The 144,179-nt window shown below is 42.7% G+C and overlaps 5 protein-coding genes and 1 pseudogene across 6 annotated transcripts; 3 read left to right on the top strand and 3 right to left on the bottom strand.

Annotated features, from left to right (window-relative positions):
• Window positions 1-2,544: 2,544 nt before the first annotated feature.
• On the top strand, window positions 2,545-26,702 carry gna13.S (guanine nucleotide binding protein (G protein), alpha 13 S homeolog; the record flags this gene model as incomplete). The annotated part of the gene is given in 4 exon segments (NM_001095500.1): window positions 2,545-3,129; window positions 15,448-15,674; window positions 23,666-23,716; window positions 24,919-26,702. Coding segments are annotated over 4 exon segments (1,134 nt in total). The 3' UTR covers window positions 25,492-26,702.
• A 6,862-nt stretch (window positions 26,703-33,564) lies between these two features.
• Window positions 33,565-46,299, top strand: LOC121398788 (annotated as a pseudogene).
• A 645-nt stretch (window positions 46,300-46,944) lies between these two features.
• slc16a6.S (solute carrier family 16 member 6 S homeolog) lies at window positions 46,945-59,344 on the bottom strand. Its single transcript, XM_018237665.2, has 6 exons — window positions 59,035-59,344; window positions 54,858-55,080; window positions 53,778-53,921; window positions 51,225-51,353; window positions 50,215-51,030; window positions 46,945-48,803 (listed from the first exon to the last, which is right to left on the bottom strand). The coding sequence occupies exons 2-6, from the start codon at window positions 55,072-55,074 to the stop codon at window positions 48,538-48,540; spliced, it is 1,572 nt and encodes a 523-aa protein (XP_018093154.1). The 5' UTR covers window positions 55,075-55,080; window positions 59,035-59,344; the 3' UTR covers window positions 46,945-48,537.
• A 23,128-nt stretch (window positions 59,345-82,472) lies between these two features.
• Window positions 82,473-95,093, bottom strand: wipi1.S (WD repeat domain, phosphoinositide interacting 1 S homeolog; the record flags this gene model as incomplete). Its single annotated transcript, NM_001093597.1, is given in 12 exon segments — window positions 82,473-84,196; window positions 85,286-85,407; window positions 85,678-85,785; window positions 86,320-86,481; window positions 87,052-87,159; window positions 87,671-87,741; window positions 88,326-88,418; window positions 88,908-89,005; window positions 89,128-89,224; window positions 90,518-90,687; window positions 91,267-91,349; window positions 94,970-95,093. Coding segments are annotated over 12 exon segments (1,302 nt in total). The 3' UTR covers window positions 82,473-84,074.
• A 19,075-nt stretch (window positions 95,094-114,168) lies between these two features.
• Window positions 114,169-127,201, top strand: prkar1a.S (protein kinase cAMP-dependent type I regulatory subunit alpha S homeolog). Of its 2 annotated transcripts, none has more exons than XM_018237505.2 (11): window positions 114,169-114,361; window positions 114,966-115,150; window positions 118,992-119,165; window positions 119,634-119,725; window positions 120,237-120,298; window positions 120,499-120,545; window positions 123,406-123,564; window positions 123,853-123,913; window positions 124,457-124,578; window positions 124,789-124,870; window positions 125,127-127,201. In XM_018237505.2, the coding sequence occupies exons 2-11, from the start codon at window positions 114,977-114,979 to the stop codon at window positions 125,297-125,299; spliced, it is 1,146 nt and encodes a 381-aa protein (XP_018092994.1). In that variant the 5' UTR covers window positions 114,169-114,361; window positions 114,966-114,976; the 3' UTR covers window positions 125,300-127,201.
• A 1,793-nt stretch (window positions 127,202-128,994) lies between these two features.
• fam20a.S (family with sequence similarity 20 member A S homeolog) lies at window positions 128,995-143,214 on the bottom strand. Its single transcript, XM_018237733.2, is given in 11 exon segments — window positions 128,995-131,309; window positions 132,793-132,852; window positions 133,617-133,698; window positions 133,779-133,888; window positions 135,946-136,126; window positions 137,836-137,951; window positions 138,195-138,287; window positions 138,705-138,783; window positions 139,196-139,246; window positions 142,893-142,922; window positions 142,925-143,214. Coding segments are annotated over 11 exon segments (1,170 nt in total). The 5' UTR covers window positions 143,031-143,214; the 3' UTR covers window positions 128,995-131,047.
• Between the last annotated feature and the right edge of the window lie 965 nt (window positions 143,215-144,179).

Raw genomic sequence — 144,179 nt, 5'->3', positions numbered from 1 at the left:
CTTGCCTGGAAAGCAGGCCCGAACTGGCAGTCTGTGGATTCTGGCAAATGTCAGAAGGGCTACTGTAAGATGCCTTAGAGAATCGTTATTTATTGGGCTGTTGGGGGTGCTGTTTGGGCCTCTGAGTATTTATTTATATTGTATCTATGTTGAATTCCAGCTATAAAGCAGGTTTTATGTGCTGTGCATACCTCCCAGCATTTTGGAAATAAAAAGAGGGACAAAAATGTTACCGCGCGCAGTGTGCAATTTTTTGACCACACCCCCCTAATTACCATGTTCATTTTATAAAATTTGGCAGGTTATGAAAAATTTAACATATTTCTGTTTTTTTTCCCCAGTTTTTCCAGTTTTGCTAATGAAGGTGAATTGCCCTTTAAGCTGTGAGTCTAACTTCTCCCAAGAGACCTGTTATCTTATTTTGTTACAATTACTTATCTCAGAATTGTTACAAAAGTATCTTATCTGCAGCTGTGGCTGTTCCGGGCTCTCTTGCCAAAAGCCAATTAAGTTAGAAACATTGTTTATTTTTCTGACTGTTCAGTGCAGAGAAAATCTGGACTTTTCAGTACAAACGAGGGACTGCGGGTTGAGCTGTCAAAAGAGGGACTGTCCCTCTGAAAACGGAACATTTGGGAGGTATGACTGTGTGGTTTCCTTTGCTGTATAGGTAAGGAAACCCTGTGAGGGGTGGGCAAGTGAATAACATAAGGACACCTGCCATACTGTGTGTCAAAATATAGTGCGAACAGGCCATACAATATTTAGGTTGTTATAACTATAACAAGTCCAGTTTTAGGGCAGAGACACACGCGAAGAGTCGGGGAGATTTCTCTTCTTCGGGCAACTAATATCCCCGAAAAGCCTTCCCGGCGGCTAGAATCTAAATCGCAGGAAGGATGGCAATTGGAGCGCTTCGTTTTCCGAAGTTGCCCAAAGATTCCTCGTGAGGCAACTTTGGAAAACAAAGCGCTCTGAGTGCCCTCCCGCCAGCGATTTAGATACTAGCCGACGGGAAGGCAGTTTGGGGAGATTAGTCACCCAAAGAAGAGGCGATTTGTCGCCGGGTGACTAAATCTCCCCGGATCTTCGCGTGTGCCCTTAGAGTGAAGACACACTGAGTTACTAATAGCAGCTACTTATCACTGCTACAAAAACATAAAGTCCAAAGTCGCTGAAGCACACCGATCCGTTTTAGTGAATACAAAAAGGTGATTTTATTGGATCATTGTAGACTTTGAAACATAGCAATGTTTCGTGCCACACAGGGCCCTTTATCAAGCCAAACTTTATGACAGATTGTTCTGACCCTGAGCAGGGGGTCTTATATGCTGTATAGCACCAGACACCTGAAAAGGTTGGCGGAGTAACAGGTGAGCACTCTACTATTGTGTGCAACTGCTACAAAAACAGACAAAACTGATCATTTTGAGAATTGTCTCTACATGTGTGTTAGCAGAGGCAATTCTCAGTATTGTCTATGGCAGGGAATTTTCTGGTGTTTTGAAGCGGTGACAAGTAGCTGCTACTAGTATGTGTGTCTTCACCTTTAGGCTTGTGACACACGGGCAGATTCGGGGAAATTTATTCACCTGGTGATGAATCGCAACAATCTCCCCAAACTGCCTTTGCGCGTCTTCTCGTCCGCTATAATGAACTGTCGACTGTGCTAAAGCAAATGCAGCACTTACCGGTAGTTTTCCGCCTCACGAGGAAACTTCAGGCGACTTCGGAAAATGAAGCACTTTTCATTATAGCGGATGGGAAGACACGCACGGGGGGCATCTCCCCGCGTGTCACAAGCCTTAAAATGAGTGAGGAGGCCATCCTGTGACTATGATTAAGAGACACGACTGTGCCCTTCAGCAGATGCATACGGCATAGCAGGCAACATGTGATCATGATTTCAACATTGTAGATTTAAAAAACCCTGTCACTAATTTTCTGGTCAGAGCGCAAAACAGTGAGTATATTTCAGGATGTAAATAAAGGAACTATAACTATACACCTCAGGAAGATGGTGGTTAAATGTGTGTGATAGAAATGTACATGTGTATTGTACAGGTTTGGGATGGTACAGGCAACTGTAGCCCTCGTTTCTAATTATAAGGGTTTATTATCTTTGCTTTAAGGTACCAAACCCTTTAGCAATGTGGCATGTAAATAGTTAAGACTCTATCTGGAGATATTTTTAGTAAAATGACCCGATTTCCTAAAAATCCACCTGAGGGAGTGAGATACAAATAGTGATACAATCTATTACACTTTTTACTTGGTCTCCCCTCTCTTCAGTAAACTGTGGAGTTTATAGGGGTGAGACTATTTCCCACACATCCTACAGAAATAAACGTACAACATGGCCCTGCCAGAACCGAATGAAAAGCATCTAACACCACAGTACAGAAGCCCCTCTGCTAGATGAAGCGACAACAGAACGAGTTCTCTGTCAACCAATGGAATAGCAGAATGAGCGTCACGTGATGAGGTGTGATCGCCGCCAAGCAGCAAGTAGAAGGGCAAAGGATGTGTCACGTGAGGAGGTGTTTCAAGATGGCGGATGGTGTTGCCGGGTTCGGCTCGCACCTCCAGTTCCTACGTTGATCGGTATAGGCGAGAAGTAGTTTCCCTGCTACGCTGGTGAGCACTGAGCAATAGAGCCCCCCGTCTCAGAGGCCGGCGAAACGTGACACGCGTACCCGCGCACAGTTAGTTCCGTTCAGAGAAAGGAGGCTAATCGGGGGCGCGCACGCAGCCTCACAGTGCCGCTCCCGCGCACGCACCGCAAGGACCGCTCCCCCGTCTCAGGGCCGCCGATGAGGCAGGAGTGAGCAGGGCGAGTGTGTAAGATGGCGGACTTCCTGCCGTCCCACTCGATGTTTTCCGTGTGCTTTCCTAATTGTGTGCTCAACAGCCGGGAGGCCGACCAGCAGCGCAAGTCCAAGGAGATCGATCGCTGCCTATCCCGGGAGAAAACTTATGTCAAACGCCTGGTGAAGATCCTGTTGCTCGGGGCCGGGGAGAGCGGCAAATCTACTTTCCTCAAGCAGATGCGCATTATCCACGGGCAGGACTTCGATCTGCGGGCCAAGGAGGAGTTCCGGTCCACCATCTACAGCAATGTCATCAAAGGTACCGAGTGTGGGGGAGGGGGTCAGTGCAGCAATGTTAATAGTTATTAACTGCTGTGTGTATAGGGGGGATTTGCAGCAACGCCGTCAAACATACCCACAGGGGTAGTTCTAAATGGGAGGTGGATGTGTGCAGAAATATTAATTTGCCCTACTGGAGTTATTTGGGGGGTACATGGAGCTGAGGGATCAAACCTGCCTCAGGACCATTTCTATAAGAGCTGGGGGTATCTATAAAAGTGTCCTCAATTACACCCCAGGGCATTATTACTAATGTATGTCTATAGCAGTATTATATGGCATTAATGGGGAGGGAGAGTATCTAACACAGCATTAGTGGTATCAGTAACATCATTATCAAATGTACACAGGGATTGAGTATATACACTATATTAAACTCTGTATTAAACACTATATTCAGTTACCCAGTTCAGACAAAGGGGGGGAGGCTTTCTACACTGTCACAAAAGTTAGCCCTTCAGAGGGAAGTCCAAATCTGCAGCAACTTTTAGTCAGTGATATCCCTGGGCCACATGCTAAATTACAGTACTGTATCTGTCATGGCATCATCACAAGTACCCGTGGGGGGGGGGAGATGATGCTGGAGGCATCTATAGCAATAGCATCAAATGTGCTCTCTGGGCAGTTATCTGAGTGTAGGGTGCCTTTTGGTGTATCTTCATGGGTACCCAGGGTCATATATTGGGGATATGTTGTCATTAAAGGTCTCCTCAGGTTCCATATTTAGTGTTTGGCCCAGTGCCCTCTAGTTACCCCTTACCCCTAGTGGAACATTTATGCTGTGCTGATTGGCAATGACATTTAAACGATAATGCCCTTGTTGGGGGCAACCCATGGCACTTTTCATTATTATAGCTTTACACATTGATTATCTCCGTTACCGTAAAAATCTGGGGAGTTAATGCTATTGGGTTAAACCCCCCAAGTCCAGAAGTAGGTTATTTAGGGTCAAGCTATCAAATGTGTACAGTAATGCCCTCATGTGTGATTGGATCTGCAACACACTGGCACTAACTCTAGCATAAGGAAATCTGGGGGGGGGGGCACTATTGGGCTGTTTGCAGCAATTATATTAAGCGATATCCATCATGGCTTCTACACTGGGTTCATTCCCACTCCATCAAAGGTCACCAAGGTAGTGGGGTAATCTTACACGCGGGGGGGGGGGTTGGGGGGTTAGAGTCATATTGGTTCAGAGTATGTAGACATTTGTTTTTGCAATCAAAGGGATCCCTGGATAAAGTCATGGAATATGCTCACCCTGCAAGGAGAAGTGTGTGTGGATAATGTTTAGTAATGACGATGCCCTGTTGCATGTATGTACATCAGCATGAAGAACTGGGAGGTGCTGGGTGGCAGTATCTTTGACTTCTGGACTGGGTCCTGGGTAATGCCTGGCATAGCCTCTGTAGTTCATTTGTAGGCCAAGAAGCCATCTTCCCAGAAGAATAAATGCAGCTGTTAGCAGTGCTCTTTGTTTCCTAGTAGTCATCCATAGATGGGCCTTCCTTACAGATCACAAAAACATGCAGCCTCGGCAGGTATGTAGGTCAGGGGTGTGAGAGATTGTTTCCTTGATGGGGACATGCACACCAGAGCTAAAACTGCCCACTGGAGTGACCATCTGATTGGTTGATAAACCTGTTGGCCCATAACCTCCCCATCTGTGTGCTGACATGTATGACATTATTTAGAATGCATGTATGCCCCAGTTTGCTTTGAGTTTGGGCTTTGCTATCCCATGTGCTACATATGGGCAACATATCTGCCAGCTCAAAGCCATCATTGTAGAATGTGTCTTACATGCCATGGGCCTGAGAAGGAAAGTGGTCTTTATACTCAATGAGAAGTCCCAGTTATTAGGTGGGAAGTGAGCCCAATATCAAGCTGGCACTGTATGAGTCATTGCAGGTAATCTAGCTACCACTTAGCCCCAGTTGGCCAATGGCGCCATACACTTAACAGTGGGAGGGTCGTCTATCAACCAAGATTTCTGTTGAGTGCTCAACTTTGCTGCATTTGTACTAAATAAATGTACAGTCAGTCTCAGGTTCTTGCCAAGTGGAGGCAGCTCCAGAATTGGCACCACAGCAGGTCTCCCACACAGATTCTAGGGGCTAAACTCTGAACCTCCCCCCCACGTTAATTTTCCATCCTGCTGACCTATAAACACTTCCCTGAGCGGTTTTACACCTACCCACACTGGGTACCAGGCTTGTTACTACACTCCTAGCTTTCTTCAACTTCTGAGACATGTTTCTCCTGGCTACAAAAATGAATGTACCCACCCCCATCGGGATTTCTATATCAGGGCACCTGTTGCTAAACATAACCACCAGCAGTTGGGACATGACATCAGGTTCATCTTTTCGCTCATTGGGTAGGATCTAATACTGCAATAAAGTCAGTCCCTCCATCTGTCCTGTAGTGTATAAAGAAATATCACTAACCTTACAGTACACTTGCCTATTCCCATTGTGTGTGTGTGTGAGTTTGATGCTGCTGCTATTTCATTTACAGTTGGATTTCTTGTTCACTTGGTTCTGTTCTGATGTAACCCAATTGTTGTGTCTAGGGAATGCTGGGAGTTGTAGTCTAAGCATTACTTATGAAATATGGATGCAATGTGTTTATATAGATAGGCTTTTGTTTCTGTTACGTAATGGCTCAAATACTTCCCACCCACAGAGCTTACATTCACATATGTGTCTCAGAACCAACAGGAAACCCAAAGTCCACGATTTTGTTCAGTTGCCTTTTTTTTTTTTTTTGCATTGCTTGGTAATTCCTGTTTTTAGCCGTATTAGCGGTGGCATTTGTGTTGGTGATGCGGCCACATTGCCTGCTACAGACAGCACATTTCTATATTGTGATGATTGTAGCTGCAGAAAACATTGGGTGTGTCCGACTCTGCACTGTGTGAGAAACTGATGTTACAGAACTATAAAAAAAAAATAAAATAAATAAAAACGTTTTTTAATTAGAGCCTAGCTTGACCTTTAAAGTAACATACGGCTGCTGTAGCACAGACATATCTAGTGCAAGGAGTTGCTTTCGTGTGTGAACCTTGCATTTCAGAGGGTGTCTTGACACTGGAAGCTGTCCCCATTTTTGTGCTTGGACTTATAAACCAGTTTATTCGAAATGGTTACACATATGCCAGATATCTGGTACTAGCACAAAATAAGCAGGGTCTTGTGACTCGTTTGATTATTTTTGAGTGTGGTGGTCTAACCAATTGCTGGGTTACACTACAACTCCCAGCATCCCACTGCCACCCATGATTTTGCTATTCTGTGCTGCTGGTGTAATATGGATATAAGTCATTGTGAAGTTAGGGAGAGGTCGAACGATTCTTTTTAAAGTTGACACTTCTCTTCCACCAGCAATAATGAAGAGATGTGGACTCATGGTAGATTTGGGGGCTGTTTGAGTTATAATATTTCAAATTATTTGCTCCGTATAACCAGAACATGCAGATTAAAGGCAAACTAAAGGGGAATCACTTTCTTATTGTTTGGAGATTGAATTGAATATTGCTGGATATGTACAGCTAAGCAGAAATTGTCTTCTTTTCCACTGGTAAGTTGATTCACCCACCTACATTATATAAACAGTGTGCATTTCAGTAGCTTATGGTTTTATTGCTCTTTATTTGTGTTGTAAGGCATAATCAAGTGGCTGCTATGACACTCTGTATTTGATAAGCTCTATACATTTGTTTAGTTTGGATATTGGGTGATTTGTGCACGTGACGGGTGGCCTACTTGGTCAGGTTTTAAAGGAATTGTTCAGTGTAAAAATAAAAACTGGGTAAATAGATAGGCTGTGCAAAATAAAAAGTGTTTCTAATATAGTTAGTTAGCCAAATATGTAATGTATAAAGGCTGGAGTGATTTGATGTATAACATGTCACTACTTCCTGCTTTTCAGCTCTCTTGGTTTACACTGACTGGTTACCCTGGCTACCAGGCAGTAACCAATCAGAGACTTGAGGGGGGGCCACATGGGTCATATCTGTTGCTTTTGAATCTATGCTGAATGCTGAGAATCAATTACAAACTCACTGAACAGAAATGTACCATGTGGCCCCCCTTCAAGTCGCTGACTAACTCAGAGTTATAGAGCTGAAAAGCAGGAAGTTGGATTCTGGCTGTTTTATTAGACATCTGTTCACTCCAGCCTTTATACATTACATTTTTGGCTAACTAACTATATTAGAAACATTTTTTATTTTGCACAGCCTATCTATTTACACAGTTTTTATTTTCACACTGAACTGTTCCTTTAAGTGAATTGCCACATGTACGTTATCCCAGTGGCACCAAAACTAAATGAGGCATCATTGCAAAAGTCCCCTTGTTGCACAGTAATGTAAGTGTATCAGTGTGAGTGTGGCCAGATTCTGGCAGTGGCTTGGAGGAAGTGCATATCTTTGCACCTGATTGTTGGGGTCAAAGGAACTGCCAGTTCTTAGAACAGGGAGTGAATAGTACAAATATTCCACGAAACGCTGCTGCTTTATTTACTACAATGCTTCTATTTACTATAATACAGGTAATTTGGGAATGTTGGTGTGCAGTTCTGCTGCAAACTCCCAATTCATACGGCCGACATCACATGGGTTTGGGCAGTGAATAATAACCCAGGGCTTATTTGAGATTCCATTGGCCGTTGCCAGGCAAAGGAAGTGTGATGCAAGTGAGAATACCGTAGCAGGTGTGCATGTGGTATGTACAGATACAGCAGGGTACCAAGTGTGCTAGGGAGGGTTTGTTGTCCTTTACAATAGCTTATTTGTTTGTAGTGAATGGAGCAATGACCCATGAAGGGGTTACTTCTATATATAGTACTTTCATATTGGCAGGTAGAGCATTGGCTGTATGTAAAAAGCTACTTCCTTTTTTTCCCCCCTGTGAATAGTGCAGTCAGCATTTAGTATAGGCTGTGTTTTCTTGTGATCAGCCCCAAACAGCTACTCTTGGGGCCCACTTCAGCTTTAGAACTTGGCGCTGGTATAGAAATGCTTGCTTGACCGCCTGTGTGCCCCCCATCCCCCGCAGCAACTGCCTGAGGTTCCAATTAGCTGCACTACTCCGTATTAATGAGGTGCTGCATAATATATGTTTGCTTTTTATTTTGGGGTTCACAGTTTCCCCTTAAATAATGTACAAATATGCACTTTTCAACAGTTGCATGTCTCCCATTGTGTGGGGATTATGTAACTGAATTCACAGGTTATGTATTCCAAAACAGCCAATCATATGTTCGAGCTATATGCTGGTTGGTTGTTCTCCATTCTGTGATTGTTTCAATAGAAAAGTTCTGATGTCTCTATATCTTAAATTCTAAACCAGCGAAGAAGCTCTTTGACTGCAGTTCCGTGGGAACCCTACAGATAACAGTGTTTTGCCTCATCATTATAGGGGACAAATTGCTTTCAGAGGTTTCCTGCAGGAAAGTTACAGTGGTTACTGTTCCCTAAATGGCAGTTATTCCCACTGTCAGTGATGCAATGCCAAGGGGTGCGGGTAAAAGCGGATGTTAAGCAGTCAGGCACTTTGCACACTGGGGAGAGGAACTATAGATCAAGTTTTCGGTCCATAGTTCAAGTTGCAATAAGTGATAATGTGCTTTCTGCTTGCAGTTCATCTTATTGTAAAAAGTAATAGTGGTTGTGACACCTGGATGTTTTGCTACTTATGTATTCAAAAAACACCCACTTAAAATCTTCCCATTGCCTGCAGCCATAGGGGCTTCCATTCAAGCTCCTGTAAGTTTAGAGTTTTAGGAATTAGATGCTGATAGAAAGGCCCCTTGTCATTCATGTTCTTTATACACCTATGGGACAAGACGCATTCACACATAAAATAAAACTGGGAATACACCGCAGATGAGTGGATCACAATATGTTCTGTCCATTCTGCCATTAAAAGCCTCAAGAGATTGGACTGAGTCTGTTGCCCCAAACATTGAAGGGCAGAATATTGAGTTTCATTTGCTATATTTTACTTTACTGCAGAATATCAATTGCAGGGTGCATGCATTGGATTGCACTTGAAAATAGCAAGTGGCGTGTGCACATGAAAACCTGTCCTCCAGGTACTGGAGCATGCATTACATAGTTCTGTTTGTCTGTGATACTCCTAGCAGCCCAGTCTGAGCAGATTGCTGTGTAATGTTGCAGCACTGTATGCTGGTCATGCCAATTGAAGGTAGATATGCCGTATGCCGAGTAACCACACATAACTTGCTTATTTGTTTTGCTACTTTTGAATCATCTGGGCTTCCTGAAGCTTGCCATTGGTACCCAGGTTTGGTCCATATTTCCCGACAACTGAGCATGTACTGCCAGTCTTGGGGTTGGTAGACCACTAATCATGTGATCCTTGGTGGATGGAGGATTATTTGCCTTGAGTTGTTCAGCCAAATCCATGTGGCTTGTCATCACTTCCCGGTGTTCTGAATGAATGAATGAATACAAGAGTGGATATACCTGTACATTTGTCTCATGGGGCCCCTCGTACAGTAACAGTATGATCCTGTGTGGGTTAGCCATGTTTCTACTGTCCTGTTTTCTCTGTTTATACAATCTCTTGCCATCTCTCTTGTCGTGTATCTGTGGGTAGACCCTTTATCTATCCGGTGCAAGCGTAGTATATATGTATGTATATTTTTATTTGTATAGCGCTCCTGGAGGGCAAAGCACTGTACAGCAAAGCAGTAAATTAGAAGTAACAAACAAGGGGTCATTGCAATAGTAACAATAAGTGCATTATTAGAAATACAATTCACATAAATATAAAATATATTTACAATACAGATTAAGTGCTCAGTCAAGAAGACAAAAGGATGGAGGACCCTACCCTGAAGGGCTTACAGTCTAAATGTGAGGGTAGCTTACAGCCACAATGTGTAGTGCACAGGGAATTGTAGTTAAACATGATCTTGAAGATTCAGTAGATTCTAGTTTCTTCAACCCCTTTTGCGGCAGCTGTTGAGCTGATTCCCGTGTGTGCCTCGAGAATTCATGCCTGGCTGCCATGTAGCCAGCTGCATGGGACCAGAGTAGTATCGCCATGTCACAATACACTCCGCCGTGTTGTTTATCAGTGTCTACTAAGTGCTCAAGGAGCTGCTTTTCAATTCAGGTCTGGGTTGCAACCCTCATCACACCGAGAAATGAGTGCTACGTCCCGATAGTGGTCCCTTATTACTTGTAATTAAGGCAAGAGGCAGCATGCTGGCTCATTTTCCTTGTCGCCTAGGGGAGATGGAGTCTCACACTCAATGAGCAGAGCACTGGCCGGGAAAATGTGCATTTGTGCATTTTGGGGCCGTAATGTGTGGTGAATAGTGTACCCGGTGCCCTAGATATCTAACCTGAGGACATCGGAACAGAGGCATGTCCCCTGTTCTGGAACTGCAGCTTCTCGTTTTGCATTGATGGTGATGCAGCTCATTCCATGTACACTCACCGACACGAGACACAAGGCCTACAGAAAGACCACAGCAACAACAGAAGAAACACTACGCACGGAAGGAACATAACGCGTCTCCAACAACAAGAAACAACAACACACGCGGAGCGACAGTCAGTGCACACACGACACAGAAAAACACTCACACACAGACTAGGTAAAACAACAGGGACAAAATAAACAGAGCCCAAGCAATACCGGACATCATTCACATGACCCACTCGGATTAGATCTACCGAATGTGAACGACAACGCACACCAACAACACACAACACCACAGAAAAAAGACGCACACACACCATATCCAGGTAGCACATCACAGAAAAAAACACACCCCACTCGTAAAGAAGCACCGCCAAGACACGAACAGCACACAGAGAACACACACATATAGTCCACACAGAAATAACAATACACATTTTGGAGAAGCACAGGCAAACCGCTTTACGGGACAGAAAAAAGATAACACACACACACACACAGAAAAACACACCCATATATCGGCCAATCATGTATATACGAGGTGCACATCATTAGGACTAGCACGAATCGTTGCCCAGGTCACACCGCGACGAGAATGCGTTGCGGACCCGAGGGTGAGGGGGTGATGTATACAGAGAAAAGAAGGATAGAGGTTTGAGGAATAGCGAAAACACGCGGCATATGCGAGCACTCTTGATACCAGCCTACCGATGGTTGTTGCGCTGTCTGGAATACTCCAAGTCGTTTTTAGCCGACGCGGTGTGCCGCACGATGACCGAATCCTTCTGACTTTGATATGGATCACAGTGCCCACCAACCAACGTTTGTGGTTCGTTAGGAATGTTAGCATGTAGGAAAAAACACCCACACACCCACAGAAAACACACACATTTATTACACAGAAAACACACATACAAGATTTAAGTTTGTACATGCAAGAAAAACACACACACCACACACGAAAAACACACACACACCACACACGATAACACACACAGAAAGAAAAACACACGAGTTATCACAGATGTCGCGACACACAAAAACACACACACAACACACACAAGAACAGACAGAAAACACATTTGAGTGAACCACAGCAACACCCGGAAAACCACACACCAGTGTTCACACAGAAAACACAGTGTATAGAGGTGTCAGACGCCCGGCAGAAACACGCGCAACAGGACGCAACCCCAGAAACGCAACAGCGCACCAGAACGCAGCACACAGAAACGAGCAGGCAGCACGAACAGAAAACAACAGGCACGCAGCGCACACGGAGAAACACCGGCACGTGTCTCGCATAACCACACAGACACAGAGAACACAGGCACGCACGCAGAACACGGCGACTGGCATGTACGCACACAGAAAACACAGGCACACACATCACTCGAAAACACAGGGCACACACACACTCAGAAACACGGCAATCGCACGCACATTGTTAACACTTCGGTGTATCACTAACAGGCGCACGCCACTCAGAAAAACACAGGCGGCGCAAATATCCACTCAGAACAAAGGCGCGCACTTGCACTCCGAAACACAGGCGCGATGCAACTCAGAAACACAGGCGCGCACGCACTCAGAAACACAGGCGCCACGGCACTCAGAAACACAGGCGCGCACCGGCACTGCAGATAACAACAGGCGCGCACTATGCACTCAGAAAACACAGGCCCGCACGACACTCAGAACACAGGCGCGCACACACTCAGAAACACAGGCGCGCACTACACTCAGAAACAAGGCGCGCAGCACACTCAGGAAACCAGGCGCGCCACAGCAGCTCAGAAACACAGCGGCACACAACCACTCAGAAACACAGGCGCACACACACTCAGAAACACAGGCGCACACACACTCAGAAACACACACACTCAGAAACACACACACTCAGAAACACACACCAATCTCCAAGAACCACCACACACACTCAGCAAACACACACACACTCAGGAAACCACAGCACACTCAGAAACACACACACACACACTCAGAAAGCACCACAAGACGGACTCAGAAACAGCACACACACAGACACACTCAGAAACACACATACAACAACATCAGAAACACACCACAAACACTAGAAACACACACCAGATATACCGCACACTCAGAACACACCACACATTATATGTTCAGAACCACACACACAACTCGATACAACACATATTCACTCCTTCAGAAACACACACAACAACACTCAGAAACACACACACAATATCTTAACACTTCAGAAACCACACCTAGAAACATACACACACCACTCAGAAACCACACACAACACATCTCAGAAACAAACACACAGCACCACACTCAGAAACAACATATATGATTTATTCGTAGTACACACAAGCTGATCAGAACACACCACACACACACAATTGCTCAGAAACACACACACACACACAAGGCAAGTATTATCTGTAAACATCTCTCCAAGGAAACACATCATCACAACACAACACTCAAGAAACCATCAGCACACGAACACCACTCGTCCAAAACGATAGAACCACTCAGCACACATGAGGACGAGCTGGACCCACCACTCAGAGAACAAAACGGCACACTCAGAAAACAAACGCACACTCAGAAACAAACGCACACTCAGAAACAAACGCACACTCAGAAACAAACGCACACTCAGAAAACAAACGCCACACTCAGAAACAAAACGCGACACTCAGAAACAAACGCACACTCAGAAACAAACGCACACTCAGAAACAAACGCACACTCAGAAACAAACGCACACTCAGAAACAAACGCACACTCAGAAACAAACGCACACTCAGAAACAAACGCACACTCAGAAACAAACGCACACTCAGAAACAAACGCACACTCAGAAACAAACGCACACTCAGAAACAAACACACACTCAGAAACAAACACACACACACTGTGTTTGATGCAGATCTGTTTGTCCTCTTGTCAGGTGGCCCCTACTCACACAGTTTTCACAATGCTGGGCAGTCAACTGCAGGCATTTTGTCTGGTATCTGTGCTATTTGTGTCACTCAGCTGTACGGCAATGTTTTGTATGGACTTGTAATTTTAAAGCAAGAGCGCTTACTTAGGAATTCTTCCAGGTGTACAGAATTATCCCAGGGCCTGAGGCACATGCAGTTTATGCTTCTCCCCAGTTGCCCTGACTGTGTGGCACAATAACTTGGTGCATTCATAATACCAGTCTTTTGCCCATAATAGCTAGGTGTGCTAGTCAGCTTTTGTACTGAAGTGCCCAAACATTGTTCTTGTAGCTACTTCTCTTGGCTATATCAGATCTTGGCCTGAGTTCATTACACGCTACTCTTGCACAGTAACAAGCCAGTTCTAATCTAATCCTGTATCTGCAACCTGCAGCTCGTATTTCTTTTTGCTGAACTACATCTACCAACACCCGCTAACAGGCCCCAGCTGGGAATTATGTTTCAGCAGTTTCTGGACTTTAAGGCTTTTAAGCTGTTGGGGCTTGTTTGGAGCTACAGAAAATCTGTGGGACACTGAGAGTTGAAAAGCCCATAATAGAATCAGTTGCCAGAGGGTTTTGCCAGGAAGCAGCCGTAACTAAATCCCTGGTGTAAACATGGGGTTGACTCCTCCCACCTCTTTTCCCTGGCTTCCTGTCTCCTGTTAAAGGGAAAGTTAAATTGAATTTGCGTAAAAATAGTGGTCAGATTATCTGTATCTATGTTCTCACATTCCCAAGCCTATTTCAAATGGCAAATATCCAGCAGCAATGCCTAATTTTGGTCTGCATTATACACTTGCTTTGGGGAGGTCTTGGCATCAGTGTAAGGATCCTGTTCCTATAGGCTTCTTGTAGCCCTGACTTGCTGGATTTTGCAGAGACATGCTACAAGTTCCCAGAGTTTGTTGCAGCAGCTCTCCTAGCTAGCTCTCTATGCCTCACCCACCGTGAATGATTTTGGTATCTTCTCAAGATGATTGGGTGTAATCATCTAGTTTATACCTTAGCTTCTCTAGGGTTGTTTTGCAAAGTGTCCGATCACTGTGGCCTGGATTAATAGCTCCTCCTCCTATCAATGTTCCCTCTAACCTGTGAGCTTGTGCCCACATATATACATTTTAAAGGCTAGTGCACATAACATTGTGCATGCACAAAGAATTTTGTGTGAAAACACAACGTTTTGTATCCATTATGACTTAAGAGAACCCTTTTTAAGAAATGCGCTCTCAGGTTTAGAATGTACGCAAAAAAGGATTTTTTTGCTCACATAGCTGAGAAGGAAGTAGAGGGGCCTAGAGCTGCCCCCACCAGAATGTAAGTAGTTACAGCACCCATATTTTCTCTTGCTTGTGGCTAATTTATGCTGAACTAAGCATGGCGTGGCATCAGCATGCTTGTATTTTCCCAGGAGCTTTCTGTTGCAGATATGACTTTTAGGCATGCAGTGAGCCTCAGTAGGGCACTGGCTTTTCTAAAACGCATATGATCTTTAGCACTGCGTTTGGCTCAGTATTTATGGTGAGGAGCCTACGCCGTCAGTGTGCAGTGGACAGAGTGACCTAAAGGAGAGAATAATGGAGCAATGGTGAATGGATTATAACTGTATCCAAAACACACCAATGCTTGCCAGTGGCTTAGGGGCAGGAGCAGCATTTGGGCAGGCGCTAGGATCTGCTTCTTGAATATGGCCCCATAAAGTTCAGGAATACTTTTATGTAATTCTTTTTGTCCAATGGTTGCAGCTCCTTCCTGATTATCATCAGTATTTCCTTACATACCGTATATTTGATGTTTTCAATGCCATTGTGTTCATCTGATTCTCTAATAATAATGATTTGCTTCTCTCTAGGTATCCGGGTACTGGTGGATGCACGAGAGAAGCTCCACATTCCATGGGGCGAATCAGCCAATCAGAAGCACGGAGAGGTGATGATGGCTTTTGACACAAGGTCAGCCATGGTGGCCCAGGGTATGGTGGAAACTCAAGTATTCATGGCACACCTGGTATCGATTAGGGCATTGTGGGCAGACAGTGGCATACAGACGGCTTACGATCGGCGCAGAGAATTTCAATTGGTAAGATACCGCTTCATGTTATACACACTTTTATGCTGGGGTAGAATTATTTTATTCCAACCCATAATTAAATATTCGTGGACAAACTGCTGCAGAGCAAACTGAGTGACAAGCTAACATTCTGCCTCTGCAGCAGGGGCACTTTATCATCCAAACAACTGGTAGTTTGTGCTGCAATGACAGTAAAACTCTGTATGTTAATGTGGGAGCACCCAGCTGCATGGCTTGTTTACAGTAAAATCCCCAGTACATTACGCAGTGGCATTACCTTTTAAAGGGGTTTTTCACTTTTAAGTACTTTTAGTATTATGTAGAGAGTGATATTCTGAGACAATTTGCAATTGGTATTCATACATTTTTTATTATTTGTAGCTTTTGATTTATTTCGCTTATTCGGCAGCTCTCCAGTTTGCTGTTTAAGCTATTTGGTTGGTAGGACCCAAATAATCCTAGCAATCATGCATTGATTTAAATGAGAGGCTGGTATATGAAAAGGAGGTGGCCTGAATAGAAAGATGATTAATAAAAAGTAGCAGCAACAATATTTGTAGCCTTTAAGAACATTTGTTGTTTAAATGGGATCAGTGAATTTGAAAGTTGGAGAGAGTCCGAATTCAAAAACTGTAAATAATGAAGACCAACTTAAAAGTTGTGTGGAACTGGCAATTCTATAACATACTAAAAGTTAACTTGAAGCTGAACCACCCCTTTAACCGAAGTGCTTTTGTCACATGGTATATTGTCATGGCCCAGTCCAGCAGGTTGTGCCCTGTAATTAACTGTTTTCCAGATTACAAGTGTTTGCTGAAAGGCCTCTCTTACTATGTCTCTGTTTGCCATATAGCAGTCTTCTGTTGGCCAAACAACAGTTAAGGCATTTCTTGCTTACTTTGTGTAGGTCAAAGTCCCGTGTCTGCTAAGGTGGGGTTGCTGAGTCGATAGATCACTTTATCTGTGTTCGCTCTTTGCTCCCTTGGCAACCAAATATATATTTATGTAGCAGTTCTATATTTAGAACTTTGCACTTTTCTAGGTAGAAACTTTACATTATTGATCATGTGCTTTGTTAATTAAAGGAGAACTAAACCCTTAAAATGAATATGACTAAAATGCCATATTTTATATACTGAACCAGCCTAAAGTTTCAGATTCTTAATAGCAGCAATACTGAGGATTTTACAGACCTCTGCAGGACTTGCTTCTGTGCTGCAAGCAGGGAAGGAATGTCCGCAGCGTAATCTGCTTCTGTGAGTGCTGCGAGTGGAGAAGGAATGTCCGCAGCGGTTATTCATAAGCTTGCTTTAGCTTGTTCAGTGCTGCGAACGATAAAGGTAGTGTGCGCAGATCAGCACTAAATCGAACACACAGGACCCAGTAAATTACCGCTGCGGACACTCCTTCACTTTTAGAGCTTTTATTGAAGCAGTTTAGAGTGGATTTGGCACATAAATTTTTTAGTGTTACTGTTCCTTTAAATTGTGTACATGGGATCAAATAGATTGAGGTCTGAAGTGTTCCTGAAAGAATGTTTGGGACTTAATCTGCACCATTTTGTAGCAACTCCTAAACCCACTCCGTCGGACGCTAATTTGCTTGGAACAAGTCTGATCTAGGGAAACCTTTGTACGAGCTTATCATGTCTGAAACCAATTTGCCCCTAATTATTAAACCATTGCGCTGATCAGACTAACTTCATTACTGGCAAGTCTCTTTGACCGTGTCTGCTTCATTTATGGGAACATTTCACAATTTGCCCTTTAACTCCCTGCAGCTAACTTCCCCCATATTCCTTGTACTGCTTCTCTACCCAGAATTCTTAGCAGTGCTTGATGTGAGAGTGCAAAGTTGCCCAGAATAATTTGCTGTGGAACTGAACTTGTTATAGGTACGAAGACTGTGATATTACCCAGAGTCCCCTGCATTTAGTATTCATATTACTATTACACAAAATCAGTTTATTTATTTGTAAGGGCAATAGTCACTTGAACCAATATTGCCTACTTATTAGAAGCAGAAAAGTCCAATTGGTGCTGTAATCGTGTTATAAATATTTGATTGTAGCTCCCAAAAAAAGAGTCTACCATGCAGGACTAACACATAGGCTTAAAAATATATTCCGAGCGGAAGCACAAACAAGAACACTCCTATTGCAGAATATTCAAATATGTTAGGTGCTCAATAAAGAAATACAGAAACTCATCCACTGTGAGTTAGTATGGTAATACTCATTAATAAAGTAATAAAAGACCTCTCTGGAGAGAATACCTACTCATTCCTGGTATGGGATCCGTTATCCAGAAAGCTCCGAATAATGGAAAGGCCTTCTACCATAGACTCCATTTTATCCAGAGAATCCAAATTTTTAAAAATGATTTACTTTTTCTCTGTAGTAATAAAACAGGACCTTGTACTTGATCCAAATTAAGATATAATTAATCCTTATTGGAAGCAAATTGGGTTTATTTGCTGTTTACATGATTTTTTTTAGTAGAGTTAAAGTATGAATATCCAAATTAAGATCTGTTATCCGGAAAAGCCCCGGTCACGAGCATTCTGGATTTTTTCCAAGGTTGTGAAGATTAAATTAATTCTTTTCACCTGTATACCTCTTAAATCTGGTGATTAGGTGTAATCTCCAGAGAGGTTTTCTATTACCATTATTAGTGGTGTTACCATACTGAAACATGGTGGATGTATTTCCCTTTTTTTTTTCCAGAAACACACCCACTTGGGCTTCATGACAGAATATATTCTTAAAGGGGTGGTTTCCCCTTTATGGTAACTTTTAGTATGACCAATTCTAAGCAACTTTTCAATTGATTTTCATTATTTATTTTTTTTAGTTTTATAGTTATTTGCCTTTTTCTTCTGACTCTGCAGCTTTCAAATGGGCGTCGCTGACCCCTTCTATAAAGCAAACGCTTTGTAAGGCTACACATGTATTGTTATTGCTGATTTTTATTACTCCTCTTTCTATTCAGACCATCTCCTATTCATATTCCATATTAAAATCAGTGCATGGTTGCTAGAGTAATTTGAAACCCTAGATACCAGACTGCTTAAAATGCAAATGTAAGAACTGCTAAATAACTTTAAAAAAAAAAAACCTTAAATAATAAAAAATGAAAACCAATTACAGATTCTCAGAATATCCCTCTCTACATCAAATTAAAAGTTATCTCAAAAGTGAACAAACCCTTTAAAACAATATTGCCTAGGACACACAGACCAGTAGCTGGTAGCCTGTTTTCAGGTCATTTGCTACAGTGAAACCTCAATTTTACACCCCCTCATTTTACATTTGTTGTTTTGTGGTCCCACCTATATATTGCGTAATGCATTTCCCTGATGTTAGTTTTTCCTGGATTTTACACCATTTTTTTCTGGTCCCCTCAAAAACCTAAAATGGAGGTTCTACTGATTCATGTTTAATGTAGACATGAGAGGGTGCTGTTTAATTGAAGTCTTTGGTTAAGGTTTCCTCATCCTAGAATCACAAAGCAGCTCCCACTCGTGTGAATAAATATAAATGAGCAGATACATAAGGCCCATGTGAGTGGTGCAACTCAAGTGCCTGTAAAGGTATACAGAGGGTGTGTGTGTGTGTGTTCCCTTGTGGTTTACCATTTCCTATTGAATACAAAGCATTTCAGTCCTCAGTGCATTACCTCCTCATTGGTGTGTGTGTGTCCGTGTGTCCGTCCAGATCTCACTGGAGCCAAGTTACCTGGCCTGACAATTTATACACAGAATCAGCAGAGCATAGGGCCAGAGAATTCCACGTGGGGCTGACCTCTGCTTAGCCAGGCCCAATAACTTGTAAATGGTTGAGGTTCTATTTCAACACAACAGGGTAAACAATATTAGGCAGCTGGTTCTCTTACTAAGGTGATTTATAGGGTAGTTGCTAGCAATGGGATCAATACTCCGTACCTGCAGGGAATAGAAAGGCATTTCTCTAATCACAGATAAATGCTATTAGAACTGGGATGTCTGTCTGCAGGGGAAATGCATGTTTCTATAAACAAAGGCCCAATTAGCATAGAAGTGATTTATCTCAGCAGGTACCACTTGCAATTGGCCACCATGTATAGATTGCTGTATAAACAAAGGTTTTAGGACTATGGCCGGCATTGAGATTAGTCACCCGTGATAATTCTGCTCTACCACGGGCAAATAATCTCCTGAGAATGCATTCTCACTGGCACATGGAAATCGCTGGTGGGAAATCCCACAACTTGGTTTCTGCTTTAAGTAGGCCGAAGTTGCCTCATGAGGAAACTTTGGGCTGCTTGAGTGAAACTAAGCCCCGCCCCACGGGCCAATTTAAATTTAAATTGTCGGCCCGTTGTAAAGAAGATTTGCAGTGGCCGACATCTGCCATCCCCCTTAAAGGAATACTGACACCAGAAATTAACTTTTTTTTTTTTTTTTTTTTACAACTACCATAACAGAATCTTTGCAAGATCTTTATAAGACTTTATAAAAGTCTTTTTGGCATAAATGTTTTCGACCAATATTTTAACATTAATACCCACGTCATACTGTGTTGTGGCTGCCATATTTGTGTATTAAGCCCTGGTTATTAGAGAGCAGGACATGCAGCTTCTTACATACACCTGTCCTGTCCCAGTCGCATCCCAGCTTGACTGCTCATTGGGGGGCAGCACTGCAGGAAAGATGCACATTGCACTTCTAGACCATGATGAGGATTTCCAAGGACTGGGGCAGCCAAATTGCTATCATTTAATATACACTTGTCATGTGAATTAACCAGTCAGCTGAGGGGTGTACTGTGTTTGGTATTGCCCAGATTCTGCTTTAGGGCTCTTACTCACTGGCGTTTTGACCTGCGCTCCCCTGCGTTCCGTTTTTTGGCGTTCAGCCGCAGGGGAGCGCAGGAATAGACGCAAGTCATTATTTCAAATGGGGCTGTACTCACTCAGGCGCGTGTAGGCGCCGAACGCAGGTTCAGACTTAACATGCTGCATTTTTCCTGCGTTCGGCGCCTACACGCGCCTGAGTGAGTACAGCCCCATTTGAAATAATGACTTGCGTCTATTCCTGCGCTCGCCTGCGGCTGAACGCCAAAAAACGGAACGCAGGGGAGCGCAGGTCAAAACGCCAGTGAGTAAGAGCCCTAAAGGGGTTGTTCACCTTCAAACAAAATACTTTTTGCAAATGTTTTCTATTTGTGATAACTTTTCTAATATTGAAGTGTAAAGTTTCACTTTTCACCTCCTAAAGCAGCTCTGGGAGGGGGTCATCGACTCTTTAACTCAGGGGTCCCCAACATTTTTTGCCCCGGGGACCAAAGGACCGGGGGGGTGGTCGGGGAATTGGGCCGGTGTCCAATTCGGCGCGCTGTGTTAATTGTTCGGCGGCCCAGTTCAGGACTGTCTGGGCTACACCTGGCGGTTGGGGACCCCTGCTTTAACTGTTCTAAATTGATACATTTAGTAGATAATTTCTTGTGTGGAGCAGAATCCCTGAGTTTCATTATAGGCAGCTGTTAGAATTGATACAATAGTTGCTAATATTCCACAGATACTGCTGAGACATATATCAACTAATTGAATCAACTAAATGTAGCGAATTGTAACAGTTCAGCTGCTCCTGGATCACTGAACAGGAAACTAAAAAAATAGATGGAAAGCAAGTGAAAAAAAGTCTTTGTTTATGGTGAACAATCTGAAAACAACTGAGCTGAAAAAAAGTGTTTTGGAGGTGAACAACCCCTTTAATAACGTGCTATGGAAAGATACATCTGTAAGTGCGTAGTATAAAGAAAATCTGATCCCGGGGCAGTTGTGGCAGCTTGTGTCATACAGGTTTATCAGGTTGTACATTATAGGTGTGTGTTGGTTTTAGATTTATACCAATTAAGTTAATTGCTTGGTGGGGCATGCTGGGAGAAGTAGATGTGTAACAGCCGAACTGTAGGGGCCTGTACTCTTATTAAAGATTTTGGGGAGGGCCCTGGTTAGTTTCCTGCCTGCATACTGATGGAGTGTGAGAGGAAACAGTGTTACGTCTGTACTGGTACATTTGCTCAGAAGTGACGCGGGTGCATGTGACTGCTCTCTTGTTTCCCTTCATTTGTTTAATTTCTCTTCTAAAGCTGCAAACCACCTACTAACAGGAAACCATCTCTGCTGTGGTACGTGTCCCCGTGGCACTATGTGGCTCTGTGTGTTGCTGCTGTTCCAATCCTACCTGTTATTCTGTACTGTAAGTTGTGTAAATGGAATTGCTGTTGAAAGCAGTGTCTGTCCCATTCTGTTCTCAGTACTGTTGGTTCTGACTCCTGAAATGTTCTAACGCTTAACCATACAAATATACAGAGAAGGAAAGTTCTGGTGAGCATGATAGATGAATCACAAAGGGGATGTTCACCATAAACCATATTCTACATTTGAATAGCCCCCGTGGGAAAAAACATTTTTGCAAATCATCTTTAATATTTTAAAAGTTCTGTTTTGAAGCTACAGACCTGATAGTCCACAGATCAACCCTGCTAAAGTTCTCACATCTGTGCGCTCAGGTCTATGTAGGGGATTTCCCAGCCGGAACTTGGCAGGCAGCTAAACAAAAAAATAAAAATCACACTCTCCTTTTTCATTTGCATATTGTTGATGAGATTGGTTGGCAAGATTTAGCCAATGGGATTGGCTGGCAAGATTTAGCCAATGGGATTGGCTGGCAAGATTTGGCCAATGGGATTGGCTGGCAAGATTTGGCCAATGGGATTGGCTGGCAAGATTTGGCCAGTGGGATTGGCTGACAAGATTTGGCCAGTGGGATTGGCTGGCAAGATTTGGCCAATGGGATTGGCTGGCAAGATTTGGCCAGTGGGATTGGCTGGCAAGATTTGGCCAGTGGGATTGGCTGGCAAGATTTGGCCAGTGGGATTGGCTGGCAAGATTTGGCCAGTGGGATTGGCTGGCAAGATTTGGCCAATGGGATTGGCTGGCAAGATTTGGCCAATGGTATTGGCTGGCAAGATTTGGCCAATGGGATTGGCTGGCAAGATTTGGCCAATGGGGTTGGCTGGCAAGATTTGGCCAATGGGATTGGCTGGCAAGATTTGGCCAATGGGATTGGCTGGCAAGATTTAGCCAATGGGATTGGCTGGCAAGATTTAGCCAATGGGATTGGCTGGCAAGATTTAGCCAATGGGATTGGCTGGCAAGATTTAGCCAATGGGATTGGCTGGCAAGATTTAGCCAATGGGATTGGCTGGCAAGATTTAGCCAATGGGATTGGCTGGCAAGATTTAGCCAATGGGATTGGCTGGCAAGATTTAGCCAATGGGATTGGCTGGCAAGATTTAGCCAATGGGATTGTCAGGAGAGGGGAGGCATGCGTAGTAGGCAATTCAGTGTCGGCTTCCTGTATGGGCAGACTGGAAAGCCGTGTCGGTGATCCCTAGCTGAGAGGCAGCAGAGAGACTTTATGCAGCAGTGATCCACAGCTTTAAATGGTCTGTAGCTTCAAAACTATCCATTTAAAATAATAGAGATTAATTACAAAAATGTTTGGGGCTATTCAAATTTTGACACTATGTTCTGAAGGTGAACCTCCCCTTTAAAAATATGAGCATGCTGTGTCTTTATATCTGTTGCCTGGCTGAATTACAGGGGAGCTCTTTAGTGGTTCTGACCCACCTGTATCTCATTAAAGGCAAATTTATCCATGCGCGTTATTATCACAGTATTGCTTCTGATAACGAATTATTGCAGAATATAAACATCCATGGCTGCCTTATAAGGAATTATATTCAATAGATTTTTTTTTTGTTTTATAATTTGAGAAATATAATTGTGTTTTAATGCAACTGTAGGGTGCCAATTTTTTATACACCCCCAAGTGAGTGACTTACCTGATACCTCTGCAGGCTCTCCTTGTCAATTGCACAAGCAATTATCTTTGGGGCAAGTTAAGGGAACATTGCCTTTGTTTGTAACTATATCACTTTTTATTCTGTTCAGGGGGAATCTGTGAAGTATTTCTTGGACAATCTGGGCAAGCTCGGTGACAAGGTGAGTTCAAGTTGACTTCAGCACAATAAACCTGCGTTGGCTTATGCTTTTGGTTTATGAGGTTTGACTTTACCACACTTCTGCAGAGGCTGGCATGCTTCTGGTCTCTGTCTCCAAGTGTGCCTATGGGGTAGGGATGTGTGGGTGGGGTTTTACCCGAACCCTCCCTCCGCCGCACCCGAATTACTGGTTCCTTTTATAGACCTGCCCTGCTGATTATGTCACAAAAGGGGCAGATCGAGCAGGCACACGGCTATAAAACCGGAAGCCGGTGGTGTAAGGTGACCCCCACCCGCAAATGGAGGTGCGAGGCTGAGCCCGACCCACCCGTGCGTATCGGGCCGGCCCGCACATCACCACTATGTAGGAGGTTGCCTTTTCAGGCACCATCTGATAGTCTCTTTCAGTTTCTATCCTGTCTCTGAGCTGTCCCTGCCTAGCTGGCAGTGCAGCAGTGGGGTAAGTTGGCCATCCGACAACCTCACCCTTTCGCTCCAGTTTGTACAGGGTCTTATTTAACCTTAAAGGAACAGTAACATCCAAAAATTTGTGTTTTAATGTAATAAAAAAAAAATGCAGTGTTGCCTTGAGCTGGTAAAACTGCTGTTTGCTTCAGAAACACTACTATTGTTTATATAAATATGCTGCCGTGTAGCAATGGGGACAACCAATCAAAGTAGAAAAGGCTAAAATAGCAGATAAGCTCTGTAGAACATAATGGTGTTATCTTTTATCCACTATTTAACCTGTGCTGTATAGCCTTTTTTTAATTCCCGCCATTGCTACACAGCAGCTTGTTTATATGAACTGTAGTAGTGTTTCTGAAGCAAACACATCAGTTTTACCAGTGCAGGGCAACACTACATGATATTTTCAGTACTTTAAAAACTTTCATTTTTTTGGCGTTACTGTTCCTTTACGCACACTGCACACTTTCATTTCTCATGGAAATTGTAAGTTACTCCATTGTGCCCTCTGCATTTCTCAGTAGAGTAGTTGTGCAAATTGAATTTTTTTAATATGGTGCAGGTATTATACACATCCTGCATTCCAACACCATATTGTTTCCTTGCAGTTTCCTTGTAGCTACAGCGCACTGCTAAATAATGCTATAAGCTGCCTGGGCACAGTGATTCTGCTGGAGACTTCATTAGTTCATTAGTCTGAATGTGATGCAATAACTATGTATTTTCTTGCTCTAGGATTATCTTCCAACCCAGCAAGACATCCTGCTAGCCCGACGGCCCACCAAAGGAATTCATGAATATGACTTTGAGATCAAAAATGTTCCCTTCAAGATGGTAGATGTGGGAGGTCAGAGGTCAGAGCGCAAGCGCTGGTTTGAGTGTTTTGACAGCGTGACCTCCATACTTTTCCTGGTGTCATCGAGTGAATACGACCAAGTCCTGATGGAAGACAGGCAGACAAACCGCCTCACTGAGTCTCTGAACATCTTTGAAACAATAGTCAACAACCGCGTGTTCAGCAACGTCTCCATCATCCTATTCCTAAACAAGACTGACTTGCTGGAGGAGAAAGTAAAAATAGTGAGCATTAAGGACTATTTTGCAGATTTCGAAGGAGAGCCCCACTGCCTTGAAGATGTGCAAAAGTTCTTGGTAAATTGTTTCCGAAACAAGCGGCGGGATCAGCAGCAGAAACCTCTCTACCATCACTTCACCACCGCCATAAACACGGAGAACATTCGCCTGGTTTTCCGCGATGTTAAAGATACCATTCTTCACGATAACCTCAAGCAGTTAATGCTGCAGTAATGACTTTTAGTGGGTTTTAATGTGCCATTTTATAGGCTTTGTTTCCCCTTTTTAAGTTTACATAGTGAGAGCTAAAATGAGTTTTATATTTCTTTTTGGATTGAGCGATCTTGGCTTCTATCGGACGTCTGGCTGAACTCTCATCTGCTACCTAGTATTGCCCTATTTTACAAAAGAAGCCTCACTCTAAGCTGTAAGCAACAGACTTCGCACGAAATGTGTTCACTTCCATGATTTTATTTCTAGTTCTTTTGCAACTTTTGGATATTGCTGTGATGCTTCAGGCATGAGTATCACAGCTGTTGTTCAACTCCCAGACCCCACCAGAGATAAGCACAAAGATGTTTTTAAACAAGGTTTGTTGTTTCTTTAAAAGAACAGTAACACCAAAAACTGAAAGTATCTTAAATGACAATATAATGTACTGTTGCGCTGCACTGGTAAAACTTCTGCGTTTACTTCAGAAACTATTATAGTAATAGAAACTACTATAGTTTATATAACAAGTTGCTGTGTAGCAGCCATTCAAGCACAGGATATACAGTAGATAATAAATACGTATTAAGAATCCCATTGTATACTACAGAGCTTACGTATTCTGTGTTTTTCTCCTTTTCCAGCTTTAAATGGCTGCCATGTCTACACAGCAGTTTGTTATATAAACTATAGTAGCTTTCCTGAAGAAACACACCAGCGCAGCTTAACAGTACATTATATTTTCATTCGTTTAAAAGACTTTTAAATGTTTGCTGTTACTGTACTGTTAAGTTGGAAATGTACGTTTTTACAAGATATTTAGATCAAATAGATATTTTGTTATGCAAGTATTTACAGGCAATGCCCCGATTGGCACAACCTGTACTTTTATCATGATTTTGAGATTTTGCCATTTGCTTACACAGTGTCCGTGGAACAGGAGCCAGTGAACGGCATATAACAATCGTATTTTAGTCATGCACTTTTAGTTCAGTACAAATGGATTCTTTCTATTTTTGCAGAATTAGAATTCTTTGTTTAAGGTAATGGAATTGTTTCTACTAATATGAAGAGAATCCAGGCGTAGCGCTAGGTTAGGAAGGTAGCAGTTCTACATTAGAGACCCAGCCTGCTGTCTGCACAGGAGGGAATTCTTTTTATACAGCATTTTTATTTGAAGCTTCTATGCTGGTTTTAGAATAAAAAGTGGTCCCGGTGCCATATTATTTAGGTTACTAACCACCCCCTCCACAGCTTCTTTAGTTTAAGTTGCCTTTTAAAAGATGGCGCCTTTATTTGGGCTGTGGGGAAATCTTGCAGCAAGGCCTCAATTGTGTTATTAGTTGAAATGTTTGGCTAAAGCTGGTGTACACACGTATGCTTGCAACAGCTGTTAAAGTAAAACTTTGTTTTAATCTTCTCACCCTCATGACTAACAGCTCTTGCCTTACCTTTAAGTTCTTGTGCATTGAGTGAACTGGGAGCTGCCAACACACTCACCCTGGAATGGTCGGGAACCAGGAAAAGCAGAGGGAACAGAGTTGGCTTGTGACTGAAGCTGGTCATACATGTACCATAATAATGATTGGCACAATTATTGGTATCTGTTTGGAGGCCTACCAATCCCTGTTGCTTAGGGAATTGTCAGGTTTAAGAATTTCATCTGCTATAAGGTCTGTTTATGATGCATCTGCAGGTGAGCCGCAGCATCTTTTCCCGCTAGTAATGTGCGGGCGCGACCTAGTGCTTCCAGTACCACAATTTATAGACCTCGCCCCACCCCTTTTGTGACGTCACTGTGCGTCGGGCGCTGATCTATTAAATAAAAAAAAAAAAAAGCACAGAAGCGGGCTAGGTGCGGTTTGGGAGGTGGTAGGTTACTGTCGGGTGCGAGTTGAGAAATTCCCGGCCCGCACATCACTACTTCCCTCCATTCTGTACAGATTATTAGTAAGCTAGTTTCAACTAAATTTCAACTAATAGCCATTGAGATGTTAATGGAAACAATAGCTTTTTTTTTTTTTTTTTTTAGTAGGTTTTAACCTTTGTTTTATTGTCTCAAAGGCAACAAAGGCTGCTTTTATTTTTTCCACTGAAGCGCTTGGAAATTCCACTAGCTTTTGGAATTTTCTCTGAGTCTAGGGAAGGCTACAATCTAGTCATTTATTTCATTCACTCCTGAACAAACTAAACATGCGAGTCCAGCTCCAAACCGTCCAGGCAGTACAGTATGAGGGCATATCTTTCTCCTAGCATTGAGTGGATTTGTCATACGGACTTCCTAAACTCGCACTGCCATAGCAACAGGACCTGAGTGAGCTTTCCTATTGGCACTGGCTTGCTCGAGGTAAACAATATGGCCACTGTTATGCCAACATTCACTGACAAAAAAATGATTTGATTACTAAACCTTCAGCCTTTCTCCTCCTGCCAGTTCAGATACAATCTCTTCAAGTATCAATATAATGGCCAGTGCCACACAAGATTATCTTAAGTGTAATGTAAATATATAAAGTGCATATAGTGTAGTATGTTCTAAAACTGAACATCAAAACCACTTGAACATTGGGACTGGCAAGATACTGTTTTAAAGCACTACGATTTTATAAAGATTAAAAGGTTTTTTATGCGATGCACCTCTGTTTTAATCCATTGATAGATTAATGCTAAAGAAGCAAGTTAAAGGAACAGTAACACCAAAAAATGATTTTTAATGAAAATGCAACATACTGTTGCCCTGCACTCTAAAGCTAGTGTGTTTGCTACAGAGGTTCTACTATAATTGATATAAACAAGCTGCTGTGTAGACATGGGGGGGGGGGCAGCCATTCAAAGATGAAAAAGGAGAAAAGGCACAGGATACACCGCAGACAGATAAGATACAGTAAACAGTGGGATTCTACAGGGCTTATCTGTTATCTACTGTGTATCCTGTGCTTGAATGGCTTCCCACATGGCTACACAGCAGCTTGTTTATAAAAACTATGGTAGAGCTTCTGTAGCAAACGCCAGTTTTGCAAGTGCAGGACAACAGTACATTGCATTTTCACTACTTTTATTGTTTTTTAATGTTTTTGTGTTACTGTTCCTTTAATTTACTCATCTGGAAAAGTGTAATGTTGTGATTAGGAACTTCAGCTGCATGAACTGGTGCTCTCTGTTTTGGGCTAATAGGATACTGCAGGATTGAAGCCCTAATATTATTATAACCCCTTTCTGGCCTCTGAAAGGATTTAAAGGGTAACATAACCCAAACAGTTTCAAGACACACACAATTGATTGATCACAAAGGGTGAATTGATTGTTTTATGAAATATTACACCATATGCACGTTATACATTTTGTTGCTTACTCCCCACATTAGCTGTGTGGTGCTGGCCATTTCATTGGACATGTTATGCCAACAAATATGTCCCTGATTAGCTATGGCCTCATACTGTGCAGTCTTAGGGAAAATTAACTGAAGGTAAGCCATTGCTTTGCTTTACTAGATCTTTGTTCCTAATACTATTAAGCTTACAAAATCCCAGCATATTTAGAGAGGATGCGCCCAGTTCAAGGCAAGTTACATTACAAGTTGATCAGAGAAAAGAGGTTTTTTTTGGTTGTTTGCAAAATTGAACAGCGATTTGTAAAAAATTAAAATTCTATTACCGATTTAGGGATAAAAAACTTTCTGCGAATCAACATTACCTTGTGCGTTCTGCCAGCCTCTCCTGGAGTCCTCTTGCAGAGCTGCAGTAATTCACAGCAGAAAGAACCAGCCAGAAAGCAGTACCATGAATGATTGGACTGTTTAGTTTTACTTTTACATATTAAGCAGCTTGCACTCTGCTCTGGTTTCCATTGACACTTATTTCATGTAGTAACTTCAATAGGATTATTTGTTTCATAGATTTTTTTTTACTCCTACGAACTGTACTAAAAGAACAGATATTCACTCCAATATGTTTCGCACAGTCTGGTTTAATCCAGCCACCCATTAAAAGGGGTCATCCATTTGAAGTGTGTTATAGAAGGGACAACTTTTCAATTGGTTGTTTTTTGGGGTTTTTTCTGCCTCCTTGCAGCTTTCAGGTCACAAAAACAATTTTATTGTTACTTTCTATTCCCACAGCCTGGTTGCTAAGGTAATTTCGGACCTTAGCAACAAGATAGCTGCTGAAGCAAAAAGATAAATAATGCCAAGGCCTATTGCAAATTAGATAAGACTATCACTCTTTACAGCATATTTTAAGGTGGACAACCCCTTTAAGAGCAGTTGAGCTGTGATGATCCATGATACAGATGCTGGGGCAAGTATTACATTTCTATGGGAAGTGACATCACAAGTTGGAAATCTATATTTTTCTCATTGTATATATAGTATATTTTTAGATAAATGTGAAATCTTTAAAAATAAAAAGAGCACACGTCACAGATGTTGGGTCCCGCAAGGGTTAAACGTAGCCAAAAAAGTTAATTATTTTTATATATATATTTTTTGTGTGCCAGAAAGTGTGAACCGGCTTTTCCCTTAAGTGCCTGATGCGTGGCCGTACAACTGGATCCTTTCTGCTTCATAACTGGCCTGAAAGATACTCTCTGTGACTTTAATATCCCTGTAACACAGCTCAGCTTGGAGTTCTATACCAACTGTATCATTGCACTGACCGTGACTGCTGGGAACACCGTTGGTAGAGGTACCAGTATGTTGGTCCTGCTCCTTTCCTTATCTGCCCTCAGGCCCTCACATTTGTTAGAGCCGCCTCTTTAAGTGCTAATTTGGCCTCTCTAACAACCTGGGGGGGGGGGGGTGAAGGTTCTCATCATTGGGACAGTTCTGTCCCTTATGTGCCTCCTGATACACTTGTTCCATCTGTCTGGCACTGATATATTTTTATATACACATATACATACACATACATACAGTTATGGGACCCGTTCTCCAGAGTGCTCGTGATCAGGGGTTTTCCGGATAACCGATCTTTCTGTAATTTGAATCTTCATACCTTTTAAATTTACTAGAAGATCATCTAACATGAAGTAAACCCAATTGGCAGGTTTTGCTTTCCAATAAGGATTAATTATATCGTAGTTGGAATCAAGTACAAGGTACTGTTTTATTATGACCGAGAGAAAGGAAATCATTTTTTACAAATTTGGATTATTTCATTATAATGGAGTCTATGGGAGACGGCCATCCCGTAATTTGGAGCTAATCATTGTGTAGGGGTTTGCATGTCATGGGGTTGCCCACAGTCAGGTTGAATATATGCCTAATGCCATGTTTGGTGTTTATAAGCTTTCCAATACATTAATGAAGTTTGCCTTTTTCTATACACTGTATTTCTATAAGACTGGCCCTCCTTACTGTGCCTTATAGGGGAAGCTCCTTCTGTCCCTGACTGGCTGCTGCAGATGCCCCTGTGCCTCAGTAATGCTTTGCAACTATGCATACAAGTGCCCCTTCATTCCATTGGGAAATAGATTACGAGACAGCTGTTTGTTGTTATTACCTGCCTTCAATAACACCTTGTGCAAATAAAAGATCTGTTAGGATTGACTGTTCTCTGTGAGCCAACAACACCATGTGCCTTCAACTTTATAGGACCCCAAACCTGGCAAATATCACCTATTCTAGTTGCACACGACATGCTACTGGCCATACATCTGCTCCTTGCAGCCCTATTGGTTGCCTCACAGGCAGGTATTTAGCAGGACTCCAAAGTCACAAGTGTCAATCAGACCTCAGGCTCCAAGAGCTAATCCTGAGATTTCAATATCTAATGACAAGATATACATTTTTTATACCATGTTCTTCGTGGCCCTTTATTATTGGGACACCAGATGCCTTGCCAAACACTCCTTAGTTCCCTCTATGTGAGATGGTATAGTCTCATTTATACCATTCCCACCCTTCCAAGGGCTCAATGGTACAAACCACTGTAACGTGAAGCCAGTTGTTAGTGCTGAGACTCTGGGTGCCATATTGCCACTGATCTGGTTGAATAAAGCAGATATTCGGCTTTTGTGCTAACCGGTGCTATATTTGTAGCGTAGCCACAGTCTGCGGCCCTTTTATTCTAAATAAATATATATTTTGTAACAACTTCCATAGATATATCTTAACAAATCAGCTTTTGTATCCTCTTTGTATAAAACCTTCCATTTGTCTTTTGTAAACCTTTAACTTTTATAACGTTTCTCAAAAAAAAAAAAAAAAAACCCAATCGCTTTCCTTCGTTGTACATTTTGTGTTCATTTGCAAGATTTCCGCATAAGCAATAAGTTATTCTGAGGATAGATCTAAAGAGATCAGAGAGATCTGGCGCGGCAGCCTGGGTTTGTTACTAATAATGTGTTCTACCACTCTTGTACATTCTGTACATAAGTCACTTATTTCCCTTCCACTTATTTGTCTTGTAAAAATCCCCAAATTACTGACCTTAAATAAACACATTTAAAGTCTATTGTGCATATGTGATTTTATCTTTCTAACCTGTAATGTCTTAAAGGAAAACTAAACCCTGAAAATTAATGGCTAAAAATGTAATTTTTTTTGTATACTGAACTTCTTGCACCGTTTAAAGTTTCAGCTTGTCGATGGCAGCAATGATCCAGGACTTCAAACTTGTCACAGGGGGTCACCATCTTGGAAAGATGTAGTTGCATTCACCTGTGTATACAGCTGTGGGACCCCACAAAAATGGGCCTTATAAATATTGCCATTTACTTTACACCTTGCGGTTGAATTGCTTATATCTTGCTTTGTCTTCCTCTAAACCTGGACATTTGGGCTGACAGCTGTCTCTTTCCTGTGATGTAAAACAAGGATGCAGCACTAACATTTTCTACTCTACTCAGTAGTTTTCAGCTGCTTCCCATGTGACTGGGTTTAGAGCTGCTCTCATTGGCTGTCTGATTCCCAGTAGCTGTGTTTGGGCTATACTGGCATGTGTTTATGTCCCTGAGTGATATATACATCCATCACGAACTTGAAGTATTAGACGGCACTTCTGGAAAAGGGTTTATTAAGGCAGTATGCTGTAATGCACCTAAAGTGTTTCGGGATAGTCTCTCCCTTAATCATAGGTATTATTACCTATGATTCAGGGAGACTATCCCGAAACGCATTGGGGATAGTTGTGCATGGGGGGGGGGGCAGGTGGCACAGTATGGGAGCAGAGTTGGCCCTTTACTGTATAAAGGAAACAATAGGGTATTCTTGGCACACAATAAGCTATACCCTCATACTGTACTGTCTACGACAGGGGTCCCCAACCTTTTTTTTTAAAAGTTTTTATTTTTGCATTTTCAAAACAAACATACACAGACATGAAAATAAGAAGACATACATATCGAAAGCAGAACCAGCAGTCAGAACACCATCGCACAATCAATACAATCCTAGTGCGTCCCCTCGTACTCCAACCAAGCTCCCCAAATGCCCTCGAACTTCTTGGGGCAACCCCTTGCAACATAAACCAGTTTCTGGTTAGGGAGGATATTATTAACCTGGCTCCTCCAGAAGGTAACGGTCGGGGGGTCCACCGATTTCCAGTGTAGGAGGATAGATTTTTTTTGCATAAAATAAAAGCTGTAGGTAGCACAGTTTGACTACAGATTTCAAACCCAGATCATCCATAACGCCCAGGAGACAGACTAAGGGGGTCCTAAAACTCGGGACATCCAAAACTAGAGAAATGTGCTGCAGAACTCCTTCCCAGAACCCCTGAATCCTCGGGCAATCCCAGAATACATGCATAACAGTGCCAACCTCCTGACTGCATTTATTGCATTGGTCCGAGACCATAGGATATATTTTCGCTAGTCTACTCGGTGTAAGGTATACTCTGTTTAGAAACTTGGTTTGGATATACCTGTCCCTAACTGATATGGTGATATCTGGGATCTGCTTCAGTGCATCAGTCCATATCTCCTCTTCCAGGCCTGGAATATCCCCAGCCCATTTATCCCTAGAAGATCCGGGCCAGCCTGCTCTAATATAACATAAAACCAGGAAGTAGGTTTCCGTAGGTCCTCCTTCCTCAGATATACCTCTAAAGTAGTCTCCACCAGTGCAATGGGTCTATTAGGGAACTGGGCGGTAAAGGCATGCCTGAGCTGAAGGTATCGAAAAAACATGGAATGTGGCAAGTGGTAGGTGGGGGTCCCCAACCTTATTTACCCGTGAGCCACATTCAAATGTAAAAGTTGGGGAGCAACTGAAGCATGAAAAAGTCCTTGGGGTGCCAAATAACTGCTGTGATTAGCTATTTGGAAGCCCCTATATGGACTGGCAGCCTATGGGAGGCTCTACTTGGCACTATACTTAGTTTTTATGCAATTAAAACTTGCCTCCAAGCCTGGAATTCAAAAATAATCACCTGCTTTGAGGACACTGAGAGCAACATGTTGCTTATGAGCTACTGGTTGGGGATCACTGGTCTACGAGAATATATGGCGGCTCCCATACATATGTTAAAATACAAATAAACATAAGGAATGCTCTGGGCAGTCTGTATATAATATATGTGCTCATACTGTACTATGGGATGTTGCTACACAGACACCCTTAAGTGCTGCGATGCAGATAATTAGACGCTCTGCAGACACATTACATGTCGCCTAATTTCAGGGAGCTCAGCTGCAGGCCCTGTATGAGAAAATATGGATCCGGAGAGACAATTGGTAAAAGCAACAGCACAAGCACTATTCCCCAGATCTATTCTGTCTTGTCCTGAGTTCATTTCTGAGTCCCTTTGGAGAGTCCTGGCACCCAGGCTTACAGTATATCCACTGGCTGAAGGAATACTGCCAGGCCTTCTTCTTTGGGCTCCCAGTTCAGATCCAGGGTCCTGTCCCGATATCGGCCACTGGTTGCACATTTCTCATTAATGAATATTCTAAGTTTATCCATATCCACGGAGGTGAGATAAACATCCTTCCTAATGCCCAGTGATCACTTGCTGTGAGGGCAGGACCATGCCAAAATCTTTGCTGTCTTGTGATGTTCCTCTAGAGGGCACCCTCAGCCTGTCTATCATATATGGCAATGCGAGCCCATAAGTGTAAGTACAAATATGGCTTCTCTTGTCATGAGGTGTGAAACTTGCCTTGAGCGAGCAAAAAGTTGTGTCTGATAACTTTGAGTGAATTAAAAAAAAAAATTTTTATATGTGAGGGGATATTTTCTCTTTAAAGGAACAGTTCAATGTCAAAATATAAATTGGATAAATAAAAAAAATTGCAAAATAAAAAATATTTCTAATATAGTTAGATAAAAATGTAATGTATAAAAGCTGGAGTGACTGGATGTCTAACATAATAGCCAGAACACTACTTCCTGCTTTTCAGCTCTCTAACTCTGAGTTAGTCAGTGACTTGAAGGGGGGCCCACATGGGACATAACTGTTCAGTGAGCTTGCAATTGATCCTTAGCACTCAGCATAGATTCAAAAGCAACAGTTGTGACACGTGGCTTCCCTTCAATCACTGATTGGTTACTGCCTGGTAACCAATCAGTGATAACCAAGAGAGCTGCAAAGCAGGAAGTTGTGTTCTGGCTGTTATGTTACACATCCAGTCACTCCAGCCTTCATCAAATGTAACCAGTGAGAACTATTGCTGCTCAGAACTTCTGTGCCCAGTCTATTATGTCCTTATCTCATATAATTCCCACTGGCTTCTGCTGAACCCCTGTATACTGATAACATGGGAATGGCTATATACTATGAGAATATATGAAAAATACTAATGAGAATTGCTGCTTCACCTGCAAAACCAGCCACTATGTCTTCATGGTATTTATGGCCTAGGTGGAGTTCTGTACTCGTTGCTCCCGGCAACTGGGTATACTTGAGATATGCTATCTCTCTGTACAGGTTATGAGCAAACTTATTGGCTGTTTCTGTTGAATTGTGCTTGGTATAGAAGAATACATATACTGCCATCCTATACAGGCTACAAGCAAGCTTAGGGGCCTGTTCCTGCTGAATTGTGCTTAGTATAGGGAAATACCTGAGCTGCCATAGTTTCATGGTACAGTATTTCACTGTAAGCAAGTTTAGGGTGCTGTTCCTGCTGAACTGTGCTTAGTACAAGGAATACCTATACTGGCATAATTTAATAATTATTTAATGGTACACACTAAAAGCACACATACATGGCAGTTCCTGCTGAACTGTGCTTAGTACGTGGCAAATGCTGATGCTGACATAGTTTTATCTTTCTTCTTTCAGGAAACGTCCTTCAGTACCTGCAGAGCGTAAAGCCGATGCCCTGTTCATTATGGGCGCTAGAATGACTGACCTGTACCCCAGGGACTCCTAAAATTTTGTGTTTAGGACAGTGTCATTGACAGAAGGCATGTGCAGCTCATATTCAGATTTTGAGAATGGGTGGGGGGTCGGGATTTTATAAGCAGTTCTAAAGGTGGCCATAGATGTAGAGATCCACTTTTTGTTCTGTTTCTCTCCCCAATATGCCCACATTGAGGTTGGCTATATCAGGCTGATCGAATCGTGGGTCCTAGGGCCCAACGATAGGATCATAATGCATCCAATATGTCAGGCGGTCGGATCACGGGACCTCATAAACGCAGAGAATGTGGCCGCGATCTGATGCAATTTTTTAACCTGCCCAATTGGGGAAGCCCGTCAGATGGCCCCACACACGGGCCAACAAACTGCAACTCCGTCTGTCTGCAGCTTTTATCTGCAAGTGTATGGGGACCTTTACTGTTCTTTAGCCACTGGCTCTGTATCTGAGAGCTAAGGGTGAGACCTGCCTTACTGGCCAATACAATACCACAAAGAGGGCTGATATATTTATCTCTATCATTTCCTGTTCCATACAGCATACACAGTTGTATTCAGAATAATATCAGTGTGTTTAAACAAGTGAATAAAGCTCAGAATCTTTTATTTCCATACACACAAATGTATTGGGAACACTGCACATTCTATTCTAAATCAAAACATGAAGAAAAATGTATCAAATGTGTGTTATTCCTTTACAGAAAGTGAAGAAAAGGGAATATTAGGCTGTTCCAAAAAATAACAGTGTCTGTATTCTTCTTTAAAACTCAAACATTCACTGTATAAACTGAAAACTGTCTCAACATTTTGCTTTCCTTTGAATCACTGAACTAATATTTAGTTGTATAATCAGTGTTTCTGAGATCTGCTGCACATCTGTGTTGTATGGAGTCCACCAACTTCTGGCACCTGTTACATTCCACAATTCTTCTGCATTTCTTGGTTTTGCCTCAGAAACAGCATTTTTGATGTCACCCCACAAGTTTTCTATTGGATTAAGGTCTGGGGATTGGGTTGGCCACTCCATAACGGCAATTTTGTTGGTCTGGAACCAAGATGTTGCTCATTTACTGGTGTGTTTGGGGTTGTTGTCTTGCTAAAACTCCCATTTCAAGGCAATAAGGCAACATGACCTCTTCAAGTATTTTGATGTATTGAAACTGATCCATGATCCCTGGTATGTGATAAATAGGCCCAACACTATAGTATGAGAAACATCCCCATATCATGATGCTTGTGCCACCATGTTTCACCGTCTTCACACTGTATTGTGACTTGAATTCAGTGTTTGGGGGTTGTTTGATTTCTTTGGCCCCTAGACCCCAAAAGAACAATCTTTTACAGAATTTTTAAATGATTGTATTTAGAAAGTTTGTTATTTCAGTTTGCTGAAGCTATTATTACATTTTCATTTTCGCGATAGTTCCCCTTTAAATAAGGGCCAGAATGAATGACCTCACTAAATGAACTCCACACTGTTATTATTTGGAACAAGCTATTATTAGTATGGACAAGCTTTTTAATTATTATCATTATTATTATTATGAACACTGCTATTTTTTGGAACAAGTCTCAATTAATGAGCATGCATGTCATGACTGTTGGGTCTGTTGGTTTTCTACTACTTTATTACGCCTACTAGTAAATTATTTGCCATGTAGAAATATCTACCAAAAACAGTGATTAATCAGGTCAGCGATGTCGGACTGTTATTATTCTGAACATAACTGTAGGTTGCCAGTAGATGGCAGTAGGAAATCAGCTGAGGGCAGCTTCCTTTGGTCAATCAATTCTATTAGTAAACATTATGTTTTATCACTCTGTTACAGGAAATTTTAATGCCACCCATGACCCCTGCTATACTGTGTCATTATAGGGTAAATGGGACATTACCTAGAATGCCTATCAGGGATGGATTCAATTTAAACTCGTGATTTACCTTCTGTAGGGCTCGGGATCTTCAGCTTCACAAGATATGATGATAACTTCTACAGCCCTGACTACAGTGGGCGTTTAAAGATTTATCAGATGCTGGCTCCACTGGATTATTCAGTGTTTGTCAGTTATTATATGCCTCCAATGACCAGCACCCTGCTCCTCGGGTCCTGCAAGGTAGGTCCTTCCTGTTTGGTGTCCAAAATACTTCTGTATGGGCTGGTTACAAGGGCTACAAGCTGTATTACAATGATACAGTTTCTAAGGGAAACAGTATGGTACGGCCTACTCATATGTATAAATACAAATATACGGGGAAGCAAGGTTCTGAACACACAATAAACTATAAACTACGTTTGAGGAGCTAGTAAGAGTATTCTTCTGGATTAGTGGTTTCTTCAGGCCCATGAGGGTGTGGGGGGATCTGTTTGCCACAGAAATTGCAGGGCTAGTCCTTGCTCAGCTTTTCTTGCTAATTGTCTCTTGAATAAAAAAAAAGATCTTAAATGAAAAAAAGCAGCTTTTCCTTCCCCACTCTGAGTGGCTAGTTAAGGAACCCAATGCATGTCTGGTTGCTGGAAAGCCTAGTCAGAGCTCAGAGGAAATGTTTGCAAAGCAGGAAAGTACAAAGGGAAGGCTTGAGGAAAGGCAAAAACCATGGACTTAAAAGGACTGGACACAACCCTGCCTATCTTAGCCCAGAGTAGTTCTGCCATTACTGCAAGTGAATCTGGTCAGGACACTGAGGAAAGAACCGGCAGCTCTGCAATCTGCTTGGCCAATGTTTCAGCAATGTTTTCAGCAATCAACAAGGAAAAGTGAGAGGCTTTTTGGGCTTAGGAAAACAAACCCAGCTTAAGGATATTCCTTTAGCTGCAGGGCAGCAGATGAGAAATTTAGCTATACATTTGGGAGGGAAGATGATGAAAAGGCCAATTGGGAAAAAAATCAATATTATGTCTTTTTTGACTCCATTTTTTCTCTTCTACTTCGCCTTTGCTGGTGGATGTTTTGTAAGCCGGATCCAAAATCTGTTTTTCTGGATGCTCTTAGGGAGATAACCTTCCTGCTAAGGCAGAAGGGTGGGTTAAGGGTGTGCACCTGCTCTAAACCTGTTCCAGTGACTAAACAGGTGGGTTGGACACGATTGACCCTTTTGCCTGTTTCTGTGTCATGATGCTTTCATTTAATTTGGAGGTGTGATACGGAGAGGGAATTCTCTGTGGCAAACACTATCAGAACCTGGGTTTCACATAAGAATATAGATATGACATAGTTCTTCCAGGGTTTCAGTACAGTGTGATGCCTTCGGGTACTATATGTGCCCTTTTTAAAAAAAAGAAGCTGCAGTGGTACTGATGTATGGGGTGCTCTGGTCAGGTTCCAGTAACATGGCTGTAGCATTTGTCTATAAAAACCAGTTTGCCACTCACTGCAGAACTGCCATTATTAAGCACAATTGGACACTTTCTTAGGAACACTGAGCCCTGGTCTGTCTGCAAATATTGATTTTAAAGTGCAGGGCAGGGAGTGTGTAAATGGGTCACAGCAGGAGAACAATATTAAGTCCAATTAAACCAGCCCCAAATAGTACATGGAGCCAAGCAGCTGCCAATTATAATTGGGGTTACTCTCATTAACTCATTTGATTCTGTCAGCTAGCTTTGTGGGGACTAGCAGGTTCTCAGGGCTGCCATTATGGGGTGCAGCTGTCAGGGGCCCCATGGCATTGGAGGCCCCAAGAAATCTAAAACTGAGATCTTCAGGTTGTAAAGGGGTGGCGCTTATGGGGAGTTGGGTCGGGTGAATCATGGGCAGGAATTCAGCATAATGTTGCTCATCTGAGGTGGATCAGGAACGTCGTTGGTTGTGGCAGGCCTATTTTCTTTTTTTTGCCAGGGATTTCCATCTGGGGCCCAGATAACCAATAAGTGGGAAAAGGGCCCTTCTATGTATGGGGCCCTGTAATTCCTGATGGCAGCTCTGCATGCTCTGTTCTCAACACTCAAATGCATCTTATTATCAGGTAATAAAGGAGGCAAGGAAGGTAGTTCACGTTGCAACAGTTGCATTAAAGGGGTTCTTCACCTTCCAAACACTTTTTTTCAATTCAGTTGTTTTTAGATTAGTTCCCCAGAAATAAAGACTTTTTTCAATTACTTTCCATTATTTATTTTTTTTACTGTTTTTCCAAAATCTAAGTTTAAAGTTGAATGCTCCTGTCTCCGATGTTTGAGTCTGGCAGCTCAGTAATTCAGGCACAGACTCTGAACTGTTACAATTTTGCAACATTGAGTTGATACATTTCTCAGCAGCATCTCAGCAACTATTGCATCAATTCTAACAGCTGCCTGTAATGAAACCCAGAGATTCTGCTCAGCAGGGACAAAGATAAGAAATGTATCAACTAAATGTATCCATTTAGAACAGTTTACAGGGTCTGCGACCCCCCCCCCCCTGGCTGCTTCAGAAGGTGAAAAAAGACACTTGACACTTCAATATTAGAAAATAGAAAGTCATTGAAAAAGGTGAACTATCTGAAACCAACTAGTTGTTTGAAGGTGAACCACCCCTTTAAGTCTAGTAACCCATAGCAAGCAGTCAGTAACATTTACTAGTCACAGTTTGAAAACAAACTCCTGAATCGTTTATGTACAATACTAAACCTCACACAAATTTTGGGACTTTTACAGTCCACCCAGAGCCTTATCTTTACGCCTATAAGAATGTATAAGAGAAGCCCATTAGCAAACTCGGCAACAAAGACTCACTTTTTGGTATTCTCTAGCCATATATTTCGTCAGGTCAGTTTCAGACCTTATGTAAGGTTACATAAGAAATAGTTATTTGTTCGCAATATACATTTTCTATACATTTTCTGATAAATCAATATTTAAGTAATATTTTCCATGGAACAGAATCTTAACAATGCTTTTATGGATGAGGATCATAATAGGACATCATCACTAAATAGTAGACCTCATATTGGTAAAGTATGAGAGTTTATGGAGACAATCTGCCCCTCTGGACTGTAACTTATCTAAAGGGTATACATGAGAATGCTTAGATTGCCTGGAGCCTTTGCACCAGTGCCCCTGCATGCCCGATCTAGTGCCACCTAAGCATTTATTACAATATACTGATCGATTATTGTTTGGCATGATCAGCAAATAAAGGATAACTATGGCCTCTCATTTTAAAGGTGCAACACTGCTAGTTTTATTTACAAATTGTATGCGTGCCAGCCATACTGTATGGTTTAATACACACCCCCTTGGAGAAATGCAATTGAGAAAGAGCCTTGTCTGGTGGAGTTAAAAACATGGCTAAGCGTTGATATGTTTTTTACACATACAAAACATATAAATATGTATGGAGGACACAGGCCCGGACTGGCAATCTTTGGGTTCTGGCAAATGCCAGACGGGCTGCTGTAAGATGCCATAGAAAGTCACTATTAAGTGGGCTGATGGGGGCTGTTTGGGCCTCTGTGTTGCCTGTTGGGGCCTCTGGGTACCTGAAATGCCAGGGCCTATTTTGATTCTCAGTCCAGACCTGATGAGGACATGTTTGTTATATATACTAGGGATGCACCGAATCCTGGATTCGGTTCGGGATTCGGCCAGGATTCTGCCTTTTTCAGCAGGATTCGGATTTGGCCGAATCCGAATACTAATTTGCATATGTAAATTAGGGGTGGGGAGGGAAATCACATGACTTTTTGTCACAAAACAAGGAAGTAAAAAATGTTTTCCCCTCCCCACCCTTAATTTGCATATGCAAAGTGGATTCGGTGCATCCCTAATATATACACATGTACACCTTTTAATAATAAATGACATTCCATCTTTGCATCAGTAGGTAAAGCAGTATAGCAGCACCAACTTTGATCTTTTTTACACAGGCTTTAATGTACACCTTATTGTGCCCAATTACATATTTATGTGTTTTTAGCATTCAGGGGGTCTTCCTCGACCCTTCTCAGCTGGGCTGGGATATTTCTGGCAAGCTTCTAGTTATATTTTCCACAAGCCTCTCTGGACAGGGTTTTACATGTAACAAGTCAATCAGATAAAATATGATTCAATTTGTCTATTTAAAACATGTTTGTGTTCCTGAGTGTATGTGTAGAATCTCAGCTTGATCCATCCATATTTCACCCTCTCTCTGCTTTAGACACGGACGCACGAGATTGGGCACGTTTGGCCTGCATCATTGCCAGTGGCTTGGGTGTGTGATGCAAGGATCCAATCACCTGAAGGAGGCTGACAGGAGACCCCTGCATCTCTGCGCTATATGTCTCTGCAAGTTGCAGAGCCCCCTGGGATTTAGTATTGCTGATTGATAAAAGGTGAAAAGCACTGCTGTGCCAGATGTGCCAGCAGAAACATTTTTGGTTCTAGTCCAGTAGCTTTTCTCCCAGAAATCCAGAGCATTTGCAGGCATCGGCTAAGTTGTGTCTATAGCAACTTGTGCACCAATATGGAGTGCAAATTAGGGCTCTTATAGACGAGCGTTTTTACCTGCGTTCCGTTTTTCTGCGTTCAGCTGCAGGGGAGCGCAGGAATAGACGCATTACATTTTTTCCAATGTAGGCGCTGAACGCAGGAAAAATGCAGCATGTTGCGTCTCAACCTGCGTTCGGCACCTACACGCACCTGTGTGAGTACAGCCCCATTGGAAAAAATGTAATGCGTCTATTCCTGCGCTCCCCTGCGGCTGAACACAGAAAAACGGAACGCAGGGGAGCGCAGGTAAAAACACTCGTCTGTAAGAGCCCTTAGGGTGGGTTTTGGTCAATGTTTTTCAAGTTTCAGCACATTTTTCCCTGATGCATTTTGTTGCAACTGTTAATGCAGCCTGCTGAGGGAGGCCTGGTGCACGCATGTGCATGCAATTTACAGGGAGGCTGAAGGGGAATGTTAGTGCTTGGCTGAAGTTGCAAAGGATCGTGTATGGGTGCAAGTACCTTTTTGTCAATGTATGCATTCATATTAGTGCTTGTGAATAAGCCTTAGTGTATTTTTACAGGCCTTTCTGCAGTGGTTTGAAGTGGGAGAAGGTGATACAGAACATAATTTCCCCAAACCAGTGGAGGCATTTCAGGATCACAGGAAGTGAATACGGAATTGCCTGAGTATTCTGGGCGACTGAATGATCTGGAAATACCCGTATCCAATCAGGGAGAAAAGCTTTCATTGTGTTTATTCTGCTTGAGACTCCTGAACCAATTGATATTGTGCATCACAATCCAAGTTCAACACTCATGCACATCATTTCTGGCCAGCAGCACCAGCAGAGAAACCACCCACAAGGCACCCAGGACACCTGCATCTGTTTTCCCAGTTCTTAAAAAATAAAAAACAACAAGCAGATGTGGTGCCTGAATATTCAGATCTCTATTGTGGTCGCATGACCTCTGCTGTCTGAGAGAATAAGCACCTGAACAAACAGAATTATAGAGAAACCCCCAGCAGTTTGTTTTTCCTTTCTCGGCTGGGAAACACCAATAACAGGTGTGTTTTGAAAGCGAGAGGTGGGCAAGAAAAGAAGCTAAAGATGTATCAATGCAATTAATTTGGTGCTGTTACAGGTTCACAAAGGTGTTGCTTTGTCTGGCAGGTGTTTGTGGGAATCGTAGTCCAGCACAATCATAGGAATCGCAGCTGGACGCACCATGTTTCCTACACTCTCAACACAGCAAGAGATCAGGAAAATTACTGGGTGGCCTATTTAGACGTCTCTAGGAGGCCAAAATGTTTTAATTATGGTTGCTAGGGACTAACCCACTGGATTCAGACTTTAATGCAAGGTAGAATGTTAATCTCTTAAAAACAACTCAGGGGTGAATTAATTGTATCTGCCTGGTTCTTCATTTTTGCTGGGCACAATGTTTTACTCCTGCGTTCAAACACTGGATGGGTTTTAACCCTTTCTGTTCCGTGGACACATCTTGCCTCTATGGCCTGGGACAACAAATGCCTGGCATAGAATCACAGGATTTTTGCTTGTGGTTTAGATGAGAGACTGGAAGATGAGTAACAAAAAAAACTGTAACCTCATTTTTTGGATGCTGCAGTCACTGACCCATATGTGAAAGATGGAAAGAGGCAGAAGAAAAAGGCAAATAATAATAAAAACAAAAGAAAAGAAATGAAAACAAATTGCAACAGCAGTGCAGCATAAGTATCAGTGGTGTAAGTACCAGCAGGGGGGCTGGTAGGTCTGCACTTAGGGCTGCCACCTGGTATTTTACTGGCCTGGCCGTTAAAAATGATTCTTCATTTCAATGTTATCAATAGGGAACAAGGATCTAAATATAGGAAGGTCAGGCCTAGTGGTACTGTGGCCAGAAAGCTGCTAGACTCCCAGGGGCAAACTGATGGCATGGGTTAAGGGAAGCCAGAAAGCCTTTAGTTATGCCATTGATAATTATAGTTCCCCTTTAGATCCCAGAATGCAGCAGAATGCAGATATTATTGTCCACCTCTGCAAATACTAAGAGTCTGCATTAAGGCAGGCGTTACTCATTGTTTTACACTAGCACAGAATGCGTTTTGTTTCCTCAACTTGTGATTTGCTTTCTCAAGAATATATAGGTGGGTCTCTGGGGTTATCCACTTTTCCTTATTCTTATCCTATTTTCCTTGCGGCAAATAGTTTTGTCCCTCTTTCTATTTCCAAAATGTTGGGAGGTATGGAATAAAGGAGTGGGTAGAGACAGCAGGACCCCACAAAGATTCGGCATTGTGAGACAAGCCAGGGACATGTCATTTAACCCTTCCCTATGTGCCTCAATTTTCTGGGGATTTTCCAGTAACAAAGATGGCGGTCAGACACTGACCACTTTATAGAATGCCTTTCTTCAATATAATAATCTGGGGTTCGATTGGGAGAACTGCCTGGTGGCTCTGTGCAGAAGGCAGAGGAAGACATAGGAGGTATAGAATTGAGGAGAATGCTCTGACTGAAAGCACCACCTACTCTAGACAAAGACACAGGTAGGCAGAGTTTCCCACAATCCTCTGCAGGCCGCCATTAGCACTAGAAGATAAATTTAAGAATTAACTATCCCAGACCACAATTCCTCAGGGCCTTGTCTCTATCCCCACAGTCTGACGGGGCTGTGCCAGTGGTATCTATACCATAATCCCTTGGGACATATACATATAACCCAAAATGCCTCAGCACAGTGTAAATGGTGTCTTTCCCAGAATCCCTTCGGGTTAAGATTGCCAAATGCTCTTGTAGTCCAGGATGGTGATATATATGCCACGGCCTGTCCTGAGTTTCCCTTGTAGTTAATATTTACTCACTTTTGCTCCCTAATTCAAGGCTGTGTAGAGGTATATAAACCAAACAATTATCCAAAATGGGGGTTTTACTGCTAATTCTTTTTCTGGCGTTTCCCTGTTTGTGCCATTGATTGCGCTGGGCTTCAGTTTTAGTGCCACAAAATATTGAGCACATTTCTGTTGTACTTAAAGGGAATGTCAACATAAAAAAAACATTTTTGGCTAATAAAAGACAACATAATCCTAAACAGCGTTGCAATATACATGCGTTACAAGCTTTCTATGATTTTTAAGTCATTTGTATCTGTATTGCTGTTGCTAAGTAGTGTTTGTCCCACTCGATTCTCTGCCCTGGTGGCTTTTGAAAGGCAACTGATTAACAGACCTGTCTTTGCCGGATAATGAAGACTTTTGCAACATTGTTTAATAGGTAACAACAGGAGTTCGGCAAATGTTATATATACAGTGCCCTCCATTTGAGATCTACTGGTCACCATGGATGATATTTGCATATCTGTAATGATGGGTAGTGGTGGGGTTGCCATCCTGCTGCTTATGTATTATTGATTATTTGTATCCGGATGAGGATAATGCTGATGAATCTGTGTAATGAAATACTGTCATGTATTGGTTAAGTCACGTGATGTACTTGGGCCAATGTGCTGGGCTTTTTGGGTCATGCTGGGGCCACTGTGTTATGAAATGCAGGAGTCACTGTTTCATGAAGTTCTAGGGACATTGTGTGTTTGTATGGCAGATGTTATTTTGTCAAGAAATGCTGGGGCCACTGTGCCAGAAGGAATCACAGAGCTGTTCCATGCTGGGAGTTTTTGGGAGTTACTGAGCCCTTTGAAGCTGAGGCCATTGTGCCAGAGGGAATCACAAAACTGAGTTGCAGGGAGCCAGTTAAATCTTTAATGTTGAGTTTCATTGTGACTTTTGTTCCTGGGATTAAACTGGTTTGTTGGTTTACACTGACAGCAGAAAGCACCTATGAAATTGTGTCTAGTGAGCTAGTTGTGGATTCAAAAGTGGCAATGGCCTCTGCTAGAACCACTGTGTTCTTGAAAAGTGGCCGTGGCCCGGGTGGTCTTGTAAGTCAATGTGGCTAAAAACCATTACACAAACCCCTTTAAATCCCTTCAGTTTCACTCCACTTTAATTGGGCTTGGGTGGGAAAAGGGCAATTAGTCATGGCCTGTGTATTATCGGTCTTTAGCTGTGGTTCTGTGTGTATATCTAGAATCCCTGCCATAAAGCAAGGCAGGACTGCTGCTTTTGCTCCAAAAGGGGTGGTTCACCTTCAGGTAAACTTCTAGTATGTTATAGAATGGCTACTTCTAAGCAACTTTTCAAGTGGTCTTCTCTTTTCAGCTTTCAAATAGGGGTCACTGACCTCATCTAAAGAACAAATGCTATTATGTTACAAAGGCTACAAATGTATTATGTCATTTTGCCTGGTCATGAAAGAGCTAGCACTTTAGGATGGAACTGCTTTCTGCCAGACTGTTGTTTCTGCTACTTAATGTCTCAGTGGGACCTGAATTCTACTATTGAGTGTTGTTATTATATCTACCAGGGAGCTGTTATCTTGTGTTAGGGGGTTGCTACCTGTTTTCTTTCCCATTGTTCTGTTGTTAAGCTGTTGGGGGGGGGGGAAGGGTGATATCATTCAAACTTGCAGTACAGCAGTAAAGAGTGAGATCAAGTCACATGACTGGGGGCAGCTGGTAAGCTGACAATATGTCTAACCTCATGACAGATTTCAAAATTAAATATAAAATAAATCTGTTTGCTCTTTGAGAAATAGATTTCAGTGCAGAATTCTGCTGGAGCAGCACTATTAACTGATGTGTTTTGAAAATTAATGTTTTTCCCATGACAGTATCCCTTTAAGAAATCACATTAAAAAAACAAACAAACCAGACCAAAACCAAAATTTGTAATATCATTCAGATTCATATGTTTTATTCCAAGGCAAATTATGTTGATTTACATTTACATCTGTCAATACAAATGTTTTTTGGATTGAAATACAAAACAAAATATAGAAAGTCCTGAGGCACTATAGGAAATTTGCAACATTCCTACAGAAATGTAAAACCTGTTTAAATTATTATTTTATTAGAAACCTAATCTGCCAGCAGCAGCTTTACACTAAAATCATTTAATAAATATTTGGTATTTGCATTAACAAAAAAATGTTTTCTTTTTTCTCAAAAAAAAATATTGTCAGTGTATCTTATTTAAAGACGTGCGCAGTGGCACAGAGAAGCGCTGGAGCTTTTGTGATGCAGCCGTAACTATTTAGTGTAGGGTTTTGGAGTAATGGGAGGGAGACCAGCAGTGCAATTACGTGCAACTTGCTTGCTCAGCATTCCCGGCTGCAGAACGAAGATCCAGCCATTTGGTAAGAGTGGCAGTTGTATTACCGGTTATATGTGTTTTCAAGCTCATTCAACACTGCATGTAATGTCAAGATGAACTTGGTAGATAAATAAATACCCTGCATAATTATTTTCAAAGTATTTCTTTTGGTACAAACACCCTAACTTCACCGCATCAGTTCCTGCCCTTTTAAAAGAAAAAAAAATGTTGCCCTCTAAACTCTGATATTCTTTCACATTTCTTCATTGCCTTTCCCTTTTTATGTTCGGTTTAATCTATCCAAGGAAACTTGGGCTCATTAGCACTAGGAACCTTCCGATGTATATGTGAATCCCATAACCCTAGTACTTACTCAGATACATAGAACAATTCTCTGTGGTTCCTGATGTTGTGTTGCTCTCTTTCCCATGGTCAAACCAGAACCCCATGCAGGGGTGTAACTACAGAGGAAGCAGACCCTGCGGCTACAAGGGGGCCCAGGAGATATAGGGGCCCTGAGACCCTAATTCATATACAATTTCAATAAATACTGGTAAAACAGATCAACATCTAGACATTTTTAGGACCTGAAAAATAATTTTGCTATGGGGCCCAGTAATAGCTAACTAACCCCCTGGTTAAATCAATGCAATATTCCACCTCAGTACTTATTTAGCATCACAGTTCTAATTCTCTGTATTTACTGCTCCTGGGCTCCTTATTTTCCCATGGTCAGTCAGAGGGGGGCAGAGAACACGGCATTGGGGAACTGGTCGATTATGTTCTAAATTACCCACTACACAACTATGATAAGGTGAGCTTCAAGAGCAGGAATTAGATTTGGATTCAAGTATCACCTTAAGCAGCCTTACTTTTTAAAGTGTCAGACAGCCCTAGGACCAGTCCATGTAGAAGTGAGAACCATGGAGATTAGTGATGGGCGAATTTATTCGCAGACGCGAATTCGCTGCGAATTCCCGCGATTTGCGAAACCGCTGCGAAAATTCATCCAAATGGACGCATTTCCGCTGCGAAAAACAGATGCCGCCGTCAAAAACGAGACACCGGCGCCGTTTTGCGAATTTTTCACCGTTTTGCGAATTTCATGGCAAATTATTCAGCGAAGCGAAACGCCGCAGATTCGCCCATCGCTAATGGAGATGATTCATCGCTCATAGTATTGCATTTGAGGGAGATTGGTTTAGGCTCTGACAGCTTTTGCTGAGACCCTCAACTCTGCCCAAGTCCATTTCAAGAAAATCTACTGGCAGCTCCTTCCCATCCTGGCAAATGTGGTGCTGCCCAGCTGCCAGCTTCTTTTTGCACAGTCCTCTCTTGCACGGTCTCACCAATGCTAAGAACAGGGCGCCCAGTGCCATTCCGGCTGCACAGGAGTAAAATGCTGACCCGTAGTTTTGTGTCCAGTCAACCAGCACCCCTGAAAGAATAAAGCATTTAATGCCCGTTGGATTCTCTGTGGGTCGGGAGGGGGAAATGCATTCAGAGACTGTCATTAAATTGTGTTATTGACCATCAAAACCCTCCCTAACTCATCCTTACCACCTTCCCAGCTCAGTACTACCTAGAAGCCGCCATACTCAAACATCAGACAAAGGGGCCACATAAAGTATGGCTGCCATTCTATTTTCTCTGTTTAATAGTGCAACTGGAGGTGCAGTTTGTTCAAGTCTGCATTTGATGCCCCCAAAGGAAACATCCAGTGAGGATCTGTGCAGTATATAACACAGATTAGTGCAATAAAGCATCACTTCTATAACAATATATACTGTATATTTTTATTTATATAAAATCCCAGATATTCCATCTGCACAGCCAGGGGAGCACAATAACCTTAACTGCTCCCAGGCACTATGCAGGCTGGGTGGTTCTATCCAATTGCACAGCATCAGGAGTTTCATTAGGGGTTTCTGTTTTTGGTATGATCAAAAGAATGGACTCCTTGTCTTGTACTTGGGAGAGGAGAAGGAATCCTGTTTTTTGGTTACAAATCAACAGATTTCCTGTGAATGAATTAGGTTACAGAGAAAGCGAAGCATCAATTTGGGATCTCATCAAAGGGAATAATTTGTCCTTGTTTTAGTCTAATGGAAAAATACACCACTTGTATGGTTTAGTTGCTTCTTTGTGTAATCACTCACACCCATGCTGGGATTCACTGGAGCCAGTTGGAGGACAGGAGCAGCTCCCTTTTTGTGCAGCTTACTATATAACTACTCAGAGTACTGCCTTGCAGGGTAGCTGTATTATCTATCATAGTACTGCCTTGCTGGGGGATACAGTAGCCCAAAGGTGGCCATAGACACAAAGATCTTATCGTACGAACCGAGGATTCGTAAGATTTTCGGATCATGTGTGCCGACATTTTTCGTCCAGCGGAGATCGGTCGTTTGGTCGATCGGACAGGTTTGATTTTGACCCGACCGATCCCGCCGGAGCCCATTGCACATCGTAATCGGATCGTTCGGCCATACAGGGAAAGATCCGCTCATTTGACGATGTCGCCAAACAAGCGTTGCGTCTATGGCCACCCTTACAGTAGGAGGGCAGCAGATGGCTGTATGATCTATGAGAGTAATGTCTTATGTGTGTGTGTGTGGGGGGTGTTTATGGTTATATTACATTAGAAGGGCAGTAGATAACTGTACAATCTATCAGAGTATTGCCTGACTGGGAGTTACAGAAACCTTACAATAGGAGGGTGATACATAGCTGTATTATCTATCAAAGTACTGCCTTCCTGTGGGATACAGTAGCCTTACAGTAGGAGGGTGGTAGATAACTGTCAGATAGAGAAAGGGAAACTAAGAAATATGATTATTATTAGTTACCTCCTAGCGGGGGTCCGGCCAGCCCGGCGATGCTCTGGATAAAAACATACACTCCCACTCCAGACGACATCTTCTCAATGCCAACAATATCATCTTCGGCAATCAATGGAATGTGTGTTCCAGTCACTGTCCCCAACATACATCCAAAGAAGACGCTGCAAGCCATGAGGCCACTGAAGTTATAGGCGAAGGGGAAGGCGATGAGAGCCACGCACAGCAGCACCACAAACACCAGCTCAATATAAATTTTCCTCATGGGTTTCTTGTTAAGTATCCAACCTGCGCTGATCCGCCCAAATACCTCAGAGATGGCCATAGCTGACAGCATGTAGGCCGAGAGGTCCTTGTCAATGCCCAGACTCAAGCTCAGGGGAATGATATAGAGAGAAGGTGCAAAAAACCCAAGGGTGGCAAAGAGCCCAAAAAATGCATAACTTATGAAACTGGGATTCTTTAATACCGAGAAGTCCAGAAGGGGCTGTGCCTTCAACTCTGGTTCTGGTTGTTCCACAATCTCTTTCCTCTCACTCTGCGTTTCTGGGCTCCTCTCTGGCTTTGGGTTTGCTGGCACGTTCTTAGGTGAGGTAGATAATTCAACTCCAGAATCAATGGAGTCTATAGAGGTGAGCGTTTGCTCATTTTCAAGCATATAGGTGTTCTCTAGGTTCTCAGGTTTCGCAGGTGATTTGGCTACATCTGGGGGTTTGATGACGATGGGTCGAAGGAGGGAACCACACACAACTATGTTTAACTGTAGGGCACCCACCATCAGTAAACAGTACCTCCAGCCAATAAGGTTGTTCAATGTGGTGATGGCTACAATCAGAACACAAGTTATATTGTCAATAACCATGCATCCTGGTTGTTACCAGAGAAGCTACTACACAGACATTTATAGCATGAACATGGCCTTAACAAGCATTTGCAAAAATGTGTGAGAGTTCATAATGGCAGCCATTTTGTAACAAATCATTCTGGAGTATAGTATAGTCCATAAGAAAGCAACTCACCTGGGGCAAAGACAAACACAGCAAAACATTCTCCAGTGGATGCAACTGCTGTAACCAATGAGCGGCGTTTCTCAAAATATTGAGACAGGATGGTGACAGTAGGAAGGAAAGTAAGACAGTAGCCCAGACCTGTGTAGAGAGAACAACTGGGCATCAGGAAGCTGCGTATAACCAACCTGAGACAGTGTAATGTGTAATTGATTGGTCCTTCTGCTCACACCACATGGCAGCACCAGCTCTTGAGGCTGACTAAAGATGGCCGTACACCAACAGACTTTAGCTGTCAATTTGGTACCTCTAGGGCACTCAGACAGGACTACCCAATGGAAAGGTTTAAAATTCTTATGCAATGCAGTCCTTGCCCCCACAGCCTGTATGTGGTAGTCTGAATGGCCATATATTAAAAAATCTGCAAATTTTTCTCCTAAGTTAACTTAATTATTGGATCACACAAGTTATACCCATGTCATACACTGTGTATGCACTATACCCCTATTATTGGGGGTGTGCTGTAGGCTAGCACGGGTCCAATCCGGCAGACCCATACCTGATCCTTACCCGCAGACCTGCACCCACTATGCCCCATCACCCAGACCAGCAAACAACTTGCTTACCCCTCAACCCGGCACCCACAAAAACATCACTTTTTACCCAGAAGTGACATTTTTAAACGCGGCATTGCACGGGACCCTATTCCGCTAGGTAAGGAAAGAAATCTTACCACAAACTCAGGAGAGGGTAGGAGGGACTGGTCCTGCAACATAGCTGGGTACCCAGACGGGTTACCTGCAGACTACTCACACAAGCTGGCAAATTTCTGCCCAAAACCTGACCACCTTTTGGGTATTCCATAGGTACCCGACCTAATGCAGGACTCTACTGTAGGCCTTCCAACACTTAGCAGCCCCGCCCAGAGAAGGGGAGAAACATGCGTTGGCCAGAGGGTGTAACTGAAGGGAGGAAAGCCGTAGTGTTGCAAAACGGACTAGCGACCAGTGACGGGAGAGAGTTTGATGAAAAAGTATAAAACTCCTCAATGGCTGAAGTTTTGGAACAGTGCAGACTGAATAGATGCTAGCTATGTGCACTGTGTTTGAATACACTGAATATTCTGCATGCTACAATTGAAAATTGAGAAACTGGGGGACACCCTGGGTGTAAATGTGAAGGTGCAGAGAGAGCCAGTTGCTTAAAGGAACAGTAATGTAATGTCAAAAAAATAAGTGTTTTAAAGAAATAAAAATATAATGCAGTGTTGCCCTGCACTGGTAAAACTGCTGTGTTTGCTTCAGAAACACTACTATTGTTTGGGGCAGCCATTCAAAGGAGAAAAGGCTCAGGATACACAGCAGATAGCAGATAAGCTCTGTCTGTCTAATGGCGTTATCTGTTATCCATTAGTTAACCTATGCTATATAGCCGTTTTTCAATTTCCACCATTGCTACACAGCAGCTTTTTTATATAGTATTGTTTCTGAAGCAAACACATCAGTTTTACCAACGCAGGGCAACACTACATGATATTTTCATTACTTTAAAACACTTACATTGTTTGGTGTTACTGTTCCTTTAAAGACATTCTCTTACAAATATGCTGCATGGAATGTTTTGTGCAAAAGTGTCTATAAGGTACACATTATATGGCTGTTTCTCCCTGTGCCTTACAGCAAGTCCGAGTGTACGGCTTTTTTAAACTAATTGATGAGCACACACAGCTAAGCTGCATTGTGGAATAATGGAAGCTGGAATAGTGTTGCTGAACTACAACTGATTAACACCCTAAGCTATACAGTTTGAGCAGGTAATATATAATGACTGGGAATGTACCATAATAATACCTGAGAACTGTAAATGGCTTAAAGGTGTTTTAAATCTGTACACAGGAAAAAAACTTTGCTCAACATCCATCATTGGTGCCACAAGCGATGCATGAAGCAAGGGAGGAGTATTAACCCCTTAGTCAAAGCTAGCTTGTGTTTGTTTTTATGTATTGGTTGCTCAGATTTGAAAACTGCAATACGAATTGGCCATGAATTTGATCTATGTGTATTTTTTGGGGAGATGTTTTTGGAGAATAATAAAATGTTTTATCATGAATTAAATGTGGACAGCAGTTAAAATGCCTAAAGGCAGCTAATACTAATTTGTGAGTACAAGCACTGGGGGCTTAGTAAAAGGCCTCTTGGTTGTCTTTTAAACCTTTGTTTGCATTCATCTAAGTTAAACCCGAGTGTCGTTCAGTGTGGGCACTTGAGAACCGCAGAAAATGTATGCCCCAAACTGCGAAATCTGGCATCAATCGTTGAAATTGTTCTTTAATAACCGCTCCTCAAGGAATGAGTGTGACTTCTAATGTACAGACGTGCTTTACTATGACGTGATTGGCTGCCCTTGTGGTGTATAATATGCAAAGCATCTAGGAGTACCTTCCCCTTTAAAATCTTGGTTCATTAACCTTTGGCTCTATCACAGAAAAATGTGTTTTCCTGGAACAATTTTTACCCTTCTTTGTCTGTCATCATCAAAACATAACAATACAGTTTGCCAATTTACCTGATATTACTCCAATGGTGACGTACATCTCCACAACACTGCGTGCGAATGAAGCCACAATCATGCCTGTGCTGATGAGGATCCCTCCGACCATAACCACTGGCCGGTGCCCGAATCGGTTGCTCAGTACGGTGGACAAGGGAGCTAAATGACACAGAAGAAAATATGAAAAAGCATGTTATTGTCTCAAATTTGAATAGGTCCTCTTCACTATGTCCTACTGTCTCTATTTTGCCTTACTTTCTCCATCTTGCCCTACAAGACTTTGTTTAGGGCAGAAACACGCTGCTATTTCGGGAGATTAGTCACCCAGCAACAAATCGCTACTTCTAATCTCCCCGGACTGCCTTCCCTAGGGACAGGAGCCTCCGTAACAAGAGATTATAAATCTAGATTATATTGTTGTTGTATGATTAAGGGCAGAGACACGTTGCTATTTCAGGAGATTAGTTGCCCAGCAACAAATCGCTACTTCTTTGGGCAACTAATCTCCCTGCACTGCCTTGCGAAACTTCGGTCAGCTTCGGAAAACGAAGTGTTCCGAGTGCCATCATGCCGGCGATTTACATTCTAGCCGGCGGGAAGGCAGTGCGGGGAGATTAGTTGCCCGAAGAAGTAGCGATTTGTTGCTGGGCAACTAATCTCCCGAAATAGAAGCGTGTCTCTGCCCTTAAATCATGCAACAACAATATAATCTAAATTTATATTCTCTTGTTACCGAGGTTCCTGTCCCTAGCAACCAGGCAGCACTGAAAGAAAACTGTTTTTAAACCAAAACTATAATAAACCAATCACAAAGCTTGTTGGAGTAGATCCTTCTGCAACACACAGCTCATTTAAAACTGAACTGTTCAATTAGAGGCCAAGCAATAAATACACATTAGGATTAGCTAGGATACATCCGTGCCCCTTAATCTGAAATGTTACAGCACTGCTGTCTGGAGATGCCTGTGACTGGTTCATTTAGGAGACTCACTGGTACTTCAAGACTGCAAAAAAGTGAATTTGGAATGATTGATGTGGCAACAGATAAAATGAGGAGACATATGTAAGGACAGGGGGTGATGCCATGTGACTTACCAGTAAAGGTCATTACAAAGACACATATCGAGATAATCCAAGATATTCGGCTGTTGCTCTCATTAAAGTAGCCCATCAGCTCATTGAAGAAGACCCCAAAGGACTTGATGACTCCGTAAGTAAATACTTCCACAAAGAAGAAGGCACCAGCCACGACCCAACCCCAGCCCCCATCAGGCACTTTGGTATAGACGTTGGCTCTATTGCATCCCTCCATGGCTCTCTGGGGCAGAGACAGAGAGAAGGAAAGTAAGATCAAGGCAAAATCTGGGCAACATGTGCTCTACGCCAATAATATTCTCAAATTCAATTAGGCCCTTTCTAAAAGCCTGACTGTTTCCTGAGCTGGGATTAAAGGGCAAGCAACGGCAAAGAACTCCCACATAAACACTTACTTTCAGCAGATTATTATGTTTATGTAAAGCAGCATGGCAGCACCTAGTAACAAGCAGTACCAAGCAACAGGGTGACAGTTTACATTCCAAACTGTAGGGCCATAGACAGGGGTCACGCACATTGTGCTAAAACATAACTGTACAGTTAACTTCTCATTTAGTGACATAGGTCGGGAGACTTGTGGGGAGGGTCCCCGTGACAGATCCCAGTTAACAGAGTGTTCCACAGTGGGATAATAACACCCTGCACCTGAGGGGCAAACCTGCAGCCATTGTGCCTTCTCACTCAGTAACAACTTCCATTGCCCTTTATAACTGACTCGAATAGGGCAAACTAGGGTTATTTAAAGTAAATGCACTGTGATTAAATTGGGTGCTGGTTTTATCGCAGATCCCAAAACCCCCTCGGCCTCACTGCGGGTTTTTACATGTAAGAGAAAGTGGTGCTACTAAACGTGATACACTATTTGTTCCCACTCCAAAACATTCTCCTCACCCAGTTTCACAGTTTCTGGCTTGTCCCAGACCTGTCTCTTTGCACGTGGGAGTGTATTTCCGGTAGGCACGTGACTATCTCTACTTCCTTTGTGTGGGGAATTGTATTTTCTGGTACTTTTGTGACTGTCTTTATTTACTTTACAAGGGAGAGCGTATGTTCTGGTAATCATGTGACTGTCTCTATTTTCTTTGCATGGGGGAGTGTATTCCCTGGTACTAATGTGACTGTCTCTACTTCCTTTGTATGGAGAATTGTATTTCCTGGTACTCGTGTGACTGTCTTTATTTACTTTACATGGGGGAGTGTATTTCATGGTACTCGTGTCTTATTCTGCTTCCTTTCTGGCACAACATGAAATGGGCATTTATAGCTACAGCACTGCTGTATGGAGACACCATGGACTAATTTAGTGAGAGAGCAAACCAGTATTTAATGTGACTATTCTGTAGCAATCCTAAAGATGAAGAGTCAGAGACAGTGTTCTACAAAAAGAAAAAAGAAAGAGGGGAATGCAGTTGGATTAACTGGTACCTTCCTTCCAGTATCCAATGAACAAATAACAAAATGCTTTCATCCACATGCAAATAACAAACATGTTTATTTCACGAGTTCATGGTTTGACACCACTTCACAACTCCCCGAAACTTTGTGATTGGTGTCAAACCATGAACTCATGAAATAAACACACATTTATTTGTATGTGGATGAAAACATGTTTTTATTTGAGATATTTTGAAAAGGAGATTCATTAAGGGTATAAAGCGTAAGGGCAGGAGCTGAAGAAGGGAACTGTTTTATAAATGCAGTGGCAGCATAACCCAATCCCTGTAGTGCCTTGTAGCCTTACGGAGTACCTTGTGAATACACATGGAGGCACAATCCCTTTAAATATGATCTTTACACAAATTCTTGTCCCTTGCATTCTCTTTGTACTCATAAACATACCAAAATAAACTTACACACACACACATTTAACAATCTGCACCCACACAAACACACACAAGTGCATACAGTATGAACACACACATATACAGAGTGTTTCCATGTTCACACAAGCAGGTGGTGGCTGATAAGCCCAGTGTAGTAAACAGAGGATGACGGGGCAAAATGAGTGTTATGGGCGAATGCAAGGAGCGGGCTCCAGCGTGATCCAGCTCCAGGGAAGCATGTGTAGCCCTGACACACGTGTAAGTGACACAGACATCTGTTCTGGAAAGCCCTTCCCTCACATTCACAGAAAACACAAAGTCTCTAGAGTGTCAGCCGTGCGCTCCAAATTGTGAAATGTCAGTTTTTGAGGGAGGGGAGGGAGGATTGTGCCTGGGGTTCTCTTACTTCTCTGTCCCACCAAATACATGGGAGTACACATGAATCTTGTTGGGAGGGGGTGGGGTTACACAATCTAGAATATATTGGGGTCAAAAATACAGATTGTGTTTGGGGGGGTTTACACACTTTTAATTATATTGGGGGGTTAAACACTAAAAATTATAATTGTTACAAACTAGAGATTAGATTGGGTGTTTACACACTACAGATTATGTTGGGGTTACACACTGCAGATTATGCTGAGAGGTGTCACACACTACAGATTAAGTGGAGGGGTCACTACTCTTACACTACTCTTACACTACTCTTACACTACTATTATACTACTATAAATCCCTGCTCTCCCACTGAAGTTGGGAAGTTGCGCAGGTTACATAATACCTATGCAGTACATTTTATGACTCATTACACTGTGTAAAGCCCATGCAGGTTCCTGCTGCTGTCTGGTCTGGCAGGGAAGGTGTTAAATATCCCCTCCTACCAGCAGTGCAAAATTTCACTTGCACCAGGTTTGGACTGGGACTCAAAATACATTTTGGAAATAAAAAGAGGGACAATATGGTCACACCCCTAATTACCATATTAATTTTACAAAATTTGACATGGTTATGAAAGTTTGAACATTTTTGGGTTTTTTTCCAGTTATTGCAGTTTTGCTAATGAAGGTGAATTGCCCTTTGAACTGTGAGTCTAACTTCTCCCAAGAGACCTGTTATCTTATATTGTTACAATAACTTATTTGCTCATCTCAAAATTGTTACAAAAGTATCTTATCTGCTGCTGTGGCTGTTCTGGGCTCTCTTAGAAACATTGTTTCTTTTTCTGCCTGTACAGTGCAGAGAAAATCGGGACTTTCCAGTACAAACGAGGGACTGCGAGTTGAGCTGTCAAAAGAGGGACTGTCCCTCTAAAAACGGGACAGTTGGGAGGTATGAAAATAGGCATTGGCATTTCAAACACAACCAGTCCCCTACCAGCCCACTCCACAGTGACACAGTCTATGGCATCTTACAGCAGCCCCTCTGGCATTTGCCAGAACTCACAGTTTGCTAGTCGGTGCCTGGCACTATAAGTACAGGCAGCAATTTCCTCAATGACACATAGTGTCTTCCTGTAGTATGAACCTTTGTGTGTAGCACACTGTTACACATAGCTCATATATTCACTGCCACTCTCACACACTCACACTGTGTCACACACACACACACTCAGGCTCTCACAATCAGTTACACTTGCACACTCTTATATTCTCACAAATGCATACATACACACAACTCAATTGCATACACAGTAACACTAAAACTAAAAAACAGTACATGGCTGGGTTGTGTGTTTCAATAAGAGGGTGGCCATTCTACATATACATATTATCTATGGAATCCTACTCGCTGTAAGTGTGAGATCAAGCTACGCCAGGAAGAATAGTGAAGAATAGGAGGTTCAAGGTCAGATCCTACTCATTATGAGTGTGAGATCAGAAGTAGTGGGTGCAGTGCCCCAATGCCAAGAATAAGAGGGTATAACAACGAGGGATCCAACATGTTGCTCTGCTCTCCAACCCCTTGGATGTTGCTCCCAGTGACCACAAAGCAGGTGATTATTTTTGAATTCCTGGCTTGGAGGCAAGTGTACTACTGACAAACAGAGCCTCCTGTATTCTGCCAGTCCACAAAATAACAGCCCTTATATGGGCCCCCAGGAAGTTTTTCCATGCCTGTGTTGCTCCCCAACTCGTTTTATTTTTTGAATGTGGCTCATGGGTAAAAAAGGTCGGGGACCCCTGCCCTAGAGGGTAAAACCAGGTTGTGCCAGGGGTAGTGGGTGCAGTGCCCAGATGCCAGAGTTCAGGAGGGAAGACTCTACCCATTGTGAGTGCCTGACCAGACTATGCCTGGGGGTACAGGGTGCCATGTCTGAATGCAGAAATAGGGCTTATCAGGTGGTTCGTACTCACTGTGAGTGGCAGGTCGGGCTCGGTTTACGCGGTGTCAGGTAACATTTGCCTCCAGTCCACGTGCTGCCCCGGGCGGCCCTTTAAATGCCACTTAAACAGTCGCTCGCGTTCTGTCCATGCCGGGCTGGGTTCTCAGCTCTCCTCCGTTTCTATATATACCGGCTTTAGCCGGTCTGGGGCCGCGGGAGCGCGCCTGGGAGTGACGGACACGCGCCTAGCGCTGGGACTCTCTTAACCCTTTCTCTGCCGGCGGCAGTATTGTTGCCTTTCGCTGCTCTGCTGCTGAGATATGAACGGGGACCTTAGGGGCCCATTGGCACTGTGACCTCACTACTGCAGAGACCTACACCTCATAGAGGGACATTATTGGCCAGTGGGATCCCCAGTTTCCTATTGGCCTACATCTGACAGCAGGGCTTTACTGGGATGTGGTATATAAAGGTCTGACAGCAGCACATTTATTGGGGGTGTAGGACCCTACTAACCCAGATCTGTCCTGAGACCTGACTCTGACACTAGATCATAATTGGGGTGAGGAATCCTCTGACTATAGGCTATTGCTGAAGTGTGGGGAGCCCAATATTATTGGGGGGGGGGGGGGGGTCCCTTAATATTGCAGGTGCCAGGGTCTGACAGCAGTGCTTTATAACTGGAGTGTGGTGTCACCAGAACTTAAGATGACAGCAAAACATTATTGGAGTACTGTACCTGTAACCTGTGCCTAGATCTGACAGGAATTAATATTGTGTGGACCAGGTTAAGGGCTGTCAGTTTCACAAGGAAACTAGTTTAATGTTTGCAGGGAGCAAGTTGGTGGGAATTGCTATGAACTGTATAGGGCATGTGAGGTGACTGGGACGCCATCTGCTGGGTGCAGGGTGTTACTGCAGGCAGGGCATTACTTCAGGCTCCATCTCTACATCCATGTGCCCCTGGGTTGCTGCTTGTGGCTGGATTGGGCTGGCAGTGTGTGTGTACATCTGTGTGAGTGCTGCTATACCCTGTGCAGTAACACATAGAGACAATGATCAGTCACTCTGTCCTGTATTAGAGGCCATTACCAGGTGACAGCTCATGTAGTATGTGAGAGTTACAGTACAAGCCAAGCACTCAGCTGGGATCTCTATTCAGTAACAAGGTAAGATCTACATTCTTGCCTTACTGTCTACACCTTGCCCTTTTGTCTCTATATTGGACTCCTGTCTCCATCTTGACTTTTTTCCTTCATAAAGTCCTACTTTCTCAAACTTACCTTGATGTCTTTATCTTGCCCTCCTATAGTTTTGTCATGGCATCCTATCTTCATCTTGCTCTTCTGTCTCCATCTTGTCCTAATTTCTCCATCTTTCCATACTGTCTCTATCTTGTTTTACTGTCTCTGGCAGGGCTTGAACTAGGGGTAAGCAGAAGAGGCTCAAGCCTAGGACACAAGAGTGAGTGTGTGGGGTGCTAGTACCCTAGGCACAGTGGTGGTGCAGGGGGCCTGCCTTCAACACCCTTACCATTAGTAGTTCTACTCACCACCGTGTCCTACTGATTACTTCTTGCCATACTGTCTCCGTCATGCATTTCACCTTGTGCTACTATACCAACTATCACCCACTCTTGTATGTCAACCTATGCTTTTTCTGCTGTAACCTTCCCAGCTAACCTACAACATGAGTTTTTACAGGTGAATACATAGGCAATAAAGCAATCTGGAAATTGCTACCAAATATCTTTGTTTGCTCCAACCTGTCTCCTGGTTGGCTTAATCTGCCCTGTTATGTTAGTGCAGTAACTGTATCTCTTACACTGCTGCCATGACCCCACTTTTACCATTTTGGTGATGTGTAACTTAGGACTGAGACTCTTAGTACTGTTCAACTGGAGGCAGATGAACTGACAATGTGGTGCTCCAAACAGTAGCGTAACTAGATATTACTGGGCCCCACAGCAAAAAAAGGTATGTAGTGGGTCTAGGCTATCTAGTGACAAATATACTGGCCTACAGTATTGTACCAGTTGTACTTGGGTAAAATGCCAGGGAATATGGGGCATACCAAATGGCAGGTATATGATGACACATTACCAGATATTTCCTGGTATAGTAAGAGGTTACAGTGCTAAGTATTTATGGTTTATAGGGAGGAGCAGAGTGCTGGGATACTGTTTTGGGTACACTGCTAGGTTTATGGAAATACAATGCAAGTAATAGGGCATGGTACAGTTTATGATTTACCAGGGTACAGTCACTACAGTGTAAGGTTTATGAGAGTACATTTAAGGTTATATGGGAGTAGAGTGCAGGGTGTATGGGAATAGAGTGCAGGGTGTATGGGAGTAGAGTGCAGAGTGTAGGGTATATGGGAATAGAGTGCAGGGTGTATGGGAGTAGAGTGCAGACTAAGAGTGTAGGCTGTATGGGAGTAGAGTGCAGGGTGTATGGGAGTAGAGTGCATGGTGTATGGGAGTAGAGTGCACTGCAGGGTGTATGGTGGTTGCGGAGTCATTAACCCTCTCTATGCCCGAAACGCGCCTAGCGCTAGAAGTTAATGCGCGGGTGCGGATCGAGGGCGCGCGGGAGACTCTGGCACAGTCCGGGTGGGACAGGTTCCCGCCAGTCATGGAGGAAGAGGGAGGGAGATAAGAGGCAGCGCTTTCCTCTGCATTCACCGCTCCCGTTAGTACCGGCTCCCACTCCCCGCTATACTGTGCCATGTCTCTCTCTGCCCCTGGAATAGTCTTTGCCTATAGGTGATCTGCAGCCTCTCAGTAATGTGTGGCACCAGTGGACATAGGTGTGACCTGCCGTGTGTCTCTGCTACTGGAATAGTGTGGCACCCAGGCACCCTGACCCTGGAGTCTGCAGCTGAGGGACCCAACGCTGGAATTGTGCCATCATCGCATGGACAGCTGTGCAATCCTACTCTTCGCTACAGTAAAACTTAAATCTGTATGTGACCGGGGGACCGTATTGTGTCCTTACCAGACGTGCAAGGGTTAAGCTGATGTACTGCAGAATATTTAGGGCTCAATACAGCTGGCATAGGCAAGGTGGGCACACACAGCTCCAGGCTCAGTAGTACAAGGGGAAGCAGAGAGCTGTAGCCAAACTGGCAGTTGGCGGGTTAAGTATCTCTCATGGTGGCAGTTCAGCACAGCCCTTACCTGTTTACTTGTACTGCTGCCATTGTACTGGTGCCCTTGCCTGTCCTATATGGGACCACATAGGTGATTCTGTACCCTTCTCCCATGTATTTGATGTATTTAGAAATGTCCACGTGTATTAATAAAGTGTCCTCATATGTCGTGCACCTTAACTGCACTGGAAAAAGTGTTTTGCCTTCCATGCCTTGCCTTGCCCACGGTACCCGCTTTGTTGTTTGGGTGTGCTATGTAATATGCAGTGATTTCCTATTTGGCATCAGCCTGGCACACTGTCGGACTGGCCCACCGAGATACCAGGAAAACTCCCGGTGGGCCCAGGTGTCAGTGAGCCTCTTGCTTCTAAACATTTGACCTATTTCATGGTCATTCCCTATTTCTTTATGGGGAAAAGGCGGCTTAATAATGGAAGAATAGAGTATAGTAAGTAGATATAAAAGACGAGGAGAATAAAGAGGTTAAGTGAGGAAAGGAGGAATAATAGTTTGGTCCACAGTCTAAGGTTTTCTGGTGAGCCCCTGGCATCCCAGTCCGACACTGCTGGCACAAGATGCAGCTGAACTGCTGACACTGGGCAATTCAGAGTTTTACTTGGCACAGGTGCGCCCCCTGCTCCATACACGATAACTTTCATTTACTGGACCCCCTATGCCAAACCCTGGTGCCATATGTTATTATTAACGCTTCAATTTTCAGCAGAAATATCTGACCACGTAGCAACGACTATGACCAGTTCCCCTTTCTCCCCGTGCCACCCTTTGTCCCCTCCAGTGGTTCTTTGCAATTTCGAATAGAATTTCTGTTTACGTTGACTAATTCACTAGATATTTCTGTGAGGTCAGTATTTCCTGGTTCCTTTTCTCCCAAGTTCTGAGCAGCAGAGACACTCATTGACCTATTAACCTGCCCCAAGTGCCAAGGCCCGTTAGTGCCTGCGATGGGTATATTTTAGTAATCTCCGGGTGGATTCATAACCTTGATTGTCCAGTTCCATAGGCCAGTCTCTTTGTCGTGCGTTTTCCTGTAGACTCCCTGGCACAGATGGCATCTGTCCAAACATAGGTACCTGCCTGCAGCCATTATACATGGGTGAGTGACAGCATCTCATCAACTGAGACTGAAAGGGAAGGCACAATTAGTAGTTGTACATTACTGTATGCACCCATGCAGAAATTATTACTGGCCTCCCACTGTTTCTACATGACCCAAGTCTGTTTAATGCGTGTTGCCCCTAAGGCAAGTGCACTCGTCCTTGACTTGTTTGTGAACCTTCATGTAAGTCTCTGGCATCCATATTGGGTTTCTTGATAACCTGGTGCCTTCATGAATGTCTCAAAACAGCATGCTGTCCTTACCTGGTTATTTTTATGGCCGCTCTCTGTTGTACGGGGGTGTCCTTCTCTTTTTTTGTCGGTGCCAACTGTAGTTCTTAATCACCCACAATGGATATTATGCCTGCGCCCCTCATTAAAGGAGAAGGAAAGCTACCATAGAAATTTATTGCCAATAGATTAGCCACAATAGTGCAAGCTATAAGACTATATATATTCTGCAGAATGCTTTTCCATTCCTGAGTAACAGCTCTAGAAGCTCTCTCTGTTTATTTAGGATAGCAGCTGCCATATTAGCTTGGTATGACATCACTTCCTGCCTGAGTTTCTCCCTGCTCACTCATAGCTCTGGGCTCAGATAATAGCAGGGAGTGGAGGAGGGAAAAGGGAGAGAGGTTCAAACTGAGCATGCTCAAGCCCTGCCCTGGAGGTTTATGCTGAAAACAGGAAGTCTGATACAGAAGCCCATGTGTACACAATAGAAGGAAAGAAATGCTGTGTTTGTTTTGACAGAGGACTCAGAACAACATTACTTTGAGGGTTTACTGGTACATTTATATAGACTTTTCTGATAAAGCTTACTTCATTTTAACCTTTCCTTCTCCTTTAAACTGATTGCCATGAAGGTCACAGAGTATTAAACCAATTAATAGTCAGGCTGATTAGGGCACGACGGGGGCATCACAAGCCATGTAAACATTCCAAAATGGTTAAGGTAGTCATAAGGTTCTCATGGTTGCAGAATGGAGCTGATCAGCTGGGGTTGTGGATTCCTAGTTGGCAGGGACGGTGCATTTGAGAACCATGACTGGGTGCATTATGGACAGTAATTCCCATTAAATGTGGATATAGTGTTTGGTTAGGAGTCTCTCCCTGTTATAGAAATCCAGCTGAAATCCTCCTATATCCAGTTCTCTTGCCAATCCCATATTTCTCTAGTCAGTCCCATATCATAGTTTTCTTTGCTCTGCCAATGCCAGGGTTTCTTATCACTGATTTCTGATAAAAACAATGGTCCTGCCGTGTGGTTTGTGAGACTTTTGCTCAGATCCTGAGTGTATATCTAGTATCCGTGCCATAAAGCACTGCAGTACTGTAAGAAACTGCCTAGAACAGCAATTGACTGCTTTTATTTCAGTACCCAGCCAACACCTAAGCTACATATGATTCAAGTTTAGGAATTGCACCCACCCCTCTCCCTCCATCCTTTATTAATGTAGCACCCATAGGTTAATCATGAGCCTGGAATCTGTGGAAAATACAGCCATGCAGTCACCAAATACAGAGCAGGTCTTTCTATCTGCTACTTCCTCAGTTCTAATTACTATTGTGTCTTCTCTGGGCTTCCATCAAGCTAAACTTCAGATCTGTGGGGGCTTCCACATTGCAGGGAGGGGGAATGGCCTGCTAATGTCTCTAGCAGTCTGTCTGCGTTGGTATCCCAACAGGCTAATCTGTATATATATCATTTTATTATCATCATCTCTGCAAACACATTTCTCTGCCTGTCATTCCCTTTAACAGAACCAGATGTGACTTTCCTGCCGGCCCGAGGAATCAGCGAGTGACAATTGCACTGACCTGACAGATGTTCTTCAACTGTGGCCACTGGTTGTGAACTATTAACTTGGTCGCAAGTAATTTTTTAATCTCAACAACTGTATGATGTCAAATAACATCACAGCCATACCAAGGATTAGGGTCTGATTTTGTAACACAGGGCAAAATGTGCCTCATTTTCAACTTCAACCTGTTGCCCTTCATGATAACCCCTAGCAGCCTCTGTCTTTTTGTGGCTGTTGGTAGTTGTACTGAAGTTCTGCAGATTTGGCAACACCAGTATATGTTTTACCCTCTTCACCAATCTCTATCTTGACCTACTATCTCATCCTGTCCTCTATCTTGTCTTGCCCTACTATCTCATCTTGTCCTCTATCTTGTCTCCATCTTGCCCTACTATCTCATCTTGTGCTCTTGTCTCCATTTTGCCCTACTGTCTTCATCTTGTCCTACTGTCTCCATCTTGCTTTGCTGTATTCATTGTGCTCTACTGGAGGTGAAGACAGAGCTGAAGACTGCAGAGCATTTTAGAGACAGTAGGAGAAGAGGGGATAGAAGAGCAAGATGGATGCCATCCTTACATCTTGCTCTTCAGTCTCCATCTTGCCCTACTGTCTCCATTTTGCTTAGCTGTCTCCATCTTGCCCTACTGTCTCCATCTTCTCCTACTGTCTCCATCTTATTTTTAGCCAGGGCAACCAAATGATCCGTCCACCAGCCTGGGACTTGCAGCATGAATGAGTTTTTGCTGCATGAGAACCAGAACTGTAATTGATTCTGGAATGAATTGCCTTTGGACCTCAGTACCACTTATATAGCTGGCCTTAGACGTGCAGGCTTTATTCTTTGTGCGATGAACGCTCATTTGTTTCAGTCTTAACAATCTACCGTTAACCATTAAGATTAAAATAAGTAGGATAAATAACAAATCAGACAATATTCTGGCCATTAATTGACAGACGGCAATGGTACAAAAAGTCATGCCTGACAATAGTAGTGACAGTCACCAATTGATATTGTCATGTCAGATAGTCAATACACGCAGCGATCTTATCGGTAGCCGATATAAATCTTTTAACCTGTCCGATCAACTAAATGACCAACTGCCATTGTATGAAAAACACACAATCTGAGAAACGTATGAATATTTGTTTTGTACGACTGTATCTTCATGTCAGTAGGCAGCTTTCGGAATCCTTGAGCAGACCTGTAGGAAATGGGTTAAGTTGAGAATTCTCCCTCCTCAATTGGAGCAGGGATTTCCAGCACCTGCTGATGTTGGCACAGATTGTCCCCCATCCCTGAAAACACTGTGATTGGTACTGCCCCTGGGGGTCAGGGTGACCTTATGTGTACAGATAATCCTGTCAGTGGCACTGTCTGTCTGACTGTCTTGGATGAGCAGATAAGAGAGACGTCCAAGGCAGTGTATGAGGACATTCAGGCCCCCCAATGCCAGGGAATATCAGCTCTTCCCTCCTACAGCTGTACAACACTTCCCAGAATCCCCTGTCAGCCTATGCATGGCTATATATAGAACACAGGGGTACAAGTTGGTTCAGTTGTAATGATAAAAAGTTATTTGTTTGGGGGTTATAACTGACATGGCATTATTCAGAGAAGCTTACACTATAGGAACAATCATTCCTGTACAATATTGCAGTAATATGGCTGAAAGGCTTTTGGACCCAATCACTATCCCCACCAGCTATACTTTTTCTAGTGAGTGGAATTTCCCTGCCCCGGAGGTAACGGCCTCGATGCAAATACAGGAGCCCTGTCCATGGTGCTGAATAACGATTGGAATTTATTTTTCTTTATCGTAGGGGGGTATAATAAATCCTGGCTGCTGCTAATTGCCCACTCGCTAACAAGTGATTTGGGCCACCAGTATTTACCCCGGTTGCTCTAGGGCAGGAGTGCCCTTACTTTACTAATGAGAGGTCTACTTTTAGTTATGGCCCATTATGATCTACACCAATAACACCAATAAAACCATTGTTATCATTCTGTTCCATGGAAATATTACTTAAATAGCATATAATGAAACAGGAGGGTAATTTAAACAAGCCGTTTGTTGACAGTGACTTGTTGAAATGATGTCACTATACTTCATTACTTATACAGTATATCATATTGTTAGCAATGCCTAGGGTTGCCACCTTTTCTGGAAAAAAATACCAGCCTTACTATATATTTAGCTTTTTTCCCTATTAATAACATTGGGATCAGCCATAATTTTTACCGGCCAGGTGGCAACCCTAGCAATGCCCCTTGGAAGGGACCTTCAGGGGACCACCCAATTGGGAGATGGGCTATACTTAACTTGGGGAGGTTGTAGTTTGCCAATGGAAAGAGAGTAGTCCAGGATCAGTAAATACAGAGAATGAAAAGCTCTGTGAATGGGTAAGTACTATATTATATATACTATGTGGACTATGTATATAACAGTAAGTGGTATATATTTTTCCAGCACCCTCTTTTTTGATTTTGGAGAGTACGTTTACACAATCTTATGCAACAGGCACCCCCATTGAAAATGGAGTACTTCGTGGATTGAGCTTGTTTTTCTACTGATTATGCAGAGACTCACTGAGGCAAGTTTGGGCGACTATAGAAAACGCATCGCCGCGTGTGCATTAGCGCAGGTGACTTTTCATTGTAGCCTATGGGGAAAAACGCTGAGGCAGTTCGGGGAGATAGTGCTCCCCAACCAGTAGCTCGTGAGCAACATGTTGCTCCTCAAACCCTTGGATGTTGCTCTCCGTGGCCTCAAAGCAGGAACTTATTTTTGAATTCCAGGCTTGGAGGAAAGTTTTGGTTGTATAAAAACCAGGTGTACTGTCAAACAGAGACTCCTGTAGGCTGCTAGTCCACATAGGGGCTACCAATAGCCAATCACAGCCCTTATTTGGCTCCATCCAGGAACATTTTTCATGTTTGTGTTGCTCCCCCAACTCTTTTTACATCTGAATGTTGCTCAAAAAGGTTGGGGATCCCTGCCCTAGCCCCATGAAAAGGTCACTTCCTATTTCACAATTGTTACATAACAACTCTAACCGTTCCACAAGTGTTCAACAAATATCTGATATGTGGACACGGTTTAAAGAAAGAGGTTATCCAGGCAGACTATTATCGCAGGCTTTGGATATAGCTAAGAATTGTTGTAATGGGCAGAACACATGTGACAGGAGTCAAACAGGATTGGTTTTCAGTACTAAATTTTATGCTTGCACAAAAAACTTAGGGCAGTTTGTTAGGAAACAGTGGAATATTGTATGGGCTGATAAGGATTTGGCTAAAATAACTCCTGAACCTCCTAAGATATGTTACACCAATTTGCGTGATCCCTTGGTTTAAAATGACCCTGTACAATGCTAGAGCAAGATTACACCGACATGGTTATCTGGAGCCAAACCAGGTTGTTTTTGCTGCCCCAATTGCACCTCATGCAAATAAATGACACCTGGAAACATGTTCTTACATCCACAATCTGGCAAGCCACTCACAATAAGACACCAATTACCTGTAACATGAGCCATGTCCTATATTTGATCACATGCCCTTGTGGGTTGCCTTACGTTGGTAAGACAGATCTAACACTTGGATTAAGAATGGACGCCGACCACTGAGTAATAAGTGTAGCATTTAGGGATGGGGTATCTATTAAACCAGTAGCTAAACACTACCTTGAACAGGGACATAGATTACCCACCTTCAAGTATATTGCCATTGATCATGTGCCGCCTCTGAGACGGGGTGGTGACAGATCCCAAAATTCTCCTCCAGAGAGAAGTTTTCTGGATAAAGAAATGGAATACCATGGCCCCTTTAGGGTGAAATGAACATTGCTCTTTTATGTGCTTTTTGAATCGAAGGTGGGGTAATATAGTTTAGCTGTGTTAATGATACATTTGTGATACAGTGTGTGACTATGTACTCCTGATTCTTTGTTATTGGAATTGCTGATACAATGTCTCTGCTAATCAGTATTTTATTGATACATTTTTTTGATACAATTTTTAACTATGTATCTTTTTCCCTTTCTTTGTTCCCTATTATGTGTTCCAGGTCCAGGGATGCCTCTTTTTCTATTTTCACATGTTTGGGTCATCTTTGGGTTTCTTTCACATGATTTGTCCTAATACACGTGATTGGGTGAGTGCTTTTGCATGTTATCTATATAAAGTTATTTCCCCATGACAATTCGGGTCTTGATAAAGGTCTGAGGAGGAGACTGAAACATTGGCATGTTTGTAATAAGTCTAATAAAATATGTTTTTTTAAAAAGTTGTTTAAACGTTCCTGGTGTGTACCCACTCATTTGAATATATATATATATATATATATATATATATATATATATATATATATATATATATATTATAAATGAATATATGTATATTACAAGTGTTAGGGTGCATATTTATACACATAACTATGTGTATGTGCACCCATAACACTTGTAATTTATCCTTGATAAAGGCCCAAGCATGGGCCGAAACATTGGATGCACAAGTATGAATAAATATTAATTTTCTTCACTGTACATTTGAGTGGGGGTCCCTGTCTAATTGCTACATGCTTGAATCTTTGACCCAGCACCCACAGTAAACCTGTCTGGATTAGAGTGCGAGCGTTTACCAGCGAGAGCGTATATATATATATATATATATATATATATATATATATATATATAATATGTATATAATATGTATAAATACATATAAAATTTAAATGCTGTTGCACACAAAGACTTTTAAATGAAGAAAAAACCCTTTATTGCATAATCAAAGTTTATATATATATATATATATATATATATATATATATATATAGCTGAGTAGGGCTCGTGTTTAGGAGCCGAAACGTCGAATAAACACTAAGAAGTTTTTTGCATCACAAAGACCCGTGAGTGCGGACTCTTTTCTTCATTATATATATATACAGTATATATAGAGATATATATATATATATATATATATATATATATATATATATATATATATATATATATAGTTCAAAATAGGGAAAACTCAGTGTAACAATTGGCCTAATTGGTAGTTTTTAAATGCAGTTTCATAGAACTGTTGCCCATTTTGACAGCAGCCTCACAACACCTTAATGGCCTAATGGGACTGATTGCTCCTGCAGCCTAAAACTATCTGAATAATGATAAAAATGAAACTATTTACTGTAAAAGTAGAGATTTTTGGAAAAACTCAGCATGTTGGATTCAGTATCAGCTCCCTTTATCTCCCCGACAATACCACAGTATTTCCGACCCTGACCCGAGGGGATGGGGGGGGGGGGTTTGTTTTGGACACAGTTCTTAGCAGCAAATTGGAGACTGAACCTTCACTGTGTGAGAGGCAGATTCTAAGAAAAATCTTCTCATTTTATGACCTTGTCCTGCAGCAGCGACCCATACTGTGTGACTTTGACCAGCAATCACTTTCTTTATTTTCTTTTCTGGTGCCTGAGGGTCACTACAGCTAATTCCCCTTTCACATGGATTTCACGCTGGTGCATTATGAAGAGCCAAGCTGTACTTATTGTAGAGGGCATGCAAAGCAGTTCAGTCTATGGTTATATAGTTATATAGTAGATAAAGTGACACACGTCCACCCTTTGTCCCAGTGAAACCTGCATCACTCCACCTGAATCAGCTTTGTACTAGGATTCGGTTTGGGATTTGGCCTTTTTCAGCAGGATTCAGATTTGGACAAATCCTTCATCCTTGCCGAACCAAATCCTAATCGTAATTTGAATATGCAAATTAGGGGCGGGGAGGGAAATCACGTGACTTTTTGTCAAGGGAGTTATATATTTCCCCCTAATTTGCATATGCAAATTAGGATTCGGTTTGGTATTCAGCCTAATCTTTTGCGAAGGATTCGGGGATTCGCCGAATCCAAAATAGCGGATTGTCATTCTTGGGGTGCTGGGCCCTGAATTTAGTCTCTGACAAATCCTCTGATCTCCTGTTTAGATTTGTGGATTTTCTCGCTGCATCCTCCACTTGTTCTCCCTCTTGGGCCTCTCTACTCACAGGAAGACTGGGTGCTCACAATGGAGTCACCCATAACGTTGCTGTAGCGTCGCTTGGGGGGCTCCCACTTAATGAGACCACTCTGGCTGAGGTTTTAAAGCAATCCAGCTACACCACCAGTAAATGACAGGGCCCTGAGTGCCAGTAAAGGAGAAGTTCCCCCCATGTATTATATTTCTCATAGGATAATGGCATCTGGGCCACCATGGTGAATATCATCCGAATGCCCGAGGTACGTATCAAACTGACACGACAGCTCCATTGTTCTTTAGCAGGCAGTGTGTCACAAGGTGTGTTGTTTCTAGTTAGGGAGGGGCAGGATGCCTGTACTGTTTTATTTCATGTGTTAGGGCCTCTGCCATGGTTGTGCATCCAGAATGTATTGACATTCACACAGTGTATTTAACAGGCACTACTTATGGGCAGGGGTAGGGATGTGCTATACCTACTGGGAATCTAACTGGCCCCTTTCCCTCATTACCAGGCTTTGATTATTACTATATGATTTCCTATAGCAAAGACATGGAATGCACAGATGCCCCCGGATGCAACATCCCTCCCTCCCAGCCCTGTCCATTGTGCCACAGTGCTCCACAAAGGTAAACATGGAATCAAGTCACAAAGTGAATTGCTGTTGAAAGGGACATACATCATATTACATATCAAAGGGGAACCACCCAAACTGATTTTGCAGTATGAAAGTAATTGTAATTCTAAAGGGGGTGGACTTCCTCTTTAAGTACAAAAGAGGAATAGTGTTCATTCTTTCGTGTTATAATAAGTGGCTGCCATTTTGCCAGTACATTGGATGTCAAGGTGGAACCTCTTGTCTGTTTTGCCAGCGCACAGGGAGAATGTTACACCAAACTTCCACTAATGGAAAACCAAGTGATTGTGGAGCAACCCATGGATTTAAGCTGCCAGAGAAATATGAGCTCAAAGTGGAGGAGTTTATTAAGGAAACAAGTTTAGATGTTGCCGATCGGGATACATATTGCCTGCAGGATACTGTGTATAATAAGCATATAATATGGGTGTGTGTATATACAGTAGAACCCCCATTTTAAGTTTTTCAGGGGACCAGAAAAAAATTATGTAAAATTCAGAAAAATGTAAAATCAGGCAAATGTATTTTGCATAATATATAGGTAGGACCACAAAACAACAATGTAAAATGAGGGAAAACTTAAAATCAGGGGATGTGAAATGGGGGTCCTACTGTATATACAGTATATATATATATATATACAGTATATATATATATATATATATATATATATAGTAAGGCAAGATGGTGTCAGTATCTTTCTACAGTATATCAGGGCTGGCAATTTGTATCAAGGATAACGTGCAGTCTTGAACTGTAACTCTCAGTAAGCTTAGTCAGCTGATGTGTGAGGCCCCAATAATAGGCCACCACCAATACAGTGTGTATTCATCTTGTATAAAGACAAAGTAATGATGCAGACAGATGGGTGCTGGGAGTGGAGCAGGTACCTGTTGCCTCTATTGACTATCCTTTCAGTGCACTGCTTCCTGTTTGGCCCAGTTCCCCCCGTATGACCCCCGGCGGAAGGGCAGTATGTTCCCGGGAACACATGGCTCTATAAATAGCGCACAGGAAGGATTTATTCGCTGCTATAAAAAAACCCTGTTCTTGGCAGTCCTCTCAGGGAACTGCAGGGTCTGACAAACGCCAGGGTGTTCCACCAGGGAGCCTTCAGCTATGAGCCTTTCTAAGCACAGGCTGATGGCACTGGTACCCAATAACATGTGCAGGGCTCCACTTTGCTGGATGATATTCTCAGCCTCTATTGGCTTCTCCTGATCTGTGCTCAGAGACAAACTCACCAATCAGAATACACACAGAGGACAGGGTCCCTTTTGTCTACCCATCCACTTGGCCTATACTCCCAGCTGGCACTGTGGCTTTTCTGTCCCCAGGCCCCTGTCCAAACACATTGTACTGTCCTCCTGACCACTTTGTATTGTGCTCTTGGGAATATTCTCCATAACGAAACCCAGTCAGTGGTCCAGGACCCAATGCAAATACAGTAAGATGCCTTATCCTGTAACTTCCAAGATGGTTTTAGATCCTGCTTTATGGGTTGCCATGAATGACATTAGCACCCCTATTCTGCTCCTATATAGTTTATTATACAGGCAGGGGAGGAGGGGAATGAAAATATATGAGGAGGCACTTATCAAGCGACCTGGAAAAGAGGCTGCTGTCAAACTGTTTCCCATATTTAATTCCGCAACCCCCACACTGCTCATCAGTCATGATGACTTCGTGCTCCCGGGGGCAGCCATATTTCCTGTACGTGGCTTTGGCTCACATGCATGTGCCACTTAGCACTCACTCAGAGGTTCCCATCAGCCAGCCTTATGCTGACAGTCGTGAGAGAGATGGACAATCTGATCAGCCGGATTAAAGCTAGCGCATATGGTTCTGCACTCCTCTGGTTTACAGGTAAAATGTTTGCGATGTATGTATGTAAGCGTTAATAATGATGATTCATTACAATGATTGCTCCTTTTTCCTGTCCTGCAGGTGACAATGGCCCCTGGGCCCAGAAATGCGATTTTGCAGATTGTACAAGGTACTTCCTATGGCTAGTGCTACACTTACAGCCCCTACCCCTGACACCATCTTGCTTTACTGTAGACACTGTCCAATAGTGGGGTCCAGTTAAATTTATTCACTTTCACCCCACAGACAAGAGCTACTTAGTGGGGCCCCAAAATGTTGTGGATCTCGGGGGTCATCTCAGGTTCCATCCCTTCACACACAACTTTTTGCCACCTACATGGGCACAGCTTGCCCCATCCCTGCACATGAGCCACAAACTAAACACATATAAAGCCTGGCAGTAGCACCAACCGCTGAGGTTTTAATTCCCTCCCAGAGGAGCTTGGGCTCCTGGGCCCCAGACTTTCCAGCATTTTATGGAAACTTTCGACTCTTTAGGCTTTTGGCATGGAATTTCTGTCTCTCGCATGTCAGACTAAGCCTGACATCTGCAATCCCAAGTGCCTGGAAACAACATGCATTTCCACAGGAAGTTAGTCAGCCGGACAGCAACAGCCCCTGCACCAGATACTTGTACTTACAGCTGACTGGGAGTTACGGCTGGAAAAATAGTTCCCAGTTTAGTACTTTAACCCTTGTACCTCCACCCCCAAGAGTTCTGAAAATGAGAGATTAAACCAGTGATAAAGATGAAATAAAATCTATCTTAGTGTGTGCCCAGAACAGTCCTTCTCTGGATATTTATTTTTATACATGTGGATAGGAGCTGACATATTGTTTCCCTTAGACAGTGCAATATATCAAGTATTAATATAGTTTAATATATGCCTTATGGTCCCTTCTGCAGGGGCAGCTCAGCCAAGCAGACTACCTGAGAGGGTGGACACCGGGTCCCTACTCTATTGTACTGGCCCGGGAAGATCCAAGGAAACCATACAAGTTTAGCCTTACTGAGATAAGAATATACAGTGTTCAGAATAATAGCAGTGCGTTTAAAAAAAGTGAATACAACTCAAAATCCTTATAATAGCTTTTATTTCCAAAAATGCAAATGCATTGGGAACACTGCCCATTCTATTCCAAATCAAGACATGAAGGAAAATTTATCAAATTCATGTTATCCCTTTACATAAAGTAAAAAATGGAATATTAGGTTGTTCCAAAAAATAGCAGTGTTTGTATTCTTCTTTACAAACACAAACATTCACTGTATAAACTGAAAAATGTTTCAAGATTTAGCTTTCCTTTGAATCACTGAACTAATATTTAGTTGTACAATCAGTGTTTCTGAGATCTGCTGCACATCTGTGTTGTATGGAGTCCACCAACTTCTGGCACCTGTTACATTCCACAATTCTTCTGCATTTCTTTTTTCTTCATTTTTGAGGTCACCCCACAAGTTTTCTATTGGATTAAGGTCCAGGGATTGGGCTGGCCACTCCATAACATCAATCTTGTTGGTCTGGAACCAAGATGTTGCTCATTTACTGATGTGTTTGGGTTTTTTTTCTTGTTGAAACCCCCATTTCAAGGCAATAAGGCAACATGACCTCTTTCAAGTATTTTGATGTATTGAAACTGATCCATGACCCCTGGTATGTGATAAATAGGCCCAACACCATAGTATGAGAAACATCCCCATATCATGATGCTTGTGCCACCATGTTTCACGGTCTTCACACTGTACTGTGACTTGAATTCAGTGTTTGGGGTTCGTCTGACAAACTGTCTGTGGCCCCTAGACCCAAAAAGAACAATCTTGCTTTCATCCGTCCACAAAATGTAGCGCCATTTCTCTTTAGGCCAGTCAGTGTGTTCTTTGGCAAACTGTAAGCTCTTCAGCACGTCTTTTTTTCAACAATGGGACTTTGTGGGGGCTTCCTGCTGATAACTTGGCTTCACATATTTGTCTGCTAATTGTAACAGTATCACAGGTAACTTTAGACCTTTATTGATCTTCCTGGAGCTGATCATTGGCTGAGTCTTTGCCATTTTGGCTATTCTTCTATCTATTCGAATGAACGTTTTCTTCTACATCTTTCAGGTTTTGGTTGCCATTTTAAAGCATTTGAGATAATTTTACCTAAGCAGCCTATCATTTTATGCACTTCTTTATATGTTTTCCCCAATCTAATCAACTCTTTAATCAAAGTAAACTGTTCTTCTGAACAATGTCTGAAAGGACCCATTTTACTCAGATTTTTTTTTGAGACAAATCCACTGTAACCAGCATGCACAACATTTGCTGCCTTCATTCCTTAAAGAAGGGCCACAATTGACACCTGTTTTTTCACAAAATGAATGACCTCACTAATTGAACTTCACACTTCTACTATTTGGAACAAGCTATTATTTTGAACACTGCTATTATTTGGAACAAGCCTCAATGATTCAATTGCACAGAATCAGCAGCATGTATGTCATGCCTGTTGGGTCTGTTGGTTTTCTATTACTCTACTACAACTACTATTAAATTATTTGTCTTGTAGAAATAGAATTTCGACCAGAAACAGTGATTGATCAGGTCAGTGATGTCGGACGGAGTGCTATTATTCTGAACACATTCTAATGCACAACTGAGCAGCAAGGAATCCAGATACAAGCTGGGGGTAAATATGTCCCCTTTATTTATTAATTAAATTGCTTGCCCTGGTAGCTCTCAGTGGGTTAAGTAACCATAGCCACACTGGGTAACTGTGTGTTGATGTCAGGTCAGAAAGATCATGTTTGTTGGGCCTTCAGGTACGATAGGAACTGGACTCTGGAATGGCATGGATCCCTCTTCTGCATAAAACAATCCGGCCTGTACCTAAATATCAGTCCACCGGGATCATATTCTCAGTTATCGGTATCCTGACATTCTTTTCCCCAGGTATTGCTGCACCTCCTCGTGTGCTTTAATTCTTGATTCTATGAGGAGTTTGGGTACTGTTGCCTAGTAACTGTAAGATGGACAAGTCCCTGGATCAACTTGTACTATGAGCTATCTTCCATAACCCTGTATTCCCTCCCTTGCTAAAAAGCCATCCAACCCCTTCTTAAAGCTATCTAATGTATCAGCCTGTACAACTGATTCAGGGAGAGAATTCCACATCTTCACAGCTCTCACTATAAAAAACCACTTCCAAATATTTAGGCGGAACCTCTTTTCTTCTAATCGGAATGGGTGATCTTGTGTCAGCTGGAAAGACCTACTGGTAAATAAAGCATTAGAGAGATTGTTATATGATCCCCTTATATATTTATACATAGTCATCATATCACCCCTTAAGCGCCTTTTCTCCAGTGTGAACATCCCCAATTTGGCCAGTCTTTCCTCATAGCTAAGATTTTCAATACCTTTTACCAGCTTAGTTGCCCTTCTCTGTACCCTCTCTAATACAATAATGTCCTGTTTGAGTGATGGAGACCAAAACTGTACGGCATATTCTAGATGGGGCCTTACCAGTGCTCTATACAGTGGAAGAATGACCCCCCTCCTCCCTTGACTCTATGGCCCTTTTAATACAGCTCAAGACCTTATTTTCCCTTGATGCTGCTGACTGGCATTGCTTGCTACAGCCAAGTTTATTATCAACAAGGACTCCAAGGTCCTTTTCCATTATGGATTTGCCTAGTGCAGTCCCATTAAGAGTATAAGTGGCCTGGATATTTTTACATCCCAGGTGCATGACTTTACATTTATCAACATTGAATCTCATTTGCCACTTAGCTGCCCAGATTGCCAGTTTGTCAAGATCCTGTTACAAGGATGCCACATCCTGGATGGAATTAATTGGGCTGGATAGTTTTGTGTCATCTGCAAACACTGATACATTACTTACAACACCCTCCCCTAAGTCATTAATGAACAAGTTAAATAAAAGTGGACCCAATACTGAGCCCTGGGGGACCCCACTAAGAATCTTACTCCAAGTAGAGAATGTACCATTAACAACCACCCTCTGTACCCAATCCTGTAGCCAGTTTCCTATCCACGTGCAAACGACTTCATTAAGCCCAACAGACCTTAGTTTAGAAAGCAGTCGTTTGTGGGGCACAGTATCAAACGCTTTGGCAAAATCCAAATAGATCACATCTACTGCCCCCCCACTGTCCAGAATGTTACTTACCTCATCATAAAAAGCAATCAAATGTGTCTGACATGACCTATCCTTCATAAAGCCATGCTGATTGCTGCTCATAATGCCATTCATTAGGACAAAATTTTGACCAACACCCCTTGGCCAATGGTATTGTTATAACCAATACCTTTCATTCCCTTTCTTCATTTAAATGTTAATTGCTGCTCTTTTATCAAGGTTGTTGCTTGGCACTGCCGGCTGTGGCACCAAGCCATTTAAACAGAGCAATCACTGGCAGGCTTGCTCGTCTGATTGGATGGTTCTAAGTGCCCCACACTGGTTGGCACTGGGTTCAGCCCACAAGTCTTTTTACGTAGTGTTCCAGCACAGGATGGTGACAAGACCACTGTGTTGAGTCTCATGTTGCCCACTCTGGTGAGAGTTGAACCAGCTTGACTTAGAGAGTGGACCTACTGCATTTCAATCTTCTACCAGCAAATGGCAATGTATAAAGACCCTCCAACCCTTGGCTGAATTGAAATTCTCAGAATCACATAGCTTAGCTGGCAGATATTGCTAATCATTTGCCTTTGCAGCACACTGGACATTTTTTCCACTTTGGTGTCCCTGACAAACACAGCTCTACCATAGACACATCAGGGATCCTGTTTGGGTAATCACAGGAAGGGCACAGGGTAAGTGGTAACACTCCAGAATTAAAGTAGAAAGGCTTGTATCTATGCCCTGTAATATCACTAGTGTTACTTGTGTTGCCATCATCAGGCACAATGTTTGGACACATTATAAAGCTTGTTTAGATACATTTAAAGGTATACTATATCCTTAATCTACCAAGCACAGAGCAGCCATGTTTTTTGTACATTTATGCTTTAACTACTTCAGGTAGAGTATAGTAATGGAGAAGGAGAGCCCTCTTCTGGCTGGAGGTCACATCTACTTCTGCAAAGGAGCAAAAAGCATGGTAGCTTTGTGGTTGTGCAGCTTGTGTGTAAAAAGGTAACTAATACACTGTTGTTACAATAGGAGGCAGGGCAGGTGTTCCTTTATAGCAACTGGCGCCAATAACTGTGAGTGATTTTCATGCTTTGTTTAAACCAGATTTGTGTCTTTTATTGTGCACAGCAATATGAGGAGTATTTAGCTAACATGGCCAGATATCTAGCCCTCAGCAAAAAATCCCTATTTCCCCTAAGGTTCTCTCCTGGTGATAATTGCCCAGTGTTGGCTGGAGGGGTCGGCACCTCTCCCAATAATAGCAACACAGAAATTTGCCAAACACAAAAGGCTAGTGTAGCGGGGATATCCCCTGCACGTTTATTTAGTCATGTGATGTAACGTTTCGGGGGTATACACACCTGTATTTGTGTTTTTCCTTATCCACTAGGTTAATGGACCTTACATGTTTGAATTTACTTACTTAATATCATAAAAATCTTTTAGCAAATATTTGCACATTTTTGAATTTTCTTCGTACAGATTGGACTTGCACAACAAAGAGGACTTTACCACTTGGAGATTGGGACTAACACTGCCTGAATTTTTTTTTTAAAAATTATTTTCTAAAGTTTTCTAATTTTTTTTGAGGCTTTTTTATTAAGCGCTTACATGGTTTTAAGGTCTTTTTTAAATAAAACTGTTCATTATGTATTAAAAAAAAAAATACTGTTCACAGTGTATTTGTTTATCTAAGTATTTTTGACTTAAATACTGGTTCATTGTATTAATTATGCAAATCACTATGGGTTTATAAACACTGATTGAGAGTGCTTCTGCATGTCTGAGGAAGGGGCACGCCCCCGAAACGTTACATCACATGACTAAATAAACGTGCAGGGGATATCCCCGCTACACTAGCCTTCTGTGTTTGGCAAATTTCTGTGTTGCAGATATCTAGCCCTCCCATTCCCAGCTCTGGTTTTGGTTAAACTGCTTTAGCTGTGATTCCCATAAACACCTGGCTGCCCCTTCACTCCACCCCATGCTGGTCGCCCTGACCTTAATTTCATTGAAAAAGTGATATATGTCAGATGATCCTCCCATCATCAGGTTGCATGGTGGGTCACTTGGGTTTACTTCCGCCATCTGCTAATGCACAGCAACCTATGCAGCTCAGCATGCCAGACTCCATCACATGTCCCGCTTGGTGGCGGCAGAGGGCCAATGAATCATTCACTTTCACTCACCCTTTTCCAAGAGCAGATGTTTCCCAGCTCACAGCTGAGTTGTCTGAAATCCGCAAAAGTTGTGGCCATAGTGCTGCCTTTTATGTTGTCTGTGTGGGTTTGTGCCACATAAATAAAGGTAAACAGCCTAATCTGGATGAGCAAGATGGCTAAGCATTAAGCACTGCTGCCCTGAAGTGCTTTAGTCCCGAGTTCAATTCCAGTCAGCATATTGTTTGCATGGAGTTTATTATATGCTCTCTTTGTGCTTGCATTAGCATTCTCCAGAACAAGCAGGTATGTGAGCATTAATGTGCAAGTAAGCCGTATAGTTGAAGGTAAACCCAAAAATGTAACAGCATGAGCACAAGCTTTAAGATCTTATTTATGTAGACAAGTAAATAATATAAAATCCCCTGTTAGATTTCCAGCACTGCAAGGCAGGAGCACTAACCTCTCACCTTGACAAAGTCTTGACAATTTGTGTTCACTGAAAGTTATGGGCTTATTTATAAAAAAAAAATCAAATTTATGAGGTTTTAGAGTTTGTTTTTACTTTGAATAAACACAATTGAAAAAAAACTTGACAGCCTGTTTATTAGAAAATCCAAATAGAAAAACCTTGATTGAATACAATCATGAAAAAACTCGACCAATTCGAGTTTACAAGCTCAAAAAAAGGCAAAAGTCTCGAATAAAAAATAAAATAGCTTTAATTTTGCCTAGGACAATTGACTTCTACATGGACTTGCTTTACATTTGAGTTTTTTGAGCATTAAAGGGATCCTGTCATCGGAAAAAATGCTTTCAAATCAGTTAATAGTGCTGCTCCAGCAGAATTCTGCACTGAAATCCATTTCTCAAAAGAGCAAACAGATTTTTTTATATTCAATTTTGAAATCTGACATGGGGCTAGACATTTTGTCAATTTCCCAGCTGCCCCTGGTCATGTTACTTGTGCCTGCACTTTAGGAGAGAAATGCTTTCTGGCAGGCTGCTGTTTTTCCTTCTCAATGTAACTGAATGTGTCTCAGTGAGACATGGGTTTTTACTATTGAGTGTTGTTCTTAGATCTACAAGGCAGCTGTTATCTTGTGTTAGGGAGCTGCTATCTGGTTACCTTCCCATTGTTCTTTTGTTTGGCTGCTGGGGGAAAAAGGAGGAGGGTGATATCACTCCAACTTGCAGTACAGCAGTAAAGAGTGATTGAAGTTTATCAGAGCACAAGTCACATGACTTGGGGCAGCTGGGAAATTGACAATATGTCTAGCCCCATGTCAGATTTCAAAATTGAATATAAAAAAAATGTTTGCTCTTTTGAGAAATGGATTTCAGTGCAGAATTCTGCTGGAGCAGCACTATTAACTGATTTGAAAGCATTTTTTCCGATGACAGGATCCCTTTAATGCTCAAAAAACTCAAATGTAAAGCAAGTCCATGTAGAAGTCAATTGTCCTAGGCAAAATTAAAGCTATTTTATTTTTTATTCGAGACTTTTGCCTTTTTTTGAGCTTGTAAACTAACATATTCGAATTGGTCGAGTTTTTTCATGATTGTATTCAATCGAGATTTTTCTATTTCGATTTTCTAATAAACAGGCAGTCAAGTTTTTTTTTTCAATTGTGTTTGCACTATTAACTGGTTCATTTTGAAAACATTTTTTTCCCATGACAGTATTCCTTTAAAAATACCAAACATTCCAGTTTTTGAAAATATAATTTGAATTTGTGCAAAACAATTTGAATAGTGGCAATAATTCAGATTCAAACATAGATACATCACCCCCCTAATACTGACCCAGTGGAGTAGACATATGGTACAGAGAGAGGTTGGTTCTTCTGCCTTACTGCGCCAAAATCCCAGGCAATCTGGATACTTACAAATGCTAAAGGGGCTGCTGTAAGATGCCATAGACTGGGCTGGTGGAGGGCCATTTGGGTCTCTGATTTCTCGAAAAATGCCAGGGCCTATTTTCAATCCCAGTCCAGACATGTCTGTCCCATTCCATGGAGGAGAAAACCAGGAGCCCAAAACGCTCAAATTGTTCGTAAAATCACTCGAACCCCCACTGGACCCCAACAGCTTGGAGATGGAGTATTTTCAGGTTCTGACTTTTAGCAGCCTCGAGGTATAATAAATAAGGAATAATTTGAGGGGTTTTTTTCCACTAAAAATTCCGATTTTCAAGCTGAGGGTTTGGAAGATCTGATCTACACAAACACTGGCAACTGGGGTCACTATATCAAATTTGTGTTCCACATTTCTGCACAGGGCTGGGGGGGGGGGCAGTGCACTTCCTGAGTCATCTTAATAATATTTAGCCACTTATCAACAAGACTGAACATCATACTTTATTAGCTGTAATGTTTGTACTGGGAATACTCTCATAATCCACTTTAGAGCATTAATTTGGGAACGTGCCCCTATATGTCAGTTATGTAAGGTGCCACGTGACCAAAAACCTGTTTCTGTTACACTAATGTCAGACCTGTGAGTCCCGCTGTGGCTGGTACTGGAATCTGGGAGGTGTAGTTTAGCAGCCCAGTCACAGAGGCAGAACCAGACAAATTCATTGCAGGGTTTTATTCTTCATCTACATGTTTTTTTTTTAGTTTTGTTCTGCACACGAGTAACTTGCAGGGTACAATGCGAATATATTGCTCTATGAACAGGAATAATACATAAAATTAGATATTTGGAGCTTCCAATACACGGACATTTGTATAAATAAAATTTGCATAAATTAGGCAAATACCACTTTATATAAAAAAGGGATAAATAAAAAATACTATATGAGTGAGTCTGCACGGTGGCGCGTCTGTATCCGTATGCGCAATACAGTCCCATTTATAGCACACCCTTCCTTGACTAAATAAAAAGGAGGTATAAGGCTGTCTATGGGGGTGCAGCCACGTGGGGATAGCAATACATAGAATGCAGCACCTACTGAATTTAGGAATTGTTTGTTTTGAGTTAGACGAGCCGATCTTCCGACCTCTGTCCCAAACCCCCTCCTGCTTCTGGTCACGGCCTTCCATCGCTCACCTTCTGACTTCCACGGCACAAACTTATCTACCAAAAATCAGAAACCAACACAGCAGCTTACTCTCCAGGGCGGCCGGCAGGGTGTGTTATAAATGCGACTGTACGCAAGGAAGCATTAGGGGTAACAAGGCATTGTGCTCCAATATGGCTGCAAAATCATACGGACAGGCATTGGTACGAAAGAGCATGACATGGTTAAAGGAGAATTAATCCCACCCTTCTGTGTTGCAAAATTCATGACCCAAAAGTGCCCCCCCCAGGTAGCTAGCTAAGGATGATAGGAGTGGAAATGGAATGCCACAGATATACATTTAATATATACCAGGAATAACCCCACTATTCTAGCAGACGGTTACGGGCATTTAAGTACAGAAGGAAAAATGTACTCTTCGCAAATTAAATGTCCCCCTGGGTCTGGGAAGCAACATGGCAGCTCTCATACACATATATATATATATATATATATATATATATAATATACACACACATTTGTAACTTTTACATTTAAAATGTAAGACCTGTGTGCCAGCCTAAAAAAAAATTCAAGATGGCAGCATGCATATTATTATAAAAAAAAGTGTTGTAAGGAAATGTAACCTGGTCACCAGGGTGTGCAGTTTCTATATAGCTCATCGTGTGTAATAGGGAATAGTTGCCACATATAAATCTCGTGTGGGAATAAAAATGGCTGCTTGGTGATCAATAAAATCTATAAAATGATAAAAAAAAAAAGATGGAACTTCTTTGTGCTTATTCTCTGCACTACTTCCACTGGGTGTAACACTGTTTGGAATAAAAATCCGCAAGGCACCTAATATTACATCACTGCTGTGTGATATTATTCCAGGCTAAAGCCAATATGGCTGCTGTAAGGGCAGCTAACACCAGCAGCCATAACTGGCAGATACAGATAGAATAAAACCACATGGTTCTCGGACAGCACTCAGGTGGAACTAGGTTCGGACCTTGTATCACTTACTAGAAACAAAAGCCACTATTTCTATCAAGCATACAACAGTACCAAATCCACATGAATAGCAGTCACCAAACCTCAGCTGATTGTCCCTTAGAATTAAACAGTACTTGGTTTCCCCTCTGACCCATTAACCCAGATCTGCTATGGGTTTAGGGGTTCTTAATGCTCACAGGTGGGAATTCTTTCTCATCGTCTAGGCAAACGGGTCCAACCGCCAGTTCGTGTTCCGGAATAACCTCTCCTCGCAGGGTGCCCCCGTCTTCAGAGTAACCTGCGGAGGTGGGGGTAAAAGGGAGAAAATACAGGAAAGTCGTCTGGAATGTGGCATGTTAATGGAGCAGAGGATTATACAGCTTCATACCAATTCCTCTAGGAACCTTCCAGTCTCACAAGGAACATGTATAAAAAATGGGCAGATCAAAGGTATCTGTGCTCTCTGAGGGGAGAGTCAGTCCCTGGCTGTAACCATTTCCAAAAGAAAAAGCCTGCTGCCCAGACTGACAGATTTCACAAACACCAGCTAGTCCTGTGTCTACTTCCTTACTGGCAACAACAGCTCTGGTTTGCTTTATGGCAAGGAGCCTGGGGTCTGATTATACTCGCGAACAGTTGTACACAACACAGTGCAGAACTATTGTGTACGGCGCTGGTGGCTGGAGAAGCTTGTGACACATGAATTACTATAACATAATTACTATTAATGTGGCTATATAACGATAACACTTATTTGTTATCCCCAGGAACTTTTTGCATGCTTGCAAAAACTCTATTTACATTAAACTGTCTGTCAAGGTTGGGGGACCCCTGCTATAAAGGGTTAAATCCCCCAATTCATACTGTATATCACATAAGTCATAATCATGCTCCTGTCCCACCTTAGAGGAGAAGCAAGACTGCCCTAAGTTACCCCTCATCTCAGGGTACAATGTAGATCAGAGTTGTGTAACCCACCTATCACTGCTCACCCAGAATTACACAGGGGTTACAGATAGGCAAAGATTAAAGCTACAATATGCCTTCAATGCAATGCACCACAGACCCATAATCAGGCATCTGCAGTGCAGGAACAAATGCATTAGATATGGTTTGATTGATACGGACAGTGGGCAATATATAGAAAAAGGCACAAGGGTGCAGACACAAGGGGGGGGCTACTAGCAGCCCTTTGGCATAACAATATTGTAGGGAAGATCTATCCAGCGTCACCAGGCAAGAAGCCCTATGTTTGTGATTGCGAAAAGCACCCTTGGGGGTGAGGCTGAGTTAAATGCAGGGAGAGGGATAGCAATGACTGCACCTGGTCTCCCATTAAAGACCCCCAAATGCCCCAATCTAAATCTCCTGAAGACCTGGAGCTCACCTGTTATGGTGGATAGAGCAGGGGCAGAGCTGGGCCTGGCCACAGTAGCAGCATAGGAAACTGGTACAGGGCTCTCAGCGTCACTGTCTCCATCTGTCTCCGACTTTGCTGAACCCAACAGGCTGTGACACAAACAGAAATTATCTGTTATCTTTGCACTGCAACCTCCCACTATTAATTGGTTAACAAACACTTTTCTGCAGCAACATAATGCCCCATGCGTGTAGCTTGCCTCTAATAGCAACAGGTCCCAAAATGACTTAGGGACCTGTTGCTATGAACCAGATATACTTCTCAATGTACATGCTGAACAGCTCAAGGTGCTCAATCAGGGCAGACATGCCAGCCCACCATGACATTCCTGGAACACTCACTCCTACTATATTACTCACCTGTGTTTCTTGATAAGAACGCACTCGCCCCCATCCTGGGGATCCAGGTTATACACATAAAGATGGCCGCTGGACGAGGTCACCAGGAGCCGAGGCAGCTTCTGAATTCTGAAAAGGGAAAGAGCAAGGGAATGATTTCAGCTTGTTGCACAGACACTGTGGGTCTGTTATAATTTAAAGTAAAGGTGGTACAGAGAGAATAAGGTGCAGTCTGGACCCATTTGTATTACACCCACAGGTGACTTGGACCCAAGATGAAGAGCTAGCATTTTCTCGATAAACCGATTTCTTTGGGTAAGGGAGAAGCAAGATAAACAGGCTGATGGAGTAAGGGCTCCCTCTAAAGGCAACAGCTCCATCTACATTCATTTACACTACCAGCAGAGATCACAGACTTCCCAGTTAGCTCCTAGCCCTACTCCCTGCTTGAAAAATTGATAAAGTACAGAGAATCAGAACACTGAAGTTGGGTAAGTATTAGGGGGAGATTACCCAGAGAGAGATCCTGTCTGACCATGGGAAAGAGAGCAGCCCATTATCAGGAAGTACGGAGATTCACAGCTGTATCCCTGGAAAGTAGTGGGCGGAAACTGAATTCAGTGATCACAAGTAGTTATGTAAAAACATATCTCTGAAACTCACGTGACCAAGGTGCATGCGTTTTTCTGTCCTGAAAAATTTAGACGGACTGTGGCAAAGGCGCGATCCTGGTTCATCATGTCAGATACTTGTGTTGGGAGGTAGTTTGAAGCAGCCATAAACATCTTTCCCATATAGCCCGTCCAGGAGGCATTCTCTTCTGACCTGCAAATGAAAGGGTTAAACCACAAGTGTTGTAAAAGTAATCTGTTATTCTCTCTAACCACAGACTTTATTGAGGATCTATAAAGTGGTATCACTCGCTCGGTCTGGCCTACAATATAGAGTGGTACAACCACTTTGCTCAATGTATGTGAATGAGCTAAGTGCAATGCTGGGGTTCTATGATACAGGAGAAAGAAGCCACGGGGTTAATAAATGAGTATAAAGAGAAGGAAGATCTTTGTGGCTATGGGGATTTCAGCTCTGCAGCCAGTCTTATCCAAACTATTACAGCCACAGAACGCAAATAAAGCCACACTTTGTTTACCTGATTGTTTCCAGAAGGGGATGTGTTTGTAGTTAGGGGGTGATTGAATAAAGTGCTGGATAATTGTTCTGATTAATATATTTACAATGTATTGGGCAGAATGCCATCATTAATGTGATTAAACCTGGGTGCAGATCTCCCAAAAAGTTATCCCTTGTTATAAAAGGTCTGTTACATGTACCAGCAGGGTGCCATATCCTTGCAATGTCCCAAATGCACAGATGTGTATGTCACCAGATACCTACCTCTCTGGCAGTTGTTCCAGTTTGAAGACATGGACAGTCTCTGTGTTGCTGGAGGCGCAGAGGAACTGGGAATCCATACTGAATACTAAAGAGCTAATGTTCACATATCTGTCATGGGTTGAGACACGTGGACAGGGAGTGAGACAATGTGAGAGAGCAAACGAGTCACAGAAATCTAACAGACGTTCACATATTATCCCATTAAAGAACAGACAACTGACAGGCCTCTGGGTGTTGGTTAAGCACAATATGTAGCAGGCTGTGGGCCAGCAATGTCTACATGTGTCCATGACTGCTACACATGTATCAATGGCTGAATGATAAAGCATTTGTCTGCACTTACATTACAGAGCTGGCTCCCCACTGATTGTGTGTGATATAAGTAGATCACTGGATCTCTCCATCTTGCTTTTGCCTTAAAATATCAGTCCCTTTCCCCTCAATCCCCATGCTAAATCATTTATCCTCATCTGACCCCACCTAGACTATTGACCTCCCTCGCAGACTCCCACCTGCCCCTAATTCTGTCTACCTTAACTCTCCCACTCCCATGTAGTGCAGAACTGACTCCTGCAGTGTAAAATATTATACATCCACAGACAATATTCCTAGCAATCACCTCTTCATTCCTCTGCGGAACTCATAAAGCTTCTGCCCATCAGGAATGGAAAAGACGCGAATGACTGTACCCTGCAGGAACAATGGTAAGTTAGTACTGCCTATACATGTAACATGTATGTATAGCATGAATTATATGTATAGAATGTATAATACGCATTATTGTGTATTATTTATCAAAGAATTCACACAGAACATTATACCGGAGCTGATACATTCCAAATGAAATTGTTCTTAGGTCCCAGGGCTGATTTATGATCGGGTGCAGTAGGCATGTCCGTAGGAGTTCGTGGCAAAAGGCATAGGGAATAAGGAAATTTGCAACACCGAAAAATGGTTTTGGGGGGGGTAGCTTGTAGGTGCAAGTGTGTGTAGGGAGAATCTAGATACTCCTACACTGCTCTACTGCATGTACGAGCTGCTGATAATTCATAATGCAGGCAGGAAAAAGGGCTCAAAGTAACTTGTATGTGGTAGGCTTGTGATCCCCCATCTGGTGCTGTCCTCCAACTATTAGTGATATGAGCCAGGCCAAAGAGAGAGTGGAGAGAGCAAAGAAAAGACCAGAGCTCAGGTAGCAGTAAGTAGGCAGCACTCCCACCCTTCCCAATAGTGTTGCAATGGAGCTTGGTGCTGGTTCAGCTGGGAATACTCACTTTCTCTGAAGCACTGGCCAGTTTTGTTCCCGTAGAGTTGAAGGCAATAGCAGCAAGTGGGCTGTCATGGGCTGGGATAGTGCACTCACATTTCTGCGGTACAGGGAAGGAAGAGTAAATAATGACCTGGCAGAATCATAGATCTCAAAGATGTTTCAGTGATTTGCTGCAGGGTGGTATGTAACCAGCAGACTTATTCAAACATACAAGAACACAGAATGACCTCTGAGCAGATATGGCAGGAGCACAGTATCATTACTGATGAAAGGGAACAGGAATTATAGAGATCGCCAACAAGTGCCAGTGAGTGCAATTCAGTGGACCAAGAAGTTGGCATCATACTTATCAATCTTATGATCATAATTTTGTAACTAAAAAACCCCTGTCTTTGTAAATACACACGTCTGCATAGATTACTTATATGACAGGGGACCAGGGAATGTGCATTAATCAATGTTTCTTCTTATTCTCTATGTTTGTAGTTAATTTGGCCAGATCAGTAGCACTTCCATTGTATTTTAGTACATTTTTATTAAGCCATGGAGTGCTCCCACAACCTTTCCCTTTTGGCATCATACTTACCAAACAGTTGGCATCGTACAAGGAGACTTCTCCTGTGGAGGAGCTGCCGGGATACGCCAGGTAGGAGTTGGAATGGTTTATAGACAGAGTACAGAGGCCTAAGGAGATCAAACAAATATTAACTCATTGGGTGCAGGTCACAACAGTAGACTAAATGGCTCTGCTGTCAGAGAGGCTTGTAGTTCCAATACTGTGGGGAATCTGTGCCATAACCACCTACCATGTGGGTTCCGTGGGGTGTCTAGCAAAGTCTTTAGCAGTTTCATGTCCTTAATATTATGAATGTAGATTGATTCTTCCAAACATACAATCAGCCTCTGGGAGGGGGACATAAGGGAAATGTTACTTAAAGCTGCATGAATGACCCTAAAAACTGAACTGTTGGACTTGTAGTCCTATATCTCTTTCTGCCTGCCACTTGCATTTATTACCGTCACAGCTTCCCTCTAGTCTAAATGTATCCTGAATCACTGTTTCACATGTGGAGTGGTGACTGCTGTATGGTCAGATGATGCTAATCCTTTTTAGTTGTGGCCACAGCACCCCTTCCTGATTTCTAATCCACTCACTGGCAGCTCTGTGCAAGTCACCAAACACATATCGAAATGGTGCAGAGATAGGACTTCCTTACTGCTCCTCATTCCTAGTTAAATTACTGATGGCCAGGCATCTCCAGGTAGCAGTGCTGTATACGTGACTATGACTCTGCCCCGTGTGTGTATCCAGACTAGGGATGCACCAAATATCTTGCCAAATCAAGGGAAAGTTGTGCACTCCACTAATTTTTAAAACCATTAGGCGGGGGTGCAATGAGGCTGTGACCATAAAATACATATAGACACATACAAGAGTCCTCTGCACTCAACCCATTATCAATATATTTAAGACAGATTTTGCTACTGAAAAACGCCTTACCCTTTAAACAAAACAGGGATTGTTTGTCCATATATTGCAATATATTACTTTGAAAGCCGCAAGTAAGTTGCAGGTAAAACTTAGTCCCTGTATAAAATGTATAAAGAAGCAATAGAATTCTTAATGAATCAGATGAAAATTGAGGGTAGGACTGGCCAGATATGGGATGACTTTGACGAAGTTGGCCAGCTTAAATATATTGCAATATATGGACAAACAATCCCTGTTTTGTTTAAAGGTTAAGACATTTTTTAGTAGCAGTATGCGCAAAAAGCCTCATTGTCTTAAATATATTGATAATGGTTTGAGTGCAGAGGGCCTCTTGTATTTATCTTGCCAAATCCTTGTGCCTGGCCGAACTGAATTTGCATATGCAAATTAGGGGTGGGAGGGAAATCATGTGATTTTTTGTCACAAAACAAGGAAGTAAACATTTTTTCCCACTTTTTCCTTTCCCGCCCATAATTTGCATATGCAAATTAGGATTCCAATTCGATTCGGTATTCAGCCAAATCTTTCATGAAGGATTCAGGAATTCGTCCGAATCCCAAACAGTGGATTCAGTGCATCCCCAATCTAGACTACAATGAAGCGGGAGAGGGAGGGATTCCTCACTAGTGGTCCTGTCATTTATACTGGGAACCTTCCCTCACTGGGAGTTGGACAGTGGCCCCCTCAGCACTCCCATGACTTACTTGGCGGTTCAGCCTGATGGATAAGATATTGTCAGAGTAGTTATAGTTGCAGATTTCTGTGCCTTTCTTGAAGTGGAGCACGTTCATCTGGCGTGGTTTGGCATGACTCACCACTACCACCAGACTGCTGGAGAAAAGGCGTTCCACGATGTAAACATCCTTCGCCTCACCTGCACAATCATATGCACAGTCAGGCCTTTTCTGCCATCCATTATTATTCCTCTCTATCTCTCTCAACTAGAGTCCTACACGGGTCCATTTTTTTGGAACCCATACCTGACCCGTACCCGCAACCTGCAATCTGCAACACAGACCCGCAACCCGCATTCTTACCCGCTTGGACCTGCTACCCGACCCAACCCTCAAGTACCTTATCCGCAACCCGGACCCGCACCCATCAAGAATCAGGAAGTGATTGTAAACCAGAAGTGACATCATCGGAAGTAGGTGTGATCAGAAAAAAGGAGTAAAAATTGCTATTGAGAAGACCCGCGGCCCGACCCGCGTCTATACCCGCACCTGGAACTCCTACCCACAACCCGCAGGGTACCGCAAGTTTTTGTGGGTAACCCGCGGGTAGCCGACCCGTTGCAGGACTCTACTCTCAACTACACAGTGATATACACAGTCAGGCCTTTTCTGCCATCTATTATTATTCCTGGCCCTCTCGTGCTCTCTCTCCCTCTCCCTGTATGTAATGTCTGTGTCTGTCTAGAAGAGATGGTTTCATAAAGTTGCAGGGCACTTACAGCTCTCGTGCACAAGATCCAGCCGCTCAACATTGCTTAGAGAGTAGAGTTTGTAGCCAGACCTCATGCCAATAGCCACGGACCTGCACCAGGAGAGATGGGCATTACAGATATGTACGGAAAAGTCACATGGTCACACATGCACATACAGATACACAATACAGGGTCGGATGGCTTTTTAGCAAGAGAACAAGCACAGGATTTATTGTCCCTTTGAAGTCAAAAATAAATTACTAAATTGGAGATAGCTAGAGATTGGTTAATGTGAGCAGAAGGTTGAACATGAAGGATCTGCCATATAACTATGTAAATAAAACCTATTCTAATATAAGACTATGGAGGCCACTATCCATCAGAACCATTGGACCCATGGCAGTTCTAACCAATCACTAGAACTGGGGTGCCCAAAAGGTCAATCGGAATCTACCAGGATTGACATGACAGCAAATTGGCTATGGAGTAATTTACCATGTCTTACCTCAGTCTGCTAATTAATCCCAAGGCCCAAAGTAATATATAGGATCGGTACCACTGTGACAGATTGCTCTGTTATAAAGATAGTTAGATTATCAGCCATAAAGCAGTGCCACTGTGCTGGAATACTCTGATATAAGAATAAGTAGAATTTCCTTTATATCAGTTTATGAGCCATAACTAACTTTCCCCGTGACTCAGTAGAGCACTAATTAAAAACACACGCCAGTGATTTGGCACACGTTGCACACTGCTTGAAATATGCCGTGAGAGGAAGGTTCTGTAATTGGATTGGTTAATGTATTTATTAATACAAACTCCGGATCCACAGTTGGGGCACAATTTCTTCCCACACAGGACCACAATGAAGTGACCTGTTGCCCCACTCCGTTACCCACACATAGGACAGGCCAGGGCTGACATAAGAGCAGGTGGTCAGGGATTTGTTTATATAGTGGTTCTGGTAAGACATGTAGGGGGTCAAAATAAGAAGGTCATCAGTTTTAAATCAGAAAAAATGGAAGGGAATTTAAGATTAAACAGTTCATAAATTGCAAATCTAAAAACGTAGTATATCTCCTCCAATGCCGATGTGGTTTACATTATACAGACCGAACACTTGTAAGCAGAATCAGGGAACATATCCTGAATATTAAAAAAAAAGGTTTAAGATCTCATAGGGGGTTATGTAATAAAATGCACAAAGTTTGCCTAGGAGCAGTAACTCATAGCAACCAAAAGGTAGCATTTCCTGATCACCTGCAAACATCTCATTGGTGTCAATGGGTTACTGCTCCTGGGCAAACTTAGTGACTTATATCACAATTGGGGGATAGTGTATCAGCTCATTTTAAAGAGAAACAGAAATGTGATCCAACTAGACAAATGTTTCTAGGAATATCTATGAAAAGAGTAACGTGAAGGGGAGGAGATAGAATGCAACTGGTTTCACATGAAGAGAACTATTGGATTTATACACTAAAGACTTTAATCCCAAATGGACTAATATTGAAATACACTTGAAATGTTTTTTAAATTAACTATTTTATCGTTCTTAAAAGTTATAGAACATGTGGCTTTTAATCTTTAAATATGATGTATTTATGCTAAGAACAGATATATGCTAATTAGACTGTGATGTCATCAAAGGTTTAATGACCTTTGACATGGATTGGTGGATATGCACCGCTGAGGAAGTGTGTACAACACTTGAAATGCATTGGGTTGAAGAGGACTTTATTGTAATTTATGGAATACAAAAAACAAAAGACGCCGTTTTAAATGAAATTATAGATTTCCCTTCTGCATTTTCCATGAGCGTTTCCCCCTCTAAGCCCAACACAGCAAAACCGAGAACAATTGTCATTCAGACGATCCGAGATCAGAGAATGATCGGTGGAACTTCAGATATTGCAGTAGAAGGCCCTATTTTTAACAAGCAGAGTGTGAGTATAGTGAGATTGTGGGCCGTCAGGCAATGTAGTGGGACACACTATTGTGCGCTTAATCTTTTGTTAGAGACAACGGAAAGAAACAAAGGAGAGAAAGTTATGGCATGAGCTGTTGAATAGGACAACTATTGTGACCCTTTGATCACTGCCTGCAATCAGGGGTGCTTCGCCAATGAGGCGACTTGAGACTGTCACCTCAGGCGGCAGCGCCCCACTAGATACCAGGGGTGGAAAAAATCCCGCTCCTGGTACTTTAAGAGCCGAATTTTTGGTTTTCAAACCGGAAATGTGGCACTTCTAGCACAGAGAGCGCAGTTAGGCTATAGGCGCTAGTGCCATGGCCCTCTCTGCTACCCTGGTGGACCCCCCCCGGACTCCTCAAGGGGCAAAAAGGTAAGCGCATGGGGGAGGGGGGGCGGCAGCAACTGCTGCTGCCTTGGGCGGTGGAGGGGCCAGGATCGCCCCTGCCTACAATATCACTGTTCCATACATGTGAGACAGTGGGGGCAGAAGTTGGGGAAATAAAAAAGCACACTATCACGTGCCATTCCTTACAGAAAGGAAAAACAAATGCAACAAGTAAAAAAGAAACCACAAAACTTTGCATCTTCCCAAGTACAGCTACTAGCGGCACCTCACACACACAATACAGTCTCAGTACAAATTAATTTGCAGGGACTCTGGCGCATGTATCCCAGTTATGATCCGAGAGTATCCTCTCAGTATCAGCACCAAGGATAGAGCAGCCCGAGGGTTAATATAACCTGAAGAAGTGCAATGAGTCTATGCCAGATGCAGCACATGAGTTAGAAGTAATATTTACTGAGTTGGGGAGTCAAATCTGATGCTGGGAAGGGTGCCCAGAATAGATGGGGGGGGGGGGTACTACCTATTCCTACAGATACACATGCACAAGAATCATGGGAAGAAAACACATGAATGGGGAACTGTACAGGGAGAGTGCAGGGCTGGGGGAGGGGCAGTATAGGAGAGAGCAGTGTACAGGGCCGGAGGGTACAGTACAAAGCAGAGTAAGGGGTCAGGAGATCCAACAGAGAGCAGAGTACAGGGCTGGGGTATAACACACACAGGTGGGGGGTAATGCACATGCAGTGATGGCTGTGGAGCAGATCCTGGAGGAAGGGCATTAATTAGGTACAGGGGATAATTATAACACAGGGGCAGCCAATTACAGGGGGGTGATATTTACTATAGCTGGATGTAGGTCAGGGTCAAAGATAAAGGCTAGGGGTAAGTACAGTGTGTGGGGAAAGGGTAGATAGAGCATAGGAGTGTGTATGTATATATATATATATATATATATATATATATATATATATATTTATATATAGTAAAGCATGCCTAGGGCACTAAGTGGGGCAGCTAAAGTGTGAGAGGTGTATGTGGGACATAAGAGAGGGTCTGGGGTAAATAAACCAATTACAGGAAGGCTATTAAGGTATAGAAGGACAGAATAGAAGGGGGCTTTGCACTGGGTAGGAGGACGTGAAGGTGCAAATGGGTGGGCAGTTATGAGTGGGAATATGAGGGCTGATATATTAAAGAGATAGCCTAGAGTGTACAGGAGGGACAAATGGAGTACAATGTGACAAATAACGATAGAACTGGCCAGCAGAGTACATGAAGTGTCAGAGAGATTACAGAAGGGCTTAGTTCATGACAGGGGGTGGCCTATAGAGTACAGGAGAGGCAGCCAGCAAAGAAGAGCTAAGTACAGTACAGGGACGGCCTACGTAGAGCAGCAGAGTGTATCTCACGTGCAGTCCTGGTTGTAGGACAGACAGCAAATGTCCCCGGTTCCATCTCCGCCCCCTCCGGTCTCCATTCCTCCCCGGCCTCTTGGGCTCCAGCACTATCCCGGTCCCGGGTGGCATCCGCCCGTAAACAAACAGCAGATGACGGCGCGTCACTAGCTAACTCTAGCTGATTGGTTGTTCTCGGACAAGCCACAACCCATTCCACTCCTGCCAGTTATCGTTCTTCCTCGCCGACCAATCGCAGTGAGGAAGTGAAAAGCCATCCGCTTTCCTTCCGGGTATCATGTGATTAGCAGTAGACTCCGTCATGCCACGCCTATTCCACCAACAGGGCCACTTCTGATTAGCTAAATCTGACACGAGTCACACGGCTGATTGGCTGTCCTATTAATAGCGCTCATAAACAGTGTGTGGAAGCCAGCGTGCGCCATGTTGGTGCAGAAAACGATCAAAAGCAACCTTGAATCGGCACATAATTACTTATAAATGACGCCTAAAGCCGAATTATATGACTGGTTCATATGGAATACAATCAGTGGGTTACTGTATTATGTTGTATCCCTCTTGTTGTTTAGCCTTGGGACCAGCTGTGCAACAAGGAACATCTCAGACTCCGACCTGCTGGCAGGGCCTAGCCTTAAGCTGGCCATAGATGTTGAGATTTTTAAAAGATCAGATCCTCATCGTGAGACCACGATTTTCTCGGAACGGTCGTGCGATCGTACGAATTCACCATCAACTAAAAAGACCAATTTGCCAGGAAAACAAAGGGGAGCTGCCTGCTTGGCCCTGCAAACATAGAGAGATTCCACTGGGACCGACAAAGATTTTTTAACCTGACCGATAAATTTGTACGATGTACGATCGTTCGAATCCCACTAACCGCACGATAATTTCGAAGGATTGGAATCATCGCAGCTATGGGGAGCTTTAGTTGCACTTCTTATGTTGGCCGTATATACTCGAGTATACGCCGAGTTTCTCAGCATCCAAAATGTGCTGAAAAAGTCTACCTCGGCTTATACTTGGGTGATTGCAGTCACTTTTAATCATTCCTTTACCAACAGTTCACTTGGGGAGAGACTGCAATATCCCACAATGCCCTCTGTTGGTTATATGAAAGAATAACAGTGCGCCCTCTGTTGGTTATATGAAAGAATAACAGTGACTGCAATATCACACAGCGCCATCTGTTGGTTATATGAAAGAGTAACAGTGCGCCCTCTGTTGGTTATATGAAAGAGTAACAGTGACTGCAATATCACACAGCGCCATCTGTTGGTTATATGAAAGAGTAACAGTGCGCCCTCTGTTGGTTATATGAAAGAATAACAGTGACTGCAATATCACACAGCGCCATCTGTTGGTTATATGAAAGAGTAACAGTGACTGCAATATCACACAGCGCCCTCTGTTGGTTATATGAAGGATTAACAGTGATGGCAATATCACACAGCGCCCTCTGTTGGTTATATGAAAGAATAACAGTGACTGCAATATCACACAGCGCCCTCTGTTGGTTATATGAAAGAATAACAGTGCACCCTCTGTTGGTTATATTAAAGAATAACAGTGACTGCAATATCACACAGTGCCATCTGTTGGTTATATGAAAGAATAACAGTGACTGCAATATCACACAGCGCCCTCTGTTGGTTATATGAAAGAATAACAGTGCACCCTCTGTTGGTTATATGAAAGAGTAACAGTGACTGCAATATCACACAGCGCCCTCTGTTGGTTATATGAAGGATTAACAGTGATGGCAATATCACACAGCACCCTCTGTTGGTTATATGAAGGATTAACAGTGATGGCAATATCACACAGCGCCCTCTGTTGGTTATATTAAAGAATAACAGTGACTGCAATATCACACATCGCCCTCTGTTGGTTATATGAAAGAATAACAGTGATGGCAATATCACACAGCACCCTCTGTTGGTTATATGAAGGATTAACAGTGATGGCAATATCACACAGCACCCTCTGTTGGTTATATGAAGGATTAACAGTGATGGCAATATCACACAGCGCCCTCTGTTGGTTATACGAAAGATTAACAGTGATGGCAATATCACACAGCACCCTCTGCACATGATAGTGGGACAGTGGGACAATGCACACAGTAATCCGTTTGGCAATTCTCTGTCACCATCAACTTTGCAAAGAAGTCTGGTTGATCGCTGGGGGGGTCGCTTTGGCAGAATGTGCGCTGCTGGGAGACAGGGCTGTAGTTGTGTCTAGGCTTATACTATAGTCAATAAGTTTTCCCAGTTTTCATAGGTAAAATTAGGTACCTCGGCTTATACTCGGGTCGGTTTATACTCGAGTATATACGGTATTACAAATTTACCGGCAACTACATGTAGTTGCCGGTTAATTTGTAATACCGGCCTTGGCAGGTTTTTTACCTTTTAGGCCGCTAAAATACCTGCAGGGTGGCAACCCTATGTCTAGTTGAAGCCAGGAAAACTGTGGGTAGCTGCCTCCTTGGTTCTTCAAACAATTGGACAATGGATACATTTCACTGTGATCGATTTTCCAACCTGCCCGATGGATTCTCTGACCAATGTCGGACGAAAAATCTTTAGATGTACGATCATTCGGTGCCCACAGATCTCATGATAATTTTATGGATTTTTCAGATCGCACTAAAATCAGTCAAGGAGACAAAAATCTTAAAGGGATACTGTCATTGGAAAACATGTTTTTTTTGCAAAATGTATTAGTTAATAGCGCTGCTCCAGCTGACTTCTGCACTGAATCTGTTTTTCAAAAGAGCAAACAGATTTTTTTATATTTCATTTTGAAATCAGATATGGTGCTAGACATATTTTCAGTTTCCCAGGTGCCCCTAATCACGTGACTTGTGCTCTGATAAACTTCAGTCACTCTTTACTGCTGCACTGCAAGTTGGAGGGATATCACCCCTCCCTTACCCCCACCAGCAGCCTAACAACAGAACAATTGGAAGGTAACTGTAACAACTCACCTCCCTGGCGGTCTAGTGGCTCGAGGGGATCGGCGGGGACGCCCGCCACGTCCATCCTCTTCCAAAATGCGGGCTTCTTAGGGCACACGGGGCACATCTCCTCTTCTTATGGCCACATTGGAGCTGGTGTAATGAATGACGTCAGCGCGCAATGGCGCAAATTCAAATGACATTTAAAGGAATTTCAGTCTGCAGTTCATTGCCCATTATAGGATCTTTATTAGTGAGTTCCTGGTGCTTATGTACTGTCTGATATCTGATTGTGTTGTGACCCCTGCCGGTTTTTGACTTTGCTGACTTCTGTAATTCTGACCCCTGCCTGGTAACTATTCTACTCTCTGTAATCCGACCTGTTCCTGCCTTGACTCTTCTTGATTGATATCCCGGTTTTGACCCTTGCCTGTCTGACTTCATTTGTTTTCTGCCTGCAACGACCTTGCCTGATTTGACTACGCCTTCTGTCTACTTCTTGTACTGAGACCTTCTGCCCAAAGACTTTTGCTTTACAATCATGCCCCTCTGCTCGTCCAGAACCCGTAGCTTGGCACCTCTCTTAATAAGACCTGGCGGTATCCAATTAGCCGAGGGCTCCTCCCGAGGTGAAAGGTGGCTGTTTTAGGCAGAAGCAAGAGCCGAGACCAGGGTGCTTAGCATTGGTTCTGGATTTAGGGTGCCGATCGTGACATTAACCAGATAAAAGCTCCCTGGTAGATATAAGAGCAGCAGTAAAATTCCAGGTCCCAATGCGACTCCTTCAGTTACATTGAGTAGGAGAAACAACAGCCTGCCTGAAAGCAGTTCCATCCTGAAGTGCTGGCTGTTTCTGAAAGCACATGACCAGGCAAAATGACCTGAGATGGCTGCCTACACACCAATATTACAACTAAAAAAATGCACGTGTTGGGTTAGGAATGCATTTTACATGATAGAGTGAATTATTTGCAGTGTAAACAGTGTCATTTAGAAATAAGAACTACACCATAAAAATCATGACAGAATCCCTTTAATGTCTATGGTGACCTTTAGTCACTGCTGGTCACAAACTGTAGTGGGAAATATGAGCCATTTACTGACATGGTCGACTCTGGTGCTGATTACAGGGTCCTGCATCATTAAAGCCCCCTTAGTAAGACTTGGTATATTGTTCTTGTAACAACCTGCTTGGAGTTGAACCAGAGAGGTGTTCCTGTCTTGTCTAGGGATGGGCAAATTGTTTTGCCGTGGAAATGACATCCATACACTTGTATGGCGGCATGTGTAAAAAGAAAAAAAAAAAAAGACGCACGTCAAAAAAATTTCGCTGTGCGACAATTTTTTGACGCCCATAGACTTTAATGGGTGTCGGCGACAATTCGTCAGAGGAGAATTTTTAACGAAACGGCTCAAATTCGCCCATCCCTAGTTTTGTCTGCATTTCCACTCTGCTATGTGAACAGACAGCTAAGGCCTTGGTTCACTCCTATTGCTGTCCGTGTAATTGTAAGTAGGCTTGGCTTGTTTCACCTGTTGTCAATCTGGTGATCTGTGTAAGCCATTAAGCTGCCTATAAAAACCACTGCTTTGCATGGAATCATTGCCCAATGTAGGTCTATGTTCAGTGTCGGACTGGGGGGCCCGGGGCCCACCGGGACTTCTGTCCAGGGCCCCCCTTGCTGCGCCGCACCTTACCGTGCAGTGCGCTCCCTTCCTTCTGTGCGGTGTGCATGCGCAGACGGTGCGGTGCTGGCGCGCATGCGTAGACGGTGCGGCGCTGGCGCGCATGCGCAGACGGTGCGGCGCTCCGGCTTTTTTTTTATTTTACATAACACGATTGGGGTCTGGCCCGGCGGGGGCCCATGACGGGTCGGGGCCCACCGGGTTTTTTCCCGGTTTCCCGCCGGGCCAGTCCGACCCTCTCTATGTTCCATAGTTCCTGGGTATGATTCTTGTCTGATTTTCTGTTCATGTCCTTTGCCTGTTTTTGAACTTGCTGCATTGCTGCCTAAACCAACTCTTCTGAATCCTGACTTGGTACCATGTTACTGATTGGTTTTGACCCCAGTCTGTTTATCCTAACTATGTGCTCCCGGCTCCTGATCTTGTACTGCACTGATTAGTACTGTCCCTGCCTGTTCCACATCTGCTCTCTCTGTTCCCCGTCCTTCCTGTATACGTTATGTTCCCTTGCCTGCCCAGAACATCCCCCTTGGTCCTCTCACTTTAAGACCTGGCAGCATCCGAGCAGCTGAGGGCTCCCCCGAAGCGAAAGGTGGTTGTTAGAGTCAGAAGTGTGAGCCAAGACCAGGTGGTTTGTTCTGAGTTTTGGGATACCATATGTGACACTTCTGGTGGATGCTGGGAAATGCAGTTACTGGAAAGGTTTACCTAAGGGGCCAATGTGACTCTGCCCACTATTGAATGCAAAGGAGGAAAGATACAGACTTGGCCCACAGACTGTACATTATCAGTGAATATATTGCAATGTGGGTTCTCAAGACTAGGTCAGACTGGGTCAATGAGCTCACAATCCAAGGTACTGTATTCTCACACGAAGAAGTACAGAGAAGCTGGTTCTGTGTGTTAAAGGGGAATTAGAGAACGCAAAAGGTTACCTGTTGACTGAAAACCCGGGTGACCCCCCAGATTGGTCTGTATTCGAATGATTGATCAGAAGTTTTATACAGGATATACTTTCCCTGTAAAAAGTCATATGTCATTTTGGCTTCACCAAGTTTGCAATCAGGGGGGCACAGGGGGTACTGTTGTACCGGCCTAAAGTGGGGACTGGTTGTGCTGCACTCTTCATAATAGTGGGCCCCCCTTGACAGCGCCAAAGCTGTACTGCACTCGCCGAAGTCACATAAGGAGCCGAAGTTGACCCATGAAAAGACCAGAAGCTACGAATGGAGCTGAAGTTGAAGTCCTGAGGCCACAAGTTCAATTCTACTGAACACCAATGTGTTTCTTTTATTTTATTAAACCCCTGGCCACCAATGTATTATTTAAATACTCTATAGGCCCCTGCCACCAATGTTTTTTTTTTTTTAAATATTCTCTGGGGCCCCAATGCTTCTTATTATCTTGTAAGGGGGGGGGGAATGGCGCCTATGTTTTTTTTAAAAAAACTTTTATGGGGGCGCTGGCACCAATGTTTTTTTTTTTTTTAAATTTATAGGGGATCTGGTCACCAATTATTTTTTTAAAATTTTTTCACTTGTGTGTGTGAGGATTACCGTTTTTAGCGCTGATGTCTTTGTGGTCTTTTAACTGTGGGGTGGGCACAGATTTCTTATGTTTTGCCCCACTGGACGTGTCAGAAGAATTGAAGCCTTCTGTTTTACCACTAGGGGGAAACACCAGCCACACATTGGCCTCTGGTTACATATAGAAAGCAGGGCTTCTCTTACCACAGTGACCACCACATTTAATTGCTCGGAGACAGCCCCCTAGCCCAGGGCTGTCCAACTGGTGGCCTGTGGGCCACATCTGACCCGTGACCCCCTTATGTGGCCCCCGACATGGAAGTCTGCATGCTGTGATTCCTTAGCCTTGTGTAAACTTTAAAAGGCATCACTATAGAGATGAACTGGCCCGTGCATTGTTTAAACTTAAAATTTAGACAGGCCCCTCCATTAAGTCACACCCCCCACAAATGAAATCACTTTACACATATCACACGTGCTACCAGGCACTTTTTATTGTAAAGAACAGTTTGCCTTTAAGCAATGAATCCGTTGTGCAACAATCTCATATCCAGGCTTCTTGTGAACCTTGAGAGGCGGGTACAAATATCATTTTACCAGAAAGGTGGGTAAAGTCATAATGCGTTTTATGTGCATGACATGATTAGTAGGGATGTAGCGAACTGTTCGCCAGCGAACTAGTTCGCGCGAACTTCGACTGTTCGCGTCCGCCGCAAGTTCGCGAACGTCGCGCGACGTTCGCCAATAGGCGTTCGCGTCAAAATCGTTCGACCGTTCGACCATTCGACCGCTAGAATCGAAGGATTTTCGTTCGAATCGAACGATCGAAGCATTCGATCGAATGAAATCATTCGATCGAATGGCTTCGATCGTTCGATTCGAACGAAAATCCTTCGATCGAACGATTTCAATCCTTCGATCGTTCGAATCGAACGATTTTCGGATGTTCGAAGTTCGCGAACTGTTCGCAAATTTTGCCGGTGTTCGCGAACGGCGTTCGCGAACACATCGGCGGCGGTTCGCTACATCCCTAATGATTAGGGTAGCACACTGCAAGCAAAGAGGCACCAAAGTGAAGGAAGGGAGGACCGCAGGGCTGCATTCTCCCCAAAGGTGATGTTATATTTGCCTGGTATAAAGTGACCAAAAAGGATGTATTCTCCCCATTGGGAGGGTTATATTTGCCTGGGATTAAAGAACCACAGGAACATATTCTACCCATAAAAAGCTATACATTTGCCTAGGATTAAGGCGCCACAAGGATGCATTCTGCCCATAGAAGGGGTTATATTTCCGTGGGATTAAGGTGTCACAGGAACACATTCTCCCCATAGAAATGGTTACATTTGTCTGCATTCTCCCCAAAGAACTGGTTAAATTTGTCTGGGATTAAGGGGCCACACAAATGCATTCTCCCCATAGGAAGGGTCACAGATTAAAGGGTCACAGGGATGCATTCTTCCCATATGAAGGGATATTTGCCTGGGATTAAGGGGTCACAGGGATGCATTCTCCCTATTGGAAGGGTTATATTTGCATGGATTAGGGTCACAGGGATGCATTCTTACCATAGGAAGGGGTATTTGCCTGGGATTAAGGGGTCACAGAGATGCATTCTCCATATTGGAAGGGTTATATTTGCATGGGGTTAAGGGGCCACAGGGCTGCACTCTCCCAACTGGTCAGTTTATATTTGCATGGGATTAGCGTGTCCGGAGGTTTATATGTGCATGCAGCAGGTGTCCGTAACTGAAAGCGAATCCTGGATTTAATACACTATGGCTTGTTCAGTCCATTATGGGCCAGATTAACTTTAAAATGCGGAAGTTGGCAGCCTCCTGGTATTCACAGCCTGTATCCCATTCTGTGTGACATGTGGGGGTCTAGGGTTTCCGATCATTACAGATCCGCTCCAGACACTGGAGGAAATGAGAAATGATGGAGGAAAGCAGCTTTTACTGGGAAGTTAAATGGGGTGGCCATAGCGACCAACACAGAAAAAAAGCTTTGTGACCAATCAGTGGTTATGGCATGAAAGCTACAAACTGCACCATGTCTAGTAACCCATAGCTACCACTTAAAGGAACAGTAATACAAGTATGGGACCTGTTACCCAGAATGCTTGGAACCTGTGGTTTTCTGGATATTGGATCTTTCTGTGATTTGGATCTTCTTACCTTAAGTCTACTAGACAATCATGTAAACATTAAATAAACCCAATAGGCTGGGGTTGCTTCCAATAAGGATTAATTATATCTTAGTTTGGATAAAGTACAAGGTATTGTTTTATAATTACAGAGAAAAAGGGAATCTATTTTAAAAATTTGGATTATATGGACAAAATTGATTCTATGGAAGATAGCCTTTCTGTAATTTGGAGCTTACTGGATAACTGGTTTCCAGATAAAGGATCCCATACCTGTAACAAAAAATGAAAGTGTTTTAAAGGAAAGACAGTATAATGTACTGTTGTCCTGCACTGGCAAAACTGGCATGTTTCTATCAGGCAAAATGTTAGAAAAAAATCTTTGTTTTCTCACTTAAATTTAGGGTAGCCATCTTTTTGTTTATGAAACTGTGACAGCTAGATGGTGCTGTTCTGCTGATAGCTACAGGAAAAATCTCATCAAATACAAGATAGCACTGACCACACTGTGACTACAGACTTCCTGGTGGGTTCGACTCACCCGATGCTGTTCTGGTGCAGGGTGTTTACATAGGAGCTGTCACTCTCCTTTGCCCCTTTCTTGTCCAGGTTACAGAAGTGGCTCATTGCAGAGGGTGGTCTTGGTGGTCTCCTTCTGAGCCTCAATCTTGGCCTCAAAGTCCAACTTTCCAGAGCCACCACATGAGAAGAGATAGGGAGTGCAGTCGTGCCCCTGCACGAATAGACATTGCCAACCTTAAGTTGTATAGTACAATTCCCAGCATGCTCAGCCGAATGTGTAATAGTGCAATCAGTAATTTGTAATAGTGCAATCGATCCAATAACAGACACAATGATATGCTGTATTGAGCAAACTATAATCCATCATAAGGGCTGGCAGGTGTGAGTTATCCAAGAGGAAGGAAAGAGTAGCCAACTGCCAGTATGTTGAGTAAAAGGGTAATGACAATCCATAAAATGTACACAGGGAATGATGGTCTATTGGGAAATTGTGTAGAAACTTATACTTGGAAGCCATGGTTTAACTCAGGGAGACAAACAAACTAATAAATATCCTGTAGTTGCATGCAGTGAATAAAGGTTAGATACCCGACAACTGCAACCACGAAGTAACTAGCATCTCCAAACAGCAGCCAAAAAAGGTAGGATTATAGGTATGTCAGGACAAGTAATGGTATGCAAATAGTCCCTTTATGTCTTTGGCCTCATCAGAATCAATTATTGGCCCCAGGTGAAAGTTGGTCAACACAAAAGCCCCCACTGGTACAAGTCAAGTATTTTAAACACATTTTATGACAATATGTATGATTTATTTGAGAAAAGACAATCTGTGATACAAATATACATTTATAGTTAGGAGTGGCTATATAACTTAGGGAGAGAAAAGTATTCCATTACATGCTCTACTACCTAGTATTAAGCCAGGGCTTTAGATCTGTGGCAGTTAGGTGGTTCAATTGCTAAATCCCCAGATTACTACTAACAGATCATTTGTCTGGCATCAAGGAATTGTGGGTGATAATATGCAAATTACCAATTTTTCCTGCTGAAAATCGAGTTGCAGCTGTAACATATAAGGTGGGTTGGACATACTATAGCAGTAGAGTGATGAACTGAAGCATGTAGCCTTTCTTAAGTGATATCACAGATCTATTTTGGCATGGTGGATTGGCGGCCAATTGTAACCTGTAACTACATCCAAAACAAACAGGGAGAAGACAGGGAGAAATGTACTGACTCTGTATAATACGAAGCCCTTTGTGAATGGGGAATTAATAGCAAGGGTTGAGACACTAAAGGATTGTGGGGAGTTGGCACTGATCCAGCCATAATAATTTCACTTGTTATGAAAAAGAAGCCTTCCCAAAATAGCGCTCATTTCTAGACCCAGAGCGGAAGTGAGGACTTAGAGTGGCGAGGAGCTGGGACTCATTCACAGACAGCAGGGAGAGGAAGGGCAAGTACTCATTACTCAGTCTCGTTACCCTGGAATGGAGAACACAAGACGTGAGAAGGACAGGTGCCCCCGACAGGCTGATTTATGGGCATCAGGAAAACATTGACAGTTGGGGGCACATTTACTAAGGGTCGAATATCGAGGGTTAATAAACCCTCGAATTCGACCACAAAGTAAATTCCTTCCAATTCGAATATCGAATTCGAAGGATTAACCGCAAATCCTACGATCGAACGACAGAAGGAAAAATTGTTCGATCGAACGATGAAATTCTTTGAATCGAACGATTCAAAGGATTTTAATTCATCGATGGAAGGATTTCCTTCGATCAAAAAAACCTTAGAAAAGTAATGGGGAAGGTCCCCATAGGCTAACATTGTACCTCAGTAGGTTTAAACTACCGAAGTATGTAGTCAAAGTTTTTTTTAAAGAGACAGTAGTTCGACTATCAAACGGTTGAATAGTCGAACGATTTTTAGTTCGAATCGAAGTCGTAGTAGCCTATTCGATGGTCGAAGTACCCAAAAAAATACTTCGAAATTCAAAGTATTTTTACTTCGAGTCCTTCACTCGAGCTTAGTAAATGTGCCCCTTAGTGTCCCAAAATGAAAACATGAGAAGAGAAAGATGTAAACCAGTGGTTGCTGATGTTTCCTTTAGATGTAACTGGGAACAAATCAGGTGATGCCACTGTTCTATTGAAGCCATTTGGCAAATGCTGCCCATTGGCTGAACGCAGAGGACCCTCTTTTTAATCAGATTGTTAAAGTGACCGCCATTCTCTCTTACGCTTTGTCTTCATTTGAATCTGCAATGTTGACACAGCTGTTATGGTCGACCCAGGCCAGGTACCGTCCACTGGAGGAAACCCAACCCCCTTTCTCCCCACTCTGGAACATGAGCTCTCCAAAAGGTATTTTGGTCCCCCAAGGAGTCGGACTCGGCTTCTCATCAATCTCCCTTACATACCCGAAAAGACTCTTAAGAAGACACCAAAAAGGGCAAAAACAAAAAGCAGCATTCATGTTAATTACTGAGACTTTCCAGCAATAACAGACATAAAACTACTAAATGCAACAGCTCTGAACATATACATTATTAAAGGTAAAGTAAAATATATGTAATCTTTGCAAATAGTATTTCTTTGTTTTTATTTACTTCATTCTCTTGGGCTGTTCTCCTTCCCATAGTCCACCCTAAAACCCCCTTATTAAGTAAATTCAGTCTCCCCTTAGTATATACCCAGGAATAGAGTGCTGATTCTGTCCCTTTACTATTATCATTCCTAACAGATCGTACCCCATGGTAATTGAATACAATGCCCCTGAGTACAGTATTCTCTAAACTTTCTGCTCCTCAGCTGCTGTCTTTTTCATGATCAGACAGGAATCTCCCTCTGGGTAAGTGAAGTCAATGTCCAACAATACTTACCAGGTACAGAGGTTGGAATCCCTGTACTTGCTACTCCTGGGCTGCTCTCTTTGACATGATCAGGTATAAGGTAGAAAATGGTCCCAACCAAAATAGCTGTCTAGGTTTACTATAATTCTGATCTTAATGGCAGCACATATAAACAGGGGCAGAGTCCTTTAAAAATGCTAAAACCATTTAATTCTCCTTTATAGTGTTCATAGTAATCTCTGGGCCTAGCTATTCATGAAGGATGGAGCTCCGCCCTTCAAACTGACCAGGGGAAAGAAAACACTTCAGTGTTTAGTGCTTTTGTATAGGCTTGTCATACCAGGGAAGAAACAGCAGTTACATAAACAATATGGAGTGTCACTTGCTGCAAGGAATTTTGGGTGGAGTATTCAGCACCATCATTAATTTTATTGACTTTACACTCCTTTTCAGCGACAGAGAGTAGTAATGACACTTATTTTCCAATGGGGTAATTGATGGGCAGTAATAGTACTTACCTGCACTGAAAATCGCTACTGCCTGCAGCCAGAAGGACATTGTTTGGATGCCAGGCCAGGCTGAGGATTGTGGAACCAATTGATTTTTTGATGTGTTTGCTCAGCCACCTGCAACAATAATAAAACTTTTCCCTTACTCGGAGGAGCTCCCTTTGAGGAGTGCAGAACTACATTCTATATTGTGATCACTCATCACATACAGTATATATGTGTTTAGAAATCCAACAAGCTGCTCAGGCTTTCTTGCATAAAGTGTATCTAACAAGCTGCTCTATATAAAGTCTATCTACAGGCTGCTCTGGCTTTCATGCATAAAATCAAACAGGCTGTTTAGACTCTATTGTATAAGGTCTATATAACAAGCTGCCCAGGCTCTATATAAAGTCTAACCAACAGGCTGCTTGGACTCTTGTATAAAGTCTAACAAGCAGGTCAGACTCTCTTGTATAAAGTCTATCAGGTTTCTCAGACTCTCTTTTATAAATTCTAACAGGCTACTCAGGTTTTCCAGTATTAAGACTATGTAACAAGCTGTTTAGGCTCTATATAAAGTCTAACCAACAGGCTGCTCAGACTCTCTTGTATAAAGTCTATTTGGATTCACAGTTGCCTCAAAACCTCAAAGAATGGATGAAGAATGGCGTCTGTATGCAGAAGCTATCATAACAGATGTGTTACAAAGGGGCCTTAGAAAAAAGGCTATCTGATAATACAAAATGCATGGATTACCCTGAAAACACTCACTCAAACTGGTTTTCAACACCACAGCCGCAACAACCATTCACTCCACCATTAAATAGAATGTACAAGTACTTGGGCATCCATGCTTTCTCCTCCAATGTCTACACCAAATGCATTTAATAAGAACTTTCCTGCCTCAGAAAAAGAAAATGTACCCCAATATTCACAACTGTAAACCTGTGTACGGTTTGATCTGTTAATTGAGGAAGCTTTGAACATATTTGAAGTTTTTTCTAGAAAATAGCTTATAATAGTTTATTATATTATTATTATTATTATTTTGTGATATAGTTGTAATAGTTACATTATAGTTTCACCTTATTGGTTAATGATGTGTGGTTAATGCTGTGTGCACTATAGTCGCACTATATTTTAATACTTTATTATTTATGTTGTGCACTTTATATGTTAAAATATAAAAACATTTTTTGTAAATAAATGCACTTCTCTTCATGTGTTTTCTAATAAATGTATTATTTAACAATACTCAGTTCTTCTGATTCTATTCTATGTTGTTAATGAACACAAGTGCAAAAAGAATTACCTATAAATATTCAGAACTTCAATGATGGCATTACGTTTCCGGAATGATATGTCCTAAAGCAGTGATCCCCAACCAACATGTTGCTAACCAAGCCTTTGGATTTTGCTCCCAGTGGCCTCAAAGCAGGTGCTTATTTTTGAATTCCTTGTTTGGAGAAAGTGAATTTTGTAAAACAGTGACTTACCTGGGGAGCTGGTTTTCTGGAAAAAGATGGCTTACTGCCTACTGCAATGTTTCATACGTTACCTGAGCATAGGTGTGCACAGGGGGAGGAGCTGGAAGGAGATCTGTATCTACACTGTTGATGGGGTTACTAACATTACAATAACACTGTATTACACTGATACAGAACTAAAATCCCCAACCAGAAACAAAATAAGGGTGGCAAATGTGTGCTATGCGATCATGGTACCGGAATACGAAGCTTGGTAAGTAGACATGTGCACCAAAGGAATTCCTTTACGCTTCCAGCTGCTGTCATACAAGTCCCAGCATCATTCACTGAAGATTGCAGTCTCCAGTATTCCTGGGAGCAAGGTGACTCAATGGGAAATGAGTCAGTATCAGAAAGGTCCCTGCTAGTTATTTATCTCTGCACTGCCAGGACCCAAGGCGGCTCTAAGATCTGAGGGAACAGGGTGAGGAAACACATTTGCACCCACGTGTTTCTGTTTTGCATTTGGCCCCTCAGCACTGCACAACTAGATATAAATAAATTCCAGTCGTGAGTGATAAATTAGCAATTCATTGTATTCTGTATGGTAGAATGGAAGACAATACAGTTGGCAGTATGTTAACAACTAATTAAGTGATAGAAATATGGTTTAAACTTGGAGCCATCAGCACCGGGTGCCCTTTATAAGCACATAGCATGCTTTAAACGTTTTAATGATTATGGGCATTTGTGGGCTCGTCTGAGGATCTAATTTGCCCATCACTTCCATGTTCAACTCTTTGCACCTCAGGTATGGAAATCAGAGTTGAACCTGGCTGTAAGTGCCATGCTGGCTAGGCTGGTGCTAGTTGTGCCCTACATTGAAGGTTAGCATGTGGGCATCCCCTTGCCAATCACCAAGGGCAATGAAGGAACACCGGTTGGTGCAAAGAGCAGCTATTCCACTACTTATCGCCTGCTCAATGACAGGGTTGCCTTGTGCCAATGAATACCGCAGTGCAGTGAGTTGGACTCCAACACTGATGGCAGCTTGCAGGGGGAGGGGCAGGACGTTTGTAACGCAAGAAGTGAATGGGACTAGGACACTAATGACAGCTTATGGGGGAGGGTTTGGGGTCTGTAACACAAGTAGTTGGTTGGACTAGGACACTGATGGTAACAGTGGGTGGGATCAGAACACTTTAATGGCAGCTCCCAGGGGGAGGGGCAGGAAGTCTGTGTCTAAAGCAGTGGGTAGGAATAGAATACTCTGATGGCAGCTTACAGAGGGAGGGACAGGGAGTCTGTGACTCAAGCAGTGGGTGGGACTAGAACACTTTAATGGCAGCTCACAGGGGAAGGGGCAGGGAGTCTGTGACTAAAGCAGTAGGTAAGAATAGAATACTCTGATGGTAGCTTACAGAGGGAGGGACAGGGAGTCTGTGTCTCAAGCAGTGGTTGGGAATAGAACACTTTAATGGCGGCTCATAGGGGGAGGGGCAGGGAGTCTGTGACTAAAGCAGTGGGTATGATTAGAATACTGATGGCAGCTTACAAAGGGAAGGACAGGGAGTCTGTGACTCAAGCAGTGGGTGGGACTAGAACACTTTAATGGCAGCTCACAGGTGGAGGGGCAGGGAGTCTGTGACTCAAGCAGTGGGTGGGACTAAAACACTCTTACTGCTTTCAGAGTGGAGGAGCAGTGAATCTGTAATGGTAACATATATTGTAGATAGATACCTGGAAGAGGTGGGGCTATGTAAGATGTTATTTAATGTAAGTCAAGGTGTGTCCATAAGGTCAGAGCCTTTCAGCTGTGGGTTACTCTCCTCCCATTTGGTTTCTATTTTGGAATCCTTACAGCAAAGTGCCCATTGCTAGCACATGCAGGGATGTTTATTTGGTTGCCCTGTGCTGACTCTAGCAATGTCAATAGCCCCATGTATTAGCGAATGACTTGTTTCCAAAATAGAAGCCACGTCAGTTTGTTTGGAAGAAAGGAATCTTCCAGCTCAGACTCATTCACAAATAGCAGGGCGAGGATAGGCAGGTAGTCAGTACTCAGTACTCGGTCTGGTTACTCTGTAACAGAGACGCAGGAAAGCTGAGTGTAACAGGTGCACCCGACAGGCTGATTTATTTTCTATTTGAGACACCAGTTAGATGGATGGAGGGGATAATGGCCGGACTGCCATCACTCCAATTTCTGCACACATTCCTCCAAGCTTTAAACAAAGCACAGAATGAGTTCAAGGAACACGGTCCCCAAATAAAGAAAAAACTTTAATATGGACTTTAAGCCAGAGAGTGATACCCAGTACAGTTCATTATTTGAGGAGAGGAAATGATAATAAAACTGACATACTTGGCCTTTAAATTTTACAAGATAGCAAACAGTCATATTTTATCCTTGTTTCCACAGGGCAAAGTCATTCTGGGGAACAACCTAACAAAACATGAGCACAGCACGTATTAAAAAAAAAAATACTGAATTGCTATGGTATTGTAAACTGCCCTCTTGTTGCTAGGGTAAAGCATGCACAGCAACCTGAAATTTCATTTACTATTATTTTTATTACTAAGGGGCTGATTTACTACAGTATAAAATGCAAATCCAAAAGACACATTTGAATTCTCTTCTGCACTTTAATTTTTGAGCGTTATCAATTGAAAAAAATTGCAAAAGTAGAATGAAAACAAAAAATGGACAGCTAAATCCACATAAGCTTTAATTTAATTTTGAATTTATTCTGACCTGTGCACACAGTTTTTTAAAATGCATACACAAGTTTAAAACATGCGCACAAAGTAATTTTTTTGTACACATAGCTGAGAAGGAATTAAAGCGAACACTGCCAGTGGGAAGTTTATAGTCAACTTTCAAGCTTTCATGTTTTGTTTCTCAGAAATTTGAATTAATAAAAATAAATGTAATAATGTTTTATTGTTTTGCTACTAATGCGGTCGAAGATTGCTGGTTGCTAAGGTAAGTGTGACCCTAGCAGCCAGATAAAAGTTTAAATACCAGATCGTATGGCTGCAGAACAAAAGGAGGAGAGTCAAAACCACAAGGAATAAAACACTACATTGAATATAGTCTAAAAGTATGTTTATATTTTTAGGCTAAATACATTTATAAAATATATAGATCCGTTTTTTATTTAAGGACCCAGGAACACTGGAAGTGCTGGACTGATTTAGGGGGCGACTGCATGACAGAATGACAGGGATGGGGATTCAGGAATCAAATTTATAGGAAAACAGAAAACTGAACCTTGTAGTCTTGTCACTACACAGAATAAAGACCAATTGCAATTCTCTTTTGAGTTAGCTTCACTCGTTATAGCTATCACTGAAACCAAATAGAATTAGAAGTTTCTGTTAAGGACCAGTTCTGTATTTATCAATAGCAGCAGTATCTGCCCAGGAACATGCAGGGAGACCAGTTGTGAATCAGAATTCAGAATAAAAAAAGGAAAAGCAACACATTTACACATGGGATTAATCAGGCCATCTCCAAGGTTGTATATTTACTAAAGTGTAATTTTCTCCTTTTTTAAAGGAGTAGTTCACCTTTAATTTAACTTTTTGTAAGTTACATTTTGCAGTTTGTACCATTTTTAACTGGTCTTCATTTTGTGTTTTAGTTTTTAAATTACCTGCCTTCCTCTTCTGCCTTTTCCCAGCTTTTAAATGGGGTTCACTGGCCCCAGCAGCCAAAAAACTATTGCTCTTTAAGGCTGCAAGTTTATTGTTATTTTTCATCACTTATATTTCTTTTTGGTTTCTCTTATTATTATTATCTTTCAGTGAAGATATTAATATTCACTAATGCAAAGTTACTACGCCAAAACTTGTCGTACTCCCATCTTTGTAATTTATTAATGTTGTAGCATTTTTTGTGTGGAGAAAATACATTTGACATTTTGCACAGTAAATGTGCACCAAAGTGTTACTTTTGCCATCTTGCCCTACAATCTCTACTGCCTCCATCTTTTTCTACAGGGTCCATCTTGTCCCACTGTCTTCATTCTTTATCTTGTTCTACTGTCTCCATCTGCCCTAAGGTCTCCAACTTGTCTTACTGTCTCTATCTGGCCTTATGGTCTCCACCTTGTCTTACTGTCTCTATCCTGCCTTATGGTTTCCAACTTGTTTTACTGTCTCTATCCTGCCCTATGGTCTCCAACTTGTCTTACTGTCTCTATCCTGCCCTAAGGTCTCCACCTTGTCTTACCGTCTCTATCCTGCCCTACAGTCTCCATCTTGTCTTACTGTCTCTATCCTGCCTTATGGTCTCCAACTTGTCTTACTGTCTCTATCCTGCCCTATGGTCTCCAACTTGTCTTACTGTCTCTATCCTGCCCTAAGGTCTCCACCTTGTCTTACCGTCTCTATCCTGCCCTACAGTCTCCATCTTGTCTTACTGTCTCTATCCTGCCTTATGGTCTCCAACTTGTCTTACTGTCTCTATCCTACCCTAGTCTCCATCTTGTCTTACTGTCTCTATCCTGCCTTATGGTCTCCAACTTGTCTTACTGTCTCTATCCTGCCCTAAGGTCTCCACCTTGTCTTACCGTCTCTATCCTGCCCTACAGTCTCCATCTTTTCTTACTGTCTCTATCCTGCCTTATGGTCTCCAACTTGTCTTACTGTCTCTATCCTACCCTACGGTCTCCAACTTGTCTTACTGTCTTTATCCTGCCCTAAGGTCATCACCTTGTCTTACCTTCTCTATCCTGCCCTGCAGTCTCCAACTTGGCTTACTGTCTCTATCCTTCCCTACAATTTACAGGAGACTGGTTTATGGGTGTCTGTAAAGGAGAGGTTTCTGGATATTCCGTTGGCTCGGAGTGAATAGAGTTAAACAGATGAAATAGTACCAGAGAGAAACTTGTTGCAGTTGCACTAAAGCCATTGGGAAGATTGGTCCCCAGGCCCAGACTGGCAATCTGTGGGTTCTGGCAAATGCCAGAGGGGCTGCTATAAGTTGCCATAGAAAGTCAGTATTTAGTGGTCTGGTGGGGGCTGTTTGGGCCTCTGTGTACCTGAAATGCCAGGGTCTATTGTGAATCTCAGTCCGGACCGGTTGGTCCCTGTTTCCAGGTGATAGCCGGGCGCTAATCCCCCTCCCAGAAGATTTAAATCCAGTAAAGGTTACACAGAGGTCAGTGATGTTCAGCAGCTCACACAGAACCTCACAACTCAATCCCTACTAACATGATTAAAGTGTTAGCTCTGCAAGCCAGGGCTCGCCTTCTGCATCATTCACTCTCATCTCCATTACTCCCTTCACAGTCTAAGTAAATATGTTCATTGAACACAATTTATGATATGACTGGGACTGGGCGGGACACAGAATGGAACAGAACCCGCAGCTCTGCTATAGAATACTCTTGTACTTTAGCAGAATACGGCGAGATAAACACAAGTCAATAATGAAGGCGTTACAGACACGCATGAGGGGCGTACATATAACCAGGCCGAGCACATAGAGTAGCAGAAAAGCGGGGATGGGTGGGCAGTAGCTGGAGGGGCGGGGTTAGCGGTTGCCATGGCTCGCGGTTCCTGTCAGACCGATTGACGTCACTGGGGGCCGCTGATTGGCTTCGCGTTGTTTCCGGTGAGGGGAGAGGAAGAGACGGAGCTGGGCCCAAGGCTGCGGGGAGAGACCGGGGGGACACAGCCGGGAGCCCGGGGACACGTAGCTGACACAACCCATTATTGGGACTGGTGAGCTCAACCTTTATTCCTTCCCCGTTATCTCTCTGTTTTCATCTATCTCCCCCGTGCTTCCGCTCTCATTACCTGCCCACTCTTACTACCTCGTCGTTTCCATAACTCATTAACTGCCCCTCCCTTTATACTTGCCCAGATGATCTGCCCCTCCCCTTATTATTGCCCTTATCAACATCCCTCCCCTTAATTTCCCCCTCCTCTTATTAATGCCCTGATCCATTCACTTTACGTCACTACTGTCCTGTTATTTGCTCCTCCCATTATACCTGCTCTGTTCTTTCCCACCTTACATTATGCTTGTCCTGTTTATCTGCCACTCCCTTTTATATTTGCCCTAATTAACTGCCCTATCTCTCTCCCGCTTATTTGCCCCTTCCCTTATACCTGCCTTTTTTTACTGCCCCTGCCTCTCAGATCAACTCCTCACATCATGTACTTGCCCAGTTAATCTGCCCCATATCCTTATACATTGTATAAGCCAGTGGAAATACTATTCATTTGTGTATGTTTGGAATAAGAGAGTTCCCCTTTGTGCCGTGTATCAATTCTGCCAAATATTTTCCCCCACCCTACACTAATCATGTGCCTGTTTTTCCAGCAGATAGAGCAATGGCGTCTGGCAGCACCAGCAGTGAGGAGGACCGCAGCCTCCGGGAGTGTGAGCAGTATGTGCAGAAACACAATATACAGCAGCTCCTCAAGGACTGCATTGTGCAGCTGTGCACTGTTCGGCCCGCCTGCCCCATGGCGTACCTCAGGGAGTACTTCGAGAGGCTTGAGAAGGTAATGCTTTACTTTTGGCTTCATTTCATTGTACCCTGGGGGAGATGGGCCCATTGTGCATTAGCACAAAATAAATACCACAGTGCCCCTAGTCTTCGCACTGAAAATCCACCTTACCCCCAGCCTTGGCACTGAAAAACCACAGTGATCCCAGCCATGGCATTGCAAAACCACCATGCCCCCAGCCTTGGCACTGAAAAAACCACCATGCCCCCAGCCTTGGCACTAAAAAAAACACGTTCCCAAAAAACACCTTGCCCCCAGCCCTGGCAATGAAAAAACAAAACCACCGTGCCCCCAGCCTTGGCACTAAAAAAACACATTCCCAAAATACACCTTGCCCCCAGCCTTGGCACTGCAAAACTACCATGTCCCCAGTCTTGGCACTGCAAAAACACGTTCCCAAAAACCACCATGGCTCCAGCCTTGGCATTGCACAACCACCATGCCCTCAGCCTTGGCACTGAAAAACCACATTCCCAAAAACCACCCTGCCCCCAGCCCTGGCACTGAAAAACCAAAACCACTGTGCCTCCAGCCTTGGCACTGAAAAACCACCGTGCCCCCAGCCTTGGCACTAAAAAAACATATTCCCATAAAACACCTTGCCCCCAGCCTTGGCACTAAAAAACACATTCCCAAAATACACCTTGCCTCCAGCCTTGGCACTGAAAAACCACCTTGCCCCCAGCCTTGGCACTGCAAAACTACCATGTCCCCAGTCTTTGCACTGCAAAAACACGTTCCCAAAAACCACCATGGCTCCAGCCTTGGCATTGCACAACCACCATGCCCTCAGCCTTGGCACTGAAAAACCACATTCCCAAAAACCACCTTGCCCCCAGCCCTGGCACTGAAAAACCAAAACCACTGTGCCTCCAGCCTTGGCACTGAAAAACCACCGTGCCCCCAGCCTTGGCACTAAAAAAACATATTCCCATAAAACACCTTGCCCCCAGCCTTGGCACTAAAAAACACATTCCCAAAATACACCTTGCCTCCAGCCTTGGCACTGAAAAACCACCTTGCCCCCAGCCTTGGCACTGCAAAACTACCATGTCCCCAGTCTTTGCACTGCAAAAACACGTTCCCAAAAACCACCATGGCTCCAGCCTTGGCATTGCACAACCACCATGCCCTCAGCCTTGGCACTGAAAAACCACATTCCCAAAAACCACCTTGCCCCCAGCCCTGGCACTGAAAAACCAAAACCACTGTGCCTCCAGCCTTGGCACTGAAAAACCACCGTGCCCCCAGCCTTGGCACTAAAAAAACATATTCCCATAAAACACCTTGCCCCCAGCCTTGGCACTGCAAAACCACCATGCCCCCAGCCTTGGCACTGCAAGGATTCTTCCATATTTCTTGATTTCAGGAAAATGTTGTTAAAGGAGAACTAATCCCTGGGTCAGCTCCTGCTTCTGTCTCTGATCGTCAATTGGTAGCATGTACAGGATATTATCGACTTCCACTGTGAAGTGTTCCTGATGTGGAACCAATGTGATCCAATTCTGATAAGTTTTAAAGCAGGATGGTATTTTTTATTTTATTTGGAAACTAGTAGGGGGAACCAGGGCCTGAATTCTGTAAATGAGAGTTGTGTATTACAAAAAAGGTGATTAAAGTGCAAATAAAGGGCAAATGTATAGGGCAAGTGCAGCAGGAAGAGAAAGCAGCTCAGCAGCTGTAGATAAAGCAGAAATATGTCACAGCTCCAGTGATCCTCCTGCAAACCCTGACGAAGATTAAGCACAGGAAACAGCTGGCACTTTATATGAACAGAGAGAATCTATACCAGCTTAATCAGCGATGCCAACAGCAATATCATGTTTTGTAGAGAAACAAATTGCAAAATGATACCGATTGTGCCTCTCATTTCTGGGTTCATTTGCCCCCTTTTCTTAATTTATAGGGCAGCCCCCATGGCTTTTATTATATGGGGCCTGAGTGTTGGATTAGAGGACAGATACATTTGTTTGCCTTCTACCGGGTGATTATAGACAGACTGGTATTTGTTTCTGTTGCTGCAGAGTGCTCATTTCTGACTGGTAATCTTCTCAGTCAATTGGAGTCCTGCCTTCTCTCTCGTTTTCACGCAACTTACGTTTATAGGTCTGTAAGTGCTATGGGTCCTGCATTAAGTTGCAAAAAGGCATTATATATTAATTGCCCATTTTGGACCCCTTGTGGCCAGAGCTGACATTGCAGGAAGATTTACTAAATAAAGTAGGGGTTTCCAGTGAAAAACATTGAGGCCTATTTATCAATGACTTTATTTCAGAGTTTAAAAAAAGGCATTAACAACAATTGCTTAAATTTTTTTCCCATTTAACTGAATGGGCGACACCATGTGTGTGGTGTAAAATAATGGCAACATAAAAAGAAAAAGAAATACCCATAGCAACCAGTTGTTTTTAATGGCTGATTTTAGGGATCATGAAGGTCATCATCATGACCTATCATGTCTATATCTTTATAAAATATATGGTATATATTTAGCTGTATATAATAAAATATAGCTGTATAAAATAAATGGCATATTTATCAAATCAGCTCATTGGCTTCACATAACATTGATTATACAGATTATACACCTCTAGATGATAAAATAAAGTGAATTTAGAATTTGTGGAACCTGAAACCTGAAGGAAAAAACACCATTCAATGTTTTCAGTAAAAAGTGTGGTTTTCCTGCAATAGAAATTTTGCTGAGAGGTGAGTGTAACTCACCCGATAAAGCCACAGGGGATTAACTAACCTATGTAACTAGTCCTGGCGCTGCTGGTTGGAAGGGACAGGGAGTGCCCATGTGACATGACCACTTATGTGGAGTGGTTCTTCCAGGGCATTTACTTACCACTACTTACCTGTGGGCTCCATTGCTCTGGTTTTCCTTCCAGTCTGATCTATATCTGAAGCCCTGATTAGGTCCAGATGAGCTATGTGCAAAGGTTCTGGAAGGTGGCTGTGTGACTTTAGAAAGAACCCCTTACCTTCCTTTTATGTGATCAGTCCCCAATCATGTTGATTAGTGACATCATTTGAGTTAAGTCCAGGTTTTAAAAATGGATTAGGACTCTTGACCTGATCAGGGACCCTAAATCCTGACCTGTCAATCACAAACAAATTGGTTTCTGCTGGTTCTCAAGCCTTGCGCAAACAGATGTCCCATTAAGCACTGAATTTTGCTCACCTGCAAATCCCTCTTTAATAGGGATGCACTGAATCCACTATTTGGGATTCGGCCGAATCCCTGAATCCTTTGTGAAAGATTCGGCCGAACACCGTACCGAATCTGAATCCTAATTTGCATATGCAAATTAGGGTCAGGAAAGGAAAAAGTGGAAAAAAATCTTCTTTTGTGACAAAAAGTCACCTGATTTCCCTACCCGCCCCTAATTTACATATGCAAATTAGGATTCGGTTCGGCCAGGCACAAGGATTCGGCCGAATCCTGCTGATAAAGGCCGAATCCCGAACCGAATCCTGGATTCGGTGCATCCCTACTCTTTAAGTATACTCACATGGGAACATAAGGGTAAGTTAGATGGAGATTGGAAACATAGGAGGGATCATGGACCGGGGAGGCATAAAATGTTAGAAGGAGAGAGATTTGGGCCTTCAGAGGATTTAGCAGGCTAAAGAAGAGGAAATCAGTCAAAACAGAAAATTCCAGCAAGTCCAAATCAGTAACCCAATACAACATATGGACACACAGTTTTGGTGGGGGGGAGACACGTACAATAGGCCCCCTTTCTCTGGGGAGGTAAATTTGGTTACCTTATTAGCCAGACAAAGATCTCGAATTATGATTAACACAAATTTGTTTTGCTCTGCCCAGGAGGAAACGCGTCAGACCTTAAACCAACAGAAATCTGGCTCCCGTTCTGATTCTCGTGAGGATGAGATTTCCCCTCCCCCACACATGAATTCTGTTGTTAAAGGCAGGAGACGTCGGGGTGCAATCAGTGCTGAGGTGTATACGGAGGAGGATGCTGCATCATACGTCCGTAAGGTAAAGACTTAGAGTTCTGCAGTTGGAAGATAGAGGGTACCCTTGTCTCACCAGGGTTTTTGTGGGGGTAAAACACTTTAGCAACCACTTACTGCTGAGCTTGTAGTAGAACCAATGGCTGCAGGTACAACAAACCGGAAGAATCTTTCCATATAAATTCTTCATGCCACTGCATAAAGCTTTCCTGCTCCTTCATGTTCTAGGCACCACTATTGCTGCTGATTAGTTCCTATCCTACAGTGCAGTGTGCTGAGTTCCCTGCATAGTCTAGGAGAGGCAGCTGGAAGTGGAAAAATTGGTATTGCTACTTTTTCTACAAATCAGCCAAAAACAATACTTTTTAAGCACTTTCCTTCTATATTTAAGAGTATAATGCACTGGCACTTTTTTTTTTAACAATATGTTTCTTTTAAAGCCTATATCAGGCAGTTATATTGATATATAATCACTTGCTTTTTCCCCCTTAAGGTTATCCCTAAAGATTACAAAACTATGGCGGCTTTGGCTAAAGCCATTGAAAAGAATGTTCTGTTTGCCCACCTGGATGATAATGAAAGAAGGTATGTTGGGGGCAGTCCGAGAATGCATGGCTCCGAACTACAATTAATATGACAAATAAATGGGAGGGGGGTATTAATTCCAGGCTGCACATTAATTGCATTCTATTTTATTTCAAAGTGGTGATAAACTTTAAATCAAAAAAGGCAGACGTGGGGCACAAGTTGATACTTTTGGCACCTTCTAACCAGTATATCCTTGAAAAAGTAGAAAGTATATTGTAGTGATTTTTTTTTTTCAAGTTTATTCCATGAAGCTCAGCTTGACACCACATCAAACCATACACAATGTTTTGGGGAGGTGTGTAAACCAACTGCTTCCTCAGGTGTGAGATTATTTGCTTTCTACTTTTTCTATGATAAACTTTGAATTCCATTCCTTATCCTTAAATCCAGCACTCTTGCACTATCTCTCTCTATCTCTCTCTGTGATATTTTATTGGCTGGGATTCTTTATGTACTGTAATAAGTTGCACCTGCATTGTGAAACTCTTCCCCCTTTCTCGTCTTCCAGTGATATCTTTGATGCAATGTTTTCAGTTACATACATCGCAGGAGAGACTGTCATACAGCAAGGTAAGAAACTGTTCCGTTACCAGGGTGGTCTATAATCTCTGATGCCAGGAGACCCTCCCTTTTACTGCTCACATTCCTACTTGCCTTAGTGGATAAAGAGTGGCTTAACAGTTCTGTGTTATAGCTTAGCCGTATTCCATGGGGTTGATCTGATTGATGTACGGCATAACCTTAGCTGACACCAGTGTCCTTTTTTACAGGTGATGAAGGCGATAACTTCTATGTTGTTGACCAGGGTGAAATGGATGTAAGTTGTGCTCATTAATATATATTATACAGCAGAGATGCTATTCACATGGAAATTCAGTGTTGCCAAGTAAAGTGTAACTTATAACATATTCCTTCCTCTCTGGCGGAGTTTACTGAGAAGAGGAAGATTGTTTATACTCAGGAACAGTGTTGGTATAACTGCACTGAGCGGTAGCAAACAGGGCTGCTATACCTGTAGAATTTTATTATATGCTACAATGGCCACACCACACACATTCTATTTCTTTAGGTGACACTCCCTACAGGCATCTTGGATAGGAATTGTGACAAAGCGGGAGGACTATGGAAGACTCCAGACTGCGTTAGCAGCTTATTGTGCTGAGTATAGGATCCTTCTGTCCAAAAGGAGCCAGATACCCATTGGACAGGTTAGAAAATCATGCCAAGTGAGGACATTGATTGGGCCATAGTTACATAGTTAGGTTGGGTTGAAAAAAGACCAATGTCCATCAGCTTCAAACCCTCCATATGAAACTCAGCATCCATCCATACATACACACACCGACCCCTCCCTACACTCACATAAAGAAATCATCCAAGCCACTCTTAAAGGCATTAAAGGAATTAACAGAATCAGCCATCACCTCACTGTCCTCACTTTGAAGAACCACCTACGTTGCTTCAAATGAAAGTTCTTTTCCTCTAGTTTGAAGGGGTGGCCTCTGGTACGGTGATCCACTTTATGGGTAAAAAGGTCCCCTGCTATTTGTCTATAATGTCCTCTAATGTACTGTAATAAAGCAACTTTTTTTTTCCAGAGAAAACAACCCTAACTGTGACAGTCTACAGTGGCCACAAAATGACACTACTTGGAATTAGACAACTTATTATCTACAAAAAAAAACCTAGAACCTTCTCAATTAAGGAAACCACTGCCATTTAGTGTATAACTTGCATTTATATTATTTTTGCCAAAGTGCATAACCTTGCATTTATCAACATTGAACCTCATTTTCCAGTTTGCTGTCCAGTTTTCCAGTTTAGACAAATCACTCTGCAAAGTGGCAGCATCCTGCATGGAACCTATAGTTCTGCACAATTTAGTATCATCTGCAAAAATAGAAACAGTACTTTCAATTCCCACCTCCAGGTCATTAATAAACAAGTTAAAAAGCAAGGGACCTAGTACAGAGCCCTGCGGTACTTCACTAACAACACTGTTCCATTTACCACCACACTTTGTAATCTATTTTTTAGCCAGTTCTCTATCCAGGTACAAATACTATGTTCCAGGCCAACATTCCTTAATTTAACCAGTAACCTTCTATGTGACACTGTATCAAATGCTTTAGCAAAGTCTAAGTAAATCACATCCACTGCCATCCCAGAATTGAGGTCCCTACTTACCTTCTCATAAAAAGGAATTAAAATAGTCTGGCAAGATATACAGTATTACTAAAAAAAACCATGCTGGCACAAACTCATAGTATTATTATTTGCAATGAAGTCTAGTATCGTATCCCTCAATGAATCCAGAAAGTTAAGTGAAGAGTTTTGGCAATTACAGAGTTAAGCTTGTTTGGTATCCTGGGATGAATACCATCTGGCCCTGGACCTTTGTATATGTACATGTTCTAGTCCCTTTTGAATTTCCTCGTGTGTGAACCATGCATCATTAGTTGTATTACTAGAGTTGGGACTATTAAGAAGGAAACCTTCATAAACTGGTTCCCCATTCATGTTGACGGATGAAAAATAACAGTTCAGAATCTCTGCTTTTTCTTTGTTCTCATCAACCAGCTGACCCTCTTTGATATTCTTACCCCACCCTACTTCAGTTTTTTTTAAAAAAAAAATGTTCATATTTAAAAAATAATTTTGGATTATTTTTACTCCTTGATTCAATACCATTTTCCATATCGATTTAAGCTTGCTTTTTTTGCATGATTTATTGACCTCCTTGTACCTGACAGACATTTCAGCTGTCCCAGCTAACTTGAAAGCATTAAAAGCATGTCTTTTCTTACCCACCTCAACAGAAACACATATCAAGCCACAAAGGTTTTCCACTTAATATGTTGGAGAGATGCCTAATTTTTCCTAAATTTAGAGTTTTAGTTGCTCCCTTATCAAGTTGTTTCTGCAACAGAATCTCAAAGGAGACCATGTTATGATCAATATTCCCTAAATGCTCACCCACACAACTGGTAGAGATACATTTGGTTTTATTAGTTATAACAAGATCCAAAAGAGACTGATTCCTAGTTGGTTCTTGAACGAGCTGAAATATAAAAGTTGTCATTCAGCATATTTACAAACTACTAGCTTTTTCTGACTTGGCAACACTATTACCCCAGTCAATGTCTGGATAATAAAAGTCACCCATAGTAATTATTCTATTTGTAAAAGTAGCTGGGCTTCATTCTCGTCATATATACAAAATGGTTTGTAGCATACACTGATGATCATTTTCTTTGTAACCTTTTGCCCATCATTTAAATTCACAGTCCAGTCACATGTTTCATCCCACCAGTTCTCAGTGATACCAATTATATCATATTTTTAGAGCATGCTATTAACTCTAGCTATCCCATTTTATCTGACAAACTCGGTGCATTTGCCAGCAAACAGCGGAGGTTACTACTTTTCCTTTTCTAATTACTTAATGGAGAATTAGATCTTAAGTTAGAATTAGACTGTTTTCCTTGTAACAGAGTCCTCTCTTGACCGATATCCATGGGCCCACAGTATAATCAGATTGTTGGCTTGAGCAGGCAAATAACTGGATCAACCTTATTTTACATGTGGGCGGCCAAATTGAGCAACGAGTCTCTCAATGGGGAGGAATTTGGGGTGTCCAGCTTTATAGTATAAACATGCTCTTAAATTTTTTCCAGGTGTATGTGAACAATGATTGGATGACTAGCATTGGAGAGGGAGGAAGCTTTGGGGAGCTGGCTCTGATATATGGGACTCCTAGAGCTGCAACTGTGAAAGCCAAAACTAATGTGAAGCTGTGGGGGATAGACCGTGACAGTTACAGGAGAATCCTTATGGTAGGTCATCTTGTCCTTTTATGTGACTACTTTTCTGTAGCTTCTAACTAATAGTCCAACTAGCTGTGCTGGACTATTCTAATTGGGCTGGAATACTAAGGGGGTTTTAGGAAATTGTGGTTAATAGCTGAAACTGCTGAGTATTGTGATAAGTTTGTACAACAATAGAGCTGTGGCAGCCTTTGTTCTGTAGTTCTTCCATTAGCCAGTGTAATTAACTTGCATCTCTCCTGGCCAATGGGCTTGTTGCAGAATGAATACAATTTATTGACTATGGGTTCATTGCAGGGAAGTACACTAAGGAAGAGGAAGATGTATGAAGAGTTCCTGAGCAAGGTGTCTATTCTAGGTGAGTGTTGGCCTTTGCTGTTAATGATAGTTGCCATGACCATAGTATAGACCTGGCTGCGGCTTATGCCATGGAAAATTCATGGGGCCTCCCTTATGTTGCTGGTTATTCAATGAATGTGTATAATAAACCTTCCAGTCTCTATCACTGCTGTGCTTCTTTGGTTATTATCTGGCTAATGAGGAAGCTAGTTAGTTGAACCAGATACTTGGAGATTGATCAGTGATGCTCATAGTGATGCTATGATCAGGGATAGTGATGAGCAAAATTTTGGTCTTTTGTGTTTTACAAAATGTGTAAGTTTATATTGGTAAAATGCCCATTCTGTGCCGTTATCCTTACCTATTAAGGCAGTGAATACAAAAATTGCATTTCATCCATAACCACATTTTGATGAGCAATGGGGCCCCCTTTTTGCCCAAGTCTATGTACTGTAGCATTTAATGTATAACAGGCCAGCCCTTAGTGCTAGTGCCACTGTGTATGCCATGTTGCATTTCCATTTCTAGGGGAGCTAAAGATTCGCCTTTCTTTCCTTCCTAGAATCACTGGATAAGTGGGAGCGCCTGACTGTGGCCGATGCCCTGGAACCTGTACAGTTTGAGGATGGACAGAAAATCGTGGTGCAGGGAGAGCCCGGAGACGAATTCTTCATCATTCTAGAGGTCTGGTTTTGCCATTGGGATGAAATGGGCTGTGAACACTAACCTGATATGTCCAACCAAAAGGGGCTGCAGATTTACTTCCCAAACAGAATGTACAGAAGCCAGGATACTTATGGGCATCAGTGTAGATCCCAGAGTGGAAGCATAGGAAAATGCAAGTAAATTTGAATCTTCAGTGGCTCATTGCAATTGTTCCTTTTTCTCCCTTAGGGGTCAGCCGCGGTGTTGCAGCGTCGCTCGGAAAATGAAGAATTTGTAGAGGTTGGTCGTTTGGGTCCCTCCGATTACTTTGGTGAGTTCCAGCGCTATTTATGTATTGTCTGTTTCATTAACATATGATTTGTAATAATATTTTCACAATGTTGTAACTCATGTGTGAGTAGTCCTACCATGTGTCACATGAGGGTAATATTATTTTTTACCAAAAGTTTTATGTTGCACATTGTATTCGGCTATAAGCTTGATGTTGTCTGACGGCACCATCTAGTGAGGGGAACGTGACATTTCACAAGCTCATTACATGTCTGCTTGTTTCCTCTTCCTCCTAGGTGAAATTGCCCTGCTGATGAACAGGCCCCGTGCAGCCACCGTGGTAGCCCGTGGGCCCCTTAAGTGTGTCAAACTTGACCGCCCACGTTTCGAGCGAGTCTTGGGGCCCTGCTCTGATATCCTGAAACGGAACATCCAGCAGTACAACAGCTTTGTGTCACTGTCTGTCTGAGTAGCCTTCCCAAGCCATATTGGGACCCCCGTATCTCCTCTACTCAAGTTAAACCACACGGCTTCTCCTCCACACATCGCTTTCCTTCACAGCGGAACAGCACCTGCCAAAAGCTTGACATTGTCGACTTTTTATTGTTTGAGGAACTATTTTTGTATTTTCCACATTTCTCACATCTGTCGCTGCCACAGAAGACTGTGTCTCTCTCTCTCTCTCTCTCTCTCTCTCTCTCTCTCTCTGGAAACGAAAATGCATCCCACACAGAGCTGAAGTGAGTGCGCTAACAGGGGCTTAAGTCTTGGTGATTGTGTGTGTGATCCAGTTCCAGCCTCATAGCTCAGGGTAGGAATCTGTCCTTTCACTCAGCACTGTGATTTCTATGGCACATCCCACCATTCATAGTTATGCCACACACTCCCGTTCTTGATTTCCTAAAGCATTTCAGGCATTATTTTTGCCCAATTTACAAAGCTATAGCTGTCCAGCTGTGACTCTTTTACTCTCGGCTTTGAACGATTAAATTGAAAGGTCTTTCTACTTCTGGGTTTGATTCCCTGCTATAATATTTAGGGGAAAATCTGATTTTAAAGTGATCTCCAAAGTCCAAAGATGCAACCGAATAAAGTATGTGACACCACAATCACCACTCTTTACCCCATGATACAATCACATAGCCACTGCCACTTCTCTCTTGTGTGACGTACATGCTGTGTTATTCTTTTTTAAAGCATTGCTTCTGCCTCCAAGCAGGGAGCTGTTGCATTTGGGGGGGGGAGCTGTTTATAAGTGTAGACGCTATGGTTATTCTGAATTTGTGCGTTTCTTCTGATCACTGTTTAAGGTTGTTTTGCACCTACAGCCTTGCAGCTCTCTGTTTCATCGTTCCGACATGTCCGTGTGGGAAAAACGTCACAAGACAACTTAAAGGTTACAGTCTAGTGTCTTGTCTGCTGAAACCAAGCTTTCTAGGTTAACAAATGATTTTTGGAATCAACGCAGCCGCTGAGCAGAAATGGGCATTTGCACTATACTGTGCCTGTGGTTGGTAAGGCTGCCATTGTGCTGGGAATCTTTATGTACAAATAGTTCCTGCAGTGGGGTTTATCCCACCATGTTACACACAGATTTTGCTTTATCCTCCGAGATTTTAGGTACTCGCTGCTTTTCACGTTTGGAGCTGTAAGGAATCATTAGCACGATCTCCTGGTTTCTTTTTAGCGCCCTCTAGCTGTCAGTAAAGAAAAGCATTTTACAGTTGAGCTCAAGAAGTGACGCGTAGTTATCCCTGACTATGGCATAAACACGCCATGTAGTATTTCTGGTTTAGTTCACGGAATTTGTTCCCCAGAGAGTCTCCGGGAGTAGAGTATCAATAGGTTCTGTTTTTAATGATTCAAATAAAAGCTGTATTTTAATTAATAGGATTGCCATGTGAGGCTTTTAATCTCAGATCTCCAGCCGGGGGCGCTGTAGTGGCCATTGTGTTGATTCCTCATAGATTCTGCTGTCTCGTCTGCATTTTATAGTCCTGTTAATTCTCACACACAGTTTTAGCTTTGCCTTTATTCTTGTAGCAGCGGCGATAAGATACATACGAATAACACAGCTTTATTTTCCTGTGTGCGCGCGTGTGAAAATCTAAAGATGTTTTGAAAATCACAAATCTGTATAGTTATATTTTTTGCCTTTTGCTTCCACAAGCCCCCCCCATGCGATTTCTCAGTTCTTGTGTCCTAGAGTCACAGTATAGTCAAAGAGAGGACCATTTTTGTATTGTAACCTGACTATATCAGTCTCATTACTGTATGTGCTAAAATATATATATAAATAAATATATATTCCTTTTGTTATAGATCTCTCCTAAATGCAGGTCGAGCAATAAAAATGATTTTAATTCTTAAACCCTTTTTTTTTTATGGGGGGGGGGTGTTTAAATGTGACATTGTGTCCAGATTATTGGCTAATTTACTAGCATACATAGAGGCATTTAAACTTTACTATGAAGGTATACCTTATTGTGTGCTCAGAATAAATAAATGGGGCGTTTTATTCAGGAGATGCCCATGTATAAAAAACTGTTTAGGTTAGATGCTGAGTGTCTTTAGAGAGAGGCATATATTATGCTGAATGTACTATTTTTTATTAGGGATGCCCCGAATCCAGGATTCGGTTCGGGATTCAGCCTTTCTCAGCAGGATTCGGATTCGGCTGAATCCTTCTGCCAGGCCAAACCAGAATTTGCATATGCATAGGGGTGTAGACAAGGAAGTAAAAAATGTTTTCCCCTTCCTATGCCTAATTTCCATAAGCAAATTAGGATTCGGTTCGGTATTTGGCCGAATCTTTTGCAAAGGATTCGGGGGTCCGGCCGAATCCAAAATAGTGGATTCAGTTCATTCCTATTTTTACTGAGGAAGTGCCGAGATTTGCGGCAAGAAACGCGCAAGTCCAGGACACCCACCGCACTTTACATTGTACCACTGTGTGTGCACAATAAAACCGATTTTTGGAAGGAGTCCGTGTCCTTTAGTGGATTTCCAGTACAGCACCTTTACAAGCGGGAGTCTCCATTGCTATTTTTACTGAAGCCTGATTTTCTGTTGAGTATACTTTATGGCAATGCAGTACTGTGTGATCGTATAAAGCAATGAGCTTGTAATAAACTGGAGTCACAAGCTTTAATTACAATATACATTAACCCTTTGCCTGCCAAGCATGTACACCATATGTGCTGTCAGGCAAGGGCTGTATCTGTACTAGGTACATTCTTGTGCTGATGAGCGTTTCTTTCTGCATCTGCGGCCTCTGCAGAGAGTCAGAAGCAATGACTACCCCCTGGGCAATGACGCAATTGTTGCAATGCCAGCATCCCTCCAGCTTCAGGAATGGTAAGTTGCCTTTATTTACACACTTTTTAGTAAAGATGGTCTTTTTATTTCTTTTGGACAGTTTTTGCACACATATATACACACTGTCACACAACTTTTAGAAGTTTAAACGGGATGTTTTTAACTTATTCATTTTAACTGTTTGTTTTCCCCTAAAAACGAATTATTTTGGCACCATGACTATTGGAGCAGGTATTTTGACCTCTAATTACGCCATCAGATCACTTATTTTGTTGTTTCTTTGATTAGTACACTTTTTGTGATTTTATTTGAATGGCATACCTGCAATATTGTTCTTTATTTGTAGTTGGCACAGTTTTGCCATTTGGTACTCTTTTCCTTTGTTGGATTCATCTGAATTAGTAAATATATGGTTTTATGGGGGTCTTTGTACAGTTAGGGGGGTCCTGCGAGTCATAATACACAGTCAGGGGGCTTTGTTTGCAGCAGCTGAGTAAGTAGCCGAGACATTTCATATGTATTATTTTTATTTGAGGTCTGTACATGCCACATACTTTGGTATATATCTATGTATATTCAGACAATAATCCAGAAGCACACCAGAATCTTGTTTAATGAAATAAGTGCTTTATTTAGCCCATGTGTATCCGAAAAAAAGCAACGTTTCAGGCCCTTCTGGATCCTTTGTCAAGCCTAAGGCTTGACAAAGGGTCCAGAAGGGCCCGAAACGTTGCCTTCTTTTCGGCTTGACGAAGGGTCCAGAAGGGCCCGAAACGTTGCCTTCTTTTCGGATACACATGTTCTAAATAAAGCACCTATTTCTTTGAGCAAGATTCTGGTGTGCTTCTGGATTATTGTCTACATGTACCTTTGACCCTGGTCAAGGGAAGGGTCTTCCGGTTGAGCACCCAGCACTTTCAACAAGTGGATTACGAACAGGTAGAGCACCCCACCAGAGCCGGGCCAACCCGGCCAGGCGCCCTAGGCAACCTGGCGGGCCACAGCGCCGGCTCTGTGCGCGATTGAATGCGCATGCCCAAAACTTCGCGCCAGCGCGCATGCGCAGAAGAGAATTTATGCGCACGCCACCAGCGGCAGACGGGACCGGACACGGGGTAGGCAACAGAGCAGGTACGTGCCTGGCGCCCCCTCAGCTTTGCGCCCTAGGCACGTGCCTACTCTGCCTACCCCTAGTTCCGGCCCTGCACCCCACGATCGTGCAGTATATCTATGTAAATTGGTATTAAATTGTTCAGTAGACTTCCTTATAACACCATTCTGGCCCAGGAGGAGTTGGTTTTCCCTTCTGATGAGAATGTCCAGGAACAACTTCTGGATTCTGCCTCAGATCTCCTCACTTCTGACTCAGGGGGTCCTATGGTGCCAGAATCTGCAGCTACTTCAGATGACTGCTTGTAGACTGACAGGTCCATATTAGAGGCCCAGGGGTTGTCTACAGAGGTGGTTGACATCCTGATTCAATCAATGAAAAAATGTACAAATAGAGTTTACGCAAGAGTATTTTAGACTTGGTGTGTGAACCATGAGATGGGGAATGATTTATCCTCCACCAATACCCTTCTTACATTTCTCCAGGAGGGGTTTGACAAGGGTCTGGCAGTAAACACACTCGAAGTGCAGATTTCAGCCATGTCAGCTCTCTTTAATAAACCACTGTCTACGTTAGCCCTTATCAAGAGGTTTCTCCGGGCCATATCTAAGATTTGGCCAAGACAGCTCCAGCCTTTTCCTGCATGGGACTTATCTTTGTGTTAAAGGGTTTGTCCGGAAATCCTTTTGAACCTGGAAGGAATGTTCCCTGAAATGTCTTACTTTCAAGACTTTACTTCTTGAAGCTATTACAGCTAAGAGAATTGCAGAACTTTATCTGCTGCTGTATGAGGACATAAGGGAATGAGTCAATTTTATGCTTACTGAAATTTACTTTTCCCCTTAGTCCCTTTGGCAGCAAAATTCTTGCATTATGTGTGTGTACTTTTTATATGCATTGGTGAGGAGGGGGTGTTGACTCCTATTTATAGGTGGGGTTTAGTTAACTTTTGATTGGCCACTTGTCCTATCTAGCAGGGAGGGAGTTAAATCTCAGTGTTGCTGCCGAAGGGACTAAGGGAAAAAGTAAATTTTGGTAAGTATAAAATGTACTCAATATATTTGGTATTGGCACGTTCAGGAAACATGGGACTTTCAAATCAGTTATTTTAAAGCATCAAATAAATACTATGTGTTATATTGTTATTTTTTTTTTTTTTTAACATTTTGACATTTAGAAGTCTATATTTTATTACAGAATTGGAATTTTGGGAATATATTGAAAAGCTTAAGTTGTCCTTAAAAAAAAACCAAAAAAAAAAACCCCAATATATTTCCTGGGTAAACTGAAAGTCCCCCTAAGGAAAGGCCCCTAAAGAGAAACTGCACAAAATGTTCAAAAACTGTCTGGCAATGAAAGTTCACAACTGACGACTCGGCTGGCAGTGAAAGGGTTAATGACGATACTCTGGCCAAAGCTCTACCTTTTTCTAAGCAAAACCGCAGAAATTCAGGGTAGAAGTAATATTCCTAGTTGCTGTATTTATTTCCCATGCTTATGGCACATACAGACTTGGACAAGTCATTCAAGAACTATGTATTTTGTTGTCTTTTTTTTTTTTTTTGTACTTCCATCGTCTTGATAATGAGAACATGGAATGTAAAAAATTTTGGAGAAAAGAATTTAATGCTTAAGTCTGTTCCCCAGTAAGTGTGGTTGGCCTGGCTGATTACTACATGTAGCAAAAGGCTGGCACAACTGAAGATCATTTTCCCAGATGCAGATGGTTTTCAAGGGCACAAGGCCCGGCTGCTGGTAGAATCCATAAACAAGGAACCATCTCTGGCTCTATACTGTCCTCAGCTGGGAGCGTGTGGGTACTGCTTGGTTCCTGTTTTCTTTAATTATCACAGACCCATTTCCATGCTTCAGCACACACTCTTCCAACGCTTGCAGCACAGTCTGCAGCCTCCTGTCCAGAGCTAATAAGTGTGGTTCTGTTAGGATGTTCTGTAGTCGGTCTCGGCTCAGAGACTCCCTCATTACATCACACAGCCTGTACTCGGGCGTGGAGAGAAGTCTGAGCCGTAACCACGTGTCTTCCTTCACCCTGGGGCAATAGCAAGATATTCTAGTAAGTGGTACTGACCCAAACTATCCTACTCTGCCTCACACACAGTTATAAATAAGCAGTCAGTTTTCCTTGGTTAATGTAGAAAGGATAATATAAAACATAATCTGACTGGTTACTGCATGGGACCAATCTATATATGCCTCAAGCGTCAGGTGGCCATGCATTGTTAAAAAAAGACAGGTTGGACAAATTTAAAGGACAGCATCAAAAATGTAAGTATTTTCAAGCAATGAATTTAGTGTTGCCCTGTACTAGTAAAACTGGGGCGTTTGCTTCAGAAACCCTACTATAGGTTATGTAAACAAGCTACTGTGTTGCCATGGGGGCAGCCATTTAAGCACAGGATACACAATGGATAACAGATAAGCACTGCTGAACCCAGTTTATACTGCAGAGCTTATCTGTTATCCTCTGTGTATCCTGTGCTTTTTCTTCTTTTTCAGCTTTGAATGGCAGCCCCCATGGCTAGATTATGTTTAGATAAACTATAGTAGAGTTTCTGAAGCAGGAAAACAGAACATTCTATTTTAATTACTCTAAAACTTAAATTTTTTGGTGTTACGTTTCCTTTAAAGGCAGACACACATGTGGAGATTTGGGGAGATTAGTTGCCCGGGACAAATCGCCTCTTCTTCGGGCAACTAATCTCCCTGAACTGCCTTCCCGACGGCTTCGTTTTCCGAAGTCGCCCGAAGTTTCCGGGGAACTTTGGAAAATGAAGCGCTCTGAGTGCCATCCCACTGGCCATTTCGATTCTAGCCGGCGGGAAGGCAGTTTGGGGGGATTAGTCGCCTGAAGAAGAGGCGATTTGTCGGCGGGCAACTAATTTCCCTGAACTGCTTTCCCGACGGCTAGAATGTAAATGGCACTCGGATCACTTTGTGTTCCGAAGTCGCCCGAAGTTTCGGGGAACTTTGGAAAATGAAGCGCTCCGAGTGCCATCCCACTGGTGATTTCGATTCTAGACGGCGGGAAGGCAGTTTGGGGAGATTAGTCGCCCGAAGAAGAGGCGATTTGTCGCCGGGCGACGAATTTCCCCGAATCTCCACATGTGTCTCTGCCCTAAGAGACCAGAGGATATAGAAAAAGGAAGGAGAGGCAGCTATGGCTTTACATGGGGGCAGGTGGGGTAGAATGAGTAGAAGATGATTGATCTTTGCAATTATTTTGATACACAAGTTGACACTATATAAAGAAGAGATGAGAGTGGGGGTTAAGCAGATGGGTGCATGGCAGGCAAGGGGAATGCTTGGAGGTGTGTCAGTAGCTAATGCTGATAGCTGCAAGTATAGGGCTATAGGAAGTAGTGAAAGGATTAATAGTAATGGTTGCTTACAGGGATGATACAGGGATAGGCAGTTAAATAATTTCTACCTACAGTGGTCATCCTTTCCATAAATCTACTAACCTTTGACCAGACATTATTTTGAAATGAGTCCCAACTGAAAAGGCCACTTACAGGCAGCACTGGTACACAGGGGCCAAGATCAATATTTCATCGTGAGAATGGCGTCCAAACCTGTGGCACCAACAGAGACAACATTTATATAATTGTGGGGGTGTGTTTAGGTCAAAGATACAACATGGCACCATTGCTACTAGAAATTTACAGGTGCAAGATAAACAAAACAGCTGCATTATTTCCATACCTCCCAACATTTTGGAAGTAAAAAGAGGGCCAAAAAATTATTTCCCGCACGTAGCGCAGCAATTTTTTTGACCACACCCCTTTCTGTGGCCACACCCCCTAATTACCATGTTCGTTTTCCAAAATTTGGCAGGTTATGAAAGTTTGAAAATATTTCTCCTTATCTAAACTGTGTTTTTGTGTCTCAAAATTGTTACAAAGTATCTTATTTGCACCTGTTAGCTGTTCTGGGCTCTCTGCTAAAAGCCAATTAAGTGAGAAACTTTGTTTCTTTTTCTGGCTGTTCAGTGCAGAGAAAAGAGGGACTTTCCAGTACAAATGAGGTACTGCGGGTTGAGCTGTCAAAAGAAATACATACCTCCCAACTGTCCCTTTTTCGGAGGGACAGTTGGGAGGTATGTATTTCTATTGTGATGGTACCTGTCCTTTAACGTGAAGACTTGTTCTATAGCGTGTGTCCTTGGAGTTACCAGCCTGCATTCATTTGCCACAGGCAGAGCTGAGGGAATCCTAGAATAGCCCTCAAATGCTTATTTTCCCATTTACTGAGCTATAAACAGAAACTAAACAAAAGCAGTTTTTGGACTGCAGAACCAGTAGGTGAGGGAGAAAATACAAGCTGCCAATTGCATTACCCTCTGGCGTTATCAAGGTGGAGCAAGAAACCGTCCTCTCCGAATTTGGTGAATACTTCATAATGGTGGCGGTCCATATTTCCTAGAGTGTATTGTACAGGACAGTTAATAGTGTTGCATTATGGGATATTAGCTAATCTGATGATATGAGCAACTGGTTACCAATTAGGAAGTCAAATATGGCCAGATCCATTATGTTCAGAAGCCTCTTCATATTGGTGTAAGGCTCAGTCTGCTTAACCTGATCACAGTAAGAAGGATTCCCTTCCCATCTGTCAAACAGAGAACACTGTATTATGTATTGTAGCAGGATTACTGGGAACGTCATTAAAAAGAGGGTATAACCCTCCCAGAATCCTCTATGAAGCAGCAATGAGGGCTGTGAAAATAAAGGATTGCTCAGTGTGGAGCCTGAAAGGGGAGTTACTGGAGTGGTTCTGGGAAATGAGAAAAATAGGAACACTAAACTTTAATTCTAGATCAATGGTAAAAAAAAAATTGAATTTAAGAAATTAAAGCAATTGAAAAAATCTTTAATTCTGGTGCATTCTGGAAAAATGTGTTTGGAAGGTGAACAACCCCTTTAATTGTTGTTGTACTTAAATGAGCAGCTTTTCCTGTCCCATGTAGGGAGGCTGAAGTTCAGGAACCCATGTCTGGATATTGACATATGTAGGGTAAAATCCATTGTTATGGTTAATTCTCTGGAAGCAAAGAAGCCCAGTGAGAGGAAAATTTTGCAAAAGAAAGTCAAGGCCAAGGAAAGTGCAAAGTTTGCCTGTCTCAGCTGAGAGCAGTTCTGCCATTACTGCCAGTGAATCTGGTCAGGACACTGAGGAAGGAACCGGCAGCTCTGCAATCTGCTTGGCCAATGTTTCATCTATGGAGGCAGCCATTATGGAGGAGAAGCATGTCTGAGCATGGGGAGGACTGCAATGGAGGACAGGTCAGCAGCAAACCAGCAGTGGATGCATATGAGCCAGAAGCCAGTCCCAGTACAGAAAAGGCATTGTACCAATATGGCTGCTGGAAATGCTGGGAGGGCCAGCAGAGCTGAAGGAGGACTGTAAACTATTGGAAGAATCTATTGCAAACCCTGAGAGGCAATGAAGTTGCTGTACCTTAGGAAAAGGTAAAATAGTATTTCTTTTGGGTTCCAGAATGCTAGAGACTTAAACTGAATGTCTCTTTTGTGCCCAAGGGTAACAAAGAGACTCTTCAGTCCCTTTAATGCAGCAGGAGGGGAAAGTGCATTGGTCTCTGACAAAATCATTAAGAATCAATCTATCTCACCAGAGCAATTATGGTCTGGCTAAGGAGAAGTTTTGGATGGCGGGTAAAAGGCACAAATCAGGCTGGAGGTGCAGAATAATGTCCTTTAAACATCTCCCTAACTCTTTTTGTCATAGGGAAGCAGAGAAATGGCTGCTTCTACTCTGGGCAGCCTTTCCAGTGTTTCAGGTGCAGGTTGAAACATCACCTGGCAGGCGACTGCGAGAATAAACTATGGGCACTGTGTGGGGCCCAGAGGCACTTCAGGAAATAGTGCATGAAGATCCAATGCGGACTGTGGGGCATATTGGGCCACATACTCGGTTAGTGCCCAAGGGTAACAAAGAGACTCTTTCAGCCAGGGAGGAATCATGTAATGGAGCAGGAAAGGGGGGAGGAGGAAGCAGCAATGGAATCCGGTAATGATGCAAAAGAAGTAAGAGAGAGGAAAGGGGACAGTGAGGAGGTGGAGGCAGGGACAGGCCTGGATTTGTGGAAAGGCCACCAAGGCCCGGGCCTAGGGTGGCAAAATTTTAGGGAGCGGAATGCTGCCCAACCACACCCACAAAATACAAAAGAAAAGGATGAGGAAAGGGAGAAAAAGATGTAAGACCAGAAGCAACAAGAAGCTAAAGGGGGATGATGGAAAGTTATATTATGAATCAGCAACCCCAGGAAAGGGCAATAACTGAAGATTGGGGCAAGAAATAAAAGAGTTCCCAAAGAGAAGAAACACGGAGAGGTAGGGGGGATAAACTTGTTTTCCTGGAGGAAGATAGAGGTTTCCAGGAAACTAAAGGGAAACTAGTGAAAAGATTCAGTGGGAACAGGGGAAGAAGTCAGGCCAGAACCCTTAAAGCCTTAAAAGCTTAAAGTCTTGATGTTCAACCACTCCTCATTCTGTGTAACTAGGCAGAATTAATGGTAAAAGTCACACACAAAGCCATGTCCTCAACTGTACGGAGTATAAATATCAGTAGTCTTGCATTTTGTCACTTGCTAAAAAGGTAGCTGACCCTTTTTTGGACCTGCCAGTACAAAACCACATGCAACTTACTCTTCCTTCCCAGCAAAGGTGTAAGATCTTATCCAGGGATTGGGTACAGAAAGCCGGGGTGTATGGCTAAGTGATGGCAAGTAGGCAGAAAGTGACCCCTCAAGCAGGTGGGGGTTGCCGCATACAGCGTACTCAGTCTTACACCAATATGGGCACTTGGCAAAGAAACACACATTGTTAGCTGTTGAGACACAAGAAAGAGATTATTGCAAAACTGTGCCTAGTGGCTTACACGTAATATTGTGGTATATAAGTAAACATGTCTCACGGCTGTAACAAGCACAGGTGCAGGCTGCAGTAAGTGCTGGTTCCTAATCAGCCCTACTCTTAGGTAACAATGATGAAGGAATGTCATATGTGTATAATGTAAGACTGTTAAATCCACAGTTGAAGGTTACGTGGCCCCTATCAGTGCAAGAGCACAGATCCCTCATCTGTTTGAAGTCAGCTAAAAACATAAAATATGTTACCTAGTATCAGGTGCTTCTGAGCCTCTGAGGTGCAAGAGAGGGTAGGTGTCTTAAAGGAAAACTATACCCCCAAAATTAACATTTAAGCAACAGATAGTTTACATCATATTAAGTGGCATATTAAAGAATCTTACCAAACTGGTCTATATATTTGAGTATATATTGCCCTTTTACATCTCTTGCCTTGAGCCACCATTTTGTGATGGTCTGTGTACTGCCTCATAGATCACCTGACCAGAAATACTACAACTCTCACTGTAACAGGAAGAAGTGTTGAAGCAAAAGACAGAACTCTACATGTGATGTATGGTTTGTTGGTTTGTTTGTATTCACATTGAACCGTAAGGGGTCGGCACTTATTTTTTAAAATGGCAATTTTCTATTTATGATTACCCAATGCCACATACTACCAAAAAAGTATATTATTATGAAAATGGTTTATTTACATGAAGCAGGGTTTTACATAAGAGCGGTTTTATGCAATATCTTTTTTTTAAATACTGACATTGTTTGGGGGGTATAGTTTTCCTTTAACTGGTTCCACATTCAGATCACTCTGCTGTTTGACAAACAAATATTCATCCAACAAGGACTTAACAGCTCAAACAGGGCTGTTTGTATTTCCAAGATAAATTGATAACTCTGCCTGCACAAGGCATTTGGAAGCCTCAGCAGTAAATTAGATGTCAGATGCCATAAAAATATAAAGGAGTCTAGAGACAAAGGATCATGTTAACAGGCTGTGTTTGCAGCCATCCATACCTTACTCCTATCCTGTCTAGACTACAGACGCCGGCGAAAACTCTTAGGGCTCTTACTGACGAGCGGTTGAAGCTGCGCTCCGTTTTTCTGCGTTCAGCCGCAGTGGAGCGCAGGAATAGGCGCATAAAGCTTTTTTCAATGGGGCTGTACTCACACAGGCGTGTGTAGGCGCTGAACGCAGGAAAAATGCAGCATGCTGGGTCTCAACTTGCGTTCGGCGCCTACACGCGCCTGTGTGAGTACAGACCCATTGAAGAAAGCTTAATGCATCTATTCCTGTGCAGGGGAGCGCAGCTTCAACCGCTCATCAGTAAGAGTCTTACGGCAACTCGTGAGGCAACTTCGGGCGACTTCGGAAAACAAAGTGCTGCGTGTGCATTGCTGCAGGCCGGTGGAGGGCAGGGGGAAGGCAGTTCGGGGAGATTGTCGCCCAAAGAAGAGGAGATTTGTCACTGGGGCAACTAATCTCCCGAATCTGCTTGTGTGGCTAGACCCTTATAGGTAGAGGCAGCAGGAAGTAAACAGTGATTCTCGATATCAGATGCAAGGCTACAGTATGGGAATCACTGGGACAGAGTAAGAAACTGCTATACTTTATATACTATTTAATTATGTAATAAGACAGAAATTGTTAAAAAGTGCCCAACTGCAGCTGTACCTGGTGAAACAAAGAACACCCATTCCAGGTCCTCATTTGTTGTTACTTCCAGAATCTCACTGGTTAAGTTCACAAGTCGACCAGCCACTGGTGGAACACGCCGGAAATCAAGAATCCTGAGTTATAGAAGGGAAGTGAGAGAAAATAAGAAATAACGTCTACAGTACATGATACTCAATAGTTCCTTATATAACTCAGCCTGCAGTCTTATGCCTTTATATGGCCATAGAACCCCTCCATGACTTCTGGTATCCTTATAATTTACAGTAGGGTTACATTACCGCTTATAGTACATGGGATACCTTGTGCATAACACACACATACCTGCAGATCACATAACCCAACCCTGTAGGACTCACCTGTCCAAATGGAAAGCCGCAATCTCTGCATTGTGTCGCTGATAATCCACAAAATAAAAAAAGTTCTCTGGGGTTTCCTCTTCTCGTCTCTGCCTTAAGGAAAAAATGTATGTCAGACATAATGGGACAGAGAGTCTTCTAATTTGAACTGAATTTGGGAAAAATTCAAGGATTATTAACATTAAACAATGTTTTATTATAATATCAAGTGTTATATTTAGTATGGATTATAACATCTATTTTTGTTATTGATATTTTCAAATTTGCCTAAAATGTATTCATTATTTGTATGGACCTCCAGCTGTAGTTAAATTACAACTCCCAGCATTCCACCACAGCAACAACAGCTTGAAAGGGCGGAATACTTGTAATATGTAATATCATTTCTCCCCCAAATACCTAACAGCTCTGCTGGGAAACTGCTTAAGCAACAATATCGTTAACATTTCCACTTGGAATATACTAGGCCTCGCAGAATGCCAAACAGGGTAGCACTGGCCAATATCCTACCTCATTGGCTTTAACATGGCTTTCCCGAAGTCCTGGAACTGTAGAATCACTTTCAGGTGTGTTCCGCTCGGCTTCACAACTACAAAGTAGAATCAACATCCAATATTATCAATGATCGAACAGGCAGCAAATCCTGTACATTGTATTAAATGTTCCTGGCACTGGCATCCAAACAAAATCTTAGATGTGTTACTCTAATGTCAGTCAGGTCAGCAACAGAGGGTTAATGAGTTATTCTGAGGGGGGATGGAGATATCACAATCAGCATAGGAAGGGTTTCTTGGCAGTCAGGTTATAGGATTCAGTACAAGAGAATGGAAATGGGGAATTTGTTGATGGGAAGGAGGGAATAGAAACGTAGGGTATAACAAAATAGTATCCTACAGTAGAACTGATCAGAATAGAATCTTACAAAATCCAGTCATGGAATAACTTGTGTATCTAATATAGTCTGTTGTGAGTTGTGCACACATTTTCAGGAGTGCACTTACCTTGGCTGCAGTCACACTCTCCATTTAACACCTTCTCATCTGGGCAGAGATCTGCCAATAGAGGAGATGAAACTTCATATAAAAAATAATTGGCCCTCTCTTTTACTGGTTCTTGACTGTTCATCAAAAAAAACTACCTGGTTGCACTCAGTCCTGCCTGCTATAGAGCTAAAGTACAGATACACAACTCACACAGAAACAGGCCCCCTATAAAAGCGAAGAGCAACTGCAAACTGCCTGTGGCATATTTGAAAAATATATTAACTTCCCCTTGAAAAGAGGCACCTACCCCTTCAGGTCCCCAATTAGTGAGAGAAAGAAAACTTGCTGCTTACATACATACCACCTGTTGACACAGGTAACACACCAACATGGTGCGCTGGCACTCTATGCGGTTTCCCACAATGATACGCCAGGCTTCACAGGCATCTTGTTTGCATACAATTGGCAGCTTGCACACAGATGCCGGCCTGGTAGTCTGCCAAGGTCTGTGCCCCTTCTGTGGCACATGCATACTACTCAGCTGTGTTGGGGAAGGGCATCAGGCTGGCAGCCAAACAAGGCAGGTCATTTATCACAGTTTTTTGTCAGACCACAGGGAATGCTGGTTAATGGTTAAAGAGGGTAGTTCACCTTGAAATGATCTGGCAGTAGAAAACAAGCCAACTTGCTGCTGGGCTCTTACACACGGGCGGTTTTTCCTACGCTCCCCTGCGTTGGACTTTCTTCTGTTCAGGCGCAGGGGAGCGCAAGAGTAGTCACACTCAATTATTGTGAAGGGGGCTGTACTCACACAGACGCATGTAATCGGCAAACGCAGGTGGGATGCAGCATGTTGCATTTCACCTGCGTTTGGCGCATACATACGTCTGTGTGAGTACAGCCCCCTTCACAATAATTGAGTGCGACTACTCTTGCGCTCCCAGGAAAACCCACCCGTGTGTATGAGCCCTAAAGCAGTTGGGAAGGCAGGGGCCTGAATATAAGCTAAAGGCCCCCCTACAGGGGCCGATAAAAGCTGCAGACAGACCGAGACAGCTTATTGCCCTGTGTGTGGGGCCATCTGAAGGGTGTCTCCGATAGATATATGGCCGAAAGCCAGTCAGATGACGATCGTGCTGGGTAAAAAATCCCCTCAGATGGCGGCCGCATCTGTTTTTTGATGCGGTCCCGCAATCCGACCACCCGCATTGCCTCCATGTTGATCCAATCGTTGTGTCCTTGGGCCCATGATCGGATCAGCCCAATATCGCCCACCTCAATGTGGGCATATTGGGGAGAGATCAGCTCGTTTGGCAATTATTATTATTATTAACATGTATTTATATAGCGCCAACATATTGCGTAGCACTGTAAAGTAAATGTGATTATACAACTAAATCACATGAATTACATACATAGAACATATGGAGTAACAAACATCATAATCAATACAGGTACAAAAAGGTGAGGAAGGCCCTATGCATAGGCATACAGTCTAAAGGGAAGGGAGTAATACACAAGGTGTGGGAGTGGGCAAGATCGAATTAAGTGGGTGAGAAATGTGGTATTGTATGTGGTGTTGCATTTGGTAGTTAAGCAGAGTGAGGGTAGGCTTCTCGAAAGAAGTGCGTTTTAAGAGATTTCTTGAAAGCAGAAAGGTTGGGAGAAAGTCGGACAGACCGTGGGAGAGAGTTCCAGAGGAGGGGTGCAGCCCTTGCAAAGTCTTGAATGCAAGCATGTGAGGAGGTAATGAGAGAAGAGTTGAGTAGCAGGTCAGTAGAGGAGCGAAGTAAGCGATTGGGAGTATATAGAGATGAGTTCAGAGATGTAGGGTGGGGCAGAGTTATGAAGTGCTTTGAAAGTCAGTGTCATTAATTTGAATTTGATTCTGAAAGGTAACGGAAGCCAGTGCAGGGATTGACAGAATGGCGAGGCAGAGGAGGAGCGGTTGCTGAGGTGTATGAGCCTCGCAGCAGTGTTCATTATGGACTGGAGAGGTGACAGTCTCTGGAGGGGGAGGCCAATTAAAAGAGAGTTACAGTAGTCTAGACGTGATATGATGAGAGAGTGAATTCCGGGATGTTACTGGTGTTAGTTGGAGGAAAGAGAACCATTTCAGTTTTAGAGAGGTTTAATTTAAGGTAGCGTTGCGACATCCAGGTAGAGATAGCGGACAGGCAGGAGGAGACGCGAGCTAGGAGTTCTGGGTTGAGATCAGGAGATGAGCGATAGATCTGAGTATCGTCAGCATAGAGGTGGTAGTGGAAACCATATGAATTTATTTATTTGCCGAGGGAGGAAGTATAGAGGGAGAATAGTAATGTAATATTGCCAAACAAGCAGATCTCCTTATGTATGGCCACCTTAAGTCACACAAATAAGGAAAATAATAAAACTGAAGCTTCAGAATCAATGTTTAGGCTAATAGGCTGAGAACAAAAAACAAGCAGACGGTAAACTGAAAAGTTGCCCAGACTAGGTTCATCTATCATATTTTATTAGTTTTACCCTTTTGGATTGTGTGCATTTGATGCCTCGTAATTTCCATTTTGAACTTTATTAATCAAATCTAAATCTGGGAAAGGGAAAACAAACCCTAAAGGAAATACACGCTAATTTAATTGATATTAAAGTATAAGGTTGTTGTGAAGAAACCCAGAAACAGTGTCGGTGTATAATTAGATTAAACAACGACATCCTCGCGTGGATTGGATTTTGTGGGATGCCCTTTGAGTGTTTACATAAACAATGCTAAATTTAATCTGGGCTTTTCTTGCCCTTTAAGTGCCTGAAGACTTGTCTTTGGACCTTCCATGTGTGAATGAGTTAAATCCTTCTCAGTTAGGGGCAGAGCTGTAATTACCCCACGTGTTCCTGACACACCTGTTCAGACAGAACAAAATTACACGTCTGGTTCCTGCGCTTTGTTTCCATCTCACTGTGGTTTCTTCACTCCCTTGTCTGGAATTGGCACATGGGCCAGTCTCTACCAGGGAAGGAATATCTGGGTGTCTTGTTATCTTACCCAAGCCACATTATCCCTGCATAACATCCTTTATGTACTTACATCTGCATTCATCCTCGTCATCAGATGCCAGCAGCCTTGCACAATATTTGTATTTATTCCACACCCAGAACTATGACATCATAAAATGACTGCATATAGCACTACGTTTGCAACTGGATTGATTCAGAACTCTAGACTGTCTCAATATCCATCGTCAGATTCACACTAATATCTGTGCTAATACTCAAACTATCATATCATGCAGCATCTGTACAAAAGTCTAACAAAGTCTAATGTAATTTAACATCAGACTTCCATTCAATTCTGTATGAATCCCTCCTTTTGAATTAGGGCAACACTATAAATATTAAGCCAATAGCTGTTCTAATATTTAACCCTGAACTATGATGTCATTAAATAGCATCAAACAATACACCAATATCTGTACAGATTCCTAAGCCTGAAATATGACATCATCTGACTTCTCATTCATTTCTTCACTGTACTAATTATTTACAACCTTGTGCTACACCATTTCTAACCTCAGCACTATGACATCATCAAATATCATCATCAAACATGTGACTCTCGCCAATATCTGCACTATTGCGAGACTTTGAATTCCCCCAGGAATTGGATATAGGGAATCACCTAATAAGTTGATACTGGGCTCCTACTAATGAAGCCTCATTGCAACTCTGCACTTACCAGCACTAATAACAGTCATGTTTCCCAATCAATGATTCGCTCCACTGTTCTGCTTGACCGAGGGTACAAAGCATCTCGGCTGATCTCCAGGTGGAACTGCAACCAGGGGGCGCTGAGATCAAACACTGCCTCTGTCATTGGGGCAGAGCTGTTTTGAGCAGTATGGTGCGCCCGACGCTTCCTGCAAAACAGTGTTATAGGGTCACGGTGACCCAAACAAGCATAATAACATAAGAATATGATCTATTAGCTACACTCCTTGCTTATTGTTACCCTACCCTACTTAAGCCCAGGCTTAAACAATACAGGCTCATTTTCTCCCACATTAGAGGTTGAGAATTCATGTTCTTTCCATTTATGTTTGTTTTTTTCTTTACATTTTACTTTTTTAGCTATAGAAGGAATGTGCTTTAAAAAAAAAATGTGTTTTTGGTTACTTTATTGAAAATGTTTGCAAATAAACTATTAGTCCCACCCATCTGTTCCACTTGCTGCTAGCTGAATTGTCTGGCTGTGCAGGGAAGCCAGCAGCACTGTAGGATAGGAACCAATCAGAAACTAGGCTGACCTGATAGGGAACTGAATCCTCTCTTTGCTTGTGTGACTGCAGAGCTGTGATTGGCATTCCCCATCCTACTGTGCTTCTGGCAGGGACCGTTAGGACACACCCAATCCTCATTTGAAACAGGAACCAGTGAACATCTATGGGGAGCTCCAATAAAGGGGCCATCTTTATTTTAGCACGATGTGAAACCCTATGTTATACATGATTGCCTACAAAATTAAGGGTTTTTCGATTATCCTGTATGTCTCCTTTTAGCAACATTAATCCCAAAAGCTCTTTGAATAAAGGAGAGATGCTGAAAATCTCATAAAGCAATGCAGCACTGCTGTTATATTCAGGAAGCACAGACAGTCACATGAATAGGATACATACTCTTCCATACCAGCACAATATTACCTTTTTCATTCCTTTGTATAACTGCCCCAACACACATTGAGCCATTCCTTTTTGTAGAGCAAGATGGGGAAATTGGGGCAAAATGGAGATAGTGGGGCAAAAAGGACATGATGGGGAAAAAATTCTGTTTATAGGCATAATAAGTCTTACATAAATTATGGGATCTTATAAAGTCTCTCTTGATTAGGCCCTTGCCTGTTTCTAAACCCCTTTCAAATATTCTTTCAGCTGGAAGCCTGCATATTAGTCACAATGCACGTTATTACATAAATATGTGGCCTGTTGGAAAACACATTTGGATCAATTGTCTCAATCAATTGGCCCCA

Source organism: Xenopus laevis, chromosome 9_10S, assembly GCF_017654675.1.
Source record: "Xenopus laevis strain J_2021 chromosome 9_10S, Xenopus_laevis_v10.1, whole genome shotgun sequence".
NCBI classification, from domain to species: Eukaryota; Metazoa; Chordata; class Amphibia; order Anura; family Pipidae; genus Xenopus; species Xenopus laevis.
This window is presented reverse-complemented; position numbering and strand designations above follow the sequence as displayed.

Excerpts from the sequence above, each read along its gene's own strand:
- slc16a6.S (XM_018237665.2), bottom strand. The coding sequence starts at position 55,074 with ATGGAGGGATGCAATAGAGCCAACGTCTATACCAAAGTGCCTGATGGG. Across the intron at positions 53,922-54,857 it reads CTTTGTAATGACCTTTACTG|CTCCCTTGTCCACCGTACTG; the intron begins GTAAGTCACATG and ends TGTGTCATTTAG. Across the intron at positions 51,354-53,777 it reads CACCATTGGAGTAATATCAG|GTCTGGGCTACTGTCTTACT; the intron begins GTAAATTGGCAA and ends CTCTCTACACAG.
- prkar1a.S (XM_018237505.2), top strand. The coding sequence starts at position 114,977 with ATGGCGTCTGGCAGCACCAGCAGTGAGGAGGACCGCAGCCTCCGGGAG. Across the intron at positions 123,565-123,852 it reads GTTACAGGAGAATCCTTATG|GGAAGTACACTAAGGAAGAG; the intron begins GTAGGTCATCTT and ends GGTTCATTGCAG. Across the intron at positions 123,914-124,456 it reads GAGCAAGGTGTCTATTCTAG|AATCACTGGATAAGTGGGAG; the intron begins GTGAGTGTTGGC and ends TTTCCTTCCTAG.